The following is a 144179-nucleotide window of genomic DNA, read 5'->3' as shown; positions in this document are numbered from 1 at the left end:
GGGGCTGAATAATTTTGCACGCCCAATTCTTCAGTTTTTGATTTGTTAAAAAGTTTGAAATATCCAATAAATGTCGTTCCACTTCATGATTGTGTCCCACTTGTTGTTGAATCTTCACAAAAAAATACAGTTTTATATCTTTATGTTTGAAGCCTGAAATGTGGCAAAAGGTCGCAAAGTTCAAGGGGGCCGAATACTTTCGCAAGGCACTGTAGAATGACCCCATGCACAATTTACATAAATACAAATGAGTCTTAAGAAGACAGTGATAGTAATTGCAATGAGCCCAAAAATTGAAATAAATACAGGAGTCTTGTATAGGAGTCTATAGTGTATGTTTACTATCTCTACACTGACTTGTTGGACTTCACAAGACTCACCCAAAATGAAAACAGGTTAATTCAAACCGTCCATGCTAATCTGAATGTCATTCAGTTCATTGCAGATTGTAGGACTAAACAATTTGATTTGCTGTTTTTAAGCATTAAACTTTCAAATAGCTCTTTGTTGACTATTGCTGGATGCTATCGTCCTCCATCAGCACCGGCCTGTACCCTACCTGCCCAAAGCTCTCTCCTGGCCCCTTACACTAAGTCTGAATTTGTCCTGATAGGTGACCTAAACTGGGACATGCTTAAACCACATGACCAAGTACTAAAGCAATGGGACTCCCTACATTTTTCTCAGATTATTACCAATCCCACAAGGTATGACTCCAAACACCCAGAAAAGGCTACCCTCCTCGATGTTATCCTCACAAATAATCCTGATAGGTATCAGTCTGGTGTTTTCTGTAATGGCCTTAGTGAACACTGTTTTACTACAGCCTGTGTTCATAATGGCTGCTCAGTGAAACGACCTGTCCTGATTTGTCATAGATGCTTGCTAAAAACTTTAATGAGCAAGCCTGCCTTCATGAACTGGCATTTTACATGAACTGTAAAATGGTATAGAATCAGCTTGATTCCCTCTGTCGAAGACGCTTGGACCTTCTTTTTTGATATTTTCAGTGGTATTGATAACAAACACACCCCCATAAAGAAAATGAGAATTAAAAACCGGTTCAGCCCCTGGTTTGACCGTGATCTTGCAGAGTTACTCCAACTCAGGAATTGCATTTGGCGAAGGCTCAGCACAAGCATACTCAGGCTGACTGGCTCTTATTCAGGCAAATGAGAAATAAGGGCAATCAGGCCATCTGGAAGGCCAAAGTTATGAGCAGTTATCTCTCTGTGGGTCTAGACCTGGAGAATGAACCCTCACACTCCTCACAGCTGCCCATGTCCTTTAATGTTGACGATGTGGTTGTTACTGACAAGAAGCACATGGCTGAGATTTTTAATCACCACTTCATTAAGTCAGGATTCCTATTTGACTCAGCCATGCCTCCCTGCCCATCCAACATTTCCTCATCTCCCACCTCTTCTATTGCAACTAGCCCCAACGCTTCTCCCTCTTTTTCACCTGCCCCGCTAGAAAGCTTCTCCCTGCAGGCGGTCACTGAGTCCGAGGTGCTAAAGGAGCTCCTTAAACTTGACCCCAAAAAAACAGCTGGGTGAGATGGTTTAGGCCCTTTCTTCTTTAAGGTTGCTGCCAAGCCTATCTCCAACCTTTTTAACCTGTCACTCTTTTCTGGGGAGGTTCCCATTGCTTGGAAGGCAGCCACGGTTCGTCATTTATTTAAAGTTAGGATCAAGCTGATCCTAACTATTATAGGCCTATTTCTATTTTGCCATGTTTATCGAAAGTGTTGGAAAAACTTGTCAATAATCAACTGATTGGCTTTCTTGTCTATAGTATTCTCTCGGGTATGCAAGTAAATAAATAAGTAAAATAAAAATAGGGCATTATGCCTTATATCCAAACAGGTTACAGAACCATTCTGGAGAGTTCTTGGAAAGAAAGAACATGACCAACACGTATAGTTTGCTTGTTAGAAAGCTCACAGAGTGACAGGCAGACAGCAGCACCGTCATTCGAGGTGAGGTCAATTTGTTTGATGACGCAGACGTCCACAGGGGACCCATCTTCGACAAACTCATAGCACAAGAATCAGAAGAGTTTGATGACATGACAAAACAAGCTCTAGAGCCATTTTTTTGCTACTCTAGTGAAGGTGTGCTGTAGGTTGACAACAGATCACCTAAAGCATGGACAGTAAGCATTAGAATCTGCTCCAAAAAACTAACGTTGCGTGTGAGAGAGATTTTGGGACTTTTTTTTAATCAATTACTAAGATTAAAGTCTAGGGAATGCAAAATAGCATTAGAGGGCATGATCATGTTTAAACAGAATAGGCCTTGGGAATGTTTGGCTAGTTTGGGTCCTGAGAGGAAAGCTGAGATCCTTACAACATCTAGGGCATCAGTTAAAGGACAGAGAGTCATATATTGTGAGCGTTTGTTCAAAATAAGAGAGACTGCAGGCACTTAAAGAGAAACAAGATAGACAAAAGCAAAAAGACATTCAGGGAGTCAGTAAAAACAACAGGTTACTGTAGACATGGGCAAATATGGTGGGTTCTGGACCAGTGTGGAGGAAGTCGCCGAGCAGATAGCTAATTTAAGTAAATACCAGCCGTGACAGAGCAGTTAAAATGTAGATGCTTTGTATTAGGCCAGAAAAACGAAAATTAAATTTTTTACTTATCAAAATATGGGAAATGGCTGTCATCGGATCAGCTCATCAGTAACGTGAAGGGTGTAGTAGTTGTTATGAGTGAGCCATTTGACACTAGTTTAGATGAAGCACGCATGACTGCGCCAGCTGATCTTGTTGCTCAAAGTAAAGAGGTATTTTGAGAGATGCTACCAAACAGCATCTTAAAGCACAAGATCTGGGTCGTAGGAGAGGACATTTAGATGTGGTTTGATTACCAAGTATTAAAATGCCACTGCAGTTTCTTGTAGAACGTGTTCCGCATACATTTAGTGGAAACATTTTAGATACAGAGTATGATGCAACAGTGGTAGACATAAGAAAATCAGATGACATTTATGAGTTTAGAATCAAATACGACAAAACTAGTAATATGCCCTGGTTGCCCTTATGGTTGGAATATCAGGAAAACCGTATAAAATGTATCCGTTTGTGCAAAGGATCTGGCCGTCTACATTTTTTAACACATGTATATTAGCAGTGAGGATAGGAGTGTGTGCTGGTGGCAGGGTAAAGTAATTAGTTCTAAAGGAGACACATTTGTAATAGACTATGAAGAAGAGGATGAAGAAGTGAGTAGTTCTGTATCAGAATATCCACTTCTATTTGATTATTATGTAAACGAGGTCAGAATTCTTACATAGAGTGGATCTATTCCTTAGGATACGATACCAGTAGATACTGACAGGATGGTAATATGAGGCAACGTAGCTGCTTTAGGACTTGTAGGACAGTTATATGAGACAGGGGGCCAAAAGATATCTCCTTGTTAAACTTGAATGCCAGTTTATAAAAGGTAACTTCAGTCATTTGATGTGTGTGTATGTATGCATGTATGTATTTTTTTTTTATGTTCATAATGTATTTAATTGAAAGACATGCTAATTATACTCTTTACAGTATATTATGTTTATAGGACTTTTATATTGTGTCTGCCTCTCACTGTCTAGTGTGGGCTATATTAAAATGCACCAAAAACACTTTGTTCTTGTGATTACATTCACTAGAATATGAGTGCCAGTGCAACAATCTTAAACATACATTTGTTTTACAAAACCAAAGGCTATTTTAAGAGCCACATCATTCATAATAAAGGGCTAATTTCCATTGTATGTGTGTGTTACATTTGAGCTATTGCACAGCCACAGAAATACTTTTTTTAAAAGTATTTTAACAGATTACTGTGAATTAATATGACCCTTCATGTTTGGTTATTACCTGTATTCATGTGCATATTTTGGAATTATAATTGTATTAACGACTATCAATAATCCTGAACATTAATTCAGTCATCTCAGGTAAAGAAAAACGTATTCTCCTAGTTAATACATTGTGCCATTCATCAACCAGCCAGGTACTGGAATTCACAATAAGTCATATTATTTGGCATTGAACAATGGGCTGGGAATAGAACGTTCAGAAGGTGGGTTGGTGCCTCGGTACTCAATAGAACTAATAGGTGCTGACAGGTTGAAAAATGCCATAAAATAAGGCCTGTTTTTTTCACCATTACTTCAAGATGACGGCAACAGTTGGGACAGATGGTAATATTATGAAATGGGCCTACACGGCGGACATAATGACCAAGTTTTTATTATAAAAAAAAGTGTACCGGTAGTTTAAAATGTCATGTCCAGCCTATTAAAGCAAGACTCCGGACTCTTAACAAAACTCCTCCGATCAGAAGATACTATCGTCAATAGGCGCTAAAATAGTTAATGCTAGCGTCTAAGAATGTGGTATTATCAGTCTTACCTGGGACACTGAGGTAGTTGCAGAGCTCTGAGGGCTTTCTCAAGGGCCTCTGTCAGCATCGCTTCATCCTGCTGCATCCGAGTCAGGACAGGACCAGGTAGTTCCAGCAACATGCCTCCGACCCAATTACAATGCCATCTCAATATACCATGAAACAATGTTGTAAAATGGAATCTACTACCTAGCTATAACATATTGGTAGTAATGCATATGCCTACATAGCTGCGTAATGCTTTGCAATTTGAATGTGAGTGTAAATGTAAAACGTTATGGGGTGATTCACCTGTGAGTTTCCCGGCGATCTCAGCGTGCTTGGGGTAAATTAAATCGTACAGTTGTTCGCCAAGTACCTCGAGATCTTCCTCATCCTCCATGATGATGTGATGTTTGACTGGTTATTCGCTGCTGTTGTTTACAATGCTAACCTGACATTTTCTATTGACTTACAAGTTCATATTTGAGACAAAAAGTACAGAGGTAACTAACTAACTATCTTCAAAAGCTGCAACACATCTTAACTATGATCGACGAGCTAGATCAGACTGACAGTGACAGACTCAATTGATGATGGATAGCTAAATTAGCTAGCTAGCTTGTTGACACAGATACGATTCAGAGGCACATCGATAACAATAGGATCCGTGTACTGTTCGTTCAATCAATATCCGAACTTAAACAACTAAGAATGATAATCATTTCGACTGCATTAATATATTTTTCTTATGTCATCCGCACAGACTCTTCTTCTATGATAAAATGGCGGTCCGCAAACCACCGTTAAAGGTGTATGCCGCCACCTACAGTGCTGGAGTTTGTGGTCAATCACGGTTTACAACATTTCTAAATCCTCCTACTTAACTCAGTACTTCTGATAAAATAAAAATAGCCATGCTAACTTCTAATAGACCCTCCTCCATCGCTCAAAATCCCTTCCTACCCCCCCCGACCTCAATGACCCTACACTTCAATCTTTCCCTCTTTTCAACATACTTAACAATATAATATAACAAGACATGCTCCACCATTTCACCGACAATACACTCCAGACACAAACCATTCACATGCTTACCAACCAGATGTAATAATGAGTTCAATGTACAATGTGCTAAGCGCAAATGAGCAAACACCACCACATACAACACCACAAGATCGCAAGCAGTTTAGCATGAGCATTAAGTTAGCTACTTACCAAATGTGTTGCCATGAGGAGGCACTGCAAGGGTCTTGATAGTGAAGAGGCTTCTGGGAGGGGGAGGCTTACTACTTTCAATCTGTGGCCCTTGGCTACTGCACTTGACATACTTCTTACCCTGTGGTAGAACCACCAACACACAACTCACAAAGTAGGGATACAAAACTTTTGTACAGTCGAGTGACATTTACTTTGGAGTGTACATGAAGGGGTTGAACTGATAAGTTGGACATGAGATTCAGATGGACTAGTAATGTATTCCAGACTGTAATGAATGCAGCTGTTTGATGGGTTGTTGTCATTGGGATTTGTTCCATGTGTACATATTCAACGATCAGTTGGTGCCAGTGCTGTATGGAGTTATTTTTGTTTTTCAAGTTTTGAAAGATTCCCAAAGCAAAATAAATCCAGAGAAGTTTGTTTTGGTGGGGTAGAAGGTCAAGGTTGCAAAGGAGACAAAAGCCCCGTTTATACCTTGTTCAGATCTTCCTTATCACCTCCGGAGGTAGTCGGGCACACATTGTATCTGGATATCTTACAAGTGTAGACAGATCTGGGGAGAGAAACCATTTAAATCATCATTATCCCACCTTCTAAAATCATTGACTGGTGGCACCATTAACTTATGGCATCAATATGCTGTAGCCCTGCAATGACATAATAATTGGAAGTGTTGGTTGATTGGCCTTTTTGAAATTATTGGTTGTTAAATATAATCTATTTCTCTGAGTATAAAATAATATTTTCTGGGAGCATATAATATAGCTCTATATTTATTAGAGTTATTTATTTTAGTATTTTTTGCTCATCTTTATCAAGGGTGTCAAAAATGTTGGACCTGACAATTTTTTCTTGACGTGAAGTTGGTTGACTTGAAATTGTTTGTTTTGTTAATATGTTAAATGCTTGTTTCTATATTAAATTTGATTGTTGTTTATGTTACAATAAAAACATTTAATTGTTAGTAACTGCATGGAGTTCTTTAAATTGATGAATTATTGAACATCTTTGCCAGTTGTCCGATTGAAATAATTGATATGTGTTGGGAGTATACATGACAATATCCTTAGGAAATAAGGGCAGCAAAGTTATCCAAACAATAGCATTAGATTCATTTGGAACTTTATTCTTACAAATTTATGGGGTGATCACATCAGAGCTAAAGCAGTCAGGTTACTGAAATTATCACTCTCGAGTATAAAGTTCTTAACAGAAATAAAGCTGGGAAAATATATTATGTTAGAGCCGATTTGGACATATTTGAATAAAAGACAGAACACACAGAGCTCCATGCACGTGTGTAAATATATGAATGTATATGATGAAATATTAGGTACGTACCTTTATGATTTATATTTACAGTGGGGCAAAAAAGTATTTAGTCAGCCACCAATTGTGCAAGTTCACCCACTTAAAAAGGGGAGAGAGGCCTGTAATTTTCATCATAGGTACACTTCAACTATGACAGACAAAATTAGAAAAATATCCAGAAAATCACATTGTAGGATTTTTAATGAATTTATTTGCAAATTATGGTGGGAAAAAAGTATTTGGTCACCTACAAACAAGCAAGATTTCTGGCTCTCACAGACCTGTAACTTCTTTAAGAGGCTCCTCTGTCCTCCACTCGTTGCCTGTATTAATGGCACCTGTTTGAACTTGTTATCAGTATAAAAGACACCTGTCCACAACCTCAAACAGTCACACTCCAAACTCCACTATGGCCAAGACCAAAGAGCTGTCAAAGGACACCAGAAACTAAACTGCACCAGGCTGGGAAGACTGAATCTGAAATAGGTAAGCAGCTTGGTTTGAAGAAATCAACTGTGGGAGCAATTATTAGGAAATGGAACACATACAAGACCACTGATAATCTCCCTCGATCTGGGGCTCCACGCAAGATCTCACCCCGTGGGATCAAAATGATCACAAGAACGGTGAGCAAAAATCCCAGAACCACACGGGGGGACCTAGAGAATGACCTGCAGAGAGCTGGGACCAAAGTAACAAAGCCTACCATCAGTAACACACTATGCTGCCAGGGACTCAAATCCTGCAGTGCCAGACGTGTCCCCTGCATAAGCCAGTACATGTCCAGACCCGTCTGAAGTTTGCTAGAGAGCATTTTGATGATCCAGAAGAAGATTGGGAGAATGTCATATGGTCAGATGAAACCAAAATATAACTTTTTGGTAAAAACTCAACTTGTCGTGTTTGGAGGACAAAGAATGCTGAGTTGCATCCAAAGAACACCATACCTACTGTGAAGCATGGGGGTGGAAACATCATGCTTTGGGGCTGTTTTTCTGCAAAGGGACCAGGACGACTGATCCTTGTAAAGGAAAGAATGAATGGGGCCATATATCGTGAGATTTTGAGTGAAAACCTCCTTCCATCAGCAAGGGCATTGAAGATGAAACGTGGCTGGGTCTTTCAACATGACAATGATCCCAAACACACCACCCGGGCAACGAAGGAGTGGCTTTGTAAGAAGCATTTCAAGGTCCTGGAGTGGCCTAGCCAGTCTCCAGATCTCAACCCCATAGAAAATCTTTGGAGGGAGTTGAAAGTTCGTGTTGCCCAGCAACAGCACCAAAACATCACTGCTCTAGAGGAGATCTGCATGGAGGAATGGGCCAAAATATCAGCAACAGTGTGTGAAAACCTTGTGAAGACTTACAGAACACGTTTGACCTCTGTCATTGCCAACAAAGGGTATTTAACAAAGTATTGAGATAAACTTTTGTTATTGACCAAATACTTATTTTCCACCATAATTTGCAAAATAATTATAACCCCACATTTTTAGCAAAAAATAAATACAATTTTGTGGGGGCTTGCCTGTTTTGCATGTTATTTTGACATTAATACGTGTCACATATCAATTTGCAAACAATATAACTTTTTTTTTTTTAATCTTTGAGTTAATACAGCTGCATACAAACATGGTCTCTTTTTTGCTTTCTTGACTAAGGCAACTCTAAAATGCAGGTGTTTCAGCCGAGCTCAGTGTTTTCTGTCGTGGTGGGGCAGCCAGCTGAAAATACGGAGAGTAAGGGTTGGTAAAGTTCTCTAGTTGCGCCGTGATTGGCTCAGTGTTCTGTCAGTCATGGAGACACGACGTCACCACCAAGTGTAATGGTAGAGCTCGAAAATTCAAGCCTCTTGGGTGCTGCCATAGAGTTACATTAGAAGTGCCCATCCAAGAAGGTTCAAGGTCATTGGCCACAGATAAAATTACATCAAATCACGTTATATCTACAGTAGCTTTGATTGGACTGATCATGTCAACATCATACTTTAAAAATCTTAGCCAACAGTCATCATCATGAATCAAGTCGACAATCTACTAGCAAATCCTTTTTAATCCTTGTCATATGAAGATAAAACGTTAATGGGAGTATACATGACAATACTTATAGAGATTATAGATAAAACGTATCTGTGCTCATCGGCCATTGGACATACAGTACTTAGCTATGTCAATGGCAGTTGTTAAATTCCCAGTTTCTCTCTTTTTGATTTCTACTTCTCAGGTGAGGGTGTTGTTTAGGTAAGGGTGTAATGTCGGTACAAAAACAAAACAGGCTATTTTAAGTCACCCATATTGTACAAAAATAGAACAATTACACCCTATAACCCACACCTACACACTCATGTATCAATCTGATTGATGGATTGTGTTGTGCAGTAAGCAGGCTCAGGTGTATAACTCTGGCTCTTTCCACCTTCAACGAACAGGCAAGGGGACCAACCATGGAGAATAGTAAGACACTCCATTATTTTTGTTTATATAACTACGCTATATTATTTGTCCTCATGTGTCTGCATGTTTTTCAGTATAAAGTACCCTGCAGCCATTTAGTGTGGACACACGGTCAGACCACACACACATATTCCTGTTAAACATTGTCTCTTTAACTACCTTATTTCCTCTCCTTCACTGCATCCCTCTCCCTCTTCTCCCTAAATCATCTAGGTTATATCAGCTGTGTCGGTGAACTCCTCCTTCATCTGAACTTGCTGACACATAGAGGGCACAGCATGATCAGAGGTGAGAGGTCACTTGGTCGGGTCAACAGGAACTATTATTAAAGAGATGCTTTACATTGAAATACAGATAGAGATGTAGTAGTCCCAGAGTTAATGATCCAAGGTCAGTTTTGCATTTCACCTCCTGATGATTATGATGACTGACAGTGTTAGAATAAAGAAACAAGGCTTAATCATGCTCTCTCTCTCTATCCATCTGTCTCTCATCTGCAGGTATGTTTTGATGTGACAGAGGAAGCCAGTCCCATCCTCGCCAACTGGGGGCCCAAGGCTGTTAGGAGACACCACTAGAGACACTATTATGTAATTGTGATGAACTGAGAGAATATTAGGGTAGTAATTCATTGTAATTCATTAATCATATGCTGTCTTCTCTGTTCTTACACTCACTCATTGTCACTACTTCCACCAAAGTTGGTGCCTCTCCTTGTTTGGGCGGCGTTCGGCGGTCGACGTCACCGGCTTTCAAACCTCCACCGATCTATATTTATTTTTCCATTTGTTTTGTCTGTATTGTACACACCTGGTTCCCATTACGTTTGAATTATTTCCTTATTTAACCCTCTGGGGCCATCATGGTTTTGTGCGTGTTTATTGTTGTCAGTTGTCTCATTTATGTGATTCTGGATTTTCGTTCTCCTTGTTGGAAGATTATTTTTGAGTAAAGTTACTATTATTACTCATCTCTGTGTCCTGCGCCTGACTTCGCCTTACCCACATCACCTAGACTCTGACAGGAACATGCACCTTCAATGGAGTCAGCAGGTGCACACAGCCCTCCTCTACCTAAGGAGGAGCGAGTCGAGCAGCACGTGACTATGTTGCAAAGTCTCGGCCATGGAGACTTTGCAGCCATGGATCGTGTGCTGCAAACCATGGAGCGATGGGAAAGAGGGGGATTTCCAGCAACCCCATCATCATCACCCCAGCTCCCACAACAACCCATACCGCTGTCCACCCCACCTTCACCTGGATCCAGTGGGATTCGGCTCGCGCTCCCGAGGGTCTACGATGGAACGGCTGCAGGGTGCCAGGGGTTCCTACTCCAGCTGGGGCTCTACCTGGCAACCGTTCACTTAGCTCCTTCAGGACGCGAGAGTGTAAACACCCTCATCTCCTGTCTGACTGGTAGAGCACTCGAATGGGCCAACGCAGTCTGGGGAAGGGAAGGACCGACGTTGGACAATTATGAGGATTTTACCCGCTGCTTCCGGGCGGTTTTTGATCATCTACCTGAGGGAGAGCGGCGGGGGAACGCTTATATCATCTCAGACAGAGGATGAGGAGTGCACAAGACTTCGCTCTGCACTTTCGAACTCTGGCCGCCAACGCAGGATGGAATGAGCGGGCCCTGATCGACCACTACAGGTGTGGTCTACGCGAGGACGTTCGTAGGGAGCTAGCCTGCAGGGACACCACCCTTACCTTTGACCAGCTGGTGGACCTATCCATCAGGCTGGATAACCTGTTGGCCTCCCGCGGACGTCCGGATCGAGGTCCGTCAGTTCCATCCCTCAGCACCTCAGATCTGACGCCGATGGAGCTAGGAGGTGCTGCTATGAGGGGGACCGGAGGGGGGGCCATTCCCTGGACCACCTGTGGCAGCAGAGGGCACACTGCTGGTCGGTGCTGGGGAGGTTCTCCAGGGAGTTGGGGCAGCAGGAAGGGCATTGGTGGATCATCCCAGGTGAGTAGGCACCCGACTCACCCAGAGCTTCTTGTTTCGCACATGTGTATGTATAGAATTTTCTGAGTTTTCCCCGCATAAGGCGCTAGTAGATTCAGGTGCAGCTGGGAACATTATTGATCGTTCATTTGCAATTAGATTAGGGATCCCTATTGTTCCTGTTGATGTGCCCTTCCCTGTACATTCCTTAGATAGTTGTCCTTTAGGGTCGGGACTGATCCGGGAGGTCACAACTCCACTATGTTACCCGCTGCCTCTCATAGCCAGTGTGACAGAATCATTGCACGGGGTGCGCATCTTCACAAAATTGGATCTCAGGAACGCTTACAACCTGGTGCCTATCTGGGAGGGGGATGAGTGGAAGACGGCATTTAGTACCACCTCTGGGCACAATGAGTACCTTGTCATGCCGCACGGGTTGATGAATGCTCCATCAGTCTTTCAATCCTTTGTAGACAAGATTTTCAGGGACCTGCATGGACCTGCATGCGGAATTGGCCAACTCCAACCACGGTAGAGAAGGAGCAGCGGTTTTTAGGGTTTGCCAACTACTTCCGGAGGTTTCTCTGGGGCTTTGGTCAGGTAGCAGCACCCATTACCTCTTTGCTAAAGGGACCGGTGCGACTGCAGTGGTCAGCTGGGGCGGACAGGGCTTTTGGTCACCTGAAGGCTCTGTTTACCTCGGCTCCCGTGCTGGCTCCTCCTGATCCCTCTTTGGCATTTATAGTAGAGGTGGACGCGTCCGAGGCTGGGATAGGAGCTGTGTTGTCTCAGCGCTTGGGTACGCCACCAAAGCTCCGCCCCTGTGCTTTTTTTCCGAAGATGCTCAGCCCGGCGGAGCAAAACTATGATGTGGGTGATCGGGAGCTGTTTGCTGTTTTCAAGGCTCTGAAGGCGTGGAGGCATTGGCTTGAGGGGGCAAAACACCCTTTCCTCATTTGGACTGACCACCACAATCTGGAGTACATCCGGGCGGCGAGGAGACTGAACCCTCGTCAGGCAAGGTGGGCCATGTTTTTCACCCGTTTTGTTTTCACCCTTTCCTACAGACCAGGTTCCCAGAACGCTAAGGCAGACGCACTGTCCCGGATGTATGACACAGAGGAGCGGTCCACGGATCCCACTCCCATACTTCCGGCTTCTTGCCTAGTGGCACAGGTGGTATGGGAGGTGGACTCAGACATCGAGCGGGCGTTACGTACAGAGCCCAATCGCAAGCAGTGTCCAGTTGGGCATCTGTACGTTCTGTCTGATGTCCGTGATCATTTGATCTGTTGGGCTCACACGTCACCCTCCTTTGGTCATCCTGGATGTGGGGATCTCATGCTTGGTAATAACTACATGTATATACAGTTGAAGTCAGTAGTTTACATACACTTTAGCCAAATACATTTAAAACTCAGTTTTTCACAATTCCTGACATTTAATCCGAGTACAAATTTCCTTCCTTAAGCCAGTTAGGATCACCACTTTATTTTAAGAACGTGAAATGTCAGAATAATAGTAGAGAATGATTGATTTCAGCTTTTATTTCTTTCATCACATTCCCAGTGGGTCAGAAGTTTACATACACTTAATTAGTATTTGGTAGCATTGCCTTTAAATTGTTTAACTTTGGTCAAACGTTTCGGGTATTCTTCCACAAGCTTCCAACAATAAGCTGGGTGAATGTTGACCAATTCCTCCTGACAGAGCTGGTGTAACTGAGTCAGGTTTGTAGGCCTCCTTGCTCACACACTCTTTTTCAGTTCTGCCCACGCATTTCCTATTGGATTGAGGTCAGGGCTTTGTGATGGCTACTCCAATACCTTGACTTTGTTGTCCTTAAGCCATTTTGCCACAACTTTGGAAGTATGCTTGGGGTCATTGTCCATTTGGAAGACCCATTTGCGACCAAGCTTTAACTTCCTGACTGATGTTTTGAGATGTTGCTTCAATATATCCACATAATTTTCTTTCCTCGTGATGCCTTCTATTTTGTGAAGTGCACCAGTCCCTCCTGCAGCAAAGCACCTCCACAACAGGATGCTGCCACCCCAGTGCTTCACGGTTGGGATGGTGTTCTTCGGCTTGCAAGTGTCCCCCCTTTTCCTCCAAACATAACGATGGTCATTATGGCCAAAAAGTTATATTTTTGTTTCATCAGACCAGAGAACATTTCTCCAAAAATGGGAGTGTGAAGTTGCAAACCGTAGTCTGGCTTTTTTATGGCGATTTTGGAGCAGTGGCTTCTTCCTTGCTGAGTGGTCTTTCAGGTTATGTAGATATAGGACTCGTTTTACTGTGGATAAGATACTTCTGTACATGTTTTCTCCAGCATCTTCACAAGGTCCTTTGCTGTTGTACTGGGATTGATTTGCACTTTTCGCACCAAAGTACGTTCATCTCTAGGAGACAGAACGCGTCTCCTTCCTGAGCGGTATGACGGCTGCGTAGTCCCATGGTGTTTATACTTGCGTACTATTGTTTGTACAGATGAACGTGGTACCTTCAGTTGTTTGGAAATTGCTCCCAAGGATGAACCAGACTTGTGGAGGTCTAAAATTATCTGAGGTCTTGGCTGATTACTTTTGATTTTCCCATGATGTCAAGCTAAGATGCACTGTGTTTGAAGGTAGGCCTTGAGGTGCACCGCCAATTGACTCAAATTATGTCAATTAGCCTATCAGAAGCTTCTAAAGCTATGACATCATTTTCTGGAATTTTCCATGCTATTTAAAGCACAGTCAACTTAGTGTATGTAAACTTCTGACCCACTGGAATTGGGTCAGACACAGTGAATTATAAGTGAAATAATCTGTCTGTAAACAATTGTTGGAAAAATTACTTGTGTCATGCACAAAGTAGATGTTCTAACCAACTTGCCAAAACTATAGTTTGTTAACAATAAATTTGTGGGGTGGTTGAAAAACAAGTTTTAATGACTCCAACCTAAGTGTATGTAAACTTCCGACAACTGTAGGACTTGCATCCTTGGCACAATAAAGTGATATTATATTCTCCTCAATCCATAGGCTTCATTAATGTCATTCCAACTTTTTTGACGTTGATACAACAGGCTATGATAGCAGAGGTTCATAGCTAGGTTCTGATATTTATACCAAACATTTTAGGGTCCAAACACAGATTGGCTACATAGCTAGCTACACTTCCATAGGCATACAGGTATTTTTATCCTCCACTGCACAATAAGCAAGAAAATTGTTAGCTAGCTACGTTACTTCAGCTGCATTGCATGGGAAAAGTCAGCAAGGCAAACTTACAAAATTGTACATTCAATTTGCAGTAAATGCTTTAACTAGCTTGATTCTTTACAGCCACTGTTTCACAAGACGACAGCTGGTTCTCTCATGAGTCCCTAAAACATTAAACACTACTTACAATTTCGTACTCATATCACAACACCCATAAAGCTAGCTATCTGGTGTCGGGCAGAATCAGAAATCTTTAGGTAACATTTAGCTGGATGATCTAGTCCAGAAGTCCGAACACCTGGGGAACCAGTCTAAAGCCTTCTACAAGACGGCGCGGAAGCAGAACTCTTGCTGTGAGGTCATGTGATGTTGCTGAACCCCTCTTGATCTCCTCACCCCCGGATGTGCCATGACTATCAGCCTACATATTATACTTCTTACTCTGCGTGTGTGTGAGCATACTGGCGAAATGGTTGTGTGGTGAAGTGTATCAGGTGATAGTTGTTGGAGCCTTTTTGCAGTTGATTAGGCCTAAGTGTTGTTTTCTGAATATGTTGAGTGAATTCTATACATTCCTAGTTGTGAAAAAGTACATGACTTGTTTGTGTGTGTGAGAAGTGAACATTGTGTGTGTGTGTGTGCGCGCGTGTGTGTACAGTCAAGCAGGGGTTATTAAACCTTTTCAGCCTGTGAACCAAATGAGAAAGTCTATGTTTTCTTGGGACCCAAGCTCATGAAAACATGCCCCCTTTTTGGGGGTCCTAAGAAAACATTTTAGTGGCCCCCCTGTTGATGGCGGAGAAAAAAATGGATGTTTTAAAGCATGTTTTCTGCAATCCTACACATTTTGCCAAGGGGCAGATAATTTTTTTCTGCAGTTTTACTGCTAGTTTCCTGCAATTCTACCCATTTTTGACATGGCTCACATCATGTGGTCCTTCTGTAGCTCAGTTGGGTTCGATTCCCAGGACCACCCATACGTAGAATGTATGCACACATGACTGTAAGTCGCTTTGGATAAAAGCGTCTGCTAAATGGCATATATTATTATTATTATTATTATTATATTATTTATTTTCATAATATGCTTGTGAGATACTTGTAATTTAGAATGTATATTTTTGTACTATAGTGTTGGCCGTTTGCAGTTATCATTTCTCTGTCAGGGCTCAGTTACTTGGGCCCCAGAAAGGGGAGAGGTCAAGCTTGTCTTCATATGTAAACATATATTTTAAACCATGTGAAGGGATGATTGAGGGGGAACCAATTATCTCTTGGCTCCACAATGTCTGTGTGCCAGTCACTTCCTACTTTTCCCATCGGGGAGAGGAGGATGGCAGTGTCTGGAACCATTCTATGTTCCCTCTGAGGTTGCCCTTATCTTCATTTAGGAGACCAAACTGAACGATAATTTATAGCCAATGCTGTCTGGCTATGTGTGTCTTTGCTATAAAGGATCTCAGTTGCAATATGTAAGCACTCTCAGAGAATTCATTTATAGACATTGAATTGATCTGAGAGTCACAGGGCTATGGTGAAGCTCATATAATTAAAGATGGACTTTATGATAACTCTGACTTGTGTGTGGTTTGCTCTCTCGTGATTTGGTAATACAGGTAATTTCGATGACACTGGCTTATGTTAACTTTATGACAAACAAAAAGGCAGAATCGTTTGTCTCTACATTAGCAGCGACCCTTCATCCAGGGCTCTGCCCCACCTCTTTTGAGTACCAGACTTTGGGTGCGGGGGAGGGGGGGCTTGCCTGTTTTGCTTGTTATTTTGGCATTAATACATGTCACATGTCAGTTTTCAAACAATGAAAAAATATATATAATGGCATTGAGTTAATAAAGCTGCATACAAACATGGTCTCTTTTTGCTTTCTTGAGTAAGGCAGCTCCAAAATGGAGGTGTTTCAACCTAGCTCAGTGCTTTCTGTGGTGGTGGTGGGGCTAGTCAGCAGAAAATACAGAGCGTTGTGCCCGATTAGCTCAGTTTTCTGTCACTCATGGGACAGTACGTCATCCCCAATTCTAAGGTTAGAGCTCAACAAATGTTGCCCCTTGGGCTCTGCCATAGAGTTATATTAGATATGCCCATCAAAGAAGGCTCAAGGTCATTGGCCACAGATAGAATGACATCAAACCACATATCTTCAGTAGTTTTGATTGGATTTACTTTCAAAGTCTTAGCTAGCAGTCATCATCAGTTGTCATCAAGTTGACAAATCGGGCAAATCCTTTTTATTCCTTATTATATGAATATAAATACTGAAGAGAAACTATAGATAAAACATATCGGTGTTCAATGGCCATTGTACATAAAGATTACACAACAAATTGGAAATCGCAAATTCAACAATGAGTTGTTTGGAAGGAATCAGTGGCTAACTGCAAGCATCACAAAGAAACCACTGATGTTAGCCTGCTATACAATGGAGTGGCTGTGTCGCCCCCGTATTGCCTCTTATCCGCTTGTCATCCCCTTATGTCATCATTTTTACATCTAAATTGTCAGTGGAAGCCACAATTGTTTAAGCAAGTTTGCCAAATCAGCCATGTTTTTTTTAAAGGCAGTAAATGAGGCTGAATGAACTGTTTCGCTGCCTGACAAGTCTTCCCTGAAAGCCAGGTTTAGCAGTGGTAAGGTGTTGGGACTCTGCTGTTGGACAGTTTTATGTAGGCCCTAACAGTTTGTGGGCACCGTTTGTCGCCGTTTAGTGTTGTTTAGTGGCTTTGCTGGCACGCGTCCCACATATATATTTTTTTGCCCCACCAAGATTTACATGCTAAAATCGCAGCTGCTCTACATTAAGTAACATATTCATCTCAACTGTACATTTATGACATAACCTACATTTGCTTCCAACATAGTATTTTTGTCATCCATCTTAGCTGAAGAAAGTCACCAGCGATGGGTCGCATAGTGTCAAATTCGCCACTCGATATGATTGGTCATTGCCCAGCGGTCGCTGCTGGTGGTTTCCATAAAGTTGGGAAATGCTGAACTTTTTCACCGTCTCCCACGCCACCACCCAAAGGTCCACTGCCCTCTCCGCTTCTACACGCTTTCCTTCCATTGAAAATGAATGGGAAACGGTGTTTCACCAGTAGTGTACACGGGCCGTAACGTCAGATACACACACAGCTTTTACTTTGAGAACAGCTTGCACACGTATCTTGTTTCAGCCTCTCCTCTCTACACCCACACAGTCTTTGTTCATTAATTCAATCTTGTGGACGACATAAGATTAATTAATTAATGCAGTCAAAATTATTATCCGTCTTAGTTGTTTAAGCTTGCATATTGATTGAACAAACCGCACACGGATCCAATAACTAGTAAAACAGTTCCGTTGTCATAATCAAACATGTTCCCACAACATTGATACCTACTTGACTGAATGAATATTTGCTTTATTAGATTTAGCTATTAGTTTAACGGGTTTCTTCTTCCTCCTCTGAGGAGGAGTAGGAGAGATCGGACCAATGTGCAGTGTGGTAAGTGTCCATTTTAGTTTATTAAACTGAACAGTAAAGAATACAAAATACCAACGTGAATGATACACACCGAAACAGTCCTGAAATGTGAAACAAACATTACAACAGGAAACAAACACCCACGAAACACAGGTGGAAAAAGGCTACCTATGTATGATTCTCAATCAGAGAAAACTAACGACACCTGCCTCTGATTGAGAACCATACCAGGCCAAACTCAAAACACAACATAGAAAAACGAACATAGACAACCCACCCAACTCACGCCCTGACCATACTAAAACAAAGACATAACAAAAGAACTAAGGTCAGAACATGACAATTAGCTATCTTTTTCAATATTAGTTTAAGCCTAAAATGTAATAAATATTACTGGCCATTGGATCCATGTGCGGTTCGTTCAATCAATAATGCAAACTAAACAGAGGCGATGACATAAGAGACAAATGACAAAGCTCTGTCAAATAGTGTCCCTTCTTCTATGGTATAATGGCATTCGCAACAATTTGATGTGCTTCTGCCACCTACTGTGCGGGTGAATAATAAGTATGACAAAAAAGGTAATAATGTGGGTAAAAATAAATCAAATATCATACGAACTATATAAAAAAAAAAAGAAATTAACTAAACAAAAAAGATCAACCTGCTTTCCCATAAAAAAACTAATTCTAATCAGGTCCTTACATCAGGTCAACACTATACTTCTCCCATCTGCAAACATGTCACACGTGACCATATATTTGGCAATTCCCACACTGTAATGGTTTGGACACAAATGCTCTCACCGCATGCATACCTCACATATCCAAGCAGCGTCTCCTCAAACAACAATAATATCGATAGGCTTTTCTCCTTCCTTCCATTTACCATACGGGTCAGGAGACGTGCACTGACCACTCCTGGGATTGTCTGACTAAGGTACTCGTCATCTACAGTGCCTTCCAAAAGTATTCAGACCGCTTGACGTTTTCCACATTTTTTCCCCACATGTTAGGTTACAGCCTTATTCTAAAATGTATTCAAATAGTGTTTTCCCCCTCATCAATCTACACATACAACACCCCATAATGACAAAGCAAAAACAGGTCTTTAGAATTTTTTGATAATTTATATTTAAAAAATAATTAAATATCACATTTACATAAGTATTCAGACCCTCTACTCAGTACTTTATTCAAGCACCTTTGGCTGCGCTTTACATCCTCCAATCTACTTGGGTATGACGCTACAAGCTTGGCACACCTGTATTTGGGCAGTTTCTCCCATTCTTCTCTGCAGATCCTCTCAAGCTCTGTGAGGGTAGATGGGGCTTGTTGCTGCAGAGCTATTTTCAGGTCTCTCCAGAGATGTTCGATCAGGTTCAAGTCCAGTCTCTGGCTAGTCCACTCAAGGACATTCAGAGACTTGTCCCAAAGCCACTCCTGCTTTGCCTTGGCTGTGTGCTTAGGGTTGTTGTCCTGTTGGAAGGTGAACCTTCGTCCCCAGTCTGAGGTCCTGAGCGCTCTGGAGAAGAATTTCAACAAGGATCTCTCTGTACTTTACTCCGTTCATCTTTGCCTCGATCCTGACTAGTCTCCCAGTCCCCGCCGCTGAAAAACATCCACACAGCATGATACTGCCACCACCATGCTTCACCCTCGGGATGGTGGTAGGTTTCCTCCTGACATGATGCTTGGCATTCAGGCCAAAGAGTTCAATCTTGGTTTCACCAGACCAAAGAATCTTGTTTCTCATGGTCTGAGAGTCTATAGGTGCCTTTTGGCAAACCCCAAGCGGGCTGTCATGTGCCTTTTACTGAGGAGTGACTTCCATTGTGATGTGATAAGGTTGGACCCAGGTGTAGAGAAGAGACCAGATAAGGAATCAATGGTTAAGGAAAAACATAATACTTTACTGAGAAACGGTTGCCGCAGGATCACAGTACATTTTCGGGGAAAAACACAACCCCTCCACTCCACTTTGTCTCCAAACTCACTCAGGAAACGACCGGACACAGTGAACAATTCAAGCTTCTGCAAAGGACCACAGAAAACACCTATTTTAACAGGGGCACAATCATGAAATAACAAGACACACCTGATCCAATAAAAATCTCTAGGGCGGTCTCTGGTGCCAGGAGGAACCCTGACATCCGTCTGGCCACTCTACCATAAAGGCCTGATTGGTGGTTCTGCAGAGATGGTTGTCCTTCTGGAAGGTTCCATCTCCACAGAGGAACTCTAGAGCTCTGTCAGAGTGACCATTGGATTCTTGGTCACCTCCCTGGCCAAGGCCCTTCTCCCCCAATTACTCAGTTTGGCCCGGCATCCCAGCTCTGGGAGGCCAGAGGCCACTGTGTTCTTGGGGATCTTCAATGCTGCAGACATTTTTTGGTACCCTTCCCCAGATCTGTTCCTCGACACAATCCTGTCTCTGAGCTCTAAGGACAATTCCTTCAACCTCATGGCTTAGTTTTTGCTCTGATATGGACCGTCAACTGTGGGATCTATTATAGAAAGGTGTGTGCCTTTTTCCAAATCATTTCTAATCAATTGAATTTACCGCAGGTGGACTCTAATCAAGTTGTAGAGGCATCTCAAGGATGATAAATGGAAACGGGATGTACCTGAGCTCAATTTCAAGTCTCATAGCAAAGGGTCTGAATACTTACGTAAATGAGGCATTTATTTTTTAAATAAATTTGCAAACATTTCTAAAAACCTGTTTTCACTGTCATTATGCGATATTGTGTGTAGATTGCTGAGGATTTAAAAAAAATGTCATCCATTTTAGAAAAAGGCTATAATGTGACAACATTTGGAAAAAGTCAAGGGGTCTGTATATACAACGAGATTCCAGCTATAACTCTTTTGCCAAAACACAGTCCAATAAGAAATGCATTATTGGACAAGTCCTTGTCTTCTGGTACAAGTTTTGCTCGTGTTGTTTCATTGTTTGATTTCACTATTTTCTATTTATCGTTACACACTTCACTTGCCGCTCTTTCAGAATCAAGCAGTCACCATTTTCCTCTCTCCGGTTTCCGACCAATAGTGTCCCTCCAACAAATATTTGAATAACTAGTACAGTGTAGTGTAAAATAAAATATTTCATTTAAATATTCAAACATTAAGATCATTATAAAAACTCATTTGAATTAAATAATGGCAATTTTCTGACTTTGTTTAATCTTCGGATTTTCACTCGATAAATGCGGATTTCAACGTGCAGGCACAGGTTTCTAAACCTGTTTGCACTAGTTACCACAGCCACAAGTATATATAATGAAAACCAAATTGTGTTTTTGGCCTTAATTTAAGGTTAGGGTTAGGCATACAGTTAGCAGTGTGGTTGAGGTTAGGGTTAGGTTTAAAATCAGATTTTAAGAAGAGAAATTGCAGAAATGGGCGGGTTTAAGACTTTGTGACTGTGGTAACTAGTGACGACATTTCTAAACGCAGAGGCGCAACATCGCGGGACTTCTGGAAAGCTTGCGAATCCGAAACATACGAAGTGGACCAGGCCGGGGTTTGGGGTTTGAGAAGTAAATGAGAGAAGTGAAAAATTATTATATTATTGGTTACTTTTCTGTAAATCAAAAGACACAACCTAGATTCGAGGCAATGTGTAGTTGAACATGTTATTACTCCAATCTCGTGAAAGTGACAAACTGACACGTTTTCATTTTCGTCAAAACAACTTTATATCGGAGTGCCTTTGACGGTTTGCACATGCGCAGTACGGCTGGAGACTACCTTAGACCCATTGATGTGTTACTGCGCATGAGCTTAACTAGCCAACGTCACCATGACATCGCCGACAAGCGTTATCCGAGATTTCAGTTTCTGACTATCTTCATAGTGTACTGTCTTTGGTGCAATGATCTATCAAATAGTCAATGTAATCCGGTTTCCGCCCTTTTCTTTCCTCTTCCTCCTCCGAAAGGTAACGTGGTCTCTTCATGTGCTAGTCGTCGTATGCTAAAGTTACATTTTTTGACCGGTCTGTTGTTTAGATTGCTAATCGTTTAACAACATAAATTCTTATTACATAGGTGTGATATTGTTTGTACCGATAATTTGACCGAATGTTGAATATAAATACTAGGCCCAACTCGGTCTGCTATGCTAGCTGGCGAGGTTCAGCCTATGCAAGAAACCGGGTCTTCGCTCTTTGTCCTCATTTGTAGTCTGGTTTAGCTAATGTTACTGTCAATTTGATCAATTGTTGGCATGGTAAATGCATTAATTTATGTCTTTAATCGGAAAGGGTTTGACAATAACATGTTAAGTCCCCACGCCACTGAAACGTGGTCATTTAACGTTAGATGGCTAGCTACTGTATCTTCCTACCCTATTAATCAAAGTTAAAAGCCCGTTTTACATCAGCAGATGTCAAAATGCTTACACAGAAACCCAGCCTATAAAACCCCAAACAGCAAGCAATGCAGAAATAAAGGTTAAATAAGCACAATTTTGTATATCTAGGCAAATTAGTTTTTACAACAATGACGGCCTACCAAAGACAAAAGGCCTCCTATGGGGGCTGGGATAAAAAAAAATGTGTATGTGTGTATATACACTGCTCAAAATAATAAAGGGAACACTTAAACAACACAATGTAACTCCAAGTCAATCACACTTCTGTGAAATCAAACTGTCCACTTAGGAAGCAACACTGATTGACAATATATTTCACATGCTGTTGTGCAAATGGAATAGACAACAGGTGGAAATTATAGGCAATAAGCAAGACACCCCCAATAAAGGAGTGGTTCTGCAGGTGGTAACCACAGACCACTTCTCAGTTCCTATGCTTCCTGGCTGATGTTTTGGTCACTTTTGAATGCTGGCGGTGCTTTCACTCTAGTGGTAGCATGAGACTGAGTCTACAACCCACACAGGTGGCTCAGGTAGTGCAGCTCATCCAGGATGGCACATCAATGCGAGCTGTGGCAAGAAGGTTTGCTGTGTCTCAGCATAGTGTCCAGAGCATGGAGGCGCTACCAGGAGACAGGCCAGTACATCAGGAGACGTGGAGGAGGCCGTAGGAGGGCAACAACCCAGCAGCAGGACCGCTACCTCCGCCTTTGCAAGGAGGAACAGGAGCACTGCCAGAGCCTGCAAAAATGACCTCCAGCAGGCCACAAATGTGCATGTGTCTTCTCAAATGGTTAGAAACAGACTCCATGAGGGTGGTATGAGGGCCCGACGTCCACATGTGGGGGTTGTGCTTACAGCCCAACACCGTGCAGGATGTTTGGCATTCGCCAGAGAACACCAAGATTGGCAAATTCGCCACTGGCGCCCTGTGCTCTTCACAGATGAAAGCAGTTTCATACTGAACACATGTGACAGTCTGGAGACACCGTGGAGAACGTTCTGCTGCCTGCAACATCCTCCAGCATGACTGGTTTGGCGGTGGGTCAATCATGGTGTGGGGGGGCACAGCCCTCCATGTGCTCCCCAGAGGTAGCCTGACTGCCATTAGGTACCGAGATGAGATCCTCAGACCCCTTGTGAGACCATATGCTGGTGCAGTTGGCCCTGGGTTCCTCCTAATCTAATGCTAGACCTCATGTGGCTGGAGTGTGTCAGCAGTTCCTGCAAGAGGAGGGCATTGATGCTATGGACTGGCCCGCCCGTTCACCAGACCTGAATCCAATTGAGCACATCTGGGACATCATGTCTCGCTCCATCCACCAACGCCACGTTGCACCACAGACTGTCCAGTAGTTGGCAGATGCTTTAGTCCAGGTTTGGGAGGAGAACCCTCAGGAGACCTTCCGCCACCTCATCAGGAGCATGCCCAGGCGCTGTAGGGAGTTCATACAGGCACGGAGGCCACACACACTACTGAGCCTAATTTTGACATGTTTTAAGGACATTACATCAAAGTTGGATCAGCCTGTAGTGTGGTTTTCCACTTTAATTTTGAGTGTGACTCCAAATCCAGACCTCCATGGGTTGATAAATTTGATTTCCATTGATAATGTTTGTGATTTTGTTCTCAGCACATTCAACTATGTAAAGAAAAAAGTATTTAATAAGAATATTATATTCATTCAGCTCTAGGATGTGTTATTTTAGTGTTCCCTTTATTTTTGTGAGCAGTATATGTGTGTGTGTATATATATGTATGTATATATATGTATGTGTATGACAAAAAGCACATCACGACAAGAGACCACAACATAGCAAGGCAGCAACACATGGTAGCAACAACATGATAGTAGCACAAAACATGGTACAAACATTATTGGGCACAGACAACAGCACAAAGGGAAAGAAGGTAGAGACAACAATACTCACGCAAAGCAGCTACAACTGTCAGCAAGGATGTCCATGATTGCTATAAAATTGTCCAGTTTGAGTGTTTGTTGTGACCCAGGGTGTGCTTTGGGGACCTTTAACAGAATGTGACTGGCAGAACGGGTGTTGTATGTGGAGGATGAGGGCTGCAGTCGATATCTCAGATAAGGTGGAGTGAGGCCTAAGAGGGTTATATAAATAAGCATAAACCAGTGAGTCTTGCGACGGGTATACAGAGAGAACCAGTTTACAGAGGAGTATAGAGTGCATTGATGTGTCCTATAAGGAGCATTGGTGGCAAATCTAATGGCCGAATGGTAAAGAACATCTAACCGCTCGAGAGCACCCTTACCCACCGATCTTTAAATGATGTCTCCGTAATCTAGCATGGGTAGGATGGTCATCTGAATCAAGGTTAGTTTGGCAGCTGGGGTGAAAGAGGGGCGATTACGATAGAGGAAACCAAGTCTAGATTTAACTTTAGCCTGCAGCTTTGATATGTGCTGAGAGAAGGACAGTATACCGTCTAGCCATAGTCCCAAGAACTTGTATGAGGTGACTACCTCAAGCTCTAAACTCTCAGAGGTAGTAATAACACCTTTTAGGAAGCACAGTGGCTAGGAAAAACTTTCTAGCCATTTAGTAAATTGAATTTACTTCAGTTCGCCAACGTGGATGGTAAGTTATTTGCATTTTTGAAAACTACAGGAGATGGGACTCGAACCTGTCCTGTAAAATAGCTGTTTTATAGACTGGTTTTTAGCAAACATGGTTTTTAGCAAACATTAGAACAAGTACCGAGTAAGCTAATGTTAGTTTTTGGGGGAACGTGTATCTTTGGTTACTGTTATGTAACTTCTATTGACGCTTCTTGTCTGCCCCAGGTTTGTCAACATGTCGTCTCATCTGCAGTGGATGGTCATTAGGAACTGCTCCAGCTTCCTCATCAAGAGGAATGGACAGACCTACAGTACTGTGAGTACAACTGACAGATGGTCCTAGTAAGAGTAAACCATCATACCTGGTGGATCATGAAGTAGGTCATGCATGCAGTCACATGCTCTTTGAGTGTGTTGATATCTTGGGAATGTGTCTATGGTCTGAATGTACATGATTGACCATGCAGGGTCTTGTTTCATGATTTGTCCTTGCTGATTTTAAGATTTGTTAGTCAAATGTATTTCTCATTTGTTTACCAGGAGCCCAACAACCTGAAGTCCAAGAACTCTTTCCGTTTCAACGGCCTAGTGCACAGAAAGACTGTTGGTGTTCAGCCTGCAGCTGATGGCAAGGGTGTGGTTATCGTGCTGAAGAAGCGCGCAGGTAAACATAGTTGTCCAAAATACCAATGATATATATTTTTAAGTCCTTTATATGAAGTGGTCTCAGTTTCAGGTGTGTAGGAGTCAAATTTAGGATACTGGAAGAAATGGGAGACCTGTTGAAGTTTTGGATTTATCCCTTTGAGGCTTGAATACAAAACTAAAGATGTTTATTTAAACCTCATAGTGGCCAAAAGTTTATAGTGCAGTAAAGTGTGTAAATAAAATATGAAAACCAAACGTTTTGGCATCAAGCAATCGTTAGTGTGAAATGGCTGGCACACACTCCTGGCTTCTATTTCAAGGATGTGTCACATGATCAAGCAAGAAAATTCACAAGATGTATGTCAGTACGTAGTACAATGGAATACTTGATCTACATTATTCAGTGTTTTCCACAAGTACATGGAATAGCCAGTCAAATGGAAAAAGTAGCCGGGGGGTGCTTAGAATTGTTTTGCCGGAGGAGCTCTATTTTGGTGGCCTCTGGTACAGTCTAATGCCTTGATTCCATCCAAAATTATTGAATACTTTATTGAATTTACCACCCAGATTTGAAAATGTGTTGCGGTATTGTGTAGAAAGACGAGACTTACCATTTTAATTGCTGAAAATTAGAGATGTGCTTCTCCTTTCATGAATGATTCGATACGTGTATAGATGCATGGGCTCTGATATGATACAGGAATGATACGTTTTATTTGGAACGATTGACTAGGGGCATGAATTGATGAGATGCAATTCAATGTACTAAATGTTTTTACATTAACACATTCATTTTCCATTTAAAATGAGTTTCTGCTGATGGGAGCTCAGGAGCTGGGCCTCTAAGCTGGATCTTTCAGATGATTTATCTAAGCTGAGTGGCCCTGTGTCAGTTAATGGTTTGGGTGTAGGCATGTGAGCTGAGCCATAGGGCAGACTGAGAATCTACCACCCCACTGTCAGATTGGAATTAGTTAAATTATGTTTATGCGCAATATTCTAAATGCCTGTATCGCAGAATCAAGGTGTTTTGTATTTTTGTTTTTGAGCATTTGTCCACTTTTTCTCATGTTGACATTTTGGTCTGGTCATGTTCACACCTTCCCATTTACATCAGAGATCTGTATATTATGACTAGATGCTCATGTCTCTACCCTAACAATGGGATTTGTTGTCCCTTAGGCGGGAGGGCAGAATCGCTAGCAGTATTTTATTCAAGAATGTTATACTAGCTGTTTAGTATGTTTTATAAATGTGAAGTACAGTATGTGTAATCATCTTTGAAATGGAAGCCAGGTGTGTGTGCTGACCTTATTACACTCATGATGGTGTGATGCCGAAACAAATTTGTTTCGATTTTCACCCCTCCATAATAACAACCAGGAAATGCAAGAACAGTTCACATACTTGTATGTGGTGGTGCATTGATACATGTCATGATAATCCACCTCAGGTGTAAATCACCTTAGCAAAGTTGTCTTGCTGCGTCGTGTAGTAAAGATATTAGGTAGCTGTTGTGCCTGTGATCCACGTTCATGTGGATCTAACCACTCATGGCTGATTGCTTTAAGTCAGAGCTTACTCAGAATTGAGGGAGCTTGGTCATGTTAATGGTACCTTTTCTTGTTATTGCTCAGGCCAGCGCAAGCCTGCCACTTCATATGAGAAGATCACCATCAACAAGAACTCCCGCGCCACTCTGAGCAGCCTGAGGCACATCATCCGCAAGAACAACTACAGGAAGGACCTGCGCATGGTGAGCCCTCTATCTACTAAACCTCATGTTTTTCTATTGGTCTTCAATATGGGTCCTTGGGACCAACAGGGTGTAGTGGCTTTTGTTCCAGCCCAGCACTATATGTTGAATCGGGTGTGTTAGCGCTGGGTTGGAACGAAAGCCTGTATATCTTGTGGGATTCAGGAGTCGGATTGCAGACTGCTGTAGTGCTACCCAAGCTTACATCCGAGACATTGAGTATCTATCTCACTGACGGTGAACTGTTTTATTTTTCTGACATGGGATTAATCCTGGCCCTGGACTAAAGTATGTTCAATGGCAGTTACTGACTGAAATAGCTTTTTTTAGTCTAGCTGTAGGCTTAATCAGTGTCCAGGAAACTGGCCCTTGCTGCTATAGACCTTGAATAAACCCATAGGGCTTAAGGTTGTATGATGGATTAATGGTTAGACCCTAAGCAGGTAAAGCACAAGTGTCAAACGCATTCCACAGAGGGCCGAGTGGCTGCAGGTTTTTGCTCCTCCCTTGTACTTGATTGATGAATTAAGGTCACTAGTAAAGAACTCGCCACGCCTAGTTGTCTAGGACTTAATTGAAAGGAAAAAACTAAAACTTGCAGACACTAGGCCCTACATTGAATGAGTTTGACACCTTGAGGTAAAAATCGATCTCAGTCTAACGTCTTGAGTCATTAGTTGAGTGGTGTGCTTTGTTTTCCTAGGCTGCGCTGCGTCGTGCCAGCGCCATCCTGATGAGCCAGAAGCCTGTGGTGGTAAAGAAAAGGCGTTCCAAGGCTGCCAAAACCGCATAAATAGTTGAAAAATTACGACAAATAAAAACCATTTTTTGAAAAACACTACCCTGTCGTGTCTTAAATGTTTTATATTTTAATAATAAAGCGCAATGTGTTTAGCACATTTGTAAGCTAGATAACTTTGCTAGCTAAACAGAAAAAGCTAAGCTACTTTAATTTGCCACGTTACAAGCTGGGCAATAATTGGATATACCAAATTGAGCTGCAAACCCAACCTGACAATGACAATAAGCTAATTGTGTTTAAGTGTGGAGCCAATCAGGGGGACTATTTCATAAAGCCATTAGAAGAATGTTGCAAATCTCTATTTCGGCTGCTGCTGACAACTGCATGTAAGTTGTTCTGCTACATCATAATTGTCTTTATTTTGGCAGATTAATTCATGCTTATTTCTGATTGACTCATGTTTTAACTACTTCTTTCTTATCTGGAACTGGGGGTGGTGACTGTGCTTCTACACCTGCATTGTTTGCTGTTTGGGGTTTTAGGCTGGGTTTCTGTACAGCACTTTGAGATATCAGCTGATGTACGAAGGGCTATATAAATTGATTTGATTTGGTGAGAATGGCGCAGAAGCCACCTTTTTGTTCGTTTAATGGATAAAGTTGTATAGTAAGGAAGTCTGCCCATGTCAACTCTGGTGATCATTCAAACAAAAAGATACCCCTCTGGCCACCAGTGCACATTTCCAAACTATTTGCATATAACATTATAAACTATGCTGGTATTCTTTTGTCCATTCTTTAATTGTTAAATTATATTTTTAGCAAACATGTTTAATAATAGCCATAATTCATAAATGGCACCATGCAGGGTTCCATACTGAACAAAAATATAAACTCAACATGTAAGGTGTTGGTCTCGTGTTTCATGAGCTGAAAGAAAAAATCCCAGAAATGTTCCACACGCACAAAAAGTAAATTTTTGGGGGGCACACTGTTGTTTAATGTCCTTGTTAGTGAGCATTTCTCTTTTGTCAAGATAATCCATCCACCTGGCAAGTATGGCATATCAATAAGCTGTTTAAACCCTGATCATTACACTGGTGCAACTTGTGCTGGGGACAAAAGGCAAATCTAAAATGTCCAGTTTTTTCACACAACACTAATTTTGAGTGTGACTCCAAATCCAGACCTCCATGGGTTGATAAATTTGATTTCCATTGATAATTTTTGTGATTTTGTTGTCAGCACATTCAACTATGTAAAGAAAAAAGTATTTAATAAGAATATTTCATTCAGATCTAGGATGTGTTATTTTAGTGTTCCCTTTATTTTTTTGAGCAGTGTATTTTCAGTACCAGTCAAAAGTTTGGACACCTACTCATTCAAGGGTTTTTCTATTTCCTACATTAGAATAATAGTGAAGACATCATGCCAAGAGTGTGCAAAGCTGTCATCAAGGCAAAGGGTAGCTACTTTGAAGAATCTCAAATATAAAATATATCTTGATTTGTTTAACACTTCTTTGGTTACTACATGATTCCATATGTGTTATTTCATAGTTTTCATGTCTTTACTATTATTCTACAATGTAGACAATAAAGAAAAACCATTGAATGAGTAAATGTGTCCAAACTTTTGACTGGTGCTGTGTGTGTGTGTGTGTGTGTGTATGTGTATGTGTGTATAAATATATTGTCTCCAACAATGATTCAAAATCCTGACCGGCTAATTGGTGCTCCATCTATCTTTTGACTAAACGTGTGCCACTTTGGTATTTCAAAACGTTGGGTGGTGATAAATACAAACAATTAAACTGTTCTCCATTTTTATGTAGCTACTACAGTGTTCGTGGGAGGAATGCTTACTAACTTCCCTTTGATGACGTTTGATTTTTTGGCTTCTTCTGTGAGGGTTTAAGAGGTGCCGCCACCTACTGTAGGTAGTGTGAATTTCTCTTTTGGCAGTTTGTAGGAGCGTATGAATAATAAACTGCTACAGTCTATTTTATCTAATACAAATAACATTACTTGCCGAAAAGGGGGTAGTTCAAAAGGCTGACATCCCCCCAATTAAATGACAATGGGTCATGAAGTTTAGCAGTGCATGCTATTCATTGAAATTCACATTGCTAGTTGCAACAGTAGCTGTGGCTTCAATTTGAACATAGTTTGAAGTAATAAACAGGCCATGGAATGAAATTTACATTGGAACGTAGGCTGTGTATTAATGGCCTCAATTACAATAGACTAAAATTGGCTTCATGACCACCGATAATTTCACCCTTAATGACACCGATCAACACTTTTATCAGGGAACAAGGTGAGACCCTGATGCAGACACAGGAGGCAGATGGTTAGAGTCCACGATTATTAACAATTCAAAAGGGATAGGCAAGAGAATGGTCGTGGATAGGCAAAAGGTCAAAACCAGTTCAGAGTTCCATAGGTACAGAATGGCATTCAGGCTCGAGGTCAGGGTGAGGCAGAATGGTCAGGCAGGCAGGAATGGAGTCCAGAAAAACAGGCAAAGGTCAAAACCGGGAGGACTAGTAAAAGAGAATAGAAAAGCAGGAGCACAGGAAAAACATGCTGGTTGACTTGGAACATACAAGACGAACTGGCACAGAGAGACAGGGATAAATACACCAGGGAAAATATGCAATACTTGCAGGGGGTGGAGACAATCACAAGGACAGGTGTAACAGATCAGGCCGTGACAACTTTGTGTGAAGCGGTTTAGGGAGTGGCATCTCATTAAAAAAGCAACTGGAATGGTTGCTAGGAACTGTTGGTATTGCCTCCAAAATATAGCCTAGTATACAGTATAAAACAAATGAAACAAATTATGGCTATAAATAGTAAACTATTAGGTGCATCACTTTGTGTCATCCTCCCTAAAAATGATGCATTGTGTCCTTCTGTGTGGTTGTTTTGTTTAAAAATGTGCAAATAAATCCAACTAAATTGAAATCACAAAAATATAGGCTAAGCTTTATAGAACACAACAAAAACAGCTTGCAGCCTGTGGCTTGCTGTGGTTAGCTGGAAGGTGGAAGGCCGAATTTGAGATTAGAGAAATTCATGACTATTGTCCTTCAAATGAACTCTTGGCTAGATGGCTTGCCTAGAGCGTATAGCTGTCCTCTGAGTGGGGGCTACCCGCCAGAGATGCAAATCACGTCTTGAGTGGCAAACTCCACTCGCCCGCTGGAGGTAGGAGTTTACAGCCTTTACAGGAGTTTACAGGAAATAGCATGTGAGGAGACATTTTTTGCTATCTGGGTATAAGTGTGCTGAAAGTTCGTTGTCAATTTGTTTACTGTAAAATAGCATTGTCAAACACTATTTCTTCTGAAAGTTTAATAAGGGTTGGTAACAGGCTGATTGGTTAGGTATTTGAGCCAGTAAAGTGGGCTTTACTATTCTTGGGTAACAGAATGACTTTTGCTTCCCTCTAGGCATGAGGGCACACACTTTATTGTAGGCTTAGATTGAAGATAGGGCAAACAGGAGTGGCAATATCGTCTTATATTATCCTCAGTAATTTTCAAATCCAGACACACAGACAAATCCAGGTGGCTTGTCATTATTAATAGACAACAATATTTTTTTTTACCTCTTCTACACTCACTTTTCGGAATTCAAAATTACAATGCTTGTCCTTCATAATTTTGTCAGTTATACTTGAATGTGTAGTGTCAGCGTTTGTTGCTGGCATGTCATGCCGAAGTTTGCTAATCTTGCCAATTAAAAGTATTAAAGTAGTTGGCAATATTAGTGGTTTTTGTGATGAATGAGCCATCTGATTCAATGAATTGTGGAGCTGAGTTTGCCTTTTTGCTCAAAATTGCATTTAATGTGCTCCAAAAGCTTTTTACTATTATGCTTTATATAATTAACCTTTGTTTCATAGAATAGTTTATTCTGCTTTTTATTCAGTTTAGTCACATGATTTCTCAATTTGCAGTAAGTTTGCCAATCGGTTGTTCAGCCAGAATCATTTGCCATTCCTTTTGCTTCATCCCTCCCAACCATACAATTTTTCAATTCATCATCAATCCACGGGGATTTAACAGTTTTTACAGTAATTTACTTAATGGGTTGATGCTTATTAGTAACTGGAATAAGCATTTTCATAAATGTGTCAAGTGCAGTGTCTGGTTGCTCCTCATTACACACCACAGACCAGCAAATATTCTTTGCATCCTCAACAAAGGAAAACCAAACTTTGGTACTTTGGTTTTCCTAGATATGGCTACTATATTGTGATCACTACATATGATAGATTTGGATACTGCTTTAAAGCAGATTTCTGCAGCATTACTAAATATGTGATCAATACATGTTGATGATTTCATTCCTGTGCTGTTTGTAACTACCCTGGTAGATTGACTGATAACCTGAACCAGGTTCCAGGCACTGGTTACAGTTTGACGCTTTCTCTTGATTGTGCAGCTTGATGAAAGCCAGTCAATATTAAGGTCACCCAGAAAATATACCTCTCTGTTGATATCACATAATAACATTATCAAGAATTTCATACATATTATCCAGATACTGACTGTTAGCACGTGGTGGTCTATAGCAGCTTCCCACAAGAATAGGCTTCAGGTGAGGCAGGTGAACCTGTAGCCATATTACTTCAACAGCATTTAACATGAGATCCGCTCTAAGCTTTACAGGAATGTGCCTCTGGATACAGGTCATGTAAAGCATATTACTGTACAGCCACTGTGCTGCAATTAAGGTGTTTATCAGTGCCCAAATCTGCCATTTTCAATCCGTATATGGGTATGAATGTAAAGGGTGACATTTCAGTCATGGGATTCTTTGCTTTAACCCATGGGGCTATAACAACACTGTACAGCATGTGTTTGATGGGGTTCCTAGAAACACTTTTATTTTATCCTAATGGTGCTGATTAGACTGGCATCTGGTGGGTGTAATTGGTTTGTTTGGGCTGACCTAATTTACATGGAGCTGTGCAACATCCCCTGTTCTGGAGAAGCTTGTGTTTCTGATTCATTCCATCTGGTTCAAACCCACAGCCCAGGTCCTGTCCCTTGACTCGAACAGCTGCTGTTCACCAGAGCATGTAACCAAATGGGTTGCACCTAATTAAAAATCAAATTGTGGCCATCCCCATGTGTATTGCTATTGATTACCTATAGTCCCATGCAAATAAATATGTTTTGACACTCCTATGATGTAAATCTTGCTTTTCATGAACAGGACTTGATTGGTAGCATGTGAAGGAGGTTAAAATGTAACATTGTTTGCAGTTTGGCGTTTCCTTTCCTAATGGAGAGCAGCAGAGCCCAGTTGTTGGAAACTCAGGCACTGCTGTCACTAGCTCTAATCAACAGCGTGGAAACATTGGATTGATTTATTTGAAAGTAGTTCAGCTGAGTTTCCACCTCCGGCTTTGTGAAAAAAAAGTTTTGTCACCTCCCCTCGCTATAAGATAAAAGTATCCAAAGTTAAAGGATGTTTCAGTGGTGAAGTGAGATACATAGCTTCTATGGGATTTGGATGTTTCAGAATGTTACATTTTTGCTGAGGATGAAGCTCCAATGGTTTGTGTGTATTGGGGAAACAACTCTGTGGTCGGTATGAGGATGAGGGGACCCAGGCTAGTGCTGTTTCTGCCCCTGGCACTACTGATCCTGCAGGGCCGGGGCTTTGAGCTGCAGGACACCATCCATGCTCTCATCGAGGAGAACATCCATCTCCACGACCAGCTGGAGAACCTCACTCAGGCCCTCAGAGAGCTCAAGCAGCTGCTGTGGCACCATTCCAACGGTCAGCTCTCTCCTTTACACAATGCCGTTTCTAGCTCTACCTCCTCTTTCCGGTTGCCTCAGTTTTCTCATATTTTGTGTTCCATGCCTATTTTCCTCTTACTCTGTACCTATTTTTGGTTCAGGTGTTCCATCTCCTTTTCTATTCTCCTCTTGACAGTTACAGAATGTATTTGTACCCTCTCCGACACTGAAATAGAGTTTCTGAAGTATTTGCGCTGGTCATTAGAACATGATTAAATATGGGACATTGAATTTCATGTAGATGATCAAAGTAGGATTTTGGAGATTAGGGAATTTAACACTATATACTGCACAGTTAATAGAGTTATTGATTGACGTTACATCTGTTTACAGAGTGTATTTTAACTTGGTATAATAAGCATCATTATTGTGTGTTTTGGATACAGACCCTAACCATGAGCATGACGTGGATATTCAGCATCTCTGGGATGAATGGTCAGAACATGGTCAGTAACCAATCTGATTTCTCCTTCCCCCTCTCCTCTGCAAATCTAACAATTGCACAGTGGATATCCAGCCATATCATATATCTGATGTGAATACATGAACAGATCTAGAGCAAGGGCACTGCATTCAAAGAACAGGGGAAAGAGATGGCATAGACCGTTAGTCCACATTAATCATATGCCTAAATGAAGCAGCTGGGTCACAGTGGTGGTGTTACCACCATTGGGCCAATACCACAGGCAAATGTTTTTTGTACATCAACTCTTCTACCTAACACCAACAGTATTGTAAACAGTATTGCCCATGATTTCAGTGGTTTGTTTAATGTAATGCAGTCCTAAATATGCAGAGATATACAGTACCAAGCAAAGGTTTTACCTTTACTATTTTCTACATTGTAGAATAGAGAAGACATGAGAACTATGAAATAACACATATGGAATCATGTAGTAACCAAAAAAGTGTTAAATCAAAATATTTTATATGTGAGATTCTTCAAAGTAGCCACCCTTTGCCTTGATGACAGTTTTGCACACACTTGGCATTCTCTCAACCAGCTTCACGAGGTAGTCACCTGGAATGCATTTCAATTAACAGGTGTGCCTTGTTAAAAGTTAATTTGTGGAATTTCTTTCTTTAATGTGTTGTGACAAGGAGTGGAGGAGTGGAATACAGAAGAAAATACCAAGTCCATATTATGGCAAGAACAGCTCAAATAAGCAAAGAGAAATGACAGTCCATCATTACTTTATGACATGAAGGTCAGTCAATTCGGAACATTTGAAGAACTTTGAAAGCTTCTTCAAGTGCAGTCGCAAAAACCATCAAGAGCGATGATGAAACTGGCTCTCATGAGGACCGCCACAGGAAAGGAAGACCCAGTTACCTCTGCTGCAGTGGATAAGTTCATTAGAATTACCAGCCCAAATAAATGCTTCACAGAGTTCAAGTAACAGTAACATCTCAACTACAACTGTTCAGAGGAGACTGTGTGAATTAGGCCTTCATGGTCGAATTACTGCAAAGAAACCACTACTAAAGGACACCAATAATAAGAAGAGACTTGATTGGGCCAAGAAACACAAGCAATGGACATTAGACCAGTGGAAATCTGTCCTTTGGTCTGATGAGTCCAAATATGAGATTTTTGGTTCCAACCACTGTGTCTTTGTGAGACGCAGAGAAGGTGAACGGATGATCTCCACATGTGTGATTCCCACCGTGAAGCATGGAGGAGATGCGATGGTGACACTGTGATTTATTTAGAATTCAAGGCACACAACCAGCATGGCTACCACAGCATTCTGCAGTAATACACCATCCCATCTGGTTTGCGTTTAGTGGGACTATCATTTGTTTTTCAACATTGGCCAAACACACTTCCAGGCTGTGTAAGGGCTATCTGCTGCATCAGATGACCTGGTCTCCACAATCACCCAATCTCAACCGATTTGAGATGGTTTAGAATGAGTTGGACAGAGTGAACGAAAAGCAGTCAAAAAGTGCTCAGCATATGTGGGAATGCCAAGAGTGAGCAAAGCTGTCAAGGCAAAGGGTGGCTACTTTGAAGAATCTCAAATATATTTTGATTTGTTTAACACCTTTTTGGTTACTACATGATTCCATGTCTTATTTCATAGTTTGGACGTCTTGACTATTATTATTATTACAATGTAGAAAATAGTAAAAATAAAGAAAAACCATTGAATGAGTAGGTGTGTCCACACTTTTGCCTGGTACTGTATATAAAACATTTAAATTGTTTTGGCTCTATACTCGCATGATTTTGGATTTGAGATTGAATGATGAATACAAGGCAACAGTACCAAATGTCACCTTTCAGTTGAGGGTATTTGCAAATGTATTTTCTTTCTCTTACATTTGTGACTCCAAAATGACAAGACATGATATTCATAATAAGTTACTTTTGTGCACTAACTACTGTGAGGGAGGTCTACCTGGTAGTAGTTGTAGGTTTTTACATTACCCAAGTTCAGTCTGTGCTTTTATTTGACCATGAGGAAAAAGAGCTACTGTGTAAATACCACAACGCAGGTTTGATTGATTTGAGCCCATAGTCACTGTACAAATGATCAAGGTTGTTCTCTCTCTTGCAGGCATCAGTGCAGAGACCCATCTCCTGTTGGAGCATGCTCTGTGTGGACATGACGCCCATGGTTCAGCCAGTCCTCTCCATGTGCACCTCCCCCCCTTTTTGATAACGCTCCCCTGTATCACTGTCCTTCTGCTGGGAGCATTTTAGGCTACATTGACTGGTTGAAATTGGCTGTCATCATTGGTTGGACAATCTCTACAGGGCTTTTTGCAATCTGCAAAGGAACATATTGGTGATTAGAGAAAGCTCTTTCAGAATAATAATATGGTGCTCTTGAAACGGCAGTATTTGGGTTGCTGACTTGATTGACTGATCATTTAAAATGCTTGTCTTGAAATAAGACCTTCAATCTTATTATAATTAGTCAATGTGATATATTGTTTGGTCTGCTATGAACTATATGTAGTGAAATGTATATGCACTTTTAGTGTATTTGGAAATCACAATCACCAGAGGGGCAATGTTAAGTTTTATGCATGAAAGCTGAAAAATCAAGAGGCAGTCTTAAACAGACCAACGATGTGATATTGTTAGCTTAGCATAGCGTTGAGCTTTCTATTATGTGCAATCACTGTTGTGTTGGACACAATATGGTCTGCTTCCCAATTCTCCACACTTCTCCCAAAGTGTGCACACTTCAGATCATGTCTTTAAAAGCAATGGATTGGTGTAATCATTGTCTGGAGAGTTTCCACCATTGCGGAGTTCATGACAAATTCAGTGAATGTGCACACTTTGGGAAAAATGTAGCCTGCAGTGATTTACAAAAATGTTACTGAAAAAAAGTGTCTGAATAAAACTTACAAACCAAACAGCTATAATTTTTGGACCAGGTTGTTCAAATGTTCACTGTCAGTAAATCAGGAGCAATTGTAAAATGGTGAGCAACTTCTGAGAAAAGAAAAAAGGAAAAAAAGCGTGCATCATTGCCATCTTTATACCCCAGAAGAAGCTGCATGCTTTGTGAATGCATACTACTACCCCTTAAACAAAAATACACCATGTAAGTCAAATCAAGCTAGTTTATTTTATCCATAATATTAACAGGTATAAAACTAACAAAATGTCCCTTTGGACAGAACATTTTCTACAGGGTGAGCTAGTTAAACATGCACAAATAAGAGACATTGGACCAGAAAAACAACAATGCATTGTCACAATTAAAAACAAATAAGTTAAAGCTTAAACATCAAAAAATAATAATGTCTGCATATCATTGTAAAACAAATAATAGGTCTCAGTCTTGGTTTATTCATGTAACTAGTTAAACTAACATGATGTGTAATGAAGCATATAACTTAGGTGAATAAATATCATAATTAATAGGGAATGTATAGGTCTTTAGGTCCTGTCGATCATAACAACCCACTTCCCTGGCTGCAGGCAAATTCAAATCTGGACCTTGAAGCCAGTTCCACTGGGGTTTTTCATTATTTCCCTCTAATCGGGCATTGATTTAGACATGGGACACCATGTGGGTGCAATTCATTTCCCAGGTAGAACAGGTCATGGCTACAGAGACAGTCTTTTCACAACACTTTGATACAAAGTGATTTTTTGTAGCAGGTTAGGAAAGCATTTTCACTAACCTTAACCTCAGTCTCCTAACCTGCTACGAAAAAGTGGCTTCGGTATAAAAGTGCCGTGATAAGCGTTTCCCCATGGCTAGAACAGATGCAGCTCATGTCAAAGTGAGATCAAAAGTTGCATGTTCGAGTGGCGTTGGGGGAATATTTGCATTTTAGCTAACCCTAACCTAATTCTCCTAACCTGCTACGTCCATTTTTATAACCTGCTGTGTAAGTTCTGCTAACCTGCAAGTAAAAGTCCCTTCTGACAATCGCTGCATCCCATCTAGTCAACCGATAGAGCAGCACTACGCTGGACCTCCAGGCTCAGATAAACATTTTGCTAATATTGCCAATATGGTGTCCAGTTACAACTCTATCGCCGTTTAAAACTGAGCGACTCCACAACATGAAATTACTTCCTGTAACACCCATAACAAAATTTCACACCATCGTCAAAGGGAGTCGCAAATTTGTCAACAAGGTATTTGCGTATAGTAATCGCATGTTGAGTTTCTCAATTTCAAACAACTCTGGCGGTGTCAAGCACTGACGAGCCCAGAGATAACGTGGTAGTGGAAACCACGCTATTGAACTTGAGCGTATTCAAATCGGTCTTAGTTGTAGGTCAAATCACTCCTTTAAAAGTGTGTGCGCACGTAGGGGTTCTGTCAACCGTGTGTGTGTGTGTACGTAGGGGTTCTAGTCTGTCGACCGTGTGTGTACGTAGGGGTTCTAGTCTGTCGACCGTGTGTGTACGTAGGGGTTCTAGTCTGTCAACCGTGTGTGTGTGTATGTAGGGGTTGTCATCTGTCGACCGTGTGTGTGTGTACATAGGGGTTCTAGTCTGTCGACTGTGTGTGTGTGTGTACATAGGGGTTCTAGTCTGTCGACTGTGTGTGCACGCGCACGTATGGGTTCTAGTCTGTCGACCGTGTGTGTGTGTGTACACGTAGGGGTTCTAGTCTGTCGACCGTGTGTGTGTGTACATAGGGGTTCTAGTCTGTCGACCGTGTGTGTGTGTGTGTGTGTGTGTGTGTGTGTGTGTGTGTGCACATAGGGGTTCGAGTCTGTCGACCGTGTGTGTGTGTGTGGGCGCGCACGTATGGGTTCTAGTCTGTCGACTGTGTGTGTACGTAGGGGTTCTAGTCTGTCGACTGTGTGTGTACGTAGGGGTTCTAGTCTGTCGACTGTGTGTGTACGTAGGGGTTCTAGTCTGTCGACTGTGTGTGTACGTAGGGGTTCTAGTCTGTCGACTGTGTGTGTACGTAGGGGTTCTAGTCTGTCGACTGTGTGTGTACGTAGGGGTTCTAGTCTGTCGACTGTGTGTGTACGTAGGGGTTCTAGTCTGTCGACTGTGTGTGTACGTAGGGGTTCTAGTCTGTCGACTGTGTGTGTACGTAGGGGTTCTAGTCTGTCGACTGTGTGTGTACGTAGGGGTTCTAGTCTGTCGACTGTGTGTGTACGTAGGGGTTCTAGTCTGTCGACTGTGTGTGTACGTAGGGGTTCTAGTCTGTCGACTGTGTGTGTACATAGCGGTTCTAGTCTGTCGACTGTGTGTGTGTGTGTACATAGCGGTTCTAGTCTGTCGACTGTGTGTGTGTGTGTGTGTACACATTGGGGTTCTCGTCTATGTCGAGTGTGTATACACATAGAGGTTCTAGTCTATGTTTCTATTTATGTGCAGGTCTGTTCTCTAGTCTATGTCAAGGTCAGAGTCATCGCTCTGTGTGATGGCGCAGTTGCGGATGGTCTTAGCGACAAGGACAGGTTTGTCCGGCAGCAGCCCATACTCTTGCAGCAGCGCTTCCACATCCACAGCATAGAAGTCCTCTCCTAGCTGGTCTGTGATGCGCACAAAGTTCCCAATCAGGTCTCCTCCTTTGTACACCAGCAGGGCTGGCAAGGCGCTGCCCCTGAACTGGGCACTGGTGCCGATAACCGACCCACGCACGCTACAGAACTTGACCAGGGGGTATTCCTGTGCCAGGCACAGCAGGCTGCCCATCATTGCCTCGCAGGCAGGCACCTCGCCCTCGTAGATGTGGATCATAACCAGGCAGGCCTTGTCCTCCTTGTCCACAGCCTCCAGGAACTCCTCGCCACTGTTGAGCTCGTAGACCTGCTCGAAGCGCTTACCGCGCAACACCTTCCGGCGCATCTCCTCGATGCGCTGCTTCCTGTACTGCTGGAGGAAGTCCTCGTCATCCTCGTCTTCCTGGAGCATGTTGTACTCCTGCATGGTCATCTGAGGGATGGGGAGGACACACTAAATAACAACTTTTCTGAAAAACTCCATTCCATTTTAGATCTTTTATTTGTGTGTTGGCGTCCTCAACTCAAATGTATGACATATCGGTATACGGAACTATTATGCTGCAAAGCGTTCAGTATCCCCTCTCCCCTTCACTCACCTTGTGTTGGATCTTGTCCTGCATCTCTTTCTGTTTAATGGCGTCGGCTTCGTCGTCCAGGTCGGAGCGGCAGGTCATGGACAGCTTCTTGATGAGTCTCTCCATCTCCTCTTTCTGCTCCTGTTTCTGCTCCACCTTCAGCTGTTTGTACTTCCTCCAGTCATTAATCACCCCCTTGGGCCCTGCACACGTACCATCATCATCACTTTGGTACCACTGTGTCAATGCAGCTGCCTACAACAACACTTTATAGTCATGGTTGCTAGACGACTGGGGCATCGTCAACAAAATGTTCAAATTGAAAACATATTGTGTCGAACAGAGATGTTTCTCAAGCTCGGTCATGCAAAATAGAGAAGTTTTCATAAATGTATGCACCGCAACAATGTAAACCCCAGGTGTGTTACCTGTGTTGATGGCACTACCGTCACCGCTGTATTCTATCTCAGGCTCCAGTACATCTGGGTTGCGGATGGTCTTGTGCTCCCCCTCGTCATCCTCCTTGTCACTTTCCTCATCCTCACTGCTGCTGTAGTAGTACTGCAGCTTCTCCCCCAGGATCTTGTCATCCAACGTTGTCATGACTTCACACCTAACTGGGGAAGAGTTCAGTTGTGAGAGAAAGAGGACTGGGGGCAGACAATCCCTGCAGAAAATAAATACTTGAATAGGCAAACTGATGTGGTATGCATGATGGTGTAACGTTTCAGTGTGAGTGAACCGCGGGCAACTTTGTCAGGTCATTGTTGACATTGTGCATGCTCACTAGTCATTATACACACATTCATTCTGAAGAGTTGCATAGAATACCACTTAAAAATGTCCATTGTGAACATACTCACAGGCTACCTGGGCATTGTCATGATAGTGCACCTTGGGGAATGTTTTTGTGAGTGTGGGGACTGAACTGAAACGGGATAACTTCTCAAATAACAAGTAGCCTAGCTTAACTAACTAGACTAATCAAATAGCCTAGCTTAACTAACTAGACTAATCAAATTGCCTATATTTTGGAGAAAAATGTAAGTATGACGTCATAACAATGCATACACAAATGGTCAATTATGTTCTGACATGCTAATCTAGAAGGCTACATCATTTACAGGTAGAATAATAACTAGAAGGACGAGTTGCATCTGGCAATGTAGCAATGCTCCAGCTTGGTCATGCCTAGATGGGATACCGTTTATCTCAAATTGACTTGAAGTTGCATTTTAGCTTACCCTCACCTACCAACTGTACAGCATCTAGTCAAACCCCATCTTAAAACGTCAGCCGGGAAAGAGGACGGTGGGAAATGGGTGCTTCTTGCCCGAGCCTAGCTAAACATCGGCACAATTCCCGGCCGCATTTTAAGCCCACCCCACCCAAACGAGTTGTCCTTCTCCAACACAGTCCTTACCTTCCTATCAGTACTAAGCATGTGTTTGTAGGAGTTATAGTTATAAAACCGAAATGGACTTTGAAAGTAGTAACCAATATTTATGCCTAGTTTAGAATATGCCACCAGAGGGCGTCAGAGTTTACGGTTTTAAAACTTGGCCTCGCACACTAAGACTTTGCACTAAACACATTAGGGCATCACTTAAGCCTTTTGGCAGTAGAACATGGGGCAATGAGACCATTAGGTCTACCACCTATATTCAGAAGACAGTAATCTGCTAGGTTAACAGAAATGTAATCTCTGTGGATTAGTTTTCAGAGCCCACACATGAAGCAATATTGTTGATCCGAGAGGTCTGACCTCAACTGCACTCAAGCTAACTGGCTAGTTTTCGAGATACTTCCAGACACAAATGAGAGAACACCTCACTCCGAACATTAGCAGAGCTGGCTAGGTTGTTTTCATGTTATCTAGGGCGTTGATGTTGGTAACTGTGCTGCTGCAACAATTTAATTACGTTTTTTTGCCAACGTTTACTGACACCGGTCATATTCAACGGGTGTTGAGCGTTCGTTAATTAATCAGTTATTATGCGCTTTGGTACACACAGATGACAGTGCTCTGAAATCGGAGTAGATAGCCAGAGATTTTACGGGGACAGAAAAAGCACCGCATTGTAGGATGGCCCAGCTAAGGTAAATGGTAGCTACCTAACAAGCTACCTACTACTGACACTTGCGCGAACTGTGAAAAATAAAGAGTGGGAATGGGGAATAACGATAACCAACAAACGTTAGCTGGGGTTCCCTATATGATGTACATGTACTTTCACCCTGGGTCTGTGATATCGGCTTTTTGCATGGATTTGCTAATGTAATTCAAAACCAAGCAGAGATTGCCAGCTAGGAATGACAAAAAGATAGCTAGAGAGCTAATGCTTAATAACTCGTTCAGTGCTAACGTTACTTAGCTATCGCTCTTATTGTCATTCCTTGCTGGCATTCATTGGACCTTAACTACCAAACGAAACGAGCTGTATTGCTAATTAAGCAAATACGGTAAATTAGTGGAAACTGGCAATCCAATTAAAGCTGGATTTCCACCAACTAGCCTAGTACTAGGCCGTCTTGACGTCTCCAACCTTTGTAGCTAGCTAGGTCAATTGAATTGTTAGCTAGCTACAAGCTAGCCTGCTAACGCTCAGTGATTCTTGAATTTCTACTTCGACATTTAATTGCAGTCAAAGTTACTTTTATATGAAGCTAGATATAATATTATAGCGACCTTACCTTAATTGTACCAACAACTGTTTCGAATCCTACTTCCCTAGCGCAGCGTTGACAAACAAAAAAACATTATCCGTTTTCTTCTTCTTCAAATTTGTGTTGCCGAATCGCAACCAACATCAAGGTGCATACACCGCCGCCTACTGTAATGGAGTGTAGGCCGGTAATTCCTCCTATCAAGCCCTTTTTCCGGTTCCTGCTCTGAAGGGTGAATTCATTACATTTTGTGACAAAAAAGTACGGGGAAAAGGGACGAACAATTATCCTACCAGCTACCCCTACACCCATTAAAACCAGCTGCCACCACAATATCTATTTCCTGTGATTTATGTTCCATTTCTGCGGTACAGTTGATAACCATGGCAATGAACGCTAAGAAACCAACCTTGGTGAAACACGTTATTTACTCTTAGCCCAGCGTCGTCCGGGTAAGGGTTTGGCTGGGGTAGTTTACTGACTTGCCTAGTTAAAGGTTAGATATTTTTTTATATAAAAAAAACTCATTCCCTCCCAAACTAAAAGGAGAAATCAATATTTTTTTCTGGTAGGCACAATCTACCTGGCACCCCTACAAGCAAGTCAAAACCGTTACACCCTACCCTACCTGATTGCTTCAACCAAATGTAAGGCCTGGCAGAAACCGGAAATTAGAAATAGCTTCCTTTGTTAGCAAACCCATTAGCTGCTCCTCTCTGTCTGTCATTCGATCGCTCCCTGTGTGCAGGCAGCTCCCTCTGCATAGACTCTACTCATGGTGGCTGAGCAATCACGTTCACGTTGTCTTGCTGCGTCACGCGGTTGCTAAAGTAATCGTCAATCAATCCCTTTTCAAAGTCAGGGTATGAGTCGAGAACCGTTGCTATTTTTCTCGTAAGTACTAATTTAATGTAATTCCAAAGCTACACAATATTAAATATAGCAACTTAATTGTCTCACATCTCGGAAAATATTTGTAATGTACTTCTTGTTGACAACACTCATGCTAATGTTGATTTTGTTTTAAACTAGTGCCCAATTGACTACCATTCACTCCTTGGAGGAAAGCTTTCCTTGTCACAGAATCGCCCAGAATGCATGCCCATTGACGTAGAATGGGAAACGTACATAAATACGATTCTAATTGAGTTTCCCCATCTCCTCAAAAGTATCTCTGGCTCTGCTCAACAAACAAAGAAACATGAGAGAGCACTTAGCTGTTAGTTACTGTCACGACTGTCCTGTGAGGATCCAATAGGTAAGATCAGCTTTGCAATAAATAACTTCAACCAAACTCCCTCTCACCGGCAGAGGGGGGAGGGAACTGGTGAGGGTTAACACCTCATGCCCTGTTGTAAATCAAGGAGATAAGATTCAGGTCTCCCTCTCCAATGTTCACCAGAAGAATGTGCCTTTGTTTCACAGACTTTTCCCACCGAAACTCGTAACACATTCTAAAGCGATCGACTGGAACAATGTTTCTAAAAGAACATGGGAAATGGTCAGAGGCGATCTAAAGAACACGAATGACATTTCGGTTGTTATTTTGTGATGTCATTAAAATGTTATAAAGGAAATACTGTAACTTGGAAAGTAACTCAATAAAATCTTGGAAATTGTTGTGTTTTTATATTTTTCCTCCGTATATACAGTGCATTTGGGGCGGCAGGTAGCCTAGTGGTTAGAAGCATTGGGGCCATTAACCGAAAGGTTGCTAGATCGAATTCCAGAGCTGACAAGGTAAAAATCTGTTGTTCTGGCCCTGAACAAGGCAGTTAAGCCACTGTTCCTAGGCAGTCATTGTAAATAAGAATTTGTCACCTCCCTGACCAAGGCCCTTCTTCCATTTAAGAATGATGGAGTCCACTGTGTTCTTGGGGACCTTCAATGCTGCAGAAAGGTTTAGGTACCCTACCCCAGATCTGTGCCTTGACACTATGCTGTCTCGGAGTTCTAGGGACAATTCATTCGACCTCATGGCTTGGTTTTTGCTCTGGCATGTACTGTCAACTGTGGGACCTTATATAGCAAGGTGTGTGCCATTCCAAATCATGTCCAATCAATTGAATTTACCACAGATGGACTCCAATGAAGTTATAGAAACATCTCAAGGATGATCAATGGACATTTAGAGTCTGAATACTTATGTAAATGAGGTATTTATGTTTAATACATTTGCAAAAATGTCAAAAAATGTGTTTTCATTTTGTCATGGGGTATTTTGTGTTGATTGGTGAGGGGGGAAAAAAATCCATTTTAGAATAAGGCTGTCACTTAACAAAATGTGTAAAATGTAAAGGAGTTTAAATACTTTCCCAATGCACTGTGTGTGTGTGTATATATATATATACATATATATAAGTCCTGATAATACATAACAATAACACATACTTTATAGTTACCTTCCAATTGAAGAGCTTGGCTGAGAGTCCCCAGATGGTGGCTCCTCAACTTCCTCTGGCTCCTTGATCTCATTCTCTTCATCCTCAGCTTCTCTGTGTAGCTCAGCAGTAAGGGCATCTCCCTCTATGAAGGCCATGCCTTTATAGTCCTCCTCATCCTGCATGCCTTCTGCAGCAATGACCTGCTCATCTGCTGTCATTGTCCTGCCTTTCCAAATCATGTCCAATGAATTGAATTTACCACAGGAGGACTCCAATAAAGTTGTAGAAACATCTCAAGGATGATGAATGGAAACAGGGTGCACCTGGGCTCAATTTCGAGTCTCATAGCAAAGGGTCTGAATACTTATGTAAATAAGGTATTTCAGTTCGTTATGTTTAATACATTTGCAAAAATGTCTAAAAACCTGTTTTTGTGGACAGGGACTGCATTATCAGCTGGCAATGGTTTCCTCTGTCTATTTCTAAAACTCAAACATAAGGACAAACGATGAAAATTAACATTTCAAATGTAAATCAGTGACAACCTCTCCAAAGAATAGCCTAAGATTGACAAAATGTATACTCAGAATACACTTCAGTATATAAAAAAGGCAATCAATGAAAGTGAAAAGTTATCAATTGCAAGGTGACAAAGTTACATTTTATTATCCAAAGGTTTTAACTATAAAATTTGAGAAAGCATGTCATATAGTTTGCCTGTCTGATAGTAATGAATAATATGATAATGTCTGCGTGTAAGTGGCAAAGTCACATCTGCTAGAAGAGGAGAATATTTAGTTACCAAGCTGAGCACCACAAAGTCATCATTTATAAACCATTATCACAAGGTTTAGGCTGAAATGTTACATTCATCCTTGCAATCAACAGCCAGAAGGCTTAATATTTTATAGGAATCATATCACAGATAAACAGACACCTATAATGAGATATAGCCATGTAGTCATCAAGGGATGATTTGCAATCGATGACAGCCATTTTGTGAGCTTGTGTGGCCTACCGCCTTACGGCTGAGCCATTGTTGCTCCTAAAACGTTCCCATTTCACAAAAACAGCTGTCATGACTCTACTCGCTGAGGATCCTGGCATGACCAAACTCCTCTCACCCACAGAAGAGGAGAGGGGGGAGAATGGCTACCTCACTTGCTTTGGCAATGTTAACACATGTTTCCCATGCCAATAAAGCCCTTGAATTGAATTGAATTGAATGGAGTTGGGCCAGTTTTGACACCTCCCTCCTGCTCTTCAGTATCAACCAAAGGAATGCCTTTGTCCCCCAGAAGATGTTTGCCGCGAAAACTATAATACCCAAAAAGTGAATATGGAATAATATTTCTAAGATAGGAAGGGTCCGTGGGGATCTAAAGAATAGTTATGTCATATTTTTTTTCATTTTGTGATGTTATAAATTAAAAACTGCATGAACCAAATACTGTAATTTAGGAAGGAAACCCCCTTCGGCTTTCAAGTTTCCATCCAATATGATGTTAATACAATGTGAATAACTTTTTTTTTGTTAAGATAGGAATGTGACTTTGGTTTTCTAATGAGATAATGGTTTTTCATGTCCTTTGCACATTTACTAAGCTACAGCCCGAATGAGGTCAGAAAAGTGTCAGTGTGATGGAACCACCCTTTTCGACCAGAGTGCTTAAAAGGACTCTGTAATAATTAACATGCAGACCAGCAGACGTGAAGTGTGTGCCAAACGTTTCAAATGTTTGAAACTGAGACCAGAAAGCGTGCAGCTGGCTACACGTTGAAATGGTTGGAAACTCTGAAACTCAACAGAAGAAGATAAAGACTAGACCTGAACATTGTCAGTCTGCAGCTGAGCATGTAAAAGTGGTCCTAGAACTTAACTAAAGACACGCAGGAGGAAGGCACACAGTCCCCTCTGATTCAACCGTTGGTGCATCTGAAGATATGTTATATATAAACAATCCACTACATGACCAAGACAACTACGAATAAGGATATTGTGACCTCTGGTGGACAACCAGAGCCTTACACCCACTCAGCCATTCCCCATAGAAGGATCGATTGGTTTCAACAGAGACAACGATGAAGAAAGACATCTACACGTAAATACATTACATTTCTTACCCAAACGGGTGGCGGCTCGTGTGTAAGGTATTGCAAGGTAAACTCAGCAAAAAAAGAAACGTCCTCTCAACGTCCGATCGAGCTGTGACACACCGCCCCAGACCATGACGGACCCTCCACCTCCAAATCGATGCCGTTTGAGAGTACAGGCCTCGATGTAACGCTCATTCCTTCAACGATAAACGCAAATCCAACCATCACCCCCGGTGAGACAAAACTGTGACTCGTCAGTGAAGAGCACTTTTTGCCAGTCCTGTCTGGTCCAGCGACGGTGGGTTTGTGCCCATAGTCAACGTTGTTGCCGGTGATGTCTGGTGAGGACCTGCCTTACTACAACAGGCCAACAAGCCCTCAGTCCAGCCTCTCTCAGACTATTGCGGACAGTCTGAGCACTGATGGAGGGATTGTGCGTTCCTGGTGTAACTTGGGCAGTTGTTGTTGCCATCAGCTGTCTGTCCTGTCTCCCTCACAGTACAGACATTGCAATGTATTTCCCCGGCCACATCTGCAGTCCTCATGCCTCCTTGCAGCATGTCTACGGCAGATGAGCAGGGACCCTGGGCATCTTTCTTTTGGTGTTTTTCAGAGTCAGTAGAAAGGCCTCTTTAGTGTCCTACGTTTTCATAACTGTGACCTTAATTGCCTGCTGTCTTTAAGCTGTTAGTGTCTTAATTATCAAATAAAATCACATTTATTTATATAGCCCTTCGTACATCAGCTGATATCTCAAAGTGCTGTACAGAAACCCAGCCTAAAACCCCAAACAGCAAGCAATGCAGGTGTAGAAGCACGGTGGCTAGGAAAAACTCCCTAGAAAGGCCAAAACCTAGGAAGAAACCTAGAGAGGAACCAGGCTATGTGGGGTGGCCAGTCCTCTTCTGGCTGTGCCGGGTGGAGATTATAACAGAACATGGCCAAGATGTTCAAATGTTCATAAATGTCCAGCATGGTCAAATAATAGGTCTGGGACAGGTAGCACGTCTGGTGAACAGGTCAGGATTCCATAGCCGCAGGCAGAACAGTTGAAACTGGAGCAGCAGCACAGCCAGGTGGACTGGGGATAGCAAGGAGTCATCATACCAGGTAGTCTTGAGGCATGGTCCTAGGGCTCATGGTCCTCTGTGTGTGGACCATGATAATTCCTTAGTGTTGTGGACACAGAGAAACTTGAAGCTCTCGACCAGTTCCACTACAGCCCCGGTCATATGGATGGGGGTTTGCTCGGCCCTCCGTTTACTGTAGTCAACAATCAGATCCTTTGTTTTGCTGACGTTGAGGGAGAGGTTTTTATGCTGGCACAACACTCCAGGTCACTGACAACCTCCCTATAGCTGTTTCATCGGTGATCAGCACAACCGCATTGTGTCGTCAGCAAACTAAATGATGTTGTTGGATGGTGTTGGAGTCTTGCACGGCCACGCAGTCGAGGGGTGAATAGGGAGTGCAAGCGGGAATAAGCACACACCCCTGAGCAGCCCCCGTGTTGATGGTCAGAGTGGCTGATGTGTTGTTGCCTACCCTCACCACCTGGGGGCATCCATCAGGAATCCAGGATCCAGTTGCAGAGGGAGGTGTTCAGTCCCAGGGTCCTGAGCTTGGAGGGCATTATGGTGTTGAACGCTGAGCTATAGTCAATGAACAGGATTCTCACCTAGGTGTTCCTCTTGTCCAGGTTGGAGAGGGCAGTATGGAGTGCAACAGAGATTGTGTCATCTGTGGATCAGTTGGGGCAGTATGCGAATTGGAGTGGGTCCAGGGCATCTGGGATGATGGCGTTGATGTGAGCCATGACCAGCCTTTCAAAGCGTTTCATGGCTACAGATATGAGTGCTATGAGACGATAGTCATTTAGACAGGTTACAATGGCATTTTTGAGCACAGAGACCATGGTGGTCTTGTTTGAAATATGAAGGTATTACAGACTGTGTCAGGGAGAGCTTGAAAATGTCTTTGAAGATACTTGCCAGCTCTGAGTACGCGTCCTGGTAATCCGTCTGGTCCCGCGGCATTGTGAATGTTAATCTGTTTAAAGGTTTTACTCACATCGGCAACGGAGAGTGAGATCACACAGTCGTTCAAAACAGCTGGTGCTCTTATGCTTGATTCAGTGTTGCTTGCCTCGAAGCAACCATAGAAGAAATTTAGCTTGTCTGGTAGGCTAATGTCACTGGGCAGCTCACGACTGGCTCTCAGCAATAATATTTTTTCTGATAATTCATACAAAATACAACATTTCATGTTGTTGTGAATAAATTAATTAATGTTATTTCCAAATAAGACTGCTTTGGTGAACAAACACACATAGGGACCACAACTGCTTCCATCAATCTGAGCTTTGAAATTCCCACAACAATGACACAATTCATATTTCAGAACACAATATCCACAAACTTTCCAAGTGTTCATTTAATCACAGATATTTCTGTAGTGAGTGAAGAATTCCCAACAGTTCCTTCTCATACTGCTTTAAGGAGTCCATTATTTGAACACTCAATGTTATACTATTGCGAGCACGTACTTTGATTTTCATGTTGTGAGGGAAATGTTATCCTGTGAAGACACAGCCTTGAAAATGGTAATCTTGTCTTTCGTAAATAATCAATGGTTCCTGCCTGTGTTGGTCATCTGTCAGAATGCCCAGAATATGTTCTAAAAGTTAAGATAGGATACGGTGCCAGACACATGCAGGAACTAGATTTATATACAGTTGGAGTCGGAAGTTTACATACACTTAGGTTGGAGTCATTAAAACTACTCCACAAATTTCTTGTTAACAAACTATAGTTTTAGCAAGTCGGTTACGACATCTACTTCGTGCATGACACAAGTCATTTTTCCAACAATTGTTTACAGACAGATTATTTCCCTTAGAATTCACTGTATCACAATTCGATATGATTACACTAGGCCTACAAGCCGAAGAACACCATCCCAACCGTGAAGCACGGGGGTGGCAGCATCATGTTGTGGGGGTGCTTTGCTGCAGGAGGGACTGGTGCACTTCACAAAATAGATGGCAACATCAGGATGGAAAATTATGTGGATATATTGAAGCAACATCTCAAGACAAAGTCAGGAAGTTGAAGCTTGGTCGCAAATGGGTCTTCCAAATGGACAATAACCCCAAGCATACTTCCAAAGTTGTGGCAAAATGGCTTAAGGACAACAATGTCAAGGTATTGGAGTGCCCATCACAAAGCCCTGACCACAATCCTATAGAAAATTTGTGGGCAGAACTGAAAAAGCGTGTGCGAGCAAGGAGGCCTACAAACCTGACTCCATTACACCAGCTCTATCAGGAGGAATGGGCCAAAATTCAACCAACTTATTTTGGGAAGCTTGTGGAAGGCAACCCGAAACCTTTGACCCAAGTTAAACAATTTAAAGGCAATGCTACCAAATACTAATTGAGTGTATGTAAACTTCTGACCCACTGGGAATGTGATGAAAGAACTAAAAGCTGAAATAAATCATTCTCTACTATTATTCTGACATTGCATTCTTAAATTAAAGTGGTGTTCCTAACTGACCTAAGACAGGGAATTTTTACTTTAATTAAATGTCAGGAATTGTGAAAAACTGAGTTTAAATGTATTTGGCTATGGTGTATGTAAACTTCCGACTTATATTCAACTATATACTGAGATTATGTGACACTTAGGTTGTGGACTTTAATTAACTAATTATGTGACTTTTGAAGGTAATTGGTTGCACCAGATCTTATTTAGGGGCTTCATAATAGCAAAGGGGTTGAAAACATATGAATGCACCACTTCTCAGTTTTTATTATTTTATTTTTTGAAATAAGTAATTTCACTTCAACAATTTGGACTATTTTGTGTATGTCCATTATATGAAATCCAAATAAAAATCCATTTAAATTACAGGTTGTAATGCAACAAAATAGGAAAAATGCCAAGGGGGGTGAATACTTTTGCAAGGCATTGTACATCGAAACTCAAAGTCAGTGGCATGTCATTAGTAAATTTTGAAAAAAGTAAGGGGCCTAGACAGTTGCCCTTGGGAATTCCTGATTCTTCTTGGATTATGTCGGAAAGGCTTTTGTTAAAGAACACCCTCTGTGTTCTGTTAGACAGGTAACTCTTTATCCACAATATAACAGGGGGTGTAAAGCCATAACACATAAGTTTTTCCATCAGCAGACTATGATTGATAATTTCAAAAGCCGCACTGAAGTCTAACAAAACAGCTCTTACAATCTTTTTCTCGTCAATTACTCTCAGCCAATCATCAGTCACTTGTTGAAAGTCCTTCCCAAAAGTGTGCTGAAAGTCTGTTAATTTGTTTATAGTAAAATAGGATTGTCAAATACAATTTTTCCCAAAAGTTTACTAAGGTTTGGTAACAGGCTGATTGGTTGGCTATTTGAGCCAGTAAACAGGACTTTACTATTCATGGGTAGCGGGATGACTTTTACGTCCCTCCAGGCCTGAGGGCACACACTTTCTAGTAGGCTTAGAATGAAGATATGGCAAATAGGATTGGCAATATCGTCCGCTATTATACTCAGTAATTTTCCATCCAATTGGCTTGTCATATTTTTTTCACGTCTTCAACACTCACTTTACGGAATTCAAAATTACAATGCTTGTCTTTCATAACTTGATCAGCTATACTTGGATGTGTTGTGTCAGTGTTTGTTGTTGGCATGTCATGCCTAAATTTGATAATCTTGCCAATGAAAAAAATAATTAAAATAGTGTTGTGTAAGGGCTTTGCTGGCATGCATCTAAAGAAAATGGGTGAGTTTTCTCCACCACGATTTACATGCTAAAATCGCAACTGAGCTAGATGTAGTAGGCTAATGTTAATTAGCGTGATCATCCTTGCCTGTAGTAGACTAACCATAGGTGATTTGATGATGTTGAAATGTTGAAGTTGAAATGGTGCTGGAATAGTGGAGGCAGCTCCTATTTTCTTTGCGACTTATGAGAACTCTCCGTGGTTCTAAATCAATATGCTAGTTGTTTAGTTGTGCAAAAAAGTTGGAAACATTAACTTGCTTGACCATGCTGTAGGTCATGTAACTGTTTGTTACATGCAATATGTTTTGTGAACTTCACCGGACAGAGGTTGCTCTCCAGTTTTGTGATGAAACAAAGGAATGGTTGAATTTATTTATTTATTTATTTTATTTAACCTTGATTTGACTAAGCAAGTCAGTTAAGAACAAATTCTTATTTACAACGACGGCCTACCAAAAGGCCTCCTGCGGGGACGGTGTCTGGGATTAAAAATAATCACGACAAGAGAGGTAACACGACGCTACATAAAGAGAGACCTAAGACAACAACATAGCAAGGCAGCAACACATGACAACACAGCATGGTAGCAACACAACATGGTAGCAACAACATGATAGTAGCACAAAACATGGTACAAACATAATTGGGCACAGACAGCAGCACAAAGGGCAAGAAGGTAGAGACAACAATACATCACTTAAAGCAGTCAACTGTCAGTAAGAGTGTCCATGATTGAGTCTTTGAATGAAGAGATTGAAATAAGACTGTCCAGTTTGAGTGTTTGTTGCAGCTTGTTCCAGTCGCTGGCTGCAGCGAACTGAAAAGACGAGCGACCCAGGGATGTGTGCTTTGGGGACCTTTAACAGAATGTGACTGACAGAACGGGTGTTGTATGTGGAGGATGAGGGGTGTATGTGGAGGATGAGGGCTGCAGTAGATATCTCACATAGGGTGGAGTAAGGCCTAAGAAGGTTTTATAAATAAGCATCAACCAGTGGGTCTTGCGACGGGTATACAGAGATGACCAGTTTACAGAGGAGTATAGAGTGCAGTGATGTGTCCTATAAGGAGCATTGGTGACAAATCTGATGGCCGAATGGTAAAGAACATCTAGCTGCTCGAGAGCATCCTTATCTGCTGATATATAAATTATGTCTCTGTAATCTAGCATGGGTAGGATGGTCATCTGAATCACGGTTAGTTTGGCAGCTTGGGTGAAGCGATTACGATAGAGGAAACCAAGTCTAGATATAACTTGAGCCTGCAGCTTTGATATGTGCTGAGAGAAGGACAGTGTACCTTCTAGCCATACTCCCAAGTACTTGTATGAGGTGAGTACCTCAAGCTCTAAACCCTCAGAAGTAGTAATCACACCTGTGGGGAGAGGGGCATTCTTCTTACCAAACCACATGACCTTTGTTTTGGAGGTGTTCAGAACAAGGTTAAGGGTCGAGAGAGCTTGTTGGACACTAAGAAAGATTTGTTGTAGAGCGTTTAACACAAAATCCGGGGAGGGGTCAGCTGAGTATAAGACTGTATCATCTGCATATAAATGGATGAGAGAGCTACCTACTGCCTGAGCAATGTTGTTGATGTAAATTGAGAAGAGCGTGGGGCCTAGGATTGAGCATTGGGGTACTCCCTTGGTGACAGGCAGTGGCTGAGACAGCAGATGTTCTGACTTTATGCACTGCCCTCTTTGAGAGAGGTAGTTAGCAAACCAGGCCAAAGAAACCTCAGAGACACCAATACTCCTTAGAATGGAATGGTCTACCGTATCAAAAGCTTTGGCCAAGTCAATAAAAATAGCAGCACAACATTAGTTAGAATCAAGAGCAATGGTGACATCATTGAGGACCTTTAAGGTTACAGTGACAAATCCATAACCTGAGCGGAAATCAGATTTTATACCAGAGAGAATATTTTAGACATCAAGATTGCCAGTCAGTTGATTATTGACAAGTTTTTCCAACACTTTTGAGAAACAGGGCAAAATAGAAATAGGCATATAACATTTAGGATCAGCTTGATCTCCCCCTTTAAATAAAGGACAAACCGTGGCTAACTTCCAAGCAATGGGAACCTCCCCATTTCTTGGAAACCACAGGTCCTACACCACTAGAGGGATATCTTCAACCAACAACTTACCATCCGGAGACAAGGCTGAGTATAGCCCACGAAGATCTCCGCCACGGCACAACCCAAGGGGGGTGCCAGTACTGAATGAAGAAGTTCCCCCTTCCAGGTTCCTGAGCCTGTGTAGGGATCTGAATAGTGCCGTTTTTGTTTGAAATTCAGGGTAGGAGCGTGAATTTGGTTTGTGTTTATTTTTTATAATAAAAAAATATAAAGAAGTAATTAGTGTGATTTGTTCATCCAAGACACGTTTAGTTTTTGGTGTATTTTTTTATTATCCCGTACTGTAGGTGGCGACATTACACCTTATGAGTGTATTCGGCCAATAAAACTCAGAGAAGAAGAATATTACGTGAGGAACTTTTATTTGGAAAATTTCGGAAATTCCGTGACCCGGAAGTACTGTTTCAACTTTGTTGACGATACGATGATGATGCTGGTGAAGAAAGATGGCAGCAGCTGGAAGAGCAATTGTGCAGGTATACAATATTTAAGAATAGAAAAACGTAGATTTGTTGCTTCATTTAAGGTATAGCTTGTGTATCCCACATTCTGTAACCTATCCATATTGTTGGATCCTGTGTTTTACATTATAGCCATTACCATATATTGAATATTATCTGCTGTTGGCTTGTGTGAATGTATGTATGTATTATGCAACATAGCTGACTTGAAACATTGTTAAAAGCTTCAGGGCCATGGGCCTTTCTCATGATGGAAAAAAGACAGGAACTGTGCAATGAGTTATGGGTGGCACATTCAGAGCGTGGTGTTGCGAGAACAAGCGGTCTTTTGTTAGATAACGGTATGGAGCATGAGAGCCTGGATGTTCTTCACATCTATCAACAGAAGCGCCAATAGGCGGGGACCCGCCTGAGCGCTTGCAATAGGCTGAGCAAGTTTAAACCACGCCCAGTCTCTACTCTGATAGGCCAACAGACGTGTTGGAACTGTCTATCACAGTATTAAAAGAATACTGTTTTACATACGTCTTGTCAGTTCTCTGTTCTGCCCTGCGTGGTATTACAATGAGCCCGTATATACGAAAGTTGCATTTGCCATTTATTACTTAGCTAATAAAAAATACATAGTATAAAATAGGTGACTCATTGTTATATTTATCCTGATACCAGATTTGAATTTACGCAACCCTAACAATATTGCCAACGCGCTATTTTATTCGTTAATGTTCGCTCTAGTTCAGTGCATGTCGGTAGACTGTTTGAAAGGGTAGTGCTAGCTAGTTTCATTCACTCATTTCTTACTCGCTCATCATTAATTCATATGATATAATTTCAAGAAAATCTAAAAGCAATATATGAGTAGCCTAACTATGATTTTAATCCACCAGGCTGTGCGCCTTCACTCGCCACTTATAACGTTTCCTCATCGCCTTAGTGACCCAAGTATATGACCCAAGTATACTGTATATGAGTATGACATGTGACAGGCACCTTGCCTATACTGGGACAAATAGTGTGTAAAAACACTGGCCACGTGCAGATTTTTGTCCAAGTCCAGTTCTAGCACACATAATATAGCTAATCAACTGCTCATCAAGATTAGTTGAACCAGGTATTAATGCTGGACTGGAACAAAAGCTTCTAGGCTAAGTACGTAGGGAGAATCTCAATTGGACAAAAGTCCGTCCTCGACTCCTCCCTGACCTGGAGAGTGTCAATGCCAAAAGGCGAATAGAGGACTGTCCTCCGCCTCGAAACCCCCTTTGAATCAGCTGTTGAATACTCAAGGAGAAAAGCATGCACATATTTTTAAATGATATGCTACTTATCCTTTTATCTATACTACTTTACACTTATTTTGGGAATTCATCACAGTATACATAATTTGCATGATGACGCGCAAGTTAAGGAGAGTCTCATTTAATATAAAAACATTTGTTTCCACATTCTCTCCTCCCCTCAGTTACTTTTGATGTTTTTCAAAAGGAAGAGAGGATGGAAGAGTAGAGCAAACCAATTGAGAATGTCCCATAGCCAACCTCAGGGATCAGGGTTGTGACCACCTATACCTATTGTAGCCTGGTGGTTCTAGACAGAGATTGGGTCTCCGTCTAGCAATATAACTCTAGCCCCCGTGCAACTTATTTACCAACGCTTTTTGGCGACACTTTCCCCACTTCGTTCTGTGCATATCTGTGGTCGGTGGACTGTTCTGATAAAGAATGCGTTGTTTGCACGCTGAGCGGTGCCCAGGAAACAATTCAATCCAATTGTTAGATGCTACCACCCTCTCTCCTAATCAAAACCAAACATGGATGTCAATGTTTGCATGCACAAGCTTCATTCTACTTCTTGTCTGCTTCCTGTCTGCGGTAGCATGGTGCTCGTATTACAAGGCTGATTTAGCTAGGACAAACGGGTGTGAAACACAGACAGCTGTGCGCGTGAAGCGAAAACATAACATGAAATCCATGTTTTGATTTGGAGGGGGGGATGGTAGCATCTAACAATTGGATGTCATTATTTCCTGGGCACCGCGGGACGATCTCCTAATCAGAACCGATTACCCATATTCCTTTAGAAGTGGGAAAAGTATCGCCGCACAGCCATGGGTCGGAAAATAACTGGCAATATGTTCTAAGACTAGAACTGGGGTCTAAACCTATTGTAACCTATTCAGTCCAAGAGTGCTGAAAGTGGGAGTTGCCGCAGCACAGCAGTCCAGTGGTACACACAGTTCACCTTTGACCTCTGCACCATCACCCTTGACTCGCCTCCCGGGAACCTCAGATAACGCTGCAACTATCAGAGATCTTCCCCAGAGGTATCGAAGAAGGATAGTTGGTCCAGAGGAGATGGAGTACATCCAGGTAAGATATGTACAGTCAATCACAATGCTTCAGAGTTCAACAATACCACTGCAGGTACTTGTCATCATAGAAGATAGAAATTCAAGTATTTTTCTGCTGTAACAGTCAAGAATGTATTCATCTCTTAATTTTCTTTTACAGCGTGGTGGACCAGAGTAACAGACATCACTGATAACCTGCCAAACCATTCTCTGGATATTTATTCAGTACTGTATAGCTTTTTTAGGAGCATAACTGCCAGAGATTCCAATATAAAATGCACAAAGAAACATTTATCTCTAGATCCTGTTGGATCAGAGCGCTGAAATTTTTATTTTTATGTTCAAGCAGTGCTGATAATCTCAAATGCTTTTTTGAATGTATTGTGATATGAGATAGGAAGTATGCAGATTCAAGCATTGTCTAGTTTTCTTCTAATAGCCTATGTATTATGCAAAGTAAAGCGAAAAACTGTAAACGCTCCATTGTCATGGCTATCAGTTATCTACCTGATAACAGCTACAGTGCCTTCAGAAAGTATTCTCACCCCTTCACTTTTCCCACATTTTGTTGTTACAGCCGGAATTTAAAATGTATTAAATGGAGATGTTTTCACAGATCTACACAATACCCCATAATGTGAAAGTGGAATTATGTTTGTAGGAATGGTTACAAATGAAAAGCTTAATTGTCGCGAGTCAAGAAGTAGTCAACCCTTTTGTTATGGGAAGCCTAAAGTTCAGGAGTAAAAATGTGCTCAACAATCCACATAAGTTGCATGGACTCAACTTGTGTGCAATTATAATGTTTAACATGATTTTTAAATGACTACCCCATCTCTGTACCCCACACATACAATTATCTGTAAGGTAATTGCAGTGAATTTCAAGCACAGATTCCACTTTGCGAACCAAGGTTTTCCTATGGTCCGCAAAGAAGAGCACCTATTGGTAGAGGGTGCAGTTATTAATTTTACACTTTGGATGGTGTATCAATACACCCCAGTCACTACAAAGATAGTCGCCCTTCCTAACTCAGTTGCCGCAGAGGAAGGAAACCGCTCAGGGATTTCACCATGAGGCCAATGGTCGATTTTAAACGGTTACAGAGTTTAATGGCTAATATGAGAGAATAACTGAGGATGGACAAACAACATTGTAGTTACTCCAAAATACTAACATAAATGACAGTGTGAAAAGAAGGAAGCCTCTACCGAATAAAAAATATTCCAAAACATGCATCATTTATTTGAGGCACTAAAGTAATACTGCAAAGAATGTGGCAATTAAATTTTTTGTTGTTGTCCTGAATACAAGTTTTAATGTCATGTGCACAACTACAGTGAAATGCCATTCCTGCAAGCTCCAAACACAACAATGCAGTAATCTACAAAGCATTATGTTTGGGACAAATCCAACACATTGCTGAGTACCTCTCTTCATATTTTTAAGAATGGTGGTGGCTGCATCATGTTATGGATATGCTTGTCATCTGCAAGGGAGTTTTTTTTTTTAAATAAATAAGAAACAGAATAGAGCTAAGCACAGACAAAATCCTAGAGGAAAACTTGGTTCAGTCTGCTTTCCACCAGACACTGGGAGATTAATTCACTTTTCAGCAGGACAATAACCTAAAACACAAGGCCAAATCTACACTGGAGTTGCTTACCGACACATTTCTTTTTTTGTCTTTCCTATATATAGCTCTTTTATTTTTTATTTAATGTAATATCTTATGTTGTTCTTGTGTATTACTGTTCTGTACTTTGTCTTGTATATGTATGTTTTGTGTGGACCCCAGGAAGAGTAGCTGCTGCATTTGCAGTAGCTAATGGAGATCCTAATAATCTAAACCAAGAAGACAGTGAATTCTCCTGAGTGGCCGAGTTAATGTTTTGACATAAATCTACTTGAAAATCTATGGTTGTCTAGCAATGATCAACAACCAACTTGACTGAGCTTGTACAAAGTTAACTCAGGGAGTGTGAATGTTTATATAAATTCATTTTCCAAAAAATGTCAAACATTTCTAAAAACATGTTTTCACTTTGTCATTATGGGGAATTGCGTGTAGATGGGTAATAAAAAAAATCATATTTAATACATTTTGAATTCAGGCTGTAACACAACAAAATGTGGAATAAGTCAAGAGGTATGAATACTTTCTGAAGGCACTGGAGTTGCTTACCAGTGAATGTTTCTGAGTGGCCTGGTTTCAGTTTTTACTTAAATCGGCTTGAAAATCTATGGCAAGACTTGGAATTGTCTTTTGAGCAATGATCGACAACCAACTAGACAGAGCCTGACAATTTTTTAAAAAGAATAATGGGCAAATATTTTTCATCACCAGTGCGCAAAGTTTTTGGAGACTTAGCCAGAAAGACTCAGCTGTAATCGCTGCCAAAGGTGATTCTAACATGTATTGACTCAGGGGGTTGAATACTTATCTAATCAATATACAGGTATATTAGTGCAATATTTTGGAGGGTGGAGGTACTTTTTCTTCCACTTTGACAGAGTATTTTGTGTAGATCATTTGCAAAAAATGACATACATTTGAATCCCAATTTGTAATACAACAAAAAGTTAAAGTTAAGAGGTGTGAATACTTTCTGAAGGCACTGTATATATATATACTCCCTTCCATATGTGTTTGGACAGTGAAGCAAAATTGTTTTATTTGGCTCTATACTCCCAACATTTTGGATTTGAGATCAAATGTTTCATATGAGGCAACAATACAGAATGTCACATTTATTTGAGGGTATTTTCATACAGATCTGTTATATTTCATTTAGAAATGAAAACACTATGTATCTAGTCCCCCAAGTGAATAAGTCGTGTATTTGGACAAATTTGCTTATAGGGTGTTAAAGTAATCAAAAGTTTAGTATTTAGTCTCATATTCCTTGCACACAATGACTTCCTCAAGCTTGTAACTCTAAAAATGCATTTGCAGTTTGTTTTGGTTGTTTTTTGGCCTAATCTCGTTCCCAGACACTTCTGCCCAAATGCGCGAAGTCTTGTGGACCAACGCTCAAACTTGGTCTTCATTAGAAAATACAGGGAGGCTTAATCTACCAACCAATCAATCATCTCCCACAACACCTTTCCCCTAATGCTCCCCTGTACTTGTCTTGTGCAGCTTTGTTAACAGAGCCACGGCTCGACAAATACTTTACTCAGTAAGGTCACTCCCATAGAATTCTAATGTCACTCTTTGAATCATTGATGTCACAGGTTTATATGTACTGTGAGTAATAGCCTGGAGACGAGGTGATGTTTTGCCCAATAGTAACTGAATGGTGTATACTGACTCAAGTAATTTCCTTTTAAGTGTTTCTGAACACTTTTTAATTCATGTTGATGCTGACATGATTAAAAATCATGAATTAATCATTAATAATTATGAGTGAGAAAGTAACAGAGTCTACAAGAAAACACGCTAACCTCTCCCCAGTTGACTTCTTTAACCCTTTACTCTCCTACCTGTATCAGGGTTGAAAATGGCAGATTCGGGCATTGATAAGCACCTTAATTGGAACGTAGTGGCTGTACAGTATTTTCAGATATCGTTATCAAATGCGGCAAAATGTAAAATGCACTACACCGGCCAAACCCAGACGACACTGGGCCAATTGTGCGCCGCCTTATGGGACTCCCAAACGCGGCCAGTTGTGATACAGCCTGGAATCGAACCAGGGTGTCTGTAGTGACGCCTCTAGCACTGAGATGCAATGCCTTAAACCGCTGTGCCACCTATGAGCCCAAATGTTTGGGTTGAACTGCTGTCCTCAACTTTGGTCTAATAATTTTGCCATAATCTCCAATTGCTACCATGCTTATGCTTTTTATATTTCTTCTGTAAGAAAGTTCAATTTAGTCCTATCCATGTAGGCCAATTCCCACGAGTGTAAAGGGTTAATACACTATGTGAATTTGTCCAAATACTTGACTTTTTCAAATGGGGGGATACTAGATACATAAAGTGATTTAAGTTCTAAATGGTAAAACAGATACAGTATGTATGAAAATACCTTCATAAAAGCAGACATTCTAAGTCTGCATTTCACTACACTCGCATTAACATCTGCTAACCAACCATGTATATGAAATGTTCTCTCTCCTCTAAAATGCTGGAGTATAGAGCTAAATGTAACAGCTGCACTGTCCAAACACATACGGAGGAGTGTATTAGTCATTTCCAGGTGTGTCATTTCAGTCTAGCCTTGACCGGCTTCAACTTCAGCCTAAACTTCATTTGCGGACTTGATTCATTGAGGAACATTTTGTCCTCAAGGGCTTTCTCCATCATAACAAATTTGGAGATGACCTGGTAGAGAACAAGTGTGACAGAAATTATACAAAGCAAGAGTTTTAATTAAAAAACAAAACGCAATTGTACACTACATTAAGTAATGTACAAACCTAATTCACAATATGCAGAATGTCTATGAAGTTCATACAAAACAGGTTGGCATTCCATTGAAATAGGTACTTCATCTACAGTATGAAAATGTGTCTTAAGTCTTACAATAAAATTCTAGCACAACCTCCAGCTAAGTAAAAAAGACTGATAAAAAAAAATGTTGATACCCTCAATTAAAATAATGTTTGTCTGCCATTCTTGTTATTACCCTGACTGAAATCCACACACCCTTCTTCAGGTTAATAACCACCTGTCGATAAAAAAAACATTGAAAATCCAGTTCCCAAATACACCTAATAGTTAACATTTCAGCAACTTAACATTCTACAGTGGTATGGTTAAGGAACATACTAGTTCCTTTTTTACTTTCAAATACCAAACTACTGTACAATTTTTCCACTACAAATTCACATTTCAGTTCATTGAACATTATTATCACTTGGGAGTTCTATTCAAATATTATTACTTGTAGAATAGATCAGTAGAAGGCTTATCAAAAGGTAATTAGATCTACATACAGTCCTACACATTTCATTGTTGGTAATGATCAATTCAGGACCACTCGTAAGCTCTGTTCTTTAGAAAGGTGAGAAGTGAGAACAATTTCCATGTCATATTTGTTACAGTCAAGGATTCATTGACCAAAGGATCCAAAACTAACTTTCCCAACTACTTGGTGGGAAAACTAACCAATATCAAACCAAGTATTTTATCCATATTTCCATCAAACCAATTCTCCAGCCATATTTCCATATATCCAGAGCTAAATGTTGGACAGTTGGCTCCAAAAACAACATTTGGTTTAGTATACCAGTTGTTGGATTCAAACCTAACACAGTATTTGGTTTGGTATACTAAAGGTGCTGCAAGGGAAGCTTTCAGCTTACGTTATCTTCTGTTTTGACTGTGGAACAGCACAGTTGGTTCTGTGGGTTTAGATGACTTCAGTCCATTTACGTTGGGTGTTATGATTCGCTTTGATGGATCCCTATCCATTTCAACACTGGATGGTCTCAAGGAAAATAGAACAGCTTGTATATTGGGCTCATATGGTGACGTCTATGATATACTACAGTACAACCAAAGACATTCCTACTACACCAATAAATGTCCCAAATAATGAACACTAGGAACTACAACCAGGTGGAGTCTCACACTGCATTATTGGTGTCAGTATATAATGTTCCAGGTGGTCTTATGCCACCATTCATAAAGCTTTCCAAAATACTACACAATGGCCTGGACTCAATCAAAGACATGTTGTATACAAGTGCACAGTGATTGACATTTAAAAGATAATTTCCTCATGAGTCGACATCTTCAGCGTTTTACCGTGAACGCGATCTTCGTTGTAGTGAAATGGGCTCGTCTACAACGCATCTCTGATTGCACCCTGGTCAATGTCATCATCACTTGCCATAAGCATGTAAATTGCAAAAACATTTCCAAAATGTTATGCCACATCTTTACATGCCTCATGACAAAGATTATCGGCATAAAAAGCACAGCATGCCTGTCGCAAGCACTATAACACATCACACGGACTTCTTAAAGGCTTTACAAATGACTGCTTATAACACCACCAAACTAATCCCTTTTCTGATATATCCAGGGTCGTGTTCATTAGGCACCAAATGGATTGAAACAGGGAGGGAATTTTCACTTTCCGTTGCAAAGCTGTTTAAAACGCTTTCCGTTGCGTACTCTAATGAACATGACCCAGGTCTCTCAGGCACAGCTTCAGGGGTCTCCTCTTTCTATAGTCCTCCTCAGCCTTCCTCCTCTTCATACGCTTCAATGAAATCGGCAATGGTCTCCACCACGTAATCTGGCACGAAGTCCTTCCGCTCTGGGTCGTCACTGTCCTTGTAGGCGTGCGCCTCCTCTAGAGTGGACACTCCGGTCAGGGTGAGCATGGTGTCCAGGCCACAGTTAGCCCCAAACAGGATGTCAGTCTCCAGGCGGTCACCCACCATGAGGGACTGGCCGGGGTCCAGGTTGAACTGGCTGGCGATGCACTCGAACATGAAGCAGCTGGGCTTCCCGATCACCGTGGCTTTCCTGCTGCTGGCTGTCTCCACAGCGGCCGTGAGGCTTCCTGAACCTGAGGGAGAGGAGGAAGCGGCGCCAGAGAGTCAGGGAAGATTACCAGTTACTACCTTTTCAATGTTTAACTTGTAAACGGCATACTGACGTACAGCAGTGGTCAGAAACCTTCATTCTTAAGGTTTCCAAGCTTTTGTTCCAGCCTAGCACAAATATTCCTGATTCAGCAAAACAATTCTGCAATGCAATGACTTGGGGCTGTTTTGAAGCCACACTAAAATAATCCTAAACAAAAAATGTATTTGGAATGCCTTTTGTCAACTGGAGCTGCTTGATATTTGTATTGTCAAGTAAAATAAAAACCAATTGGTGAACTGCACTTATAAGCTTACACTTATTTGATGTGCTCTTATTAGGAGTTGACTGTACCTTGATAAGATGTTTGTGCTGGAAAAAAATGCCTGCACTCAAAATCTAATATCCAACTAGACACCAGTAGCTCTCCAGGACCAGTACAGGTGACCACTTAGCCAGACAGTGAGGAAATGCCCAAAACAACCTTTGTCAGGGTTCAATTTATAAACAACATTATGAGCAGTATCCTTCATTTCATGAACAGAGCAGCACGTGTGTGTTGCTGGGAGCAAAAACAGGTTGAGTTGCACAGCATTCAAAGCCATTCTACACAACTGCTCACGTCTACCAAATACTGACAACATCTCTCGGATAAAAACTGTAATTGTTTAACCAACAGGTGTGCTCAACCAACCTAGTGCGCTGTGAAAAGTTTGCATGACAGGTAACAATGAATGTGGATTCTGTATGTCCAGGCCCCACAGGGCTAAAATGTAGTAAACCCTTTCTACATGGTATCCCTATTCACCCTGTTACATTGAGGTGAAATTGAAGTAGATAATGTTCACCTTGCACAGGTCCCCTGGGCAACTACAGGATGTGCAAGCTTTCGTTCCAGCCCAGCACTTACACACTGATTCAACTAATCATGATTAGTAGGTGTCCAAACCATTAAGGACTTAACATGGTCCACACATACACAGTCGTTATAGAAGCGCCTCTTCTCCCTCAGGATGTTGAAAAGGTTTGGCATGGGCCATCAAATCCTCAAAAGGTTATACAGCTGTACCATTGAGAGCATCTTGACTGGCTGCATCACTGCTTGGTATGGCAATAGCACTGCCCTCGAACACATGGTGCTACAGAGGGTGGTGTGGACAGCCCAGTATATCACTGGGTCCAAGCTCCCTGCCATCCAGGACCTCCATATCAGGCGGTGTGAAAGGAAGGCCTGGAAAATCGGTATCCAGCCACCCAAGCAATAAACTGTTCTCTCTGTTTCCACCCGGCAAGTGGTACCGGTGCATCAAGTCTGACACCAACAGGCTAATGAACAGCTTCTATCCCCAAGCCATAAAACTGCTAAATAGCGAAACAAAATGGCTACATGGACTGAGTTGACACAGTTGCACCATATCTATGCACACTGACACTCCAACACACACACCATAATTTGCTCACACATAATATACATTTATACTGACTCTATACACACACAATCATCATATACACTGCTGCTACTCTGTTTATCATATCCTGATGTCTCGTCAACTTACCCCTATACATATCTACCTCTATCAAATCTACCGCTTTGTGTCAATGCGTAGTTCATACTAGAGATATTACGTTTGATACCGGAGCTCAGAGGCACGCATAGAAATCGCTTACCAGCTAACTTCGAAGCAGTGTGCCGATGCATGAATCACTTTATCAGAAGTACGTCATCAATGATGTCCAAAGCTTCGTTTGATCATTTGCTTTTTCAAACAGGTTGTTGCAAAATGTAAGAGCCCATTGATTTCACAGTGGTTCTGGTGCTTTCTTTGACTCCAAGCTGCTTTCAAACACTGACTTCTACTGGGCACCATACTTACAAATATAGGTAGCTTAGCTGGTAGAGTAGGGAACTATGGGACATTAAGGGATGTGAGGGTATGAGGTCAAATCCCATTAAAGACATACTATTTTGAAAAAATAATGTGGAACCAGACTTTCTGCACTGTTATTCAAATATTTTGTTTTATTTAATATAGTATAAGCTTCTGTCTTAAGCATCCTAAATAATGCCATAGATAGGAACACAAGCATTTCCCTACACCATCAATAACATCTGCTAAATTGTGACCAATAAAATTTGAAATTCATGATTAAAAAAAAAGTAAACTGGAAGGCAAAATGGAATTCCAACTGATTATAAGCTACTAAAGCCAACAACTTACAGCTGTGCCACAGAGTTTTGATGAAAACGAGAGAGAAAAAACATCCGATAATCAAATGCAGCTATTTATTGCTGACCAGCAGTCACTAATGGACATTGAGAAGGGATAATGAAGCTCTGAGTAATAAACTGTTTTTGGCACCATTTGGTGAAAGCGGCAAAGCCTTCAGAAAGTATGTTTCCCATTGCTAGTTCCTACATGCATAGTCTATGAGCATTATTACCGTTTTACCCTCAATTAGCCACAAAATCCCTAGTTTGAAAGTGACTGTTTCCTGGAAGCTGTGCAGAGCACAGCCACCCACCATTTGGGCCAGCCCCTTAACAATTCGAGTTCTAGCCAATGAGCTTCAGCCCCCTCGCACACAGTACACCATTTTCGGGGACCACTTTTGGCTCGTGAGTGCTACTTCCAGAACTACTGTCTAATAAGTACAAAACAGTACTGGATAATCGCTTTAAAAATCAGCTGTACTAGTGCTGGGGAGGAACAAAAGCCAGCAGGACCCTCACTAGTGACACACCTACCTGGTGTTATTCTGCCTCCTCGCAGTGGGTGCCAAGGGTCAGGGTCAGTGGCCAGAAACAGGCACTCAGTATTCTGTAAGTAGCAGCAGGCTTTGGCCAGTTTTATGAAATCAAATTTCTCGTCATATCCCACCAGCACTGCCTTTACTTCTGGGTCCAACGGGTAGTCGTAAATGGTCCCAGTGGGTGCGTTAGTGTCCTCCTCCACTATGGGAACCCCAGCCTCCCGTAGCTCCTCCACAACGCCCTGGCACCCTATGACATACACCTTACCCTGCAACTTCGCCACGTCTCGCAGATAAGCCGCAGAGCAGTACGCTGAGCTGAAGATCTCCTCCTCTGCGACATCAGTGAAGCCCAACCGGATAAACTTCGTCACGTAGCTCGCTCTGGGCCTAGTACAGTTGTTGGTGATGAAAAATACCTTTTTGCCTTGCTGTTTCAGTAGAGTCACCACTTCTGGCGCGCCTGCCACTACCGTTTCGCCATTCCAGATGACTCCGTCGCAATCAAAAAGGACGTTGAGCTTGGAGTCGAGGAGCTCTCTTATTTGGGAACCCCTGATTTTGTGACACCCTCTGCTACTCACCAGCCCAGCCATTCTGAACGATGCGTTGAGGAACAACCTCGCGCGTAGTTGTCTACAGAAATATATGATTACGCCACTCAAATCGAACGAACCACGACAGTTCCCTGTAATTCTAGTTCCACCACACTTTTGCACAACGGTGATAAATGGCTATTATATTACATGAAACTGAAACGTCCCCGTCTTTTATACAGCTCATTCTATTCGTTTCATTGGCGCTGGCATTTAAGACCCACCCACCAAGCATATATTGCAATAACACGGCGCTTCCTCTTTAACCATTTGGCCTATTGACCGGCGATTACCGTTTACAACATTGAGTTACATGTAACTCTCCTGACAATTTGCGGAGACAGTCAAAACAGTGAAACTTGCCCGTTACAGTTAATGAGCGGCTAAAACCACATTGGTAGATGTATAATGTGTCCCGGTTCCAGGGACGTCACCGCATAGAAAATCCAATACAGCTGCCAACGCAATGCCATATATGGACATGGGTATGTGACGTCAGAACTCATTAGCTCTACTCTCATTGGTCCTAAAGATTTGTTTAAGTGTTTTGCGTGCAGCGTGCAACACAGACGTCAAGGCATCATGGTTGAGATCAAAGGATCATCAGCAATGGGTACAGATAGATGGCTAGATATATAGCTAGTTAGTTTGCAAATTATATATTTTTTTAAATAAAAAAGCAAATCTGAATGCCATGCACAGGAGTTCTATTCACAAAACGATCAGCTGGCGATAGTTTAGTTTATTAGCTAGCTACAAATAGTTAGATGGGTGATGCATGTTTAGGGGAAAGAGGGTTAGAAGTGGTTTTATATTACATTGATCTGCACATATTCATTGGTACATGCCTGTACCTATAGTGCAGAGATAAGCAGTGTCTTGCAAGTCAAGATCAGAGCTACAGCAAAAAAAAATTGAGACCAAGCTAGGTAGCTAGTGTAACAGATGTAAATCGTACTCTCCTTGCGTTGTGTTTTGTCCAAATAAATCACATCAGCCAGTGGTCCCAGTTGAGAATAATTTATTTATGTTGCTGTTGTTAAATAGGAAACAGCACGTTAGTTGTGCATGGCTTTTTAAAAAAAGACTTATTGTATTAAATATTTAATTTTCCAAGAGCAATGTACAATTTGCAACTTATTGAAAACAAGTTTGCATCACATTTGTGATTGGCCCCGCTTGCATAAAATTTTCATACTGGGAAGACCTGGCGTTCGCGATCTCCCCCTATCTGCAAGCGGGGCCAATCACAACACGTCTTATTGTCATCAGAGTTGAACCAACCAATAAGAATGCTTGAACACTAAATACACCTTTCTTTGGAGGCAAGTGGAAACATAACCAACCCTGTTACACTATCAAAAAAAAACAGTGTGTACCAATACCAATTTAAAAAACAAAAACAACACAGAGACCAAGATGGAGCTTCAAGCATATTGCTTACATCTTTCCAATACTTCCAGATCTACACAATATGTTTCTAAGGGCTACTGGTTTATTTGTGTTTCAGAGATTAGTGCCAATGGACCAAGACCCTGGACTCTCAGTCCAGGCCCAGATCAACACTGGCATTTATGTGGTCTAACGGCCAACACTATAATAACAAGAGACTATCTGTGCTGTTAAGTATAGTAGGGTTTAGTAGGGATCAGGCTTTCCTGACCTGTCACGGGGTGTGCAGGAATATATCCCAGCCAACACTATGAGGGCTAATACACTGGAGGGTTTGTAAGTGTTGGGCTTGACCCCCACTGCTTACCGCACAGCTCAAGATGGTGTCTAATGTCCTGTTGCAGGTAGGCATGCTATATACTTACTCTACAACATAGCTACAGGTATAAGATCAGGTATGCCATCCAATTGCAGTCGATGTACTCATAATGTACAGGAGAACTATCGCTTTATGGTGAGAATAGCCGTGTTGCAAGCACAGCTTCAGATGCAATCGTTAGGCAAGGGCAATTCAAGTGTAGGAAAGGATGAAACAGCGTCTGTGCTACCAGTAAGTACAGGTAGTAGTATAAATCCCTCCGCACAGTCCCCGCAGCCAGACAATTTTCTCAAGGCTTCTGGAAAGAAATACTGTCGGCATGCTCAACCGGTGTCGCTCATTCAGCCGACAGAAACTTTAAATCGGTTCTCCCCATTAAGCAACGAGTCGGAGTCAGAGGCCAAGCCTTTTCAGGTCTCTCCTCCACCCGTTACGGGGTTTGAGCCACCAAAGCCTCCCACCATTAGCTCTGACAAATTGAAAACCCTAGTCATTGGCGACTCCATTACCCGCATGTTAGACTTTAAAATAATCATCCAGCGATCATACACTGTTTAAAAGGGGACAAGGCTACCAAAGTAAAGGCTAATCTGAAGATGGTGCTGGCTAAGGCTAAAACTGGCAACATAGCTTCAGTGTGTAAATTAGCTAGAAAGATGTGTCGGCATCGAGTAATTGTCTCTGGGCCCCTCCCAGTTAGGGGGAGTGATGAGCTCTACAGCAGTCTCACAACTCAATCCCTGTTTGAAAACTGTTTTCTGCCCCTCCCAAAAGATAGAATTTGTAGATAATTTGCCCTCTTTCTGGGACTAACCCACGAACAGCATCTAAATTTAACCTTGCGTAATACCCTAGATGCAGTCAAAAACATTTGTTACAAGAAATTTGCTCCCTTGTATACAGAAATACCCGAGCCCTGAAGCAAGCTTCCAGAAAATTGTAATGGAAATGGTGCTCCACCAAACTGGATGTCTTCCAACTAGCTCGGAAAGACAGTACCATGCAATATCGAAGAGCACTAACTGCTGCTAGATCATCTTATTTTTTTTCAACCTAATTGAGGAGAACATGTACAATCCCCCCACAAAATTGATATTGTCGCAATGCTAACAAACAAGGCTATCAAGGCTATCAAACAAGCTAAGCGTCAGTATAGAGACAAAGTATAATCTCAATTCAACGGCTCAGACACAAGAGGTATGTGGCAGGGTCGACAGTCAATCACGGACTACAGAAGAAAACCAGCCCCGTCACGGACAAGGATGTCTTGCTCCCAGGCAGACTAAATAACTTTTTTGCCCGCTTTGAGGACAATACAGTGCCACTGACACGGCCTGCAACGAAAACATGCAGACTCTCCTTCACTGCAGCCGAGGTGAGTAAAACATTTAAACGTGTTAACCCTCGCAAGGCTGCAGGCCCAGACGGCATCCCCAGCCGCGCCCTCAGAGCATGCGCAGACCAGCTGGCCGGTGTGTTTACGGACATATTCAATCAATCCCTATACCAGTCTGCTGTTCCCACATGGTTCAAGAAGGCCACCATTGTTCCTGTTCCCAAGAAAGCTAAGGTAACTGAGCTAAACGTCTACCGCCCCGTAGCACTCACTTCCGTCATCATGAAGTGCTTTGAGAGACCAGTCAAGGACCATATCACCTCCACCCTACCTGACACCCTAGACCCACTCCAATTTGCTTACCGCCCAAATAGGTCCACAGACGATGCAATCTCAACCACACTGCACACTGCCCTAACCCATATGGACAAGAGGAATACCTATGTGAGAATGCTGTTCATCGACTACAGCTCGGCATTCAACACCATAGTACCCTCCAAGCTCGTCATCAAGCTCGAGACCCTGGGTCTCGACCCCCGCCCTGTGCAACTGGGTACTGGACTTCCTGACGGGCCGCCCCCAGGTGGTGAGGGTAGGCAACAACATCTCCACCCTGCTGATCCTCAACACTGGGGCCCCACAAGGGTGCGTTCTGAGCCCACTCCTGTACTCCCTGTTCACCCACGACTGCGTGGCCACGCACGCCTCCAACTCAATCATCAAGTTTGCGGACGACACAACAGTGGTAGGCTTGATTACCAACAACGACGAGACGGCCTACAGGGAGGAGGTGAGGGCCCTCGGAGTGTGGTGTCAGGAAAATAACCTCACACTCAACATCAACAAAACTAAGGAGATGATTGTGGCCTTCAGGAAACAGCAGAGGGAACACCCCCCTATCCACATCGATGGAACAGTAGTGGAGAGGGTAGTAAGTTAAGTTCCTCGGCGTACACATCACAGACAAACTGAATTGGTCCACCCACACAGACAGCAACCTCAGGAGGCTGAAGAAATTCGGCTTGTCACCAAAAGCACTCACAAACTTCTACAGATGCACAATCGAGAGCATCCTGTCGGGCTGTATCACCGCTTGGTACGGCAACTGCTCCGCCCACAACCGTAAGGCTCTCCAGAGGGTAGTGAGGTCTGCACAACGCATCACCGGGGGCAAACTACCTGCCCTCCAGGACACCTACACCACCCGATGTCACAGGAAGGCCATAAAGATCATCAAGGACAGAAACCACCCGAGCCACTGCCTGTCCACCCCGCTATCATCCAGAAGGCAAGGTCAGTACAGGTGCATCAAAGCTGGGACCGAGAGACTGAAACAGCTTCTATCTCAAGGCCATCAGACTGTTAAACAGCCACCACTAACATTGAGTGGCTGCTGCCAACACACTGACTCAACTCCAGCCACTTTAATAATGGGAATTGATGGGAAATGATGTAAAATATATCACTAGCCACTTTAAACAATGCTACGTAATATAATGTTTACATACCCTACATTATTCATCTCATATGTATACGTATATACTGTACTCTATATCATCTACTGCATCCTTATGTAATACATGTATCACTAGCCACTAACTATGCCACTTTGTTTACATACTCATCTCATATGTATATACTGCACTCAATACCATCTACTGTATCTTGCCTATGCCGCTCTGTACCATCACTCATTCATATATCTTTATGTACATATTCTTTATCCCCTTACACTTGTGTCTATAAGGTAGTAGTTTTGGAATTGTTAGCTAGATTACTTGTTGGTTATTACTGCATTGTCTGAACTAGAAGCACAAGCATTTCGCTACACTCGCATTAACATCTGCTAACCATGTGTATGTGACAAATAAAATTTGATTTGAACATTGTTTTTAATACTCTCTAAAAAGACATCAAATAGGAAGGGAGCTACTTGTTTAGAAAATTATTTGTAAAATTCTGATGTAATTCCATCAACACTTGGTGATTTATTGTTCTTTAAATGTTTGATAGACTATAATCTCTTCAAATTTGATGGGTTCATCAAACTGTATATATTCTATATCACTGATAGAATGAACATTTTCAGTGAGTCAAAAAACAAATCTGTGGATTCCTGATAGTAGGTGGAGCTATACAATTTTCTGTAAAAATTGCTCCAGTATTTAGCGATTCATTTCTGCTTATCTGTAATAACACCATCAATGTTTAACTTATGGATTGTGTTATTTGTAGAGTGAAATTTCTCAAGGCTAAAGAAAAAGGATGAATTCTGTTCTCCCTCCTCAATCTATTTTTCCTAGATCTAATAAAGGCTCCTTCTGCTTTGAATCTATACATATTTTCTCCTCCCCCGAGAGGCCTGCTGGGGACCTCTGAGAAAGGGAAGTTATCTTAATGATCACCTTTTCCTCCTCAGCTCTTCTGGTCTTAGCAAGATTACTACCATATTTTCTAAGGTATTTGGACACCTCAAATTTAAAGAGCTCCCAGTTCTTGCAATAAGATTTTTCTTCACAAGCCCTTTCCCAAAAGTGTGAAAGCAGATCTTTAACCTCAAACGTAACTATATCATTATTTAATAATGAGATATTTAGCTTCCAGTAGGATGCTCTAACAAGGTTAGTATCAGGGGTAAATATTTTGATATTAATGTAAATGGCCCTATGGTCTGTGAGGAGAGTAGTACAAATATCAGTAGTAACACACTCACTATCAATACATTTGGATATAAGCCAAGCATCTTTTCTGGATTGTCGGGAACCTGTTTTGTTACTCCAAGTGAATGATCTGTCAGCCGGAAACCTCTCCCTCCATATATCAGTAATATCAAACTTTTCCATAAAAAGTATTAAACCCCAATTCTGATTGGTTGGCCTCCCTGGGGGCCATCTATCAGTTGAATTATCTATAGTAATGTTAAAGTCCCCTCCTATCAATAATAACGAATTTGGAAATTTAGATAACCAATGAAGTATGTTTCTCTATAGATTCAAGCAACTCATCATTCTCATGTTTGGTGTTGTACACATAGAAGTATACAGTAATGAGTGTAATGTCATTGTAACTGATCTCAAGACAAATAAAGTGACCAAAGGGGTCACATTCCGAGTGTAGAATATTACCACCAAAGGTATTGTTCATTGTAGTGACACCAGCGGAGCGTTCAGATCCATGGGAAAGCCAAATATCGTTGCCTCACTGTGACCTCCAGAAGTTGGCATCAGCCGAAATTGAGTCAGACTCTTGAAAGAAGCAAAAATCTTGTTTGAAATTGTTTAGCAAATAAAAATAAGGTCTTGCGCTTCACATTGTTCCGTAACCCCCTAGCATTAATAGAAACTATAGACAAAGACAAAACAACAAAGATTATATAAAGGTATAAACTGTAGTAGGATGAGTCAAAAACGTAGGAGCAGTGAACGTAAGCGATAAGGAACTGAGATCTGCACCATTTAACTCAACTTAAAGTGAAAATAGCTTATTCCATAAACTCTGAGCTAGATGTTATCCGGCTTTTGAAACTGATCATAAAAAATGAATAAGAAATGTTTTACATATACACGTTCCTAAGACCTTTTCACTTGGAAATAAGTATTAATAACTAAATTTTGAAATTCAACTCAACTGAAAATTATGTTCAAGACCAAACCAAGGTTTCTTTGTAGTAAGAGAGACTAAAAACCCTCTTTAGTGTAATAAGTCGCTCTGGATAAGAGCGTCTGCTAAATGACTTAAATGTAATGTAAATGTAATCAGGAACTATTCTGAGAAATAAAATACAAAATAATCATTTAAATAAGGGTTACCTACTATTTTAAGTGCATATGAAAACTGATCATAAAAAAATGAATAAAAAATGTTTTACATATACATGTTCCTAAGACCGTTTCACTTGGAATTACCTTGTAAAGTCAGAGCAGACCTGTATGCCCTTTAAAACAGTATCTTAGTTACTGTATACATAAAAATAAAAATAAATTAAACTTTGTCTTCTTCGTAAGTTTGTAAACAAAATAGGTCTTCAAGAACAAACTATAATATAAAAAAGGCAAGTCAGTTAAGAACAAATTATTATTTTCAATTACGGCCTAGGAACAGTGGGTTAACTGCCTGTTCAGGGGCTTAACGACATGATCCGAGGAAAGCTCCGGGGTTTGAACTTGCATTCCGGTTACTAGTCCAATGCTCTAACCACTAGGCTACCCTGCCGCCCCATAAATTGAAGTACCTGAGTATTCCGATGCTTGTTAGGTAAAGTTAAACAATACCAGGGAAATGAGAATACCATGGCCGAAACCATCAATCTGTTCCTTCTGGTGAGATTTTAGGGAGAAATATGGATATCTGAACCGGTGATGAAGCTTCGTCCTCCTACGAAGTAAGCAGCCTTTCCCTCATTTTGTGCTATCTTAATCATTGGCCACAACTTGTTCCTTCTTTCTATGTCCCCCGGGCTGAGATGCTCGGCGAAACGCATAACCATGGCTCGGAAGGAAGGCGTTCTTCCTAGCAGCTTTTCAGACTGCATCCCTGTAGAATCTGACAGTGAAGAGGATGACCCCTTGGTCTTGAATCGTTTTGCTGTCGCTTCTTGCCGAGGCGATGCACAACGTCGATGGTATCACCAACTTTTCTTCTTCTCTGCAGTTATAACTTCTTGGCAGATGGGGATAGCCTCTCCTCGCACATCCTCCACCTCTGGCACGCCGTAGAGTCTCAGGTTCCATCTTGTGTATTGTTCCAGATCAGTGAGACATCTATTGGAGACATTGTTATTATTTCCCACGCTTTTTAAAAACTTTTGCCACTCTCATTTTCACATCCTTTCACCACATGCAAACATGAACGTTGGAAAGTTGTTATATCTTGAACAACTAAAAATAGTAATGACTGTAAACTAGTTTTTTTCCACAATCTTTCCGAAGTTTAGTGCGGAGCTCGGTTAAAAAAAAGCTTCCTTCATAACGCTACAAACTCCGCAGTCACCCTCTTTCTTGCCATGCTTACTGGTATGACTGTTTTTCCGTCACTCGTTTTAACGCAGCATAACTTGTTCGGGGCTGACCGGCAGATGTTTCCACCTTGCGCACGATTTGAACAAGTCCAAGGTTAATATTGGACAGTTAGAAAATATTGCATAACAATTTGGTAGTGAGGGTCTTCATAAATGTACGTATACAGTGTATATGTATCAGTGTATATGCTATTGTTGCATACAGTCATGGCTACTGGTATTCATTGTCTAATGGGCTATAATGACAATACCTTCCATTTTATAACGCTATGTGTTTTCAATGTTTTTGGGCTACAAATTAACATATTTTTTAAAACTAGGCTAGAGTAAATTCAACTTCTTTGTGTAGGTCTATAAACTATTGGCACGATGTGTTATTTTTATTTTACTGCTTAAGTAGGCCTGTTTCTCCCTTCTTTCAACAGATGGCGGTAGCGGTTTTTTCCACCAGCTACTTGTTTTACGGTGGAGAACCCAACATGTCAGCCTCCATGTCCAGATTATGTTCAGAATTGTAATGAAAAGAATTCTAGACAATTGGAAGTCCTACAGACACAGATTCGTTCCGTGGATTGCATTGAATCTTCGTAAAAATGAGAGGTAATTCTGAAGCCTCTGAATTACGTGTACAATGTCAAGGGTTTTATGTATGAAGAAATTGATCGAGAAAGGTGCACAATTCAGTGCAATTGTGTTGGCCTATGTTAATATAATGGTAACAATTTAGTTAACTACAGCAATTTAATTCATGTAATTAAAGTACTTGCTAAAGGCAAGACCACTCTAGATTTCTGAAATACTCGTAATATTCAATTTATTCCCCTCGCTCTGGTGCTTAAACGAACTTCTAAATGGGCAGACTGACCCAATTTTGATTGATTGATTGATTGAGAAAATCTTAATGATCGCATATATACTTTTTGAACTGCAAAAATATTTAAATGAGCTCCCAATGCATTTCAATTGAAATTAAAAGGGCCAGAAAAACAAAACGTATAAATCTATGTCTTTCACCGTTATCAACTCCAAACCAACATTGAAATGTTAAGACTGACCGTACTTAATAGCTTTTTGATTATTATGTATCGTTTGTGAACTCTAACCAATTTTGAATGTGTATAACTTAACATGGATTTGAAAGAGAACCATAGTTCTACAGAGGTAGCGATTGAAAATGGTCCTGCTCCTTGGCCAATTAAAGGTTCTATATGCAGAAATCACTATGCCATTTCCTGGTTGCTAAAATTAGAATATTTTGCTTAATTTTAGTTTGTGACAAAATAAGCAAGTACAGTTGAAGTCGGAAGTTTACATACACTTAGGTTGGAGTCATTAAAACTAATTTTTAAACCACTCCAAAAATGCATTGTTGGCAAACTATAATGTTGGCAAGTCAGTTAGGGCATCTTCATGCATGATAAGTCATTTTTCCAACAATTGTTTAGACAGATTAATTCACTGTATCGCAATTTCAGTGGGTCAGAAGTTTACACGCACTAAGTTGACTGTTCCTTTAAACAGCTTCGAAAATTCCAGAAATTCCATCATGGCTTTAGAAGCTTCTGATAGGCTAATTGACATAATTTGAGTCAATTGGAGGTGTACTTGTAGATGTATTTCAAGGCCTAAACTCCATGCCTCTTTGCTTGTCATCATGGGAAAATCAAAAGAAATCAGCCAAGACCTCAGAAAAAAATTGTAGACCTCCACAAGTCTGGTTCATCCTTGGGAGCAATTTCCAAACGCCTGAAGGCATCATGTTCATCTGTACAAACAATAGTACGCAAGTATAAACACTATGGGACCACGCAACCATCATACCGCTCAGGAAGGAGACGCATTCTGTCTCCTAGAGATAAACGTATTGTGGTACGAAATGTGCAAATCAATCCAAGAACAACAGCAAAGAACCTTGTGAAGATGCTGGAGGAAACGGGTACAGAAGTATCTATATCCACAGTATAACAAACCCTATATTGACATAATCTGAAAGGCCACTTAGCAAGAGAGAAGTCACTGCTCCAAAACCGCCATAAAAAAAGCCAGACTACGGTTTGCAACTGCACATGGGGACAAAGATCTTTGAAGAAATGTCCTCTGGTCTGATGCAACAAAAATAGAACTGTTTGGCCATAATGACCATTATGTTTGGAGGAAAAAGGGGGAGGCTTGCAAGCCGAAGAACACCATCCCAACCGTGAAGCACAGGGGTGGCAGCATCATGTGGGGATGCTTGGCTGCAGGAGGGACTGGTGCACTTCACAAAATAGATGAGATCAAGAGATAGGAAAATTGTGTATATATTGAAGCAACGTCTCAAGACATCAGTCAGGAAGTTTATAGCTTTGTCACAAATAGGTCTTCCAAATGGACAATGACTCCAAGCATACTTCTAAAGTTGTGGCAAAATTGCTTAAGGACAACAATGTCAAGGTATTGGAGTGGTCATCACAACACCCTAACCTCAGTCCCATAGAAAATATGTGGGCAGAACTGAAAAAGCATGTGCGAGCAAGGAGGCCTATAAACGTCACTCAGTTACACCAGCTCTGTCCAGAGGAATGGGCCAAAATTCACCCAACTTATTGTGGGTGTGGAAGGCTACCCGAAACGTTTGACCCAAGTTAAACCATTTTAAAGGCAATGCTACCAAATACTAATTGAGTGTTTGTAAACTTATGACCCACCCATTATACCATCTAAACCGCTGTGAAATATATTTTCAATAACCAAAAATATTGTATGTTCAGCTGTTTTGAAGCTGGTGTACAAAACCAAAAAACTCAAAAACAAAACTTATAAACGGGAAGCATAGAAATGGCAGACATAGAACAGATCTAGCGCTTCTTAGACTTGCGTTCAATTACAATAACAGATCTATAGTTCTTTGTGAATTTGGTCAGGTCGCCCAAAAAGTTACATATTGTATTTTTAAGCTACAAGACCATAGAGATAAAATAGAGGACTCTTCTATGTATCTGTGCCATTATGACATCTGTTACTCTATGGGCAATGCCATTGAGGCCATCTCCATTTTGAAGTAGACAATTTTCTTCTCTACTAATATGAGTTGGTATACAAACTGAAAGTGTGCATACTGCCATCTGGAGTGTGTTGTTTCGACAGGTAGAAAGCCAAGGTTGGCGAATTACTGCCACCTCCAGTTATAGAATGTTTGCTCAAGAGTGTAATTCATTGGTTGATCCCTTCTGATGACTTGGATGGAATCGTGATCCTTCCTCAATCCATAGGAAGTCCCACCTAGTTGACTGCTTCAAAATGTCCCTGCAAAAACAAGTTTTATCCATCTAGGGTCCTCTATCATTCTCTATGTATAAGACCAACTTTCAAATGTTCAAGCTATCCTAACTTTCTGTTCTTTTAAAACCTTTATTAACTCTAAAAATATGCATAAAATAACCCACGGACAATAACTCTTGACCGTTCAAGCTAGACACCAAACCAACATATTCAGGCTATCCTATCCAATCAAGCAATCTTTCCATCAACCTACTTTTTCCAACTATAATCAGTCACTACCACTACTGCAGTCACTACTTATTTCACAACAATAGACACTTTAAGACAAGCTAACAAGCATATATTTTCTTTATGAAATGTACTTTTCTAGTTTCATTGTCTTTACTTTGCATAATCTGCTGATTTATGTTGGCTATCCCCTTGATAAGAGGTGCTTGCCTGCTTGTCCTCAAGCAGGCAAGCACCTCTGTAGCATCTAGACATTTAGTGGCAGCATATTTTCTTTAGCCTCAAAGTAAGTGAAGAGCTGATTTGCAATTGCCTATTCTGTCCTTTTTTTTCCCACAGAACTATTCGCCAGGTCACAGAGCGCTCAAAAGACAGGCTGGTCTCGGATGAGGTGGTGTCAGAAACACTACTACGCCTTTTTAGGGCACTGCTCAGAAATGACGTTGCACACCAGGGAGAGGTGTTACGTCTGCTTCCCGCCTCGACTCAAACCCGCTACCTCAGCCCAGAGACCACTGAGGGACCAGACATAGGTTGTGTTTTTGTTTCTGCCTTTTGTTAGGGAATGGAATCATGGGTGGGAAAGACATAGAAGCACAGCATTCGTTAAAACCGGCTCCTAGGCACAGGGTGTGCAGGCTTTTGTTTCAGCCCAGCACCAACGCAGCTTATTCAATGACTTAGAGGCTTGATGAGTTGTCGATTAGTTGAAATAATCGTGTTAGTGTTCTATTTACCAGAGATAAGAATCAGACCTAGTTCAAATGTATACAATATCATATACTTTTAAATACTTAATGACGTGTGCTTGATCTAAACTGTTCCAGTATACAGAGGAAACTAAATCAAGCACAGCTCAACTATTTGGAGTGATTCCTCACTAAACCTAGACAAATATTGACCATGATTTGGGGGATTTTCATGGGATGGTCCTTTGGATGATGGATTGTTGACATACTGTGCATTCTGACAATATTCAGACTCCTTGACTTTTTTCATATTTTGTTACATTATAGCCTTATTCTAAAATGGATTCAATCATTTCCCCCCTCATCAACCTACACACAATACCCCATAATAACAAAGCAAAAACAGGTTTTTAGAGTTTTTTAGTCCACTTATTAAAAAAAAAAAAAACGCAATCACATTTACGTAAGTATTCAGACCCTTTACTCAGTATTTTGTTGAAGCACCTTTGGCAGTGATTACAGCCTTGAGTCTTATTGGGTATGATGCTACAAGCTTGGTACACCTGTATTTTGGGAGTTCCTCCAATTCTTTGCAGATCCTCTCAAGCTCTGTCAGACTGGATGGGGAGTGTTGCTGCACAGCAATTTTCAGGTCTATCCAGAGAAGTTAGATTGGGTTCAAGTTGGCTGTGTGCGTAGAGTTGTTGTCCTATTGGAAGGTGAACCTTTGCCCCAGTGTGAGGTCCTGAGTGCTCTGGAGCAGGTTTTCATCAAGTTTCTCTCTGTAATTTGTTCCGTTCATCTTTCCCTTGATCCTGACCTTTCTCCCAGTCCCTGTCGCTGAAAAACAGCCCCACAGCATGATGCTGCCACCACCATGCTTCACCATAGAGATGGTGCCAGGTTTCCTCCAGATGAGAGACTTGGCATTGAGGCCAAAGAGTTCTCATGGTCTGAGAGTCCTTTAGGTGCCTTTTGGCCAACTCTTAAGCAGGCTTGTTGGAGTTCTGCAGAGTTGGTTGTCCTTCTGGAAGTTTCTCCCCTCTCCACAGAGGGATTCTGGAGCTCTGTCAGAGTGACCACCCTGACCAAGGCCCTTCTCCCCCAATTGCTCAGTTTGGCTGGGTGGCCAGCTCTAGGTAGAGGACAACGATCTCTGCAGCACTCCACCAATCAGGCCCTTATGGTAAAGTGGCCAGACGGAAGCCACTCCTCAGTAAAAGGCACATGACAGCCAGCTTGGAGTTTGCCAAAATGCACCTAAAGGACTCTCCGACCATGAAAAACAAAATTCTCTGGGCTGATGAAACCAAGATGGAACTCTTTGACCTGAATGTCAAGTGTCACATCTGGAGGAAACCTGGCACCATCCCTACGGTGAAGCATGGTGGTGACAGTGTCATGCTGTAGGGATGTTTTTCAGTGGCGGAGACTAATCAGGATCGAGGGAAAGATGGAACGGAGTGAAGTACAAAGAGATCCTTGATTAAAACCTGCACCAGAGCGCTCAGGACCTGAGACTGGGGTGAATGTTCACCTTCCAACAGGACAACAACCCTAAGCACACAGCCAAGACAACACAGTAGTGGCTTCGGGTCAAGTCTCTGAATGTCCTTGAGTGGCCCAACCAGAATAGAACCTGATCGAACATCTCTGGGGAAACCTGAAAATATCTGTGCAGCGACACTACCCATCCAACCTGGCAGAGCTTGAGAGGATATGCAGAGAAGAATGGGAGAAACTCCCCAAATACAGGTGTGCCAAGCTTGTAGCGTCATACCCAAGATGTCAAAGGTGCTTCAACCATGTACTGATAAAAAGGGTCTGAATACTTATGTAAATTTGATATTTCAGTTTTCTATTTTTAATAAATTAGCAAAAATGTCTTAACCTGTTTTTTGCTTTGTCATTATGGGGTATTGTGTGTAGATTGAGGGGGAAAAAACTATTTAATACATTTTAGAATGTGTAAAAAATCAAGGGGTCTGAATACTTCAGAATGCACTGTATGTAAAAGCATTATTGAGAAATAATTTATCAAAGTTTGCATATTTATGACATTTTGGCCTTCTCCTCCTTTAAGACAACATAATGGTTCATTGGTAGGTGCTACAAAGCAAACATTGGTGTCATTTTGAAGCTTTACCGCTTGTTCTGTAGTATTTTGACCCCCCCCACCAATTTTTTTCCCTTCTGAAATATAGAAAAATATAAACATGAATATTTGAAATATACAAATTTAGATTTGGCAATTTTTTGTATATATGGTAGAACATGATATACTCAACAGGCATATTAGTTCCGGAGTGGCATCTCTGCTAGTTTGAAAGTTATGGCCCATTTTTAGACAGAGAAATTGGTGTAGTAGGCAATGTAACCAATCACAGACTTCCTTTCACTTATGTATTGCACTCCCTGCAAATCACCAGGAGAAGGGCGACCCTTTTGAATCCATTTTCACAGTCAATCTGTTAAGGTTTACAAATTGGATAATAACTCTAAAAGTAGCAGACATCCCACTCTGGAACTTTGATATGCCCGTGGAGTAAACTATGTTCAATAATATGTAGAAACATTTGCCAAACCAAAAATGGTATACAGTATTTTCAATATTCATGTTTATACAGTTTTCAAAAATTAATGTAATTATTTATTGAAATCAAAATACTAGTTATATTACATATCGAGAGCTTCATATGACACTTTTTTGCTTTGAAGAACCTAGCGATGAATCATTAGGGAGTCATAAAGAAGTCCTGGGTAAAGCCAAAATGTCACATTGAATGTATTTTAAGTGTTTGACTCAGGTCTGATGATGATGATGATAATAATAACACTTATACACTGAGTATACCAAACATTAGGAACACCTTCAGAACAGCCTCAATTCGTCGGGGCATGGACTCTACAAGGGCCACCGGTTCGCCTGGAACCTACTGCCATACCCCTTTCAAAGGCACTTAACTTTTGTCTTGCACATTACATTTACATTTACATTTAAGTCATTTAGCAGACGCTCTTATCCAAAGCGACTTACAAATTGGTGCATTCACCTTATGACATCCAGTGGAACAGCCACTTTACAATAGTGCATCTAAATATTTTAAGGGGGGTGAGAAGGATTACTTTATCCTATCCTAGGTATTCCTTAAAGAGGTGGGGTTTCAGGTGTCTCCGGAAGGTGGTGATTGACTCCGCTGTCCTGGCGTCGTGAGGGAGTGTGTTCCACCATTGGGGAGCCAGAGCAGCGAACAGTTTTGACTGGGCTGAGCGGGAACTGTACTTCCTCAGTGGTAGGGAGGCGAGCAGGCCAGAGGTGGATGAACGCAGTGCCCTTGTTTGGGTGTAGGGCCTGATCAGAGCCTGGAGGTACTGAGGTGCCGATCCCCTCACAGCTCCGTAGGCAAGCACCATGGTCTTGTAGCGGATGCGAGCTTCAACTGGAAGCCAGTGGAGAGAGCGGAGGAGCGGGGTGACGTGAGAGAACTTGGGAAGGTTGAACACCAGACGGGCTGCGGCGTTCTGGATGAGTTGTAGGGGTTTAATGGCACAGGCAGAGAGCCCAGCCAACAGCGAGTTGCAGTAATCCAGACGGGAGATGACAAGTGCCTGGATTAGGACCTGCGCCGCTTCCTGTGTGAGGCAGGGTCGTACTCTGCGGATGTTGTAGAGCATGAACCTACAGGAACGGGCCACCGCCTTGATGTTAGTTGAGAACGACAGGGTGTTGTCCAGGATCACGCCAAGGTTCTTAGCTCTCTGGGAGGAGGACACAATGGAGTTGTCAACCGTGATGGCGAGATCATGGAACGGGCAGTCCTTCCCGGGAAGAAGAGCAGCTCCGTCTTGCAGAGGTTCAGCTTGAGGTGGTGATCCGTCATCCACACTGATATGTCTGCCAGACATGCAGAGATGTGATTCGCCACCTGGTCATCAGAAGGGGGAAAGGAGAAGATTAATTGTGTGTCGTCAGCATAGCAATGATAGGAGAGACCATGTGAGGTTATGACAGAGCCAAGTGACTTGGTGTATAGCGAGAATAGGAGAGGGCCTAGAACAGAGCCCTGGGGGACACCAGTGGTGAGAGCGCGTGGTGAGGAGACAGATTCTCGCCACGCCACCTGGTAGGAGCGACCTGTCAGGTAGGACGCAATCCAAGCGTGGGCCGCGCCGGAGATGCCCAACTCGGAGAGGGTGGAGAGGAGGATCTGATGGTTCACAGTATCGAAGGCAGCCGATAGGTCTAGAAGGATGAGAGCAGAGGAGAGAGAGTTAGCTTTAGCAGTGCGGAGCGCCTCCGTGATACAGAGAAGAGCAGTCTCAGTTGAATGACTAGTCTTGAAACCTGACTGATTTGGATCAAGAAGGTCATTCTGAGAGAGATAGCGGGAGAGCTGGCCAAGGACGGCACGTTCAAGAGTTTTGGAGAGAAAAGAAAGAAGGGATACTGGTCTGTAGTTGTTGACATCGGAGGGATCGAGTGTAGGTTTTTTCAGAAGGGGTGCAACTCTCGCTCTCTTGAAGACGAAGACATTGAAGACATTAACCCTGTGATTGGCACATATACACAATGTCTCAATCTATCACCTTTTCTTTGTCTACACTGATTGGAGTGGATTTAACAAGTGACATCAATAAGGGATCATAGCTTTCACCTGGTCAGTCTCTCACGGAAAGAGCAGGTGTTCCTAATGTTTTGTACACTCAGTCTGTATTGATGTTATATGTGTAACTATACCATGTTCAGATAAAAAAATGTCAACTATTTGTTATTCAAGATAATGATGAGCCAACTCAAGAGCACACATCCTATCTATACATGCAAAAAATAGCAATCTGTACCGTTCCCTTCTCAGCCCTATTAATTGTGCATGTCTTCCTTTCTATACCTGTCTTTCAAATATCTGGCTGGGGCCAACCATATGGAACATATTTTCCTAAAATGTATGACTAATTATTATAATATGACACAGGAGAACCAAAAGGAGAGCATAGGCCCATCGAGACGATGTTACTCACGGTTGGGTTCTGTATTGAGCGAAAGCCTAGTTCCTTGCCGTTCGCTGGAACAGGAGTCTTTGTTACCAGGGGCTTTGTGCATAAAGGAACTACAGTGGCCATGTACCCAGGTAATTCTCACCACTGATGATGACTATGGCCGGGATTCAATCTGATCGCGCTTGTCGACAATGCACCATTTTAAAGGTAATTTCCAATTGAGCCCACATACGATATGTTTTTCTCCTATTCCCCCCCCCCATTCAGGGGTGTAACATTATGACGTTACTATTATTGAGATGTGTTTCAAATACATGATCTGAGTATGTGTGAACCTAGAAGCATACTCAGCCTGTCAGTCTGATACTGTATGAGCAACAGAGAGGCAAATTGTATGGGAGAGTGGAGTAAGTTGAGCATACTTTAAAAAAAATATTCTGCATCAATCCATCAAGGGAGATGTATAGCATTCTTTCCAACAAATATATCTACATATAGTTCAAGGTGTTGTGTATACTTGGAAATAATCAGAATTCATATTAACATGACAGTTTTGAAAACAGATTGTCCAAAAAAAAGTATTCTCTTGGTGCACCGGACAGGCTCAGTTAACCCACCTACAAATTTCTGTACTGAATGAAATATTACCACTACCGTTTTAAAACCATGACTAGCTTTATTAATCTAACACAATCACTATCGCTTTTTTTTGTATTTGATTCATTTTAAGCATCTTTTAACACAGGCTTAATGCCTAACAAACACTTGTGGTCCTTCTGTAGCTCAGTTGGTAGAGCATGGCACTTGTAACGCCAGGGTAGTGGGTTCGACTCCCGGGACCACCCATACGTAGAATGTATGCACACATGACTGTAAGTCGCTTTGGATAAAAGCGTCTGCTAAATGGCATATATTATTATATTACTTTGTACTTTATATCGCTGGGATATGAACTTCCTTACCACTTTTTTTAATTTACATTTTTTCCATGTGGTTTCTTCCTCCACAGACTCCATGAAATGACCTCTTCCTCAATATTTTGTCAAATGATATATTTAGTTTATGGTTTCCTAGAAACAAGGGTGGGTTAACTTACCCCTTTGGCTCAACTTACCCCACTCTCCTCTATAGCTAGCAGGCTATGTGTTTGTAGTAGAGGTCGACCAATTATGCTTTTTCAACGCCGATACCTATTATTGGAGGACCAAAAAATGCCGATACCGATTAACCAGTCTTTTTTTTTTTTTTTTTTTTTTACAACAATACTGAATGAACACTTATTTTTAACTTAATATAATACATCAATAAAATCAATTTAGTCTCAAATAAATAATGAAACGTGTTCAATTTTGTTTAAATAATGCAAAAACAAAGTGTTGGAGAAGAAAGTAAAAGTTCCTTGCTCAGAACATGAGAACATATGAAAGCTGGTGGTTCCTTTTAATATGAGTCTTCAATATTCCCAGGTAAGAAATTTTAGGTTGTAGTTATTATAGGACTATTTCTCTATTTCATATAGCTTTGACTATTGGATGTTCTTATAGGCACTATAGTATTGCCGGCCTAATCTCGGGAGTTGATGGGCTTGAAGTCATAAACAGCGCAATGCTTGAAGCACAGCGAAGAGCTGCTGGCAAATGCAGGAAAGTGCTGTTTGAATGAATGCCTACGAGCCTGCTGCTGCCTACCACCGCTCAGTCAGACTGCTCTATCAAATATCAAATCATAGACTTAATTATAATATAATACACAGAAATATGAGCCTTAGGTCATTAATATGGTCAAATACAGAAACTATCATTTTGAAAACAAAACATTTATTCTTTCAGTGAAATACGGAACAGTTCGGAACACAACCTTCAATGTTATGTCATAATTATGTACAATTCTGGCAAATTGTTAGGAAGAAATGGTCTTCACACAGTCCGCAACGAGCCAGGTAGCCCAAGCTGCTGCATATACCCTGACTCTGCTTGCACAGAACGCAAGAGAAGTGACACAATTTCCCTAGTTAATAAAATAAATTCATGTTAGCAGGCAATATTAACTAAATATGCAGGTTTAAAAATATACTTTTGTATTGATTTTAAGAAGGGCATTGATGGTTATGTACACATTGGTGCAACGTCAGTGCTTTTTTGTGAATGTCCTTGTTGGATCATGACCCGTTTGGTGAAGTAGGCTGTTATTTGATGATAAATTAACAGGCACCACATCAATTATTTGCAACGCAGGACACGCTAGATAAACTAGTAATATCATCAACAATGTGTAGTTAACTAGTGATTATGTTAACATTGCTTGTTTTTTATAAGATACGTTTAATGCTAGCTAGCAACTTACCTTGGCTCCTTGCTGCACTCGCGTAACAGGTAGTCAGCCTGCCACGCAGCCTCCTAGTGGACTGCAATGTAATCTGCCATAATCGGTGTCCAAAAATGCCGATTACCAATTGTTATGAAAACTTGAAATCGGCCCTAATTAATCGGCCATTCTGATTAATCGGTCAACCTCTAGTTCGTAGATCAACCGAGGCGAATGAAGCTCCAGAAGCCAAGGTGATAATGGCTGGTGTCATTTTTGTTTTTCAATTGCATAGAAATGCAGTAAATGAGCTTCAACTTTCAAAAATGTATTGGAATACCATTTGGATCAAGTTCAGCTTTCCCCAATTTAGGTCCCGCCCTGTTCATGCTCCCTCACTGATGCTTGCCTCGCCTAATGGTCCCCCACCACCTTGCTTGTCTTTCATTGGAAATGCATGGCTTCCATTGATTCATCGTCCCCAGTGGAAATCCACTGTTATCATGAATGTGTTCTGCGAATATGGGAATATTGCCTTTAAAATCTGCATTGTCGACAGCCTGCGGTCATATTGAATTCCAGTGGGGTGATACTGATGGTTTGTGAGGACTGATGGTTTGTTGACAATTGTAGCATTTTAGCTAAGCCAACCCAGCTACGGACAGAAGTGACATTTACGTAGCAGGTTATGAGAATTTAACGTAACAGGTTAGGAAAATGTATGTAGAAACTGGGATTATATGAAGAAGCCAGACAACAGTTTAAATTAAGCATTACAAGTCGATAGATCAATATATCCCCAAGCAACCAGGAGAAAGTGAGCTGTCAGTGGTTTGCGGTTGTGCATAAATCTGAGTAAAGCGACAGACTCGAACCTAACAAGCAATGGCTTCCCTTAAAGGAAAAGACAAAGAACAACTTGGCGATGCAAATGAGAGCAATGAACAAACAGCTGAAGGATATCCAGGAAAACATAGCTAAAATGCTCTCTGCTTACCACAACAAACTGTTACAATCTGTTAAAGTAGATTTCCTCAAAAGTAAAGTATCGTGTCATATGTATATACAGGGTTGGCTCGTGGATGAACAAGACAAAATTGGCCTTCTGGAAACAAAGGTGCAAACTTTAAAGGTTTATCTGAATTAGCTAGAAAACAGAGACAAAATAATGAGAATATCGTCCCTACTGGAAGATGAGGAAAAAGGGGACCTTTCCAGCTACGTGATCAAGCTGATATCGGAGGAGCTAGGTGTGGATTTATCACCGGAGCATCTGGTGCGATGCCATCGGATCGGCATGAAGCAGAAGAACGCTAAATACCCTTGCGATCAGATAGTCACTTGGAGGAGAAAGAAATCAAGTCTCAACTCCGAATCCCGGTGGTGGTTGTTGTTGGTGGTTATTTGTGAAAATAGAGAGGGGCTATATCCGGGAGATTGTGATGGGGTGACTGGGATCAGATACTTCTCTCGGAGGACCCACACTAAGTAAACCCCCCACCAGCAACTATACTTTAATTGTATTTATTAGGTAATACAAACCAATGCTCTATAATATGCCTTCGGAAAGTATTCAGACCCCTTGACTTTTTACACATTTTGTTACAGCCTTATTTTAAAATAGATTGTTTTTAAATGACATTTTTGAGTCTTCTTGGGTATTATGCTATAAGCTTGGCACACCTATATTTGAGGAGTTTCTTCCATTCTTCTCTGCAGACCCCCTCAAGCTCTGTCAGGCTGGATGGAGTGTGCACAGCTATTGTTTGCACAGCTATTTTCAGGTCTCTCCAGAGATGTCCGATCAGGTTCAAGTCCGGGCTCTGGCTGGGCCACTCAAGAACATTCAAAGACCTGTCCCGAAGCCACTCCTGTTGTCTTGGCCATGTGCTTAGGATCGTTGTCCTTTTGGAAGGTGAACCTTCGCCCCAGTCTGAGGTCCCGAGGGCTCTGGAGCAAGTTATTAAGGATCTCTCTGTACTTTGCTCCATTCATATTTGCCTCAATCCTGACTAGTCTCCCAGTCCCTGCTGCTGAAAAACTTCCATACAGCATGATGATGCTGCCACCATCATGCTTCACTGTAGGGATGGTGCCAGGTTTCCTCCAGATGTGACTTAAAATGGGTCCTCAGATCTTCAAAAGGTTCTACAGCGGCACCATCGAAAGTATCTTGACTGGTTGCATCACTGCCTGATATGGCAACTGCTCAGCCTCCAACCGCAAGGCACTACAGAGGGTAGTGCGAACAGCCCAGTACATCACTGGGGCCAAGCTTCCTTCCATCCAGGACCTCTATACCAGGCAGTGTCAGAGGAAGGCCCTAACAATTGTCAAAGACTCCAGCCACCCAGTCATAGACTGTTCTCTCTGCTACCACACGGCAAGCGGTACCGGAGCGCCAAGTCTAGGTCCAAGAGGCTTCTAAACAGCTTCTACCCCAAGCCATAAGACTCCTGAACATCTAGTCAAATGGCTACCCAGACTCTTCGCATTGCCCACCCCCCTCTCCACACCACTGCCACACTCTGTTGTCATCTATGCATTGTCACTTTAATTAACTCTACCTACATGTACAGTGCCTTGCGAAAGTATTTGGCCCCCTTGAACTTTGCGACCTTTTGCCACATTTCAGGCTTCAAACATAAAGATATAAAACTGTATTTTTTTGTGAAGAATCAACAACAAGTGGGACACAATCATGAAGTGGAACAACATTTATTGGATATTTCAAACTTTTTTAACAAATCAAAAACTGAAAAATTGGGCGTGCAAAATTATTCAGCCCCCTTAAGTTAATACTTTGTAAAAAAAAATTGGGTTAGGCTGAGCTAAAATGCTATTGTCCACAACTGTTATCCCCAACACGACAACTAGATGGAGCTGTACTGATAACCACAACCGTACAAACCATCATTTATCATAACGCCAACCTAAGAAGAGGGATACGTATTTATACTCGTATCTCTTTAGTATAAGCAAGAACATGGATTAAAAAGTAACCCTTTTAATACATAGCATAGCTATTTTGAAAGTAATTAAGGAAATGCATATCACTTGGACAAGTGTTGTGATTTACCATTGTGTGAATGAGTGACTCATTTCTGTGTTATCTATGCAGGTACCATCTATCAGGCATATGAGCCCATTCTCTTCCAGTCCATTCGGAACCCTTTTGTATTCAGATGCATAGATCGTGTTTTGATTGATGGCAATGACAAAGGCATCTCTAAAATAGTGTACAGGTGAGAAATGTGGCATAGAAAAATGGGTAACAATTTTACTTGACACCCAGTGTCATGACACGGTTATAGCCATTGCATAATGTCATAACAGGTGACATAACCTGTCATATGATCATAACACTGTCATAACACATATATTACGTTATTTTATGGCTGGTTATGAAAACCCACATTTTTTCACTGCCAAGAAGTTTCCTTTCATTTGAAAAAGTTTGTTTCTTAAATCCTTTGTTGTAATTAATTCTCTAGTCATGTTTTTTTTCAACATATAGCATTTTTTTGTTATTATAACTTTATGACACTGTCAAGAAGTGTTATGACCATCCTGTGTCACTTTACTTGGACTAAGAAAATACACTTTATGACATTGTCAAGAAGCATTGACTGTCATAATCATACATAACCTCTATTTGACTGATATAAGGGCATCTTTTCCTGCACCTGAAATCTGCTCCTGCATCCATCCCAGTCGTCAACAGCGCATTGGGGTAGGTGCATGTCTGACATCAATGTGTCCGCAATTACAATGATAGTTTAATATGGTCAATTTATAAAAATAATCTACAACAAACATACTGTTGTCATGTAGGATATGGTGTAAGGGAATGTTTTGCCTTGTGTGGTAGGTTTTGTGGGTTTTGACACTCTTATATGTGGGTGTCATAACCAGCCATAAAATAACGCAATAAATGTCACAACAGGTCTAAATATGTCATGAAAGGGTTATGACCATGTTATGTCAATTGGTATGACATGGTTATGACCGTGTTATGATGCTTGGTGTCAAGTAAAGTGTTACTGTAAAATGTCCTAGGGCTTTATGACTGTCCTACGACAATTTTTCACATGTAGATGGTCAGCATTCATATTCAAAAGTATTGATGTTTTCCAGGTCGTGCAGTGGAAGAGACAGGCTTGGTCCTTTCAGTTTGAGTGACATCACTTGGTTGACAGCCAATACAAAAAACCCGCTAGCAGTGGGTCAATATGTGAACAACTGCTCAAATGGTACACATCTCTGCTCACCCATAGGAGAAATGGGGCTAGATAAAATATTTCTATATTTTATTTGACATAATTATTGTCTGTCTGCAATGTTGCGAATGCTGTGACCACTGACTATCTAAATATTCCTTTTCCTTTTTTTTGTGTAATTATACTCTTGTCTTTCAGAGAGGGCTGCAAATGTGTGCTATCAGGAGTATGATGTGCCTGAAGCATTTCCTCTAGAACTTCGCCAGTACCTTCCCAATGTGAACTACAGACATGAGACGCAAAGGCAAGAATTTAAAGGATGCATGAAATAATGTTGGTCCCTACTTCCTACAGTATTTGTTTGATTGTGTTACTGTTGACTGCTCCCATTGCAATCTCAAAAGTTAATTTATTAATTCAGCAGCTGTGTGGATTGATTCACTCATAAGTAATTTCGAGCAATTAACAGTAAGTGTAGGCCAGAGCTATTAATATGGATACGGCTCTGGTCTAGGCTACTGGGGTGTTTGTTTAACCGTTTTCTACCAGGGATACCAAACCTAGTGTTTGTTTGTATTCACAGCTATAAATGTATTAATACAAATGTTAATGACTTTCTGTTTTGGCTCCATTTCCAAACAGCAGCTTTTGCTGTTGTTGACTAGTGAGTAGTCTTCTGAGCCAGACTGTCTTGAACTGGCTTCGTCTCAATGTGGCATGTGGCAACGCTTTCCATTGCCTGTCCAGCATAGCCATGCCTTATTACATAGAATAAAACCTAAATGTCCCTTGTCTGTCAAGAATGTTTTAATAAAATTATGTTTGAACTTACTCTGCCGATTGTCCGTGGGGTTGGTTATTATTCGGGTTGACATTTGAGACAAAATATCCACAGGAAATTATTATTAAACCAAGTTCAAAACGCAGGTCTCTGTGTGGCAATCAAGATTTTTTTTTTGCGCATCCCCCTAAGGCACGTGCACAAGACTGAAGAACATGCATGCAATGCATACTAACCAAAGTCTTGCTCGTGTTAACATGGTTGTGCTTATGTGCCAGGTTATAGAAATCTCGTTGTTGTGGGCTGTGTGTTCCAGCCGCTGACCCACATGTATGCCAGAGTCAGCATGGGTTCGAATCTGACCCACTGCCGTTTGACTTCCCAATCTCCCCAGTTTTTCCCAACACTTTACTATCTCTTTAATGAATCAAAACAATTATGCAAGGAGTGGGACTGCCCCACTCCTTTAAAAATAACTTTTTCAGGAATGTTATGGAAAAATGTAGATTTCCTCCAAAATAGAAATACCCAAATGTAATTTATTTTCATGAGATGGCCATGAACAATAACTAGTAATGCTGCATATATCTACACAAGTCTAACTCACCTTTCTGGGAAAAGTAGTTGGAAATTCCTACGGTGTACTCAAGTCTATACAAATATTCCGAAAATATAAAACACATTTTTTCCTATTCAACAAAAGTGGGGGAATAGGGCTTGCAATGACTGAAATGTTTTTAAAATATAGTAACAAACAAGTTACAAACAACTTACTTTAAGATTTCACCTTTATAACTGTAAAATAAATATGATCATTTACATTTAACATTTAAGTCATTTAGCAGACGCTCTTATCCAGAGCGACTTACAAATTGGTGCATACACCTTATGACAACCAGTGGAACAGCCACTTGCATCTAAATCTTGTTGGGGGGGGTGAGAAGGATTACTTACCCTTACTTACCCTATCCTAGGTATTCCTTGAAGAGGTGGGGTTTCAGGTGTCTCCGGAAGGTGGTGATTGACTCCGCTGTCCTGGCGTCGTGAGGGAGTTTGTTCCACCATTGGGGGGCCAGAGCAGCGAACAGTTTTGACTGGGCTGAGCGGGAACTGTACTTCCTCAGTGGTAGGGAGGCGAGCAGGCCAGAGGTGGATGAACGCAGTGCCCTTGTTTGGGTGTAGGGCCTGATCAGAGCCTGGAGGTACTGAGGTGCCGTTCCCCTCACAGCTCCGTAGGCGAGCACCATGGTCTTGTAGCGGATGCGAGCTTCAACTGGAAGCCAGTGGAGAGAGCGGAGGAGCGGGGTGACGTGAGAGAACTTGGGAAGGTTGAACACCAGACGGGCTGCGGCGTTCTGGATGAGTTGTAGGGGTTTAATGGCACAGGCAGGGAGCCCAGCCAACAGCGAGTTGCAGTAATCAAGACGGAGATGACAAGTGCCTGGATTAGGACCTGCGCCGCTTCCTGTGTGAGGCAGGGTCGTACTCTGCGGATGTTGTAGAGCATGAACCTACAGGAACGGGACACCGCCTTGATGTTAGTTGAGAACGTCAGGGTGTTGTCCAGGATCACGCCAAGGTTCTTAGCGCTCTGGGAGGAGGACACAATGGAGTTGTCAACCGTGATGGCGAGATCATGGAACGGGCAGTCCTTCCCCCGGGAGGAAGAGGAGCTCCGTCTTGCTGAGGTTCAGCTTGAGGTGGTGATCCGTCATCCACACTGATATGTCTGCCAGACATGCAGAGATGCGATTCGCCACCTGGTCATCAGAAGGGGGAAAGGAGAAGATTACTTGTGTGTCGTCTGCATAGCAATGATAGGAGAGACCATGTGAGGTTATGACAGAGCCAAGTGACTTGGTGTATAGCGAGAATAAGAGAGGGCCTAGAACAGAGCCCTGGGGACACCAGTGGTGAGAGCGCGTGGTGAGGAGACAGATTCTCGCCACGCCACCTGGTAGGAGCGACCTGTCAGGTAGGACGCAATCAAGCGTGGGCCGCGCCGGAGATGCCCAACTCGGAGAGGGTGGAGAGGAGGATCTGATGGTTCACAGTATCGAAGGCAGCCGATAGGTCTAGAAGGATGAGAGCAGAGGAGAGAGAGTTAGCTTTAGCAGTGCGGAGCGCCTCCGTGATACAGAGAAGAGCAGTCTCAGTTGAATGACTAGTCTTGAAACCTGACTGATTTGGATCAAGAAGGTCATTCTGAGAGAGATAGCGGTAGAGCTGGCCAAGGACGGCACGCTCAAGAGTTTTGGAGAGAAAAGAGAGAAGGGATACTGGTCTGTAGTTGTTGACATCGGAGGGATCGAGTGTAGGTTTTTTCAGAAGGGGTGCAACTCTCGCTCTCTTGAAGACGGGAGGGACGTAGCCAGCGGTCAGGGATGAGTTGATGAGCGAGGTGAGGTAAGGGAGAAGGTCTCCGGAAATGGTCTGGAGAAGAGAGGAGGGGATAGGGTCAAGCGGGCAGGTTGTTGGGCGGCCGGCCGTCACAAGACGCGAGATTTCATCTGGAGAGAGAGGGGAGAAAGAGGTCAGAGCATAGGGTAGGGCAGTGTGAGCAGAACCAGCGGTGTCGTTTGACTTAGCAAACGAGGATCGGATGTCATCGACCTTCTTTTCAAAATGGTTGACGAAGTCATCTGCAGAGAGGGAGGAGGGAGGGGGAGGATTCAGGAGGGAGGAGAAGGTGGCAAAGAGCTTCCTAGGGTTAGAGGCAGATGCTTGGAATTTAGAATGGTAGAAAGTGGCTTTAGCAGCAGAGACAGAGGAGGAAAATGTAGAGAGGAGGGAGTGAAAGGATGCCAGGTCCGCAGGGAGGCGAGTTTTCCTCCATTTCCGCTCGGCTGCCCGGAGCCCTGTTCTGTGAGCTCGCAATGAGTCGTCGAGCCACGGAGGCGGGAGGGGAGGACCGAGCCGGCCTGGAGGATAGGGGACATAGGGAGTCAAAGGATGCAGTAAGGGAGGAGAGGAGGGTTGAGGAGGCAGAATCAGGAGATAGGTTGGAGAAAGTTTGAGCAGAGGGAAGAGAAGATAAGATGGAAGAGGAGAGAGTAGCGGGGGAGAGAGAGCGAAGGTTGGGACGGCGCGATACCATCCGAGTAGGGGCAGTGTGGGAAGTGTTGGATGAGAGCGAGAGGGAAAAGGATACAAGGTAGTGGTCGGAGACTTGGAGGGAGTTGCAATGAGGTTAGTGGAAGAACAGCATCTAGTAAAGATGAGGTCAAGCGTATTGCCTGCCTTGTGAGTAGGGGGAAGGTGAGAGGGTGAGGTCAAAAGAGGAGAGGAGTGGAAAGAAGGAGGCAGAGAGGAATGAGTCAAAGGTAGACGTGGGGAGGTTAAAGTCGCCCAGAACTGTGAGAGGTGAGCCGTCCTCAGGAAAGGAGCTTATCAAGGCATCAAGCTCATTGATGAACTCTCCGAGGGAACCTGGAGGGCGATAAATGATAAGGATGTTAAGCTTGAAAGGGCTGGTAACTGTGACAGCATGGAATTCAAAGGAGGCAATAGACAGATGGGTAAGGGGAGAAAGAGAGAAAGACCACTTGGGAGAGATGAGGATCCCGGTGCCACCACCCCGCTGACCAGAAGCTCTCGGGGTGTGCGAGAACACGTGGGCGGACGAGGAGAGAGCAGTAGGAGTAGCAGTGTTATCTGTGGTGATCCATGTTTCCGTCAGTGCCAAGAAGTCAAGGGACTGGAGGGAGGCATAGGCTGAGATGAACTCTGCCTTGTTGGCCGCAGATTGGCAGTTCCAGAGGCTACCAGAGACCTGGAACTCCACGTGGGTCGTACGCGCTGGGACCACCAGGTTAGGGTGGTCGCGGCCACGCGGTGTGGAGCGTTTGTATGGTCTGTGCAGAGAGGAGAGAACAGGGATAGACAGACACATAGTTGACAGGCTACAGAAAAGGCTACGCTAATGCAAGGAAATTGGAATGACAAGCGGACTACACGTCTCGAATGTTCAGAAAGTTAAGCTTACGTAGCAAGAATCTTATTGACTAAAATGATTAAAATGATACAGTACTGCTAAAGTAGGCTAGCTGGCAGTAGCTGCGTTGTTGACACTACACTAATCATATTTAGTGACAGTACAAATTTTCATATAACTGATGAGGGCATTTTCTGACAAGCCCCTCTGAGTGATGCAAAGACACCATTCATATGTCTGCAGTGATTACGCCCCTCATTGACCAAGAGAATGTGGTCGTGCTTCAATTCTACAAAATTATTTAGTATTTTTTCATGTTGAGTTCTAAATCCGGCTGAGAATATCACAGCGAGATGAAAGTACGATTGCTGAAATCGATAGACTTTCCCCTTTAATATGCCATCTCTCAGGCTGGGGGCTCTGTCGCTCAGATGGAGGGGAGAGCAGACAGGTGGGGGGCTTTCTATATATATAATAATATATGACATTTATCAGACACTTTTATCCAAAGCGACTTACAGTCATGTGTGCATACATTCTACGTATGGGTGGTCCCGGGGATCGAACCCACTACCCTGGCGTTACAAGCGCCATGCTCTACCAACTGAGCTACAGAAGGACCACTGGCATTATAAGGCACTGAACCCTGCGACATTCACAGAGCGCATTGTACACAAATGTTAGTCAGAACTGGTCCTGAACCGCTTCAATTCCCTTAAATAGAGGACTTAGCATCTAAGCTGTTAAAAAGTTATAATAATCTCAACGGCAGATCTCAAAGTCCAATAAATAATACTTGAATATTTTGTCTCAAATTTCAAACCAATAAGAATCAACACCACAGACAATCAGCAGAGTAAATCCAAATGTCATTTGGGACGTTTTAAGTTTTCTTAAATGTAATAATGCGTGGCTACGCTGGACAGGCAATGGAAAGCATCGCTATGGAGTCAAATCCGGTTAAGAAGTTGAAGGGGTGCCAGATGAAACCTCATTGCGTGTGCAAACAGAAGAAATGTGGTCGAACAAGCAGAGGACGGGTCCCACGAGTCCACAGGCCAGCTCAGAGCACAAATTAAACTTGAGAGCTTGCAAGTGTGACTTTGAGTGAGCAGAACATCAGAGCCACAGATAAAAAATACACATTTCTTAAACAATAAATATAGACTTGTAATCAAAGAAATGTGTAACGAATACATTTTAAATCATTAAATTGTCCACCAGCAATAGTCACTTGTCATGGTCAAGTTTTCACTGTCAATTTCTCAAGTTGCTCACTTTTAAGTCTTGCCAACTTAGGTTTAGTTCTATATTGTGGCGCTCCGCCCTGTAGTGGGCTTTGCTCCTAGTGGTTGACCCCACTGCCTAGGCAGCCAATAGCCTGACAAAATAATTATGCATGTGCTCCAGCCAATTGGAGTACAGCTCTCCCTGTATATAGGAGCGCTCCTCTACAGTCTTCCTATTTTCTTCAGCAAGACTGAAGATTATTCTGAAGACTTGCATAGCAAGATAAGTCTCTAGATGATCCTGCCGCCGTTGATCCAGTGGGGTTACACCATTCAATTTCGCTGCCGCTCCACCCTTTACAGGAGTCGTGTAAATGCTGATGGCGTCACCCGAGAAGGTTACAGCTCTGAACAAGGAAATTGCAGAGCTTCTGGTGAAGGAAGCGCTAACAGTAGTTCCCCCAGAGCAGAGAAACAACGGGCTTTACTCTTACCTCTTTCCTCATGCCAAAGATGAGGCAGATTCTGGATATGCGGGTTTGAAAGAAGTCTGTACATGAGTACATCAGTGCCTTTTCGGTTCGCCCAAGCACCTCGCGCTCTGGTGTCAACGCGACCTGAATGTCTCGCCATCAATGGTGATCTGAGCAGGGCGGTGTTGTTTTCTAATCCGGTGGTCATGCCTGTGATTATTAAGAGCTCTTACATATCGCAGACCTTAGAGCTATAGGCATTTTTTCCTCCTCTTCATGTTGGAGAGAGGAACAACTCCATCTGTGTCCTGTCCCCACCTTATGTGAAGGGCACAGCAATGGTTAGGGTTTGTGTGCTATGGTGCTGGAGCGCTTGGTCGGCCACTCAAAACAGAGGTTGTCTCACTGGCTCTGCGATGTCATTGCCTTGGCCTATGAGACTAAGGGGCACCCAGTGCCTTAGGGCATTAGGGCTGGGTAGGTTTAGGGCATTAGGCTGGGTTTCTGTATATACACTTTGTGACCTCTGCTGATGTAAAAGGTCTTTATAAATAAATTTGATTGGCTGTCTACATCCCTCATTCTCAACTCTAGACCTCGAAGTCAGTTCCACTGTCCCCCCACTAACCAGAAACTGATTTAGGCCTGGGACACCAGGTTGATTCAATTAATTATCCGGTAGAACAGAAAACCAGAGGGCTCAGGACCTCGTAGTGTAAAAGCTGAGTACCACTGGTCTACATATAGTTTAGTTCAATACATGATTCTCTTGCCCACCAGTCTATTTATATATTTATTTATTAACTCTTCCTGGGGTCCAGCAACATTAAGGCAGTTATATACAATTTGAACTATTACATTTCATAACACTTTTCACAACACATTGTGTGCCCTTAGGCCAATGCAAATATCTACAATACAAAATCCATTTGTACGTGTGTAGAGTGCGTGTGTAATCATGTGTATGCGTGTGAGTATCTGTGCCTGTCTCCGCTGTTGCGGGTGTGTATTTATTTTTATTTTTATGATTCTACTGCTTGCATCAGTTACCTGATATGGAATAGAGTTCCATGTAGTCACTGTGCACCTCCCATAGTCTGTTCTGGATTGTGAAGAGACCTCTGGTGGAATGTCTTGTGGGGTATGCATGTGTGTCTGAGCTGTGTGCTCGTAGTTTATATAGACAGCTTGGTGCATTCAGCATGTCAATACTTATTAGAAAAACAAGTAGTGATGAAGTCTATCTCCTCTACTTTGAGCCCTGAGAGATTAACATGCATTGTGTTCATGTTAGCTCTCAGTGTACATTTAAGGGCCAGCCGTCCTGCCCTGTTCTGAGCCAATTGTAATTTGTGGCACCTGACCACACGACTGGACAGCAGTTCATAGGGTCGTTAAGGCAAAGTAGCACTTTATTATGGACAGACTTCTCCCCATCTTAGCTACGGTTGCATTAACATGTTTTGACCATGACAGTTTACAATCCACGGTTACTCCAAGCAGTTTAGTCTCCTCAACTTGCTCAATTTCAACATTATTTATTACAATATTTAGTTGAGGTTTAGGGTTTAGTGGATGATTTGTCCCAAATACAATGCTTTTAGTTTTTGAAATATTTAGGACCAACTTATTTCTTGCCACCCATTCTAAAACCGACTGCGGCTCTAAGTGTTGCAGTAATTTCACTTGCTGTAGTAGCTTTACTCAAAGCCAGTGGCATGTCATTAGTAAAGATTTTTAAAAGTAAGGGACCTAGACAGCTGCCCTGGGGAATTCCTGATTATACCTGGATTATGTTGGAGAGGCTTCCATTAAAGAACACCCTCTGTGGTCTGTTAGACATACTGCCTGGTATGGCAACTGCTCTGACTCCGACCGCAAGGCACTGCTGAGGGTACTGCGTATGGCCCAGTACATCCCCGGGGCCGAACTTCCTACCAACCAGGACCTCTATACCAGGCAGTGCCAGAGGAAGGCCCTAAAAATTGTCAAAGACTCCAGCCATCCTAGTCATAGACTGTTCTCTTTGCTACCGTACGGCAAACGGTACCGAAGCGCCAAGTCTAGGTCCAAGAGGCTTCTAAACAGCTTCTACCCCCATAAGACTCCTGAACATCTAAACAAATGGCTATCCCAGACTATTTGCATTGCCCCCCCCCCCCTTTACGCAGCTGCTACTCTCTTATCTATGCACAGTCACTTTAATAATTCTACCTACTTGTACATATTACCTCGACTAACCGGCACCCCTGCTGCTCTTCAATTATTTGTTACTTTTATTTTTTACTTTTATTTAGGTATTTTTCTTAACCGCTTTCTTGGTTAAGGGCTTTGAACTGTAAGGCATACACCGGTTGTATTTGGCGCATGTGACAAATACAATTTAATTTTATTTGACATGTAACTTTTTATCCACAATATAGCAGTGGGTGTAAAGCCATAACGCATCCATTTTTACAGTGGCACTATGATCGATAATGTCAAAGGCCGCACTAAAGTCTAACAAAACATTTCTCTCAGCCAATCACCAGTCATTTGTGTAAGTGCCATGCTTGTTGAATGTCCTTCCCTATAAGCATACTGAAAGTCTTGCTAGTTTGTTTACTGTTAAATAGCATTGTATCTGGTCAAACACAAATTTTTCCAAATGTTTACTAAGGGTTAGCTATTTGAGCCAGTAAAGAGGGATTTACCATTCTTGGGTAGCAGATTGACTTTTGCTTCCCTCCAGGCCTGAGAACACACACTTTTTTGTGGGCTTAGATTGAAGATATGGCAAATATGAGTGGCAATATCGTCCACTATTAACCTCAGTTATCTACACTCACTTTTCAGAATTCAAAATTACAATGCTTGTCTTTCATAATTTGGTCAGTTATACTTGGATGTGTAGTGTCGGCGTTTGTTGCTGGCATGTCATGCCTAAGTTTGCTAATCTTGCCGATGGGAGAAAAAAATCATTGAAGAAGTAGGCAATATCACTGGGTTTGTGATGAATGAGCCATCTGATTCAATGAATGACGGAGCGGAGTTTGACTTTTTGCCCAAAATTAAATTTACGGTGCTCGAAAACGTGTTACTATCATTCTTTATACAATTTCTTTGTTTCATAGTATAGTTTCTTCTCTTTGTTCAGTTTAGTCACATGATTTCTCAATTTGCAGTACATTTGCATATTGGTTGTGCAGCCAGACTTATTTGCCATTCATTTAGCCTCATCCCTCCAATCATACTATTTTTCAATTCCTCTTCAATCTGCGGGGATTTACGTTTTTACAGTAATTTACTTAATGTGTTGCTGCTTATTAGTGACTGGAATAGTCAATTTCATAAATGTGTCAAGTGCAGCGTCTGGTTGCTCCTCATTACACACAACAGACCAGCAAATATTCCTTACATCATCACAAAACTAATTGTATGACCTCATATACACTATATTAGGCCCAGCCTTTGGTACTTTGGTTTTCCTAGATATGGCTACTATATTGTGATCACTACATCCAATGGATTTGTAAAGCAAATTTCTGCAGCATTACCATGTATTTCTACCAGTGTATTATCTAAGTGTGTTTCAGAGAGTCAGAATATAAATGTAATATGTTACTAACAAGTTATTGATTTCATGAACCTTGTTTCTTAGGCTACATATGTTAATGTGGGGTATTTTTAGCACTTTTCTGGGGTGCTTGATTTTTGTTCATCGCTTTACTGGGAAACTTAGACGTAGACTTGACTATGTTATTCATGTTTGAGCTGATAGTACAGAGTGAGAAAAACACAGTGGACTTCCTACTAGGGCACACTGCCTCAGTGCTAACAGTATAACTCTGGTTCATAGGCACATGATTGCTGTATACAATAGTTAGTTATAGGCTCGACAGAGGCATTCAGGGGAGTTAGAGGGACATAAATGAGATTACTTACATTGTGAATGCCCCTGGGATAATGTAAATCTGCTGCAGCATTACGACAAGTTGTCTACACAATGGCAGGGATTATCTGAGTTGGGTTTGGGTCATTGATAAATCATTCTCTCAATTGCAGCCTTGAAATTCGTGGACAGAGTTCAGGAGCCAACATGACGCTGTCAGCACCCAGCAGCTGTCGTAGAACAGTTGGAAGCTGCCTTGTAATGTCCTGTACTCGTGCTCCAGGGTTTTGCCCCAGGAACCAAGATGTTTCTTACCATAGAGCTGCCGATGACAACAGCTGGTGCAACGGCTGATGAGGTCCGGCCATTCTTTCGCCTCGAGTGATTTCGCAAACCCCTCAAGGACCAAAGGGTGGTGGGACCCGATGGACCTGAGACAGCTGTAGTATCCATTGTGGATGATGAATGGGCCAGACTCTTAGGGGGGGGGCGAGTGTCTAGAAACCTTAGCTTGTCCGTCATTCCAGTGAAAGTGGCCAAACTAACAAATTCCTTCCCTTGGCCAATCCAGGGTTGTGACTGGCTATTATTTGGCCTGCAACCCATTGTGTGGTTGGTTGAGCCTTCTTGTTTGTGTGCCTTCAAACAGATGCACTGCAGAGCCGTCTGTTTAGCTCAGACTAAGGTTTAGCTTGGTAGCCTGCTTGAGCAGTAACCTCCAAATAAATTCAAATGAGTGGAATCTACACGCTAGAGTAAGTTAGATAATTACTTCTTAGCCAGCAACATTCATCTGTAAAACGAAAAGCAGACAGTCAGCTCTAGCAAACACCATAAAATGAGTCCACTAATTGAAGGCAGGATCCAATATTTAGCGTATTAAGCCCAAGGACACAGCACAAATGGGGATTTTGAATTATATGTCCAAAATAATAGAAACTGACATGAATATGATAAACCAGCTAAACATGTCAGAATCTGCTTCATTTTCCTGGTACATTTGACTCTGTGAAATGGTACTGTGACAATAAACAGACAAGATATATAGATGCAGAATTTCCACCCTGCATGCTTCTTTGCCCTGGAGTCGTGCAGGACCTTGGAGTGCAGGTGTTAGCCAATGACCATCTCAGCAGACCGGACAATCCGTTGCAGTGATTCAGGAGGTGAGGATGGACTCTGATGGTTGTTTAGAACTGAATCAGCACACACAGCATTCATGCAGCAATTCAGTTCTGCTCACTCAGTCACACTTGCAAACTCTCAAGTTTAATTTGCATTCACCACGCTGGCCTGTGGGACCTGTCCTCTTCTCGCACTAGCACTTTTCTTCGTTCTCGACTCGTATTTGCTCACGCAATGTTTAATCTTGGTCGCATGGTCTATCTCACGCCCGAACGACTTTTGAATCGGCTACGACTCTTTACATAGCCACATCTGGACAAGCACTGGCTCAGCTTGCATTGGCCAAAGCAAGTCTTAACTAAAGTGACAACAGCTTCTCTCTTCTCCTCCAGGCCTTTACGATGTGTGGTCCTTGTAGCATTAAGAGACATCTGTCCAGGGGAGGAACTCTTTTCTAACTACTTCACTATCGTGCATTAGGTCACATTTTAAAACCGGTACTACTCGAACTTGTTCAAGAAGAAACACTTGGCTACAGTGTGCCTTAGTGCACACAACCCAGGTCTAAGATTTTTGAACACGTAAGATTATGAAAAGTACTTATTCAACTAGTCAAGTGAAAGCCCCTCTGAAGAACTGTGGCCAGATGATTCTGTGTAGCCTATGAGGGAAGGACAATGAAAGAGACTGAAGCAAGAATGGAGAACATGAAACTGAGAAGACCATATTCATAAGAACATTTTCCTTTATTTCTGCATCTGTACACATGATTTGTCTGGAACAAAATATAAAATATTCAACGAAAGAGTATATACAGTTTTATGAACAATAAACTTTACTTTTGAATGATGAGATTAAATCCTGTCTAGTCTACTTTACACTATAGTCTTAACCCCAATTGAACGGTCAGCCTTCACAACTTTACTGTGGTAAGTCAAATACACTATATTTACAAAAAGTATGTGGACAAATGAGTGGATTCAGCTTTTTCAGCCACACCCGTTGCTGAAAGGTGTATAAAATTGAGCACACAGCCATGCACTCTCCATAGACAAACATTGGCAGTAGAATGGCATTACTGAAGAGCTCAGTGACTTTCAATGTGGCACCGTCATAGGATGCTACCTTTCCAACAAGGCAGTGCGTAAAATTTCTGCTCTGCTAGAGCTGCCACGGTCAACTATAAGTGCTGTTATTATGAAGTGGAAACGTCTAGGAGCAATAACTGCTCAGCAGCGAAGTAGTAGGTCACGCAAGCTCACAGAACTGCACTGCTGAAGCGCGCAAAAAATTGTCTGTCCTAGGTTGCAACACTCCCTACCGAGTTCTGGAAACAATTTCAGCACAATAACTGTTAGTTGGGAGCTTCGTGAAAGGGGTTTTCATGGCCGAGCAGCCGCTGACAAGCCTAAGATCACCATGCGCAATGCCAAGCGTCGGCTGGAGTGGTGTAAAGCTTGCCGCCATTGGACTCTCAGGAGCATGGGAAATGCCACCTGACACAATGCATAGTGCCAACTGTAAAGTTTGGTAGCAAGTCCCCACAGCAATGTTCTAACATCTAGTGGAAAGCCTTCCCAGAAGAGTGGAGGCTATTATAGCAGCAAAGGGACCAACTCTATATTAATAACCATGATTTTGGTTATTAACACCATGGTTATTAACACCATGAGATGTTCGACAAGCAGGTGTCCACATACTTTTGGTCATGTAGTGTATTACAAAGGACTCACATTTTTCTGTACAGACGGAGGGAGAGGTCAAATATACACATTGAAGAAAAATGGTTACCACTAAATACTCTTTAACCTTTTACTTTAAATACAACCCTACATTTAGTTTTTCTAAAGCTCTGCAAAAAAAGTGTTTGCTCCTCCAGAGTAGGGAGAAAATAACTGAGCATGTTTTTGTATGTCAAAATCAATGGTATAGATGCACTGAGTATACAAAACATTAAGGACACCTGCTCTTTCCATGACAGACTGACCAGGTGAAAGCTATGATCTTTTGTAAGCATTTCACTGTAAGGTGTATTCAGCGCATGTGACAAATAAAATGCTATTTTATTTTATTGATGTCTCTTTTTAAATACACTTCAATCAGTTTAGATCAAGCGGAGGAGACAGGTTAAAGAATACACTTTAAGCCGAGACAATTGAGACATAGATTGTGTATGTACAGTCGTGGCCAAAGGTTTTGAGAATGACACAAATATTAATTTTCAAAGTCTGCTGCCTCAGTTTGTATGATGGCAATTTGCATATACTCCAGAATGTTATGAAGAGTGATCAGATGAATTGCAATTAATTGCAAAGTCCCTCTTTGCCATGCAAATTAACTGAATCCCAAAGCCCTGCCACAAAAGGACCAGCTAACATCATGTCAGTGATTCTCTCGTTAACACAGGTGTGAGTGTTGACGAGGACAAGGCTGGAGATCACTCTGTCATGCTGATTGAGTTCGAATAACAGACTGGAAGCTTCAAAAGGAGGGTGGTGCTTGGAATCATTGTTCTTCCTCTGTCATCCATGGTTGCCTGCAAGGAAACACATGCCTTCATCATTGCTTTGCACAAAAAGGGCTTCACAGGCAAGGATATTGCTGCCAGTAAGATTTCACCTAAATCAACCATTTATCAGATCATCAAGAACTTCAAGGAGAGCTTTTCAATTGTTGTGAAGAAGGCTTCAGGGCACCCAAGAAAGTCCAGCAAGCGCCAGGACCGTCTCCTAAAATTGTTTCAGCTGCGGGATCAGGGCACCATCAGTACAGAGCTTGCTCAGGAATGGCAGCAGGCAGGTGTGAGTGCATCTGGACGCACAGTGAGGCGAAGACTTTTGGAGGATGGCCTGGTGTCAAGAAGGGCAGCAAAGAAGCCACTTCTCTCCAGGAAAAACATCAGGGACAGATGGATATTCTGCAAAAGGTACAGGGATTGGACTGCTGAGGACTGGGGTAAAGTCATTTTCTCTGATGAATCCCCTTTCCGATTGTTTGGGGCATCCGGAAAAAAGCTTGTCCGAAGAAGACAAGGTGAGCGCTACCATCAGTCCTGTGTCATGCCAACAGTAAAGCATCCTGAGACCATTCATGTGTGGGGTTGCTTCTCAGCCAAGGGAGTGGGCTCACTCACAATTTTGCCTAAGAACAAAGCCATGAGTAAAGAATGGTACCAACACATCCTCCGAGAGCAACTTCACCCAGCCATCCAGGAACAGTTGGGTGACGAACAATGCCTCTTCCAGCATGATGGAGCACCTTGCCATAAGGCAAAAGTGATAAGTGGCTCTGGGAACAAAACATCGATATTTTAGGTCCATGCCCCGGAAACTCCTCAGACCTTTTAATCCCATTGAGCACTTGTGGTTAATCCTCATGGGGCGGGCGTACAAACAAAACCCACAAATTTTGACAAACTCCAAGCATTGATTGATGGCAGCCCATTCTTGCATAGTCAGGATGTGGCCCAGAAGTTAATTGACAGCATGCCATGGCGGATTGCTGAGGTCTTGAAAAAGAAGGGTCAACACTGTAAATATTGACTCTTTGCATCAACTTCATGTAATTGTCAATAAAAGCCTTTGACACAGTAATTATACTTCAGTATTCCATAGTAACCTCTGATAAAAATATCTAAAGACACTGAGGCAGACTTTATTAATTTATTAAAATTAATGTCATTCTCAACTTTTAGTCACGACTGTGTATGTGTGCCACGAATGGGCAAGACAAAATATTTAAGTGCCTGTATGGTAGTAGGTGCCAGGCGCACCGGTTTGTGGCAAGAACTGCAACACTGCTGGGGTTTTCCACACAGTTTCCTGTGTGTAACAAGAATGGTCCACCACCCAAAGGACATCCATCCAACTTGACAACTTTGGGAAGCATTGGAGTTAATATCAGCCAGCATCCCTGTGGAACGATTTTGCATTCTGAGGGCAAGGAGTGGGGGGTGCAACTGAATATTAGGACCGTATTCCTAATGTTTGGTATACTCCGTGTATACATCCTTCAAGTAAGTACATCAGGGAAAAACAATCAGTTACAAATGAATGGAAAGACGACTCCATGGGGAGGTACAAAAACAAACACTCAAAAGTTACTTTCCTGCAAAGTCCACCCTCATCCTCACTCAAATCATTAAACATGCCTGTATTCACACAACTGGATGTCAACCAACACAGCAACAAGTCGTAATCCTAGACAGGCCAAACATTCAGCTCGAACAAACTGTTTTTTTCCTGCAGGTTGTGATACTAAGCACTTAATTCAATGACATTCGCTTCCCTCAACACGTTAAATAGACAAGCAAAGACTAAAGGCTGTCTCGTACATTTTAATACTGCATACACCACTACTGCCACATAGCTCCCTAAGAACTTATCGCATACACTGCTAGTTATATTTATGAGACAGTGAAATGACCCCAAGTACAGTCTGGGCACTGTACAGCGCAGGTCTATCAGATGCTCTTCAAAATACATAAATAATAGAAAAATGACAGTGGTTTAATACGTTTTATGCATCGAATAGCTTTGAGTACTCATCTGTGTCTGTGGGACTGAGTGTATTGAGTCTAATTTCCATGACAGTAGACTGAGGGTTACAATTCCACGGAGAGGAAGGTTTACATACATCTTAACACATTTAGAAATTATTGCCTTGTAAAAGAGGGAAGCAACACATTACATTTGACTTCCAATAGAGTACCAAATTAGGAGTCATAATGCCCATAAAACCTAGAGGTCAAACAGGGAAATGGTTCCAATTGTTTTCCACCATTCATTTTTCGAAACACTTAAAATAACTGCTGTGTTTCGTGTAGGCTTACCCTTGCGTGACATTTTGATAACCGTGTAATTCTCTAGGACAAGGTAACATCAGTATATTAGCCTTTTTTTTCCCTCCCCAAAATGAAATGCTAATTATCTGTTAAAGAACTACAAATGCCATGATCTTGACAAGACTGCAAAATCGAGGTAAAGGTAAGAATCTCTGGATTAACTATCCAATGTTGGCTAAATGTAGTAATTTATTAATTGGCTGCATTTCTTTAAAATTTGACAATTATGCGAATCGTCTTGTGCAAGTTTTAAATTGACACAATACCTGTTAGCAAAGGTGTCAGCTAGAGATGATGTGAAGGAGCTTGCATGGATGTCATTTTGCATGTCTACTTTGATGCTAATTAGCATTCAAATCAGTAAATAGAGCTGAATATATTGATGTCACCTTGTCAAAGTGATTTTCATGGCTATCAAAATGACACACCAGGGTTAGCCTACATGAAACACACCTTATTTGAAGTGTTTCTAAAAATCCCCTATGGGAAAAATGAAATGGCGGGAAACAATTTCCCTGTTTGACCTAGGTTTTATGGGTATTATGACACCTCCACTGTGGGGCTCTATAGGGTTCAAGGGTGAGCACAGACAAAAGCCCATTGTGATAAAGTCAAAGGAAAAGAGGATGAAACTAAATCTGGTTTTACGCATTATGGGCTGGTTTATAAATTGCGTGTGTGGTAAATCAGGAAACTTTGGGAGCCCTAGATATGTTTTCACTTCAGCCAACCATAACTTCCCAACCAGCCTCTATAATTTCAATTGAAAACAAGTCAAACCTTTGCTAATAACCTCAAACACACACCGAGTTGCTCATCATTTTCAGATACTCTTAATGCACTTCAAGTACTCAAAACCACCGACATCCATTCCAAGTGAGTTCAAATTATGCATAGATAAATGAAGTTGACTGAACGCTGGCCAACAGCACATCTTGACACACAGGTACAGATGGGGCAGAGGAGTAGTGACATTCACAGCAGCAATGTAAACCCCCAGGATTTGCATAATTGATGTTTAAGAGTGGGGGGATTCAACTCCCAAACAAGTCTTTTCACTACTTATGAAAAGTATAGCTTGGTAGATATAAAATACATGCATCGTTTTAACTTAAAAATAACAATGTCAAACATAACTGTACTAAGGTGCATTTAAAACTAAACAGCTGAATGTGCCCACGTCTGCTAACAAAGCATTTTCAGATGAACAAAGAATCTTATGTTGAGGACCATGTTGCAGTCCAATGTTTATAAATACCCAGGCCACCCAAGCTAGCCAACTGAAATTGGGAAAACATTTATCAAATGTAAATAAAACCAAAACTTAATTGATATTTTCATCTAATGAAATTCTGGAAAGGAGAGAAAAAATATTTTAAAAACAAGCCAATAAAACAGAATATACATCTCTTTATTTACAGTATATTTGGCGGCGCACAATCGGCCCAGCGTCATCTGGGTTTGGCCAGGGTAGGCAGGCATTGTAAATAACAATGTGTTCTTAACGGACTTGCCTAGTTAAATAAAAGGATACACATACAGAGGCAAACATTTACAAAAAAGTGTTATGCACATGGATGACAAGTAGCACATCTGTACAAAATATACAAAACCTGGGGACCCTCTTACAAAATGCTACATTTAGGGCCAGGTCGTTGGTACCTGTAAACACTGGGAAAGTAGCAATGGTGAGAGAATGCTGCTCATACACCAGCGAGGAAGAGAACTCGTCAGATGTCGTGGTGAGTTTTGCCAACACTTGAAGGATAACGCTCATGGGATCCACTGATGTGGAACAGACCCCCAAAAGCACAAATCTCCCACCAGTAGTTCCGTTCACACAGTATTCGGACACAAATGGGCATTTCCCAAAATTCCGGACGGAAAAATAAATGGCTATATTCAATATTTTTTTTTGCTGTACAAGAAGACATCACTGATGTCATAATAAAAAAACATATGTATATCATATAAACTGAGCGTACGGAACATGCTCTTTCCATGACAGACTGAACAGGTAAATACAAGTGAAAGCTATGATCCCTTATTGATGTCACCTGTTAAATCCACTTCAAAATCAGTGTAGATTAAAGGGAGGAGAGCCTCGAGACATGGATTGTGCATGTGTGCCATTCAGACAGTGAATGTGCAAGACAAAATATTTAAGTGCCTTTGAACGGGGTATGGTAGTAGCTGCCATGTGCACGGGTTTGAGTGTGTCAAGAACTGCAACACTGCTACGTTTTTCAAGCTCAACAGTTTCCAGTGTGTATCAAGAATGGTCCATCACCCAAAGGACATCCAGCCAACTTGACACAACTGTCAGGATCCCTGTGGAATGCTTTCGACACCTTGTAGAGTCCATGCCCTGAAGAATTGAGTCTGTTCTGAGGGCAAAAGGGGGTGCAACTCAATATTAGGAAGCATTCTTAATGTTTTGTACACTCATACATACATATGTATATATATATATATACACACACGTATATATACACATATGTGTATGTATATACACACACATATATACATATGTGTATGTATATACACACACATATATACATATGTGTATGTATATACACACACACACACACACGTATATATACATATGTGTATGTACACACACACACACACACACACACACGTATATATACATATGTGTATGTACACACACACACACACACACGTGTATATATATACATACACACACACACATATATACACACACACACAATAAATATAATCTCCAATGAACAAATATGTACACAGATGATGGTGGGCTCCATCATAAAGTAGGGAGGGAGAAGTGGTGTGACGTGGCGCAGCCGTTCTCACACAGTTACCTAGCAACCATTCACTTTGACTGTACCGGTGTCTTGTGTGTGCATGGTCGTGTTCCAATGTAGCCGTTGGCCTCGTCAGTCACTAGGCTGCCAAAGTCTGTCACCGACACTGCCATCTTGCTGCTCGTGATAGGATGCGGGCGTGCCTCAGAATCCAGGCCCAGATTTTCTACAGTGGCCTCGGGCAAGCTCATTTTGAGGCGCTTGGAGGGGGGTCTGTCGTAGTCGTCCGTGCAGGAGGCCAACTGACCCAGGTCGGAGTGGTAGAAGCCGGCGTCCAGCAGGTTGATGCAGTCGGGGTCTCCTGCGCCATTGGGGATGAATCCCAGGGACTCGTCATGGCTCAGGGAGCCCCGGTGGAGGCCCTCTAACGTAGGAAAGCTGTAGGACTCCAGGCAGCCCACGTCAGACGGGTTACATACAGACGCCACACTGCTGGTCAACACTGGAGTGAGGGGGGAAGAAAATGTAGAGAATTGGAATTAACCTTGACTGTCCAAAAAGACAACGTCCTTCATCAGAAACACTGCATCGTCGCTACAGACAGGAGTTTTTGGTGTCAATGTGACCTACTAGGAAAACATGCTATAGGGACCTAGGTTTTCCTTGTTCAAGTAACATGGTCAGGGCCCTTCTCATAACAGATGAGCTTGAAGATCAGGAGCCATATGTATCAAGCATGTTAGAGTAGAAGTGCAGATCTAACATCAGTTTCACTTGTATATCATAATGAATAACATTACATGGACAGGAGGGACCTGATCCTCGATTAGAACTCCTACTCTGAGAAGCGTACTATGTAGGACCCCAGAAGCATACAGAGAAGAAAAGAAAATCACTGCTTAAAAATGTTACAGCCTCATGCTCCAAGCAGCTACCACTGCTAATCGCATTCTTCACTCTATCCATCAAAATTTATGTGGAGTTCACAAGCCTTATCTCTCTCGTCTGCTCTGATTTCTCAGTCCTGGCCCGTGGCCCTGCTCACCAGAGAGGTCGCTGGCCGTGATAGAGTTAAGGAGGTTGAGCTGGTGCTCTGCCGAGTACTCCATCCGACCTCCTCCACTGCTACTGGAGCACACAGAGGCCGACCCGTCTACCACCAAGCCTTCAGCCTCATCCACCAGCCTGTCCATCAGATCCCTACAGGGAGGGTAGGAACAAACAAATAGGGTATTTATGTGAAGGCTAAACCCCATTCTCAGAAGTGACCACAAATGCAATTATGCATGTAATGCTTTTATTATAAAAAGGTGCATTTGTCTGGTGAAAATTATCTTCCCCAAACTTGAAACTCACTCGCTGCAAATGTATGCCATTTAAAATCAGCTTTAAGAAGTTATTTGGCCACTTTAGGTGTGATACAAACCATTATAGGCCTATGTGCTAGACGACATGTGGTGTGTGACTGATTCGAAAAAGTCGCAAAAAAAAAAAAGTGTGCCGTTAGCCTTAAACTGGGCATCATTCACAAGTGATATATATAATCCACAAGTGATAGGCTAATACTGTCACCCATCACACTATTCCTGATTTAATCTCGTCTTTACATATACGTGTGAAATTTATTTGGATTTAGAATGGACCATTATCATACAACGGTCTCGATCCAAGCACTAAAATAGCAAATGGCGGACACATTTTCATGCCAGCCTGTTTTAAAAATAACCAATATTAGGAAGGTTGAGAAATAAATATAGAAGGTCTAGCGTAAAGAAAGCTGATGGGATCTTCCTATTTTTAATAGAGGCCATCACTGATGTTTGAACAGGTTCAAGTCTGAGATCTGGCTAGGCCACTCAAGCAAATGCAGAGACTTGGCCCAAGGCCACTCCTGCATCGTCTTGGCTGTGTGCCTAGTGTCGTTATCCTGTTGGAAGGTGAACCTTCGCCCAGTCTCAGGTACTGAGCGCTCTGGAGCAGGTTGTCATCAAGGAGCTTTGTACTTTCCTCTGTTCATCTCTTCCTTGAGCCTGACTAATCTCCCAGTCCCTACCGCTCGAAAACATCCCCGCAGCATGATGCTGCCACCACGCTTCACAGTAGGGATGGTATTGGTCAGGTGATGAGCGGTGCCTAGTTTCCTCCAGACATGACGCTTGTCATTCAGGCCAAATAGTTCAATTTTGGTTTAATCAGAATCTTGTTTCTCGTGGTCTGAGAGTCCTTTAGGTGCCTTTTGGCAAACTCCAAGTGGGCTGTCATGTGCCTTTTACTGAGAAGTGGATTCCGTCTGGCCACTACCATAAAGACCTGATTGGTGGAGCGCTGCAGAGATTGGAGAACCTTTCAGAAGACAACCATCTCCACAGAGGAACTCTGGAGCTCTGTCAGTGTGACCATCGGGTTCTTGGTCACCTCCCTGACCAAGGCCCCTCTTCCCCGATTTCTCAGTTTGGCTCGGTGGACAGCTAAACCGAGCAATCAGGGGAGAAGGGCCTTGGTCAGGGAGGTGACCAAGAACCCGATGGTCACTGACAGAGCTCCAGAGTTCCTCTGTGGAGATGGGAGAACCTTCCAGAAGGACAACCATCTCTGCAGCACTCCACCAATCAGGCCTTTATGGTTGACTAGTCATTAAAACTTGTTTTTCAACCACTCCACGTTTTTGTCAAGTTGAATGGGAAGAACGACAGAAAGACAATAGTAGACAGAATATTCAAGACTCACAGAAGACGGCAGACATGCTAGCTAGCCACAACGAGAACCAGAGTAGCATGGATACATAAGAAGTCACAAACTCAAGAGAAAGAACAAAACTGACCAGGATGAAATCCTTGCAACCTCAGACACCAATTAAAAACTCCACAGGTGAAAAAAATGAAATATGACATTTCCATGTCTGAACTTCTCTGCAATCCAGTCCCCGTCTACTAAACAAGACGCTACGCTCTCCAAAGTGTCCATCATAGAGTGGGCTACCGAAGAAACATCAAAGATCGATAATTTGTCAGAAACTATCAGTCAGCTACTCAAAATTGTGAGCGAGAACAAGGAAAAGATAACGTTCCTAGAGAATGAGTTGAAGAAACTGCAATCCCAAAATAATGAGCTGCGTGAGAATGTATATGAACTTCAAAAGATACCCTCGCGGATGGAAACATGAAAATCCAAGGGGTAAAAGAGGTAGAGGATATTAGTGAAGCAGTCATTAATATCCTGGGAATGGTGGCTCCGTGCATAAAAGACAAGCTAAGAGACGTGATCGACGTGGTACATCGATTTGGGAAACGAAGATCTGATGGACCCCCTCGCAATGTCATCTTGTGCTTAACTATGCGTCACTACAGAGACATCATCTGGAAAATGGCAAAGGGTAACAAGTTTCTGGACGAGAAGAAGCTCCGCATCAAAGAAGCTCTGATACCGCAGGATCAGATTGCCAGGGAGAAACTTATACAGAAGGCATAACAAAAGGAAAGAAAGCTGGGTTCAAGGGCCAACACGCGTTTATCGAAGGAAGAATGATTACTGGGTAACTCTGTTGACATTAACAAAACTGGAACTATAAGTACTGTCAAGAGTACAGTTAATGTACTGCCACGAGTAAATTTACCATTTGAACTACAACTGATGAACACTTGCCAACTAAAAAAAAAAATTAAAGGAAGTAAATAGATTTGTTATACTGTTAACCACCTACAGTGCCTTGCGAAAGTATTCGGCCCCCTTGAACTTTGCGACCTTTAGCCACATTTCAGGCTTCAAACAAAGATATAAAACTGTATTTTTTTGTGAAGAATCAACAACAAGTGGGACACAATCATGAAGTGGAACGACATTTATTGGATATTTCAAACTTTAACAAATCAAAAACTGAAAAATTGGGCGTGCAAAATTATTCAGCCCCCTTAAGTTAATACTTTGTAGCGCCACCTTTTGCTGCGATTACAGCTGTAAGTCGCTTGGGGTATGTCTATCAGTTTTGCACATCGAGAGACTGACATTTTTTCCCATTCCTCCTTGCAAAACAGCTCGAGCTCAGTGAGGTTGGATGGAGAGCATTTGTGAACAGCAGTTTTCAGTTCTTTCCACAGATTCTCGATTGGATTCAGGTCTGGACTTTGACTTGGCCATTCTAACACCTGGATATGTTTATTTTTGAACCATTCCATTGTATATTTTGCTTTATGTTTTGGATCATTGTCTTGTTGGAAGACAAATCTCCTTCCCAGTCTCAGGTCTTTTGCAGACTCCATCAGGTTTTCTTCCAGAATGGTCCTGTATTTGGCTCCATCCATCTTCCCATCAATTTTAACCATTTTCCCTGTCCCTGCTGAAGAAAAGCAGGCCCAAACCATGATGCTGCCACCACCATGTTTGACAGTGGGGATGGTGTTTTCAGGGTGATGAGCTGTGTTGCTTTTACACCAAACATAACATTTTGCATTGTTGCCAAAAAGTTCAATTTTGGTTTCATCTGACCAGAGCACCTTCTTCCACATATTTGGTGTGTCTCCCAGGTGGTTTGTGGCAAACTTTAAACGACACTTTTTATGGATATCTTTAAAAAATGGCTTTCTTCTTGCCACTCTTCCATAAAGGCCAGATTTGTGCAATATACAACTGATTGTTGTCCTATGGACAGAGTCTCCCACCTCAGCTGTAGATCTCTGCAGTTCATCCAGAGTGATCATGGGCCTCTTGGCTGCATCTCTGATCAGTCTTCTCCTTGTAAGAGTTGAAAGTTTAGAGGGACAGCCAGATCTTGGTAGATTTGCAGTGGTCTGATACTCCTTCCATTTCAATATTATCGCATGCACAGTGCTCCTTGGGATGTTTAAAGCTTGGGAAATAGTTTTGTATCCAAATCCGGCTTTAAACTTCTTCACAACAGTATCTCGGACCTGCCTGGTGTGTTCCTTGTTCTTCATGATGCTCTCTGCGCTTTTAACGGACCTCTGAGACTATCACAGTGCAGGTGCATTTATACAGAGACTTGATTACACACAGGTGGATTGTATTTATCACCATTAGTCATTTAGGTCAACATTGGATCATTCAGAGATCCTCACTGAACTACTGGAGAGAGTTTGCTGCACTGAAAGTAAAGGGGCGGAATAATTTTGCACGCCCAATTTTTCAGTTTTTGATTTGTTAAAAAAAGTTTGAAATATCCAATAAATGTTGTTCCACTTCATAATTGTGCCCCACTTGTTGCTGATTCTTCACAAAAAAAATACAGTTTTATATCTTTATGTTTGAAGCCTGAAATGTGGCAAACGGTCGCAAAGTTCAAGGGGGCCGAATACCTTCGCAAGGCACTGTACCTCAGCTGAGTGTAGTTTTCCGTCAGAGTAATCCTCTCAAGGTTCACTGGTTTGTTTTATTGTTCACATTACTACTTCTGTTATCTAATATGTGTGCTCTCTTTTTAATGCAGGAGTTTGTTTAACTCATTCAGTATCGTTAGTCTGAATGCTAGGGGTTCGAGAGATCTTACAAAAAGGAAAGCATTATTTTTATATTGTAAACGCAGTAACGCAGATTTTGTCGGGTGAAAGTGATTTGAAATTTTGGAAATCACAATGGGGAGACATAGCCTATTTCAGTCATGGATCAAACCATTCTGCTGGTGTTTTGAAACTTATTCACAAGTTTGAAGGTAACATTCTAGAATCCACATCTTCACAAGATGGAGATGAGCAAAGTAACTGTTAAACTTGACAATTCTATTTTCATCTTTTGTAATGTGTAAGTGGGGCAAAAAGGTATTTAGTCAGCCACCAATTGTGCAAGTTATCCCACTTAAAAAGATGAGGCCTGTAATTTTCATCATAGGTACACTAACTATGACAGACAAAATGAGAAAAAAAATCCAGAAAATCACATTGTAGGATTTTTTATGAATTTATTTGCAAATTGTGGAAAATAAGTATTTGGTCACCTACAAACAAGCAAGATTTCTGGCTCTCACAGACCTGTAACTTCTTCTTTAAGAGGCTACTCTGTCCACCACTCATTACCTGTATTAATGGCATCTGTTTGAAGTTGTTATCAGTATAAAAAGACACCTGTCCACAACCTCAAACAGTCACACTCCAAACTCCACTATGGCCAAGACCAAAGAACTGTCAAAGGGCACCAGAAACAAAATTGTAGACCTGCACCAGGCTGGGAAGACTGAATCTGCAATAGGTAAGCAGCTTGGTTTGAAGAAATCAACTGTGGGAGCAATTATTAGGAAATGGAAGACATACAAGATCACTGATAATCTCCCTCAATCTGGGGCTCCACGCAAGATCTCACCCAGTGGGGTCAAAATGATCACAAGAACGGTGAGCAAAAATCCCAGAACCACTCGGGGGGACCTAGTGAATGACCTGCAGAGAGCTGGGACCAAAGTAACAAAGCCTACCATCAGTAGCACTACGCCGCCAGGGACTCAAATTCTGCAATGCCAGACGTGTCCCCCTGCTTAAGCCAGTACATGTCCAGGCCTGTCTGAAGTTTGCTAGAGAGCATTTGGATGATCCAGAAGAAGATTGAGAGAATGTCATATGAATGTCAGATGAAACGAAAATATAACTTTTTGGTAAAACTCAACTCGTCGTGTTTGGAGGACAAAGAATGCTGAGTTGCATCCAAAGAACACCATACGTACTGTAAAGCATGGGGGTGGAAACATTATGCTTTGGGGCTGTTTTTCTGCAAAGGGACCAGGACGACTGATCCGTGTAAAGGAAAGCATGAATGGGGCCATGTATTGTGAGATTGAGTGAAAACCTCCTTCCATCAGCAAGGGCATTGAAGATGAAGTGTGGCTGGGTCTTTCAGCATGACAATGATCCCAAACACACCACCCAGGCAACGAAGGAGTGGCTTCGTAAGAAGCATTTCAAGGTTCTGGAGTGGCCTAGCCAGTCTCCAGATCTCAACCCCATAGAAAATCTTTGGAGGGAGTTGAAAGTCAGTGTTGCCCAGCAACAGCCCCAAAACATCACTGCTCTAGAGGAGATCTGCATGGAGGAATGGGCCAAAATACCAGCAACAGTGTGTGAAAACCTTGTGAAGACTTACAGAAAACATTTGACCTGTCGTTGCCAACAAAGGGTATATAACAAAGTATTGAGAAACTTTTGTTATTGACCAAATACTTATTTTCCACCATAATTTGCAAATAAATTCTGTTTATAGGTAGAAACGTTTTTTATAATTAATCGTCAGGTTGTTTTTACAATATATAAAATCGATAATATTTCAATAATCGAGAATATTTCACTTCTTCAATACGAGAGAGAGAGAGAAAATGTCTGCTCCAAGCTGTTGCGCATGCAAAACGCTGCTGGCACCCAGTCATCCAATGTTATCTTTCTCGCTCATTTTTCAATATAAAAGCCTGAAACTATGTCTAAAGACTGTTCACAACATGTGGGAGCCATAGGAAAAGGAACCTGGTTGATATCTCTTTAAATGGAGCGAAGGCAGGCAATGGAACAGAGTGCTTTCAGGAATAACAGCACTTCCGGGTTGGATTTTCCCCAGGTTTTCGCCTGCAATATCAGTTCTGTTATACTCACAGACAATATTTTGACAGTTTCGGAAATTTCAGAATGTTTTCTATCCTAATCTGCCAATTAAAATATGCATATTATAGCTTCTGGGCCTGAGAAATAGGCAGTTTCATTTGGGTACGTTTTTCTTCCAAATTTCAAAATACTGTCCCCTACACTCAACAGGTTAAAGAAAGGAATAGATACCATTATAAATGAGACTCAAACAGGATTTATGAAGGGTTGTCAAACAAGCTCTAACATTTGTTTAGTCTTAGACCTTATAGATTATTCAGATGCAATTGAAGGTTGTCTTATTTTTGGACTTCTGTAAAGCCTTTGACACAATTGAACACAAATTTCTCTTTGGGTCACTTAGAATTTTCACCAAATCCAAAAGGTTTATCAAAGTCATTCGCATGTTTTACAAAAGATATAAATAGATCTGTGTTACTAAATATTAATACTTTCAAAATATTCAGTATCAACAGAAGTGTACGACAGGGATGCCCAAGTTCGCCATTTTTATTAATTTTGGTTGTGGAACTTATATCTCTAGATATTCTGAATAATGCAAATGTATATGGCTTAACCATTTTTAACAAAGAAATCAACATTTCCCAACTGGCTGATGATACGCCTCTTTTCTTAAACAGGTCACCCACGCCCTTAATGCTATAACTGCATTTTCTATTGCATCAGGATTAAAACTGAATGAATCTAAATGTGAAATCTTATGTTTATTTGACTCTGATAAATAGAAAATATTCCTGTAAAGGACTGCGTTAAATATTTAGGACTACATATGTCAAAAAAACAACGTATGAATTTCTCTCCTAAAATTAAGAAAAACAAAAATATATTTAATAATTGGGTATAAAGACATCTTTCTATACTTGGGAGAGTACTTCTGTCCAAGGCAGAGCGAGGAACTGTCTTGTTTTGTGTACCCCTCATTATCTATAGAGATTAATAAGACCTTTCTTGACTTCATCTGGAAAAATAAGTCTCAAACTAAAAAAAGTCAGTCCTTTCTAATAAAAGAGCTGAAGGCGGTCTGGAAATGTTGGATTTTGTTGACATAAATAACACTTTCAAGATCATCTGGTTGAAAAGATGTTTGATAAATACTGATTCAATATGGTATTTCATTTCAAATAATGTGTTTAATAAATTGGGAGGTAATTCAGAAATTTAACTATATTCCTGAAAGATTAAGCGCTAAATTGGCTAGGTTTCACCAACAAGCTTTAATGGCCTGGAAAATATGTTGTTTTCTACACAATTTTTCCCCACATAAAGCTCTTCTGTGGAATAATTCAGACATAACTAAGGAATAAGTCATTGTTCTACCCCAGTTGGCGTGAGGAATATAGACTTTGTTCTTGATGTTTTCGACAACAAGGGTAATATTCTCACATATGAACAATTTCTAACATTGAAAGAGTTTCCAATACCTTTCAGAGCGTTTATTTCTACGATCAAAGCCGTTCCCAGTGGTCTAACTACACTAATGAAGTTTATCCAGAACTCAGATTGGAACATCCAGAACAGATTGGATTGGGCTTACTTGAGAAATCTTGTTGCAATAAATATATGAAAAACAAATTCTTCATTCACAAAACCAACTCAAAACTGAGTTTATTTTCAGCAAACGTAACATGTGTAAATATTTGTATGAACATAACAAGATTCAACAACTGAGAAAAACTGAACAAGTTCCACAGACATAGAATAACATGTCCCTGAACAAAGGGGGGGAGGGGTCAAAACAAAAGTAACAGTCAGTATCTGGTGTGGCCACCAGCTGCAGTAAGTACTCCTCATGGACTGTACCAGATTTGCTAGTTCTTGACCCTCCACATCGATCCCGCTCCATAGAACACTCATAGAACACGACATTGTTTCCGGTGATATCTGGTGAGGACCTGCCTTGAATTAGGCCTACAAGCCCCCAGTCCAGCCTCTCTCAGCCTATTGCAGAAAGTCTGAGCACTGATGGTGGGATTGTGCATTCCTGGTGTAACTTGGGCAGTTGTTGCCATCCTGTACCTGACCTGCAGGTGTGATATTCGGATGTACCGATCCTATGCAGGTGTTGTTACACGTGGTCTGCCACATTGCAATTTATTGCCCTGGCCACATCTGCAGTCCTCATGCCTCCTTGCAGCATGCCTAAGGCACGTTCACACAGATGAGCAGGGACCTTGGGCATCTTTCTTTTGGTGTTTTTCAGAGTCAGTAGAAAGGCCTCTGTGTCCTTTGTGTCGTAACTGACATCATTTGCCTACCGTCTGTAAGCTGTTAGGGTTTTAATGACTGTTCCACAGATGCATGTTCATTAAACAAGCATGGGAAACAGTGTTTAAACCCTTTACAATGAAGATCTGTGAAGTTATTTGGATTTTTACTAATTATCTTTGAAAGACAGGGTCCTGAAAAGGGGACGTTTTTCTTTTCTGAGTATATAAGCACCTATCCACTACTGATATAAACCTTATAGTCAAACAAAATGTCATCAATTATTTAAACTGGCATATCGGCTTCTGACTGGTCGAGTAACCTCTCTGCCAGGAGAAGTCCGTCATAAGGATTAGTGACACAGCCAATAAATACATCGCCATCCAGACAGATTGACTGGATGTAACACAGCCACCATCCGCTGGGATTTTGTGCTGTATCGCCACCATCCCTCTACAACACACACACACACACAAGCCATTATCTGGCAGCATTCCCACTCACACCAGTTTGTTTGCCTACACCGACCCTCTAGCTGACGTTACTGTTACGAGAACGAACTCTGATCAGGGACAACGACCGGCTCAAACATGAACGGCTTCAGTAGTTTTATTTGCTCCCTAGCTAACATTATTTCATTCTCTGTAATAAACTCATTATCAGACTCGGAGCTACTCTGTAAATTCAGCCATTTTTGGGAGTTCCAAAATTGTCTCCTGCCAATGACACAATGCCAATATGGCGATTTACAGTTAGCTTGCTTTCTAAACCATAGTGTTTCCATTGCCCTTTAAAATGGAAGAGGTTTGAACCACCAAGACTCTTCCAAGAGCTGACAGCCCGACCAAACCGGGGAAGAGAACCCGAAGGTCACTCCGACAGAGCTCCAGAGTTCCTCTGTGGAGATGGGAGAACCTTCCAGAAGGACAACCATCTCTGCAGCGCTGCACCAATTAGGCTTTTATTGTAGAGTGGCCAGATGGAAGCCACTCCTCAGTAAAAGGCACGACAGGCAGCTTAGAGTTTGCCAAAAGGCACCTAAGGGACTCAGACCATGAGAAACAAGATTCTCTGGTCTAATGAAACCAAGATTGAACTCTTTGACCTGAATGCCAAGCGTCACATTAAATCAAATTTGATTAGTCACATGCGCCGAATACAACAGGTATAGTAGACCCTACACTTAAATGCTTACTTACGAGCCCCTAACAGACAGTGCAGTTTCAAAAAAATATGGATAAGACATCATCTGGAGGAAACCAGGCACTGCTCATCACCTGGCCAATAACATTCCTACGGTTAAGCATGGTGGTGGCAGCATCATGCTGTGGGGATGTTTGTCAGTGGCAGGGCATGGGAGACTAGTCAGGATCAAGGGGAAGATGAACAGAGCAAAGTACAGAGGGATCCTTGATGAAAACCTGCTCCAAAGTCCTCAGGACCTAAGACTGGGGCGAAGGTTCACCTTCCAATAGGACAACAACCCTAAGCACACAGCCAAGGCAACGCAGGAGTGGCTTCGGGACAAGTCTCTGAATGTCCTTGAGCGGCCCAACCAGAGCCCGAACTTGAACCCGATCGAACATCTCTGGAGAGAACTGAAAATAGCTGTGCAGCGACACACCCCATCCAACCTGACAGAGCTTGAAAGGATCTGCAGAGAAGAATGGGGGAAAACTCCCCAAATACAGGTGTGCCAAGCTTGTAGCGCCATACCCAAGAAGACTTGAAGCTGTAATAGCTGCCAAAGGTGCTTCTACAAAGTACTGAGTAAAGGGTCTGAACACTTACGTAAATGGGATAAAATGCATTTATAATAATTTAAAATGTTTACAATTCTGTTTTTGCTTTGCCACTATGGGGTATTTTGTGTAGATTGAGGTAACAATTTTTAATCAATTTTAGAATAAGGCTGTAACGTATCAAAATGTGGAAAAAGTGAAGTGGTCTGAATACTTTCTGAATGCACTGTAGTTGATTTGATTAAAACACATAGCCTGTGTGTTTTAATAAAATCAACTGTGTCTATATATTGAAAAATACACAAATTGAGCAATCGATTGGTCGAAGAACAGAATTTATTGGACCAAGATTATTGGACCAGGATTTTATTTTTTTAAATTGGGAACAACCCAGGGAACGACTAGGTTTCCAATGGGAAATTATCAAAGTGGGCAAAACAAGCAAGGAGGTGGGCAGAGCCAAGAATAAGTTAGTGAGATCCTATTGGTGTGTTTCAGCATTTATTTGCATATTTCTGTTAGGGAATACCTACTATGAAGTGTGGGTGTGCAATAACGCAATTCGCCCTTTTTACTTTGGCAAAGTCTACAAAACACAGTCCACCATGTTACAGATTCTAGTTTTGGAAACAGAAAATTGAATGGAAATGTTTCATTGATGAGAAAATTTGCAGAATGTCGGCCAAAATCCATATCGTTCCATCTTCACCCACTGCCGGCCACTGGGCTTCCTCTCATCACCATATTTTGTATTGAGTGGAAAAGCCAACTGAATGCTTCACATTTATAAATTCAGTGAAATATCTGGCACATCTGTGGTTCAACTGTTTAACCCATCAGAACCAAAAATATGTAAACAAACACTGTATAGCTTCAAAACATGATTAAACTATCATTAATTTGAACTCATGGTTGGTCAGTCCTTGCATCCCATACGGCAGTCTATGAATTTAAGAGTGGTTACATTTCTCTAGGCCCATCCCTAAGAGGTTTATCCAAAAAGGTGGCAGGTTAGTTGCCTTGTTGTTTGACCTGCAGATTGGCCCCTCAAAGTTTAGTTTGTGCATCTTTTACACAATCTTCAAAACAGCAGAAAATTATAATTTGGGTTATTGAAAAAATTAACAGCAGTTTAGATGTGAAAAGTATTTCTTACACTATGCTTGTTTTGTCAAACTGAAATTAGGCAAACATTTTAGAATTTTTGCAACTTTCACCGTAAAGCCTTTTTGAAATCTGACAACGGTTGGATTAACAAGAAGTTAATCTTTAAACCGATGTAGAACACTTGTATGTTTTATGAATTTTTATTATGTGTATTTCTGTTTTTGAATTTGGCGCACTGCAATTTCACCGGATGTTGGCCAGGTGGGACGCTAGCTAGTTACGAGACAACCCATATTGTTCCTCCAAAAGACATTGCAACAATACTTCATTGGCTCTTTCCACAAAATTAGTGCCTTTTGCATCCCTTTGATATTTTAAGTAGAGAATATATACCAATATAGAATTTTAAAAGCCTGTTATATTAAATGAAGTGCCCTTTAATATTGTCCAGATGGAGAACTCAATAAAATCAGATTTTTTTTATGAATAAAAGGCTAACGTTAGTTAAAGTGCGAAATTTCAGCATTTTGACATCCCTGTCACTTCTTGGAAGATTTTAACCCACTCCATGACACCAAACTATCATGGTCCAAACACACCAAGACAGTTGTGAAGAGGGCACACCACCTTTTTCCCCCCAGGATACTGAAAACATTTGGCATGGGACCCCAGATCATCAAAAAGTTCTACAGCGTCGAGATGCACCTTGCCAGTTGCATCACCGGCTGGTATGGAAACTGCTCGGTATCTGACCATAAGGCACAACAGAGGGTAGTGTGTACAGCCTAGTGCATCACCGGGGCCACACTTTCAACCATCCAGGAGGAGACAGTGTCAGAGGAAGGCCCTAAAAATTGTCAAAGACTCCAGTCTCCCAAGTCATAGAATGTTCTCCGTTACTGCACGGCAAGCAGTACCGGAACGCCAAATCTAGGATCAAAAGGCTCCTTAACAGCTTCTACCCCAAGCCATAAGACTGCTGAACTAAACTAATCAAATGGGCACCCAGACTATTTACATTGACCCCTACTCGCCGTTTATTATCTAAAGTCACTTTACAAATTACCTCGACTAACCTAACCTGTACCCCCGCACATTGACGACTCGGTAACACATTTCTTGTGTTGCTTTTTGATTGATTCGATTTTTTTCACTTTTTAAAAAAAAACTTTTGTTTATTTAGTAAATATTTTATTAACTATATTTCTTGAACTGCATTGATGGTTAAGGGCTTGTAAGTAAGCACTTCATGGCACATGTGACAAATAAAATTTGATTTGAAAATGCTGTGCAACTTCCTGTGATTTATAACTGTGAACACTGAGGCTGTACCCACTTTAGTTAGTTTGAACAGTGGCCAAGTAGGCTACTGTGACTATTTGATCATGATGTAGGCCTAACAGGGTGGCCTACCATCAAAAACAATTGAGAAAAATGCATCCCACAACATTCTAAAAAGCATTCAGCCTATAGTAGCAGCAAATGTGTGGTGTTCAATGTACTTTTGGGAAAAAAAACATGCAGGGCTTAAAATTAACCTGATTATCCACATTGTGTGCTCTTGGTCCTTCTGTAGCTCAGTTGGTAGAGCATGGCGCTTGTAACGCCAGGGTAGTGGGTTCGATTCCCGGGACCACCCATACGTAGAATGTATGCACACATGACTGTAAGTCGCTTTGGGTAAAAGCGTCTGCTAAATGGCATATACATATATTATATATTATTGTAGGAAGCAACCACTCCCCCATTGTTGACTAGAAATTAGCTATAACTGGACTAACTAACAAAGAATATGAACAAAGCTCTCACTTTGATCTCACAACTAACTCACTACCGCTCATGCTGTAAACACAATCCAGTTCAAAGTGAATGGCACATATCCATACTGTATATGGCAATGGCTACTTGCATATAGGCCTACTGCAGCTCTGATTGGTTATGAAACCCCGGTCTGTGTTCGAGTACGGGCCTGAGTCGTGCTTGTCAATGAAATAGAACACTAAACCAATGCCCTCTGCCTATAATAAAATCTCTTGCACAGTTAGTTTTGCATACCATACCAAGTCTTGCATAGCTCATTTTGTTTCGGTATGTTACATTGAAAGTGCCTAATATTGCATTGATTCGAGCACAATTCCCACAGCAGAGTGAAACGTTGATAGTGTTAACTAAAGGGGAAAACTCTAGAAAGTTGAGCGAAATTTAATCTCGTGCTTCTCGGCGTGGGCTTGAATTGCTTCTGCGCAGCGGTCCAAGGGGAGCTGCGTGCCTGTGCGGGAATGATCCCATTGTACTTTGGCAGAAGAGAGGGAAAGACGCATTTTGTCTGATGTTAACCCAGAAAGTGAGGTCAATCCATGACAAAGGGGCACTCACGTTACACCAGGGTAGCTGCTATACTTCTTTTTCCCAAACCGGTTCTGTTGGACAAAGAAGTCAAATCGTTCCGACTTTTTCCACATGTAGTAGAAGGCGACACATTCAGCGACTGTCCTTGTATTCACCTGAAGGAGAAAGAGTAGGTGAAGGGTTAAATGGAGAGATGTATCAAGTCCTGTATCAAGAACATGACTGGCATTGAAAAACAAGTAGAACCTCAAAAGCTACAAAACTCAGGGCTGGTTTTCCAGACTAAGCATAGTCCTTGGGGGGAACAGTTCCTGTATAGAATTTTGGTTTGTTTGTTTTTAAATTCATTTCAAAGTTGTAGATATTTCAGTGTTCCCGAACGACCTCCATTCCCGACATCATTGTATCTTTGAAGTCCTACTGTATTGATAAGACTGGTCTTACCTTATGTTTCTGGATGAGGTGAAAGTTCTTCTCATAAAGGAGGAGCGCAAGTTCAAAGTTTCTGCATTCTTCTTCTGACCAGGGAGGCATTTCACCTGAAAATCAAAAAGGTGGAACATTTATTTTTTTACTCTACTGTTTTAATACAATATGAATCGGTGTGTAAAAATGTCAACTTTACCCTCAGAGGACTTTTCACTCCGGTGATAACGCTCCAGTGCATCATGGACGGTGTAGTTACACTTCACAAGCTCATACAAGGCCTTGGGAGGGACAAATAACACTAATCAGTTAAGAGAGCTAGAGAACAAGAGAGAAAGAAAGAAAAATGTACCTGCTCGTTGTCTTGAACGAGACCACTCTCCAGCGCAGGCCCCACCTTCCCATTAACTACTAGGGCGGAAGTGTCATGTAGGAAGTCTTTCACCGTCTGCTCTGGCAGGGCATCAGGTTGCCATAGCAACTGGTCTTCATTCTCATACACTAGGAGGATACATTTTTAGACAAGGACAACACTTGGAAGCTTTGAAGGAAGTTTCCTACCTTTACATCATATCTGTTGAATATGACGTTACATACAGTATATTGAACAGATTTTGTACATATATTGAACAAATATCAAATCAAGGAAACTGATATCTGTTCAACATCTTAACATTGAATTGCACCACTTCACAAGCTAATACAATGCCTTGGAAAGGACAAAAAAAATCAATTTAAATTCAGAGTTGATCTTCAAAAGAGCTAGAGTGAGTGGAGTGTGCGAGAGAAATTCTAAATGTATATTTGGTATCTCACATACACTGACCTTTTTCATTGGCATCGTAGTAACAGACAAGGGCAGGGATTTCAGCTTGATACTGGGACCCGACCATGATTTCCTTTGAAATCAGATTTTTAAATACCATTATGTTGACATTTGCAGTGTAACAAGCCATCCACATGTCATGAGCCTCATCTACTAGGAGTCGGTGGAGGAATGATTGATCATGAGAAGCAATAAAATACACACCTTCCTGGTGTCCTCAGGACACACACCATCTTCCTCACCCTCCGATTCCTTGTCTCCATCGTAAATAGCATTAGCTAGAGAAGCAGATAGTGGAAGTTGAGGGAAGTAAATGGGACTGCAATGCATAGGGGGTGTCAACTTAAACTGTGAAACAGCGATACGAGCAGCAGTATGAAACAACAAAAAAAATATTGCAGAAACATGATACCACACTTGTTAGCACCCACACAGAGCATCTGCACACACATGGGAGTTTGCTTCACTCTGCTACGAAGTGATAGCTGCATGGAAACAACAGTGGAGGAGATTAGCCTCTCACTTCTCATTGTTGCCAAAGTCAGCTCGATATGCTACTTCCCGAAATGTGTATCGCGGACACTACCATTACACTTTACCACAAACCTTTTACATTAGGACTTAAATCTCACAATATATTTCAGGTTGCTAAATGCACTGATGTCAGATGATGCATGTCAGTGGTAGCATTATAGGGAAACAAAAAGGAAGATATTCCACAGTTCAAGGAAGTGAATGATCCCAATGTTAAACTTACAACGTAGTGTTCTGGGGAAGAAATCACTGGTTTCATGGGATGTCACCGAGGGTGTGAGGTCATCAGCTGAGGACTGCGTTTCTTCATCGTCACCTGACAGAAGATCTTTTGCTATTTCTTCCTGATTAAAATACACCAATAAGTCAATACATACACTACATACACTACCAGTCAAACATTTTAGAACACCTACTCATTCAAGAGTTCAAAACTACTAAATCATGTAGTAACCAAAAAAATGACAAATCAAAACACACTTTATATTTGAGATTCTTCAAAAAAAAAAGTCACCCTTTGCACACTCTTGGCATTCTCTCAACCAGCTTCATGAGGTAGTCACCTGGAATCCATTTCAATTAACAGGTGTGCCTTGTTGGAAAAAAATTCCACAAATTAACTTTCTTCTTAATGCGTTTGAGCCAATCAGTTGTGTTGTGACAAGGTGGGGGGAATACAGAAGATAGCCCTATTTGGCAAAAGTCCATATTATGGCAAGAACAGCTCGAATAAGCAAAGAGAAACAGTCCATCCTTACTTCAAGACACGAAGGTCAGTCAATTCGAAATTCGATTTGAAGAACTTATGCAGCATATGTGAGAACTCCTTCAAGACTGTTGGGAAAGCATTCCAGGTGATGCTGGTTGAGAGAATGCCAAGAGTGTGCAAAGCTGTCATCAAGGCAAAGGGTGGCTCTCACAACCTACTAACAATTTGTTTACAAATATGTTTTCACTGCAGGTGGGATAACTGAATGGTAATATTACAGAAGACGAAGTCCAACGTACAAAATTGACACGGTGCTTACTTACTTTATCTAATGTCATATCAGGTAGCTCGTCCGTAAGTTCAACAGAAGAGCCGCCCACACTGGACCCTCCAGCGGTGCCAATTGATGCTTCGTATCTATACATAGCCAGCAGCTCCTCCAGTGGCATGTTGCCCTCCTGAATGATTTAAAGATTACTTGATTTTGTTTTATAAATCATAACAAACAAAAGTTCATGCATAACAGTTAGGAAGATTTATGACAGAATGTTAACATTAAAAAAAATGGACAGTTCACTCAATACAAGTTAATCTGGTTTCCCACACCTTGGTTGCTGTCAATCCACGGAGTCGGCCTTTCTAGCATTTTCTTGTACAGAGCGAGGCGAGTATTGTATTGAGGGGAGTTGTATCGGCCATTAATTATAGCCTGTTCAAAACTTCCAGTTGATCAACTATCCCATGTTAGCAAGGTAAGTTAGGTTAACCAGTTATTTAAATATTGCAGTTATCATGACCATATTATGTTCCCATGAGGCCTCAACCACCAGGGGGGCCCCAACAAATTGTGTGGAGTCACTAAAGTATCATATGAACACGAGACAGGGCAAAATGTGTAGAATTCCATTCTTCTCCCATTCTTCTCTGCAAATCCTCTCAAGCGCTGTCAAGTTGGATGGGGATTATCGCTGCACAGCTATTTTCAGGTTTCTTCAGCGATGCTCGATTGGGTTCAAGTCCAGGCTCTGGCTGGGCCGCTCAAGGACATTCAGATACTTGTCCCGAAGGCACTCCTGCGTTGTCTTAGCTGTGTGCTTGGGGTAGTTGTCTTATTGGAAGGTGAACCTTCATCTCAGTCTCAGGACCCGAGCACTCTGGAGCAGGTTTTCATCAAGGATCTACTTTGCTCCGTTCATCTTTCCCTTGATCCTGACTAGCCTCCCATTCCCTGCCGCTGATCAAGAGATCTTTCCTTATTCAGGAAGTTAGAATCTTCCTGGTTCAGGGCAGGAAGATTAGTCCTCCAAAAAAGTTTGCATAATTAATGGGTTAGGATCCGCTTTAGATGTATATAGTCTCATAAAATTGACGGAATCTGTCATTGATGTCTTTGGGGGAAGAGAATAATTTCCCAGATGCAGATTTAACTGTGAATCATTCAGTCATTCATTTTTTCGAAGTTGTCTGGCGAGTAATTTGTGTGGTTTGTCACCAAACTCAAAATATTTTTGCTTGGCATAGAGAAAATATTTAGCAATTTTAGCTGAGAGAATCTGATTATATTCAAATTTTAAAGAGGTAATTTTTTATGTTTCTCCATAGATGGATGGCTAGCATTCTCCCTATCCAGTAAGTGAATTTGTCCCTCCAGTTCTCCTCTGTTTTGCCTACTCCTGGCAGCCTGAAAGGAGATGATACAGCCTCTCAGATAAGCCTTCAGTGTTTCCCACAATAATGCTGGGGAGGTCTCTGTGTTGTCGTTGGTATCAAAAGAAAAATGTAATTTGGTCTTTAAGATATTCACAGAACGTTGGTTCTGTGAGGAGCTGAGGATTCAACCTCCAGACCCTCTCGTTTGGTATAATGTCACCCAATCTCAGGGAAAAGGTGAGATTATAATATCATGATACCTCACATTACAGGTATAGGGGAGTAGTCTAGCATCCACCAAAAAGTAGTCAATTCGAGTGTAAACATTGTGAACATGAGTAAAAGGAGTATTCCCTACCCGTAGGGTTAGCGATCCTCCATATATCAAATAAGTTTGATTTTTTTTACATAGGTATTCTTGAATTCGCTTGAATAGGAGGTAGGGGTTCCCCCGGGTAGAGGATCTATCTAAATATTGGTCTAGCACACAGTTAAGGTCCCCTCCAATGACCAGGTTAGTATGGGAGATATCTGGAATCAGGGAAAGGACTCGTGAAAAAAAGAGGGGTTATCAATGTTTGGCCCATAGATATGTAATAGAGTTACTGAGGTAGAGTGGATTTCTCCTATTATGATCACGTACCGACCCTCGATCCACAATAGTGGTTTTATGTAGAAAGGGAATTCCTTTCCATATCAGAATTGCTGTGCCTCTCGTTTTGTAGTCGGGAGAGCGGCCCACAGCTAGACAAAGGCAGAACGGCACAAAACATCAACTTGCTAACCAGGTGTCTGCGTCTGCCCCTTCCCAACCATCACCCCCAGTCCCCTGCAAGCAATAAATAAATGTTAATAAGAATAATGTAAGGATTGTAAAATAAATAACGAAACAAAAATGGGGAAGTATATCCATCCGAAGGTGTCAGTGATCAAACCTGGAAGTAAAAATATGCATCGCTCTGAGCACAGCCGGGATGAAAGTGAATTTAACATTAAATGAGAGCTGACCGCCATCCATTAGTCGGCTCAGCGTCTTACATGTTCGGTAGCCCTTGTTGAGCCCGTTTAATACGGTTTCACCCATTATGGTATAGTATGGATTCAAGTCCATGAGCAGACCCTAACACAATGACAAGGCATTCTAATCTGCACGAGGGATTGGCGTATATCCCCGGATAAACTTCTCTGTGTGCAAAACCGAGGCGAGCCAAATCTTCTCACCGGAAGGCGGGGTAATTCTTAGTCTTGCAGGGAAGTGCAAGGCTGGGCGAAGATGGAATTTGTAGAGTTTGGACATGACATCTCTGTAGTCGGTGCGGTGCTTTGCCACGTCGGGCGCATAATCCTCATAGACACGGAATGGATGCCCTTTATGTGACAGGTTGCCCCTCATTTGAGCTTCACGCAGGATAAGATCCTTTGTCTTGAAACTGTGACAACAGATGATTACTGGGCGAGGACGTTGACCCGGTCCAGGCACTGGGACAAGGGAGCGATGTGCACGGTCCAGCTGGGGATCCGAAGCCAAAACATCCGATCCCATTGCATCCTTCAATAGCTTGGCGAAGAAGTCGGTGGGGCGAGAGCCAGCCTCTACCCCCTCTGCCAGACCAACAACGCAAAAGGTTATTACGTCTGGATCGGCCCTCCAGGTCCACCACTTTCACAGAAAGCCTCTGCACACGATCCTGCAATGACGTGCATAGCTTCTCTAACTCGTCAATCCTACCAGCGTTGAATTCAGAAGCTTTCAAGGCCCACAATACACTGGCCATGCGAAGTGACCGTTTGAATGATGCTCTCGATTTTGGTGTCCAGTTCAGCAATAGTGGCCTTAAGATCCTCAGCTATAGCAACACGTAGCTCCCCCGAAAGCCCAGGTAAGTTCTAAGTGTCACGTTGTTGCATGTGCCTTCCGCCATGTCTGTCTCGTTGTTTAGTGGAGAGTAGGCCTCCGCTGTGGATTTATTGTCCTTTGGTCGCTTATTACTCGTCATTTTCATATAAAAAGTTACAATCTTGTATTAAAAAGAAATGTTTGTTGTAAAAAGTGCCATAAAGTAGGTTAAATTAGATTATTTTGCAAAAAAGTTGCAGGTGCCTCTCACACACAGCAGTTCACTCCAAAATGCTAGCTCCCCCCCTTGATTTGGTACTTTCAATACCTATGTATGGCATTTGGACATTTCTTATGCCATTTGGCCATGGTTCACTGGGATTTTGATTTCCTACGGTCATATATTGCAAACGGACAAAACCCATAAGGGCTAAGGTATGTTCATATGGTTGTTAGATATGTATTATTGACATACATACATATATATATATTTAAAAAGAAAAAGTCAATAATACAAAATAAACGGTCCAGAAAGCACTTGAGGGAGTTGTATTTTATAATAAAAATAATTTTAAAAATCTAAATTTGACCCTTGGGTCTTGACTTTATGTCCATTTGCAATAATAACATTTACGGTGGAGCACGCTTGCCATCGTTGGGATTTTTGCTGTGTGACACTTCGCATTTGCTTTGAATGAACTGCTGTCGATTTGAGTGGTATTTGCGATCGTGTATATGCTTTGCCAAACGGCAATATGTTGCCAGTCATTTTTTGTACATTTCATGGGGGTCTTCCAGGTGGACTCCAATCAAGTTGTAGAAACATCAAGGATGATCAATGGAAACAGGAGTCTCGTAGCAAAATGGTCTGGAATAAGGAGTTTTATTTTTATATACATTTGCAAACATTTCTAAAAACCTGTTTTCGCTTTGTCATTATGGGGTATTGTGTGGAACGCTGGGAACAAACACCATTAAAACTTGAGTCAGAATGCATTTCTCCCTCCCTATGGCACTAGTAACTTGAATGCACCTGGAGAGGAACATTTCTCACAGAACAAGCAGACTAGGTAAATATACTGAACAAAAATATAAAAATGCAACATGTAAAGTGTTGGTCCCATGTTTCATGAGCCGAAATAAAAAAGATCCCAGAAATGTTACATCTCTGTTAGTGAGTGTCTCGTTTGCCAAGATATGCCACACCTGTTGGGTGGATGGATTATCAAGAAGCTGATTAAAACAGCATGATCATTACACAGGAGCACAATGTGCTGGGGACAATAAAAAGGCCACTAAAATGTGCAGTTGTGTCACAACAAAGCCACAGAAGTCAAGTTGAGGGTGCAATTGGCATGCTGACTGGCGGAAAGTCCACCATCCGGCTTCTTCACCTGTAGGATCGTCTTAGGAAGGAGGGAGAGAAGGGGAGTTGCTCAAGAGTATTTCTGTCTAATAAAGCCCTTGTGGGGAAAAACTAATTCTGATTGGCTTGGCTTGGCCTGGCCTGGCTCCCCAGTGGCAGGACCTGGCTCCCAAGTGGGTGGGCCTACACCCTCCCAGGCCCACCCATGGCAGCGCCCGTGCCCAGTCATGTGAAATCCATAGATTATGGTGTAATGAATTTATTTCAACTGACTGATTTCCTTCTATTAAACTAACTCCGTAAAACTATGGAAATTGCTTCATGTTGCATTTATATTTTTGTTCAGTATAGATAAATGATTCCATGGGTTTGTCAGATTGTTCTATTCATTACTAATTTTGTTTGTAGAGGAAAAGTAAAATGTGAACTGTTCTAACATCTTCAAAGTGCCCATTGACAAATATCTTTCAATGTTTCATATTTTTGGGGCGTGACGACAATTATTTGCCATTGCGCAGCGACACAGTTATATTAGTGCAGCGGAAACACTGCTGCAAAGTGTTCTTTCCGCAAACAAGAGGTGTGTGAACTGTTTGGTGGTCGCGACTTGGGAGTTTGTAACTACTACAGTAGTTGAGAACCACACATATATATATATATATATATATATATATATGTGTGTGTGTGTGTACCTCAAGGCTACACGTTGCTTTGGAGTGTCATGGAAAAACATTTGCGATTCAGAATATTGGCCCCATTGGATTACATTAGCGGGAGCTACTCTTTTGCCAGCGACAGCTGAAAGAAACAAAATATTCCAAATGTGAATGGTTTGTTTTAAAAAAAATGCCCAAGTTCAATTTAGAAAAATCTGGTCCAACAAATATTGAACGATCCCTTAATTACAAAAAGAGCTCAAGTGTACAATGAATGACATGTAAACCAATATGGGTGCATGCATGTGATGCATTATTTTAGATTTCTAGCCGGTCTAATTTTGCATCTTGTGACAATGACATCTGTGGAACATCAAATTGTACCTTCTCCAAATCTGCTATTTCAGCGCTGACGCTTGTCCCTTCCTCCTGCATCTCCTCGTCCTCCAAAGTTTGCTCATCGTCATAGTCATGGACCAACATCTCTGCTGTCGGATCAAAGTCATGATCTTCTGAAGACAGAGAGCCAACTGGATAATAACAACACAGTATATTAGACTTTGCTAGTTAATACGGTGAATGAGGTAAAGTACCAGTCAAAAGTTGACAGATCTACTCATTAAAGGGTTTCTTTATTTTTACTATCTTCTACATCACAGAATAGTGAAGAAATCAAAACAAACACATATGGAATAATGTCGTAACCAAAAAAAAGTGTTAAATCAATATATTTTATATTCTTCAAAAGTAGCCATCCTATGCCCCGAAGCCAGCTTTGCACACTCTTGGCATTCTCTCAACCAGCTTCATGAAGACTGCTTTTCCAACATACGCTGAGCACTTGTTGGTTGCTTTTCCTTCACTCTGCGGTCCAAGTCATCCCAAACCATCTCAATTGGGTGAGAGTGGAGGCCAGGTCATCTGATGAAGCACTCCACTACTCTCCTTCTTGGTCAAATAGCCCTTACACGAGGTATGTTTTGGGTCATTGGCCTGTTGAAAAACAAAATGATATCCCACCTGGTTTGGGCTTAGTGGCACGTCGCTGCAAAATGCTGTGGTAGCCATGCTGTTTTAAGTGTGCCTTGAATTCTAAAATATCACTGACAGCGGCACCATCACACCTCCATGCTTCACGGTGGGAACCACACATGCAGAGATCATCCGTTCACCTACTCTGCATCTCACAAAGACATGGCAGTCAGAACCAAAAAAAATCTCAAATTTGGATTCGTCACACCAAAAGGACAGATATCCACCGGTCTAATGTCCATTGCGCGTGTTTCTTGGCCCAAGCAAGTCTTCTTATTGACATGCTTTAGTAGTGGTTTCAATGCAGCAATTTGACCATGAAGGCCTGATTCACACAGTATCCTCTGAACAGTTGATGTTGAGATGTGTCTGTTACTTGAAGTCTGGAGCATTTATTTGGGCTGCAAGCTGAGGAGCAGTTAACGCTAATGAACTTTGCCGCAGAGGCAACGCTGTCTTTCAATTCAAAGTGTACTGGTCACATGCGCCGAATACAACAGATGTAGAACTTACAGAGAAATGCTTACTTACAGGCTCTAACCAATAGTGCAAAAAAGCTATTAGGTGAACAACAGGTAAGTAAAGAAATAAAAACAACAGTAAAAAGACAGTGAAAAACAGTAGCGAGGCTATAAAAGTAGCAAGGCGACATACTACCTCAATCAGCCTGACTAACCGGTGTCTATGTAGATATGGTTAAAGTAACTACGCATATATGATGAACAGAGAGTAGCAGTAGCGTGAAGAGGGGTTGGGGGCACAATGCAGATAGCCTGGGTAGCTAATGTGCGGGAGCACTGGTTGGTCAGGCCAATTGAGGTAGTATGTACATGAATGTATAGTTAAAGTGACTGTGCATATGACAAACAGAGTAGCAGCAGCGTAAAAGAGGGGTTGGGGGAACACAATGGAAATAGTCCAGGTAGCCATTTGATGACCTGTTCAGGAGTCTTAATGGCTTAGGGGAAAAAACTGTTAAGAAGCCTTTTTGTCCTAGACTTGGCGCTCCGGTACCGCTTGCCATGAGGTAGTAGAGAGAACAGTCTATGACTGGGGTGGCTGGGATCTTTGACCATTTAGGGCCTTCCTCTGACACCGCCTGGTGTAGAGGTCCTGGATGGCAGGCAGCTTAGCACCAGTGATGTACTGGGCCGTACGCACTCCCCTCTGTAGTGTCTTGCGGTCGGAGGCCGAGAAATTGCCGTACCAGGCAGTGACGCAACAAGTCAGGATGCTCTCGATGTTGCAGCTGTAGAACCTCGAGGATCTGAGGACCATTGCCAAATCTTTTTATAGTTTCCTGAGGGGGAATAGGCTTTGTCGTGCCTTCTTCACGACGGTCTTGGTGTGTTTGGACTATTCTAGTTTGGTCGGTGATGTGGACACCAAGGAACTTGAAGCTCTCAACCTGCTCCACTACAGCCTCGTCAATGAGAATGGGGGCGTGCTCGGTCCTCCTTTTCCTGTAGTCCACAATCTCCTTAGTCTTGGTCACGTTGAGGGATAGGTTGTTATTCTGGCACCACCCGGCCAGGTCTCGGACCTCCTCCCTATAGGCTGTCTCGTCGTTGTCGGTGATCAGACACGGTTGTGTCGCCTGAAAACTTAATGGTGTTGGAGTCATGCCTGGCCATGCAGTCGTGGGTGAACAGGGAGTACAGGAGGGGACTGAGCACGCACCCTGGGATGCTCCGGTGTGGAGGATCAGCGTGGCAGATGTATCGCTACCTACCCTCACCACCTGGGGGCAGCCCGTCAGGAAGTCTAGGATCCAGTTGCAGAGGGAGGGTCCTTAGCGATGAGCTTTGAGGGTACTATGGTGTTGAACGCTGAGCTGTAGTCAATGAATAGCATTCTCACATAAGTGTTCCTTTTGTCCAGGTGGGAAAGGGCAGTGTGGAGTGCAATAGAGATTGCATCCTCTGTGGATCTGTTTGGGCAGTATGCAAATTGGAGTGGGTCTAGTGTTTCTAGGATAATGGTGTTGATGTGAGCCATTACCAGCCTTTCAAAGCACATCATGGCTACGGACGTGAGTGCTACAGGTCTGTAGCCCTTTAGGCAGGTTGCCTTTGTGTTCTTGGGCACAGGGACTATGGTGGTCTGCTTGAAACATGTTGGTATTACAGACTCAATAAGGGACATGTTGAAAATGTCAGTGAAGACACCTGCCAGTTGGTCAGCAGATGCCCAGAGCACATGTCCTGGTAATTTGTCTGACCCCGCAGCCTTGTGAATGTTGACCTATTTTTTAAGTGTTATTCACGTCGGCTACAGAGAGGGTTATCATAGTCGTCCGGAACAGCTGATGCCCTCATGCATGCCTCAGTGTTGCTTGCCTCGAAGCGAGCATGGAAGTGATTTAGCTCGTCCGGTGGGCTCGAGTCACTGGGCGGCTTGCGGCTGTGGTTCCCTTTGTAGTCTGTAATAGTTGGCAAGCCCTGCCACTTAATTAAGACGAGCGTCGGATGATTGTACCTCGTCTTATTTATTGTCCAATGATTGCACGTTGGCGAGTAATATTGACGGTAACGGCAGATTTCCCACTCGCCTTCTGCGGGTCCTCACAGGGCCTCCTGCTCTGTGTCCCCTGTACCTGCATTTCTTCCTCTTGCAAATAACGGGGACGTTGGTCCTGTCGGGTGTTTGGAGAACGTCCTGTGTGCAAAAAACTCTTGTCTAATCCGAGGTGAATGATCGCTGTCCTAATATCCAGAAGCTCTTTTTTGCCGTAAGATACGGACGGTCCTCATGAGAACCAGTTTCTTCATAGCACTTGATGGTTTTTGTGCCTGCGCTTGAAGAAACTTTAATAATAATAATAATATATGCCATTTAGCAGACGCTTTTATCTTACAGTCATGTGTGCATACATTTTCTGCCCACTACCCTGGCGTTACAAGCGCCATGCTCTTGTCTAGTCAAAGTTCTTGAAATTTTCTGCATCGACTGACGTTCTTGTCTTAAAGTAATGATAGACTGTCGTTTGTCTTTGCTTATTTGAGCTGTACTTGCCATAATATGGACTTTGTATTTTACAAAATAGGGCTATCTTCTGTATACCACCCCTACCTTCACACAACACAACTCATTGGTTCAAACATCCACAAATTAACCTTTAACAAGGCACACCTGTTAATTGAAATGCATGCCAGGTAACTATCTCATGAAGATGGTTGAGATTGTGCAAAGCTGTCATCAAGGAAAAAGGTGGCAACTTTGAAGAATCTCAAATATATTTAGATTTGTTTAACACTTTTTTGGTTACTACATGATTCCATAGTTCTGATGTCATCACTATTATACTACAATGTAGAAAATAGTAAAAATACAGACAAACCCTGGAATGAGTAGGTGTGTCCAAACTTTTGACAGGTATTGCACAACAAATTCATGGTTCCACCTGCATTAATACAACAAAAAGTAAAACATGTAGAAAACTTACCTGGGCTTGTACTTCCAAAGGAAGCCTAAAAAAATAAGAGATAGTAGGGGGTGAGATTTGGAATAACGTTAGCTAGCTAGGCTACATCTAGTAAACAGGCAAAATCATCACAATGACAGTAAGTTATATATGAAACTATAACCCAATTTAGTTAACATAAAAGATAATCCCCAGTCTAGTTTACATCACCATATACAGTCATTGGTATTACCATTACACCATTTGCTGAGCTCTTAAATAGCAAGGTACTGGTAGCAAGGTACATAGTTGGGCCAATTCAGGCATTGTTTGCTAAGGGACAGATCAAAATGTACTGGGGGGGGGCACAAATAACTGTTTATTAAATACTGATATCAACTTTGTCACTTCAGCATGCTTGTGTGTCAGTCTATCAAGCAGGGCTACAGGCTAGAAGGCTGAGGGTTCACCGACCACCGAACTCTTCCTGCCGGTTTCATTACACTATGATCGGCTAGGGGGAAATCAGATTTTACATACACCTTATACAAATAGATTTAAACTCGGTCGCACAATTCCTGACATTTAATCCTAGTAAAAATTCCCTGTTTTAGGTCAGTTAGAATCACTGCTTTATTTTAAGAATGTGAAATGTCAGAATAATAGTAGGGAGAATGATCTTTCAGCTTGTATTTCTTTCATCACATTCCCAGTGGGTCAGAAACTTACATACACTCAATTAGTATTTGGTAGCATTGCCTTTAAATGGTTTAACTTGGGTCAAGCGTGTCGGGTCGCCTTCCACAAGCTTCCAACAATAAATTGGGGTGAAATTTGGCCCATTCCTACTGACAGAGCTGGTGTAACCGAGTCAGGATTATAGGCCTCCTTGCTCACACACGCTTTTTCAGTTCTACCCACATATTTGCTATAGAATTGAGGTCAGGGCTTTGTGATGACCACTCCAATACCTTGACTTTGTTGTCCTTAAGTAATTTTGCCACAACTTTGGAAGTATGCTTGGGGTCATTGTCCATTTGGAAGACCCATTTGCGAACAAGCTTTAACTTCCTGACTGATGTCTTGAGACGTTGCTTCAATATATACACAACTTTCCACCCTCGTGACGCCATCTAGTTGTGAAGTGCACCAGTCCCTCCCACAATATGATGCTGCCACCCCTGTGCTTCACGGTTGGGATGTTGTTCTTCAGCTTGCAAGCCTCCCCCTTTTTACTCCAAACATAACGATGGTCATTATGGCCAAACAGTTCTATTTTTGTTTCATCAGACCCGAGGACATTTCTCCAAAAAGTATCTTTGTCCCCATATGCCGAAGCAGTGGCTTCTTCCTTGCTGAGCGGCCTTTCAGGTTATGTCGATATATAGGACTCATTTTACTGTGTATAAAGATACTTCTGTACCCGTTTCCTCCAGCATCTTCACAAGGTCCTTTTCTGTTGTTCTGGGATTGATTTGCACTTTTTGCACCAAAGTTCGTTCATCTCTAGGAGTCCGAACACATTTCCTTCCTGAGCGGGATGACAGATGCGTGGTCCCACAGTGTTATTACTTGCATACTATTGTTTGTACAGATGAATGTGGTACCTTCAGGCATTTGGAAATTGCTCCCAAGATTACCCAGACTCGTGGAGGTCTACAATTATTTTTCTGAGGTCTTGGCTAATTTCTTTTGATTTTCACATAATGTCAAGCAGAGGCACTCAATTTGAAGGTAGGCCTTGAAATACATCCACAGGTACACCTCCAATAGGCTAATTGACATAATTTTAGTCAATCAGAAGCTTCTAAAGCCATGACATCATTTTCTGGAATTTTGCAAGCTGTTTAAAAGGCACAGTCAACTGTGTATGTAAAGTTCTGACCATCTGGAATTGTGATACAGTAAGTTAAGTTTAATAATCTTACTGTAAACAATTATTGGAAATGACTTGTGTCATGCACAATGTAGATGTCCTAATCTACAGAAGACCAACAAGAAATTTGTGGAGTGGTTGAAAAATGAGTTTTAAATGACTCCAACCTAAGTGTATGTAAACTTCCAACCCCAACTGTGTGTGTGTGTGTGTGTGTGTATATACACTGCTCAAAAAAATAAAGGGAACACTTAAACAACACAATGTAACTCCAAGTCAATCACACTTCTGTGAAATCAAACTGTCCACTTAGGAAGCAACACTGATTGACAATAAATGTCACATGCTGTTGTGCAAATGGAATAGACACCAGGTGGAAATTATAGGCAATTAGCAAGACACCCCCAATAAAGGAGTGGTTCTGCAGGTGGTAACCACAGACCTCTTCTCAGTTCCTATGCTTCCTGGCTGATGTTTTGGTCACTTTTGAATGCTGGCGGTGCTTTCACTCTAGTGGTAGCATGAGACGGAGTCTACAACCCACACAAGTGGCTCAGGTAGTGCAGCTCATCCAGGATGGCACAACAATGCGAGCTGTGGCAAGAAGGTTTGCTGTGTCTGTCAGCGTAGTGTCCAGAGCATGGAGGCGCTACCAGGAGACAGGCCAGTACATCAGGAGACGCGGAGGAGGCCGTAGGATGGCAACAACCCAGCAGCAGGACCGCTACCTCCGCCTTTGTGCAAGGAGGAGCAGGAGAAGCACTGCCAGAGCCTGCAAAATGACCTCCAGCAGGCCACAAATGTGCATGTGTCTGCTCAAATGGTCAGAAACAGACTCCATGAGGGTGGTATGAGGGCCCGACGTCCACAGGTGGGGGTTGTGCTTACAGCCCAACACAGTGCAGGACGTTTGGCATTTGCCAGAGAACACCAAGATTGGCAAATTCGCCACTGGCGCCCTGTGCTCTTCACAGATGAAAGCAGGTTCACACGGAGCACATGGGACAGACGTGACAGTCTGGAGACGCCATGGAGAACGTTCTGCTGCCTGCAACATCCTCCAGCATGACCGGTTTGGCGGTGGGTCAGTCATGGTGTGGGGTGGCATTTATTTGGGGAGCCGCACAGCCCTCCATGTGCTCGCCAGAGGTAGCCTGACTGCCATTTGGTACCGAGATGAGATCCTCAGACCCCTTGTGAGACCATATGCTGGTGCGGTTGGCCCTGGGTTCCTCCAAATGCAAGACAATGCTAGACCTCATGTGGCTGGAGTGTGTCAGCAGTTCCTGCAAGAGGAAGGCATTGATGCTATGGACTGGCCCGCCCGTTCCCCAGACCTGAATCCAATTGAGCACATCTGGGACATCATGTCTCGCTCCATCCACCAACACCATGTTGCACCACAGACTGTCCAGGAGTTGGCGGATGCTTTAGTCCAGGTATGGGAGGAGATCCCTCAGGAGATCATCCGCCACCTCATCAGGAGCATGCCCAGGCGTTGTAGGGAGGTCATACAGGCACGTGGAGGCCACACACACACTACTGAGCCTCATTTTGACTGGTTTTAAAAGGACATTACATCAAAGTTGGATCAGCCTGTAGTGTGGTTTTCCACTTTCATTTTGAGTGTCACTCCAAATCCAGACCGTCATTGGTTGATACATTTGATTTCCACTGATAATTTGTGTGATTTTGTTGTCAGCGCATTCACCTATGTAAAGAAAAAAGTATTTCATAAGAATATTTCCTTCATTCAGATCTAGGATGTGTTATATATATATATATTACCTTTATTGAACTAGGCAAGTCAGTTAAGAACAAATTCTTATTTACAAACCCAGAAAACACTGCCCTATTGGACTCCGAATCACAGCCAGATGCGATTCAGCCTGGATTCAAACCAGGGACTGTAGTGTCGCCTCTTGCACTGAGATGCAGTGCCTTAGACCGCTGCGCCACTCGGGAGCCCACAACCAGTGACAATGTCGTTACCTTTTAATACTTTGGTTGTCTAAAAAGGTTGGATGGAAACCTGTTTAATGTCAAGTCACTTTGAGGATGCTGAAATTATATAACCTATGAATGTGAGCAGGCCTTCAAGAGACTTTTGAAGTAGCCTAATCAGATTAAAACATTGTGACTGGTTGTGTTGATGCCACATACAGGGTAAATATAAAAATGTACTTTTTGGTCCACCAGCCAATGTAGCAGATTTAAAAATCTACCACCCACTCGGATTTTTTACCAGACAAAATATTTTTTTCACCAACAAAACACAAAAAAAATATCAGCATGCTTTGTAATGTTCCTAAAACAAATGTATTACTAGTAAGAAGTAATGTAGTAAATTGTTAACATCTATTGTTAACACAAGTCATGTTAGTGCCTGTGAGATTGAGACTGACTAGTAGACGCATTGTCTTCTCTAGCAGTTGAAACGCAAACATAGAAAAACAACCTAGTGTGTGAACAAAACAATGAAAATTGACAAGAAACAATGACAATGTCTCACGTCAGTAGACGTTTGTTTCAAGGAAATTAGACCAACTTTTAAGCCTGTGTGCAGCACTTCTAAAAATGTATCTATCACTCAGCAATTCACATGCACAGTCCCCAGCCAGGCAGTGTTGCAGCACCAGGTGGAATAGGCTACATGGGATTCATAGTAGACTTTGTGCGATTCATTTACCAGCTATGAAACAAAATGGCAGAAATACTTTGAAAACCACTGCAGCATTTATTTTACTATAAATGTGAACATACTTTCTATTCACAAATCCGAGTTACCGGCTCACACTGTGGAGCACTGACCACCCGCCAAAGTGGCTGGTGAAATACACATTTTATACCCGCCAATGCCAAAATCTATCCGCATTTGGCAAGTGTTAAATTTTAGGCCATGGCCACATGAAAAGGTAATACATATTAAAAGTAAAATACTTAGGTTATATTGAAGTGTAGGTTCTAGGTGTGCGAAGAACAGCCTCTCGGAGAGGATGCAGAGTGTGTACTACTAAGCTTTCCTGAATAACTGGGCCTGCCGGGAGCATATGTGGCCACATTATTATAGGATGATATGGGAGAATGATGATCTGCAACAGAGAGTACACAGTATCAGAAGCAAAAATATAGCCAGACTGGCCTGCTACTCTTTCTAGACCTTATAAACTGTCAAGAGTAGACCCACAACTGAGCCAAATCGATTGAAACATTCAAATCAGAGGGCTTTTGTGCAGTTACTCAAATTACATTTTCACTGCAACCTTGAGTAACATTTTGTACTAGCTTGAAAAACAATGCCATTTTTCGTTGCATTGTTGTAGGCTAGTCTAGGTAGGATAATTGCATTGCCCCTAAAGATCAATAGGGGAGCTTTGAGCTGTGTGTCATGTCTTCACTGTTCTTTCATGCTCAATGATGCACCTGGCCTTTCCGCTGCCTATCAGCTATTCCTCTTTTTTTTTGTAGATTTCTATTACAATTGATGCAGCTTTGAATGTTTTTATTGTGTGTGGTATGATCGCGAGTTAGCCTATTGCGGATCTGGACAAATTATCCCCCAACCACTATTGTCACTGAACGGTGGACAGAGTGCAGGATCGACCGTCAGACCATAGTGACCTGTGATATAGCGAAAGTTTACCGTGCATAAGGGATGTACCAAAACACCTTCAAAAATTTGATAAGGAAATGTGACTAGCATGGAAGAAATTATAAAGTAAAACCTTCGAATACCGAATGTAAACCGTGAGGGGGGCACTACCCTCCCCTGTGCATAAATAAATAAAAATAACACAACCCTCTCCAGAGCAAAAACATAATAGATTGCTGCTGCCCCCCCAGTAAATTGCATGAAATCTTAATCTATGTGCCTTCAGCAGTAACCACAATCTTGTAGCTAGTTAGCTCGTGTTATGCTCCCAGAAACGATAGCTGATGTGTTAAGGAAAACTATGGCCCAACGCAGGATTCTCGAGAGCTAACGCGTTAACGTTAAAGCCACTTAATGTAAAACGAAATGCAATGCCACTGAGCACAGTTACCGAAAAAACGTTTGAATAATCTCAGTTAATATTGTAGAAAAATCGAATTTCACTGGATTTATCGGTACGAAACATTCTAGCTGTCCAGGTAACGGAGCTAGCTTGCAAAGTATGCCCGATGCGAACCCCTGCCATGGACCTAATGTTAGCGAACTGCTAGCTAGCTAGGCTACAACCACAGATAGGAGGGTTAGTTATAAATACATTTGCTGTAACCGAGGACGCCGCTGAGTTTGATTTTTTTTAATGGTAAATGACAATACTGAAAATCGGCAATTCAGATTAAAACCTTAAAGACCACTGTCGATTGTGACACCGTTGACTTAACACAATCTATCCGAAAAATACATATTTCAAATAGCTAAGATGCTTCTGCCCGGTTTCTTACTCACCTCCGCCATATTTGTACATTTAATTCACAACGAAGATTGTCCTTTATGTTGACAAGATATTCAAGTGACCACTCTAACAATGGTAATACATGTCCTCAAAGATGGAAGGCAGGCGAGATCAGGTGGGAGTCGACCATTCTAGCCAATGAGAGGATAGATACGCGTGTGAACAACTGGCCATTGAGATAAATAGAGGGCTCATCTTTCCATGTCCTTTTCAAAGTAGTCAATTTTTCTTTTTCATTGGCTGATTGCTCCCAACTCATAGGAATCCCCACCCAGTCTACTATTTTAAAATGGTGGAAGCC

The 144179-nt window shown here is 41.9% G+C and overlaps 6 protein-coding genes and 1 long non-coding RNA gene across 19 annotated transcripts in view; 3 read left to right on the top strand and 4 right to left on the bottom strand.

The window, feature by feature from the left end:
* Nucleotides 1-5177, bottom strand: part of LOC118387813 (uncharacterized) — a 14787-nt gene extending 9610 nt beyond the window's left edge. Inside the window, exons 1-2 of the mRNA XM_035776547.2 lie at nt 4697-5177; nt 4414-4528 (exon numbers count right to left, since the gene is read on the bottom strand). Of these exons, the coding sequence (XP_035632440.1) occupies nt 4414-4528; nt 4697-4787 (206 nt within the window). The 5' untranslated portion in view covers nt 4788-5177. The remainder of the gene's footprint in view (nt 1-4413; nt 4529-4696) is intronic.
* A 16720-nt stretch (nt 5178-21897) lies between these two features.
* Nucleotides 21898-28233, top strand: rpl28 (ribosomal protein L28). Its single transcript, XM_035776540.2, has 5 exons — nt 21898-21966; nt 25217-25307; nt 25532-25655; nt 27277-27395; nt 28099-28233. Exons 2-5 carry the CDS (start codon nt 25227-25229, stop codon nt 28186-28188), a joined length of 414 nt encoding a protein of 137 aa, XP_035632433.1. The 5' UTR covers nt 21898-21966; nt 25217-25226; the 3' UTR covers nt 28189-28233.
* A 9298-nt stretch (nt 28234-37531) lies between these two features.
* Nucleotides 37532-43929, bottom strand: pdcl (phosducin-like). 6 transcript variants are annotated; one of them, XR_008096978.1, is made up of 5 exons: nt 43179-43471; nt 40913-41101; nt 40506-40687; nt 39696-40339; nt 37532-39660 (listed from the first exon to the last, which is right to left on the bottom strand). XR_008096978.1 is itself a non-coding variant. In XM_035776537.2 (4 exons), the coding sequence occupies exons 2-4, from the start codon at nt 41085-41087 to the stop codon at nt 39788-39790; spliced, it is 909 nt and encodes a 302-aa protein (XP_035632430.1). In that variant the 5' UTR covers nt 41088-41101; nt 43780-43929; the 3' UTR covers nt 37532-39787. The 6 variants fall into 6 exon arrangements, 5 of the variants coding, with proteins under 5 accessions (XP_035632430.1, XP_035632431.1, XP_035632432.1 ...); XM_035776537.2 differs by lacking the exon at nt 43179-43471 and adding an exon at nt 43780-43929 and having other exon boundaries at nt 37532-40339; XM_035776538.2 differs by lacking the exon at nt 43179-43471 and adding an exon at nt 43780-43917 and having other exon boundaries at nt 37532-40339; nt 40913-41097.
* A 10989-nt stretch (nt 43930-54918) lies between these two features.
* LOC127917120 (uncharacterized) lies at nt 54919-59291 on the top strand. Its single transcript, XR_008096977.1, has 3 exons — nt 54919-55040; nt 57205-57394; nt 57536-59291. It is a non-coding gene; the product is annotated as an uncharacterized LOC127917120 (long non-coding RNA).
* A 2440-nt stretch (nt 59292-61731) lies between these two features.
* On the bottom strand, nt 61732-67717 carry pdxp (pyridoxal (pyridoxine, vitamin B6) phosphatase). The gene is made up of 2 exons (XM_035776534.2): nt 66669-67717; nt 61732-63905 (listed from the first exon to the last, which is right to left on the bottom strand). Exons 1-2 carry the CDS (start codon nt 67267-67269, stop codon nt 63571-63573), a joined length of 936 nt encoding a protein of 311 aa, XP_035632427.1. The 5' UTR covers nt 67270-67717; the 3' UTR covers nt 61732-63570.
* A 6653-nt stretch (nt 67718-74370) lies between these two features.
* setd9 (SET domain containing 9) lies at nt 74371-103356 on the top strand. 5 transcript variants are annotated; one of them, XM_035776532.2, is made up of 8 exons: nt 74371-74757; nt 75819-75993; nt 79222-79415; nt 84545-84700; nt 89995-90118; nt 91011-91126; nt 91292-91397; nt 102899-103356. In XM_035776532.2, exons 2-8 carry the CDS (start codon nt 75896-75898, stop codon nt 102984-102986), a joined length of 882 nt encoding a protein of 293 aa, XP_035632425.1. In that variant the 5' UTR covers nt 74371-74757; nt 75819-75895; the 3' UTR covers nt 102987-103356. The 5 variants fall into 5 exon arrangements, with proteins under 5 accessions (XP_035632425.1, XP_052356473.1, XP_035632423.1 ...); XM_035776530.2 differs by lacking the exon at nt 74371-74757 and adding an exon at nt 74804-74997; XM_035776529.2 differs by lacking the exon at nt 74371-74757 and adding an exon at nt 74808-75487.
* A 5388-nt stretch (nt 103357-108744) lies between these two features.
* Nucleotides 108745-143976, bottom strand: LOC118387806 (mesoderm induction early response protein 3-like). 4 transcript variants are annotated; one of them, XM_052500509.1, is made up of 14 exons: nt 143872-143976; nt 137603-137627; nt 133510-133655; nt 127940-128074; nt 127131-127251; nt 126578-126651; nt 126374-126446; nt 125900-126048; nt 125747-125828; nt 125566-125660; nt 125149-125276; nt 111178-111332; nt 110216-110634; nt 108745-109736 (listed from the first exon to the last, which is right to left on the bottom strand). In XM_052500509.1, exons 1-14 carry the CDS (start codon nt 143878-143880, stop codon nt 109602-109604), a joined length of 1746 nt encoding a protein of 581 aa, XP_052356469.1. In that variant the 5' UTR covers nt 143881-143976; the 3' UTR covers nt 108745-109601. The 4 variants fall into 4 exon arrangements, with proteins under 4 accessions (XP_052356469.1, XP_052356470.1, XP_052356471.1 ...); XM_052500510.1 differs by having other exon boundaries at nt 125945-126048; XM_052500511.1 differs by lacking the exon at nt 143872-143976 and adding an exon at nt 142377-142528.
* Between the last annotated feature and the right edge of the window lie 203 nt (nt 143977-144179).

The sequence above is a fragment of the Oncorhynchus keta genome, unplaced genomic scaffold (assembly GCF_023373465.1).
Source record: "Oncorhynchus keta strain PuntledgeMale-10-30-2019 unplaced genomic scaffold, Oket_V2 Un_contig_1083_pilon_pilon, whole genome shotgun sequence".
Lineage (NCBI taxonomy): Eukaryota > Metazoa > Chordata > Actinopteri > Salmoniformes > Salmonidae > Oncorhynchus > Oncorhynchus keta.
This window is presented reverse-complemented; position numbering and strand designations above follow the sequence as displayed.

What these genes read in the sequence shown, in the direction of transcription:
- rpl28 (XM_035776540.2), top strand. Translation starts at nt 25,227, where the DNA reads ATGTCGTCTCATCTGCAGTGGATGGTCATTAGGAACTGCTCCAGCTTC. An exon ending in ATGGACAGACCTACAGTACT is followed by an intron (nt 25,308 to 25,531) that starts GTGAGTACAACT and finishes TTTGTTTACCAG; the next exon opens with GAGCCCAACAACCTGAAGTC. An exon ending in CGTGCTGAAGAAGCGCGCAG is followed by an intron (nt 25,656 to 27,276) that starts GTAAACATAGTT and finishes GTTATTGCTCAG; the next exon opens with GCCAGCGCAAGCCTGCCACT.
- pdcl (XM_035776537.2), bottom strand. Translation starts at nt 41,087, where the DNA reads ATGACAACGTTGGATGACAAGATCCTGGGGGAGAAGCTGCAGTACTAC. An exon ending in CGGTAGTGCCATCAACACAG is followed by an intron (nt 40,688 to 40,912) that starts GTAACACACCTG and finishes GTACGTGTGCAG; the next exon opens with GGCCCAAGGGGGTGATTAAT. An exon ending in AGGACAAGATCCAACACAAG is followed by an intron (nt 40,340 to 40,505) that starts GTGAGTGAAGGG and finishes CCCATCCCTCAG; the next exon opens with ATGACCATGCAGGAGTACAA.
- pdxp (XM_035776534.2), bottom strand. Translation starts at nt 67,269, where the DNA reads ATGGCTGGGCTGGTGAGTAGCAGAGGGTGTCACAAAATCAGGGGTTCC. An exon ending in AGGAGGCAGAATAACACCAG is followed by an intron (nt 63,906 to 66,668) that starts GTAGGTGTGTCA and finishes CCTCTCCCTCAG; the next exon opens with GTTCAGGAAGCCTCACGGCC.
- setd9 (XM_035776529.2), top strand. Translation starts at nt 75,379, where the DNA reads ATGCTTACTGGTATGACTGTTTTTCCGTCACTCGTTTTAACGCAGCAT. An exon ending in TACAGTGGCCATGTACCCAG is followed by an intron (nt 84,701 to 89,994) that starts GTAATTCTCACC and finishes TTATCTATGCAG; the next exon opens with GTACCATCTATCAGGCATAT. An exon ending in TGTGAACAACTGCTCAAATG is followed by an intron (nt 91,127 to 91,291) that starts GTACACATCTCT and finishes CTTGTCTTTCAG; the next exon opens with AGAGGGCTGCAAATGTGTGC.
- LOC118387806 (XM_052500509.1), bottom strand. An exon ending in CTTTGGAAGTACAAGCCCAG is followed by an intron (nt 133,656 to 137,602) that starts GTAAGTTTTCTA and finishes GTTATTATCCAG; the next exon opens with TTGGCTCTCTGTCTTCAGAA. An exon ending in CACGGCCAGCGACCTCTCTG is followed by an intron (nt 110,635 to 111,177) that starts GTGAGCAGGGCC and finishes CCCTCACTCCAG; the next exon opens with TGTTGACCAGCAGTGTGGCG.